At 41.4% G+C, this 144,179-nt stretch overlaps 1 protein-coding gene and 1 pseudogene across 1 annotated transcript; one reads left to right on the top strand and one right to left on the bottom strand.

Moving 5' to 3' along the window:
• Positions 1-29,066: 29,066 nt before the first annotated feature.
• Positions 29,067-103,606, bottom strand: LOC142150418 (uncharacterized). Its single transcript, XM_075205612.1, is given in 13 exon segments — positions 29,067-29,489; positions 29,491-30,350; positions 58,251-59,174; positions 60,395-60,503; positions 60,668-60,768; positions 61,243-61,321; positions 89,668-89,722; positions 89,724-91,317; positions 92,757-92,868; positions 93,032-93,129; positions 93,249-93,328; positions 93,451-93,648; positions 103,571-103,606. Coding segments are annotated over 9 exon segments (3,999 nt in total). The 5' UTR covers positions 92,860-92,868; positions 93,032-93,129; positions 93,249-93,328; positions 93,451-93,648; positions 103,571-103,606; the 3' UTR covers positions 29,067-29,315.
• Positions 103,607-142,456: 38,850 nt separating this feature from the next.
• On the top strand, positions 142,457-143,455 carry LOC142150417 (uncharacterized; annotated as a pseudogene).
• Positions 143,456-144,179: the final 724 nt, after the last annotated feature.

Raw genomic sequence — 144,179 nt, 5'->3', positions numbered from 1 at the left:
GGAGTGTTTAATGAAACAAAAGGCACATGAGAAAAACACACCAATATTTCAATGCTTCTTATTCATTTATTTTTTTAAAAAAAATAGATGTATCACCAGATATTATATAAAGTAATCTGCACCATTATATTTAAGTATCTTACACATCATTCACTTTTCTTAATTAGGAACAGTATTTAAACTATGCTTAAATTATTTTTATGTATTATTTAATTTGCTAATGCTACTCTTCTGTGTATCCATAATCATTTTTATTCTTATGATTAGTATTAGTTTTATCTTGATTTTATATTCAATTGCATTTTTATTATTATTATTATTATCATCTATATTAACTCTACCATTAAGAGGTATGATCCAATTCAAAAATTGTTACAATACTATTTTGTAGTATACCTTTCCAAGGATTTTGGAACTACATGAAATAGCCCCAACATAGCGAATGACTAATGACTCTAGAATGTAGATCTATTTATTCATGGCCCATGTTGTGTTGCACAGGACCAGCATTTGCAAAAATGAAGGCGTTGTTTCACGCTTTAATTTGTAGAACTAATACACAAAATTAAAGTCATTCAACTAATTTATAAGTAACAGTAGGCGCTGGAGAGTGAGGGTTTATATAGAAAAGAAACTTGGAAAATCCTCTGGCACACTGTTGTCAGCTAGCAAAAAATCCTAATTAAAACTGCCTCCTATTTCTAAATACAATTCTAATGTCTTAGTTACACACATTTGCAAATATATGATAAGCCATCTGTTACTTCACAGCTCTTCTCCTAACCCTAAACAGTGAAGATATTGGGCCATATATTTATGTGTTTTTAAACTGAGAGCAAATGTACTAGGATGTACCGAGATACCTCTAAAAAGCACACACACTATGGACCAGCAATATCTGCCAGCAGCTGTTCCTATACATGCCTGACCAACAATAATACACAACATGGGGCAGCACGGTGGCTAAGTAGTTAGCACTTCTGCCTTACAGCACTGGGGTCATGAGTTCAGTTCTCGACCATGGCCTTATCTGTGAGGAGTTTGTATGTTCTCCCCGTGTTTGCGTGGGTTTCCTCCGGGTGCTCCAGTGTCCTCCCACACTCCAAAAACATACTGGTAGGTTAATTGACCCTAGTCTGTCTCTGTCTGTGTGTGTATAGTAGGGAATTTAGACTGTAAGCTCCAATGGGGCAGGGACTGATGTGAATGAGTTCTTTGTACGGCGCTGCGGAATTAGTGGCGCTAAATAAATAACTGATGATGATGATGAACATGGAAGGTGTTCAATAAACTTATAAGTAGGAACAGGTTTTCTGGGGATGCGGTCGACAGCTAGACATTCATTTGGTTGACATTCAGAAAATTGACATTTCAAGCGTCGACAGTATTATTAGGTAGAGAATTCACATGACCGACGGTATTATTAGGCCAACAAACCAAATGTCGACAGTATCATTAAATCGACAAATCAAATGTAGACAGTACTATATGGTTAGTGTTAGAGTTACGGATAGGGTTAGAGTGACGGTTAGGAATGTGGTTAGGGATATTATTGTTGACCTAATAATACTGTCTATATTTGGATTGTCGACTTAATAATACTGTCAATGTCATTATTGTCAACTTTTCAACCCTGTCTATATTATGGAGTCAACCATATGTCGATCATGTAAATGTCGCACATATTTATCACACCGGTTTCGAGTTAGATGATTTGTCTTTGCTGCTTGCAATAGCAGTTGAAACACACAGCTTATAAAGAGTGTTTTACTACCAGCTGATGACCTGGTCTCACGCAGCAGCTTTCAGTGTCTAAAATGTCTGACAGCAGTGTATGCGGGAGAGAGAGTAATGACATAAGGATCATACTGATGTAAATATCGCACACAAACACCTATCATGTTATGGAGACATTCACATTCCATTTTGCAAATGCTGAAAACATTTCTTAAGAATACAGCAAATTCTGTTAAAGTTTAGCAGTCACAACAGATCATCTTATGAATAGTAGCAATGTTATGACATCATGCAGACTTTTCTGATTAAGGGTTTCCCATAAAATCTGGTGCTATGATATATATTTTCTCCATCAGAAGAGAGACTGCCTACAGCAAGGTCTGGATTACACAATAAAAACAATGGGTACCAAACTCCGTGTTAGTTACATGTACCAAACTCCGTGTTAGTTACATATATGGACAGAAGTAGTAAGATGAAATGTCTTTAAAACACACACTTTAATTTGGTTATTTAGCAACATTTTTTATTATTTATAACAAATAGTAACTGTATAATATTGAGAAAAAATGATTTAATTATACACATACCCACAAAAATGTTAATTCATTTCAAACGCCATAATTATTGACTGTACATGCATTTAATGAATTCTTAGAATTACTCTTGTTGACCTCATTCCACCAATGGCTTTCTTGATGTCATTGTTCCTTAGAGTATATATCAAGGGATTGAAGAGTGGGGTAAATACAGTGTTCAGTAGAGATAAATATTTCTTCAGATTGAGTGAGTAACCTCTTGATGGAGTTATATTTATGGATATTAAAGCCCCATAATACATACAGACAACAGTCAGGTGGGAGCTGCAAGTTGAGAATGCCTTCTGTCTACCAGTGGAGGAAGAGATCCGGAAAATGGAGATGGAGATGCAGAGATACGTTATTATAACAAAGCATAGCTGGAAAAGACCAATTATGGCCACTGCAGAGACTACACCTTGTATTATTGAAGTGTCTGAACAGGACAGCTCCAAAAGAGGAGGAAGATCACAGAAGAAATGGTCAATGATATTTGGACCACAGAACTTGAGCTCCATTAAAAAGCAGTAATTTATCAGACCTATAATAAAACCAGTCACCCAGGACAGCGCCATCAAATAATGAGGAAGTCTGTTGCTCATGATGGAGGCATAGTGCAGGGGGTCACAAATAGCCAAGTATCGGTCATAGGACATCACAGTAAGGAGACAACATTCTATAATTGCAGAAGCACCAAAGAAATATAACTGAGTGACACAGCACATGGCACATATGAGACACCTACCTGCTAATATAACCTTTAATATGTTAGGAGTGACATTGGTGCTTATTAAAATATCACAAGCAGAAAGATGACCTAGGAAGTAATACATGGGGGAACGGAATTGTTGCATCATCAGTACCAATACAATGATCAAACCATTTCCAGCTACGGTTGTAACATAAGTTATGGTGAGAGCCAAGGAGACTGGAATCTGGAAAGTGTCCATCTCATGGAACCCCAGCAGAAGGAACTCTGCCACGGAACTTTTGTTGGGTTTAGACATCTACAAGTAAATCAATTTTAAAATTAAAATTTGTATTTATTTCATTAGCACATCCACATTTCACATAGCTGTAGATGGGGCTGTAAACATCATTACATACAATGATAAAACATTGTATACACCAGAGTTGGGATTGAGCTTAGGATGGCTTTGGTATATATCATACTGTCCTTATAGTGTGTTAGTTGTATTTGTTTTCCATAAATCTAGCATGAAATATTACAAAACCGCTCAATATAGGGAAAAAAAGTTTATCCACACCCAAAATGTAAATCATTCTTTTAATTGGCTTCCCTTGTCCTTCATCTAAATAAATTTCAGGTAGCACCTGGAAACAGGCACCTCCCCCCTCCCAACAACAAAAGCAAATAAATAAGGGAAAGCCGTATGATCACTAACACACATTATTAACTAGGAAAATAAATGTACAACTATATATGTAATAATCAGAATAATTGGTCACTACCATCTATGTTGATATAGTATTATATGCATGAGGTCACCGATTGGGAATAATATAGTAAAGCACACACACTTATTGTTCCATTTCTATGAATCCTACTGTTGTGCACATTTTCATTATAAAACATGGAGTGGCAGAGACATTAGATGTATACCGCCATCATCTACAGATACTAGGAATCCCATCAGACTAAACAGGAAATAATAGAGCAGTGCACAGATTAAGGTGACCTTACATCCAATAATTAAACATGAAATATTAGCTTTAATTATTTAACATACTACATACATAGATACCAGGATACCTAATATCATTTACAACAGTTCCACCATTGTTTTGCTAATGCATTCAGGAGACAAACTTCCAAATAAGCTAATAAATTTGAAAACATATTTACTTGGCAAAGTTGACCACTTTTCATGTTTCATTTGTCAATTTTTGGTAAACTTCACAAGTGTACATTCAGAACAAGATAGAGTAAGTTGTCAGTAAATAGTTAGTGGCTGGCGTTTCCAAACAATTATTGTACCAAAAGTGAATGTACCATATCTAATGTAAGTAATACATAAAAAGGCAAAAAACGACATTAACATTAATTATAGAAACAGTGAAGTAATACATTTGTCTACACCACATTAATATTACTAAGCTGCCTTTATTATTAAATAATATTTTAAATAGTAAATTGGCATAACTAAGCCATGGAGACCATTACATTTATATCACTACAGTAGGATATCTCTAAATAAATGTTCCATTATTTAAGATAAGACTAAAAATTACTAACAATAATTAATCTGCAAACCAGTCACATTCATCACCAAGTTAAATACTTACTGTAACACCGTGGATAGAAATTATATTTTAGCTTGTCTGGAAAGTGAAATGATATACGTAGCAATAAAATTCCATCCAATATTTATGTACTGCTAATTTTTATCCTGCAAATCAGTGAGATGAAAAATTCAAAAGCAAAAAGTCCATCGTATAATTGGTCAAAGTGAAATACATCCATTAAATTGGCAATTATTTGTGTCTAAACAACGGGTGAATATTCTGCAGTTATTACCTTCATTATATACTAGCTGCTGAAACAAGAGGAGTCTCAAGGGGAGCTGCAAGTGTGTGGGGAACCTCTGATCATTTGCACATTGGGATTAATTAATATATATTTATATAGATGTTGAAAAAAACTAATGCAGGTATGAATCCAGGCAAGATAAAAAAAGATGCTCAGTAGCCATAACCAAGTTAATCTACAGTTTGATGGGAATTAGTGCAGCTGTGAAAGTGATTATAAGCACTAGACGTAGTTTACAATGGACTATAATGTGTCTAATATCTATTGTTCACTGTGATCGATATAATAGGCTGATGTACAGTGAACAACTCAACAACTGTTTCATGCTTTGGTGGGACTTTTATAAAAGCTGAAATTTTGAAATTTAAAACGTGGTCTCGCATTAGTCCACGTAACTGCAATAAAGGAATAAAGGGCTATGTTTTAACATTTATTCATGTTGTTTTTCTGTAACTTAGAAAATAGGTAGTGATCCCCGTAATGACCCTCTTCTGGTTTAAAAATAAACCAATTAAATGTAAATATTGTACAATAACTTCTATATGTACTATATGCTATATCTTGTGAGCTGATTAAACTCCCCAACATCTTGTCTGATTAGCACATTTAAGGGTTTCTGACAAGTTGTCACCAACACATTCAGAAGTATTGACAGTCACATTGATTTAGAACCTTCAGTGTGTGCAGTTCTCAGCATGAGCTTCTAAACATGCCCGAGTTGGCTGCTGACCTTCTAGATGCTCTAGTGTTCGGAGGAACAGAACTCTGAGTCCTCCTTGTGTGATCCCCATCCCGAAAGACTTCTCACTGGATATACAGAAAACTACCCCAGACCCCCTGGGATAACCTATTAGGACTTCCCTGTATGATGCTACAATTACTGACCATACTGAATCATCAGATGTAGCATGTATTATGGAGATCAGTCTAGATGAAAATGCAGCCCCTATTTTGGAAGCTGCAGACCCAGCCAATGACTTTGTGATCTATCGCTCAAAACAAGACCACATGGGATCTGGAGTTACAATCTGCTTTTAAAAAACCCCAAAAACATTTATACACTCTATAATACTACACTATACCAATAAGCTACTAAGCTCTGAAACTACACAATACGTAGATATACTTATAGAATGGAAAAGAATATACCAAGATAAGAGGATGACAATGTACATATATTGATCAACACACATATATTAAACAGGCACAGTAGTGGTGGACTGCAAACTGTCATCTGGAAATGATTAAGTACTATTATAGTGAATCATGTATATTGTTTTAAACTGTTTTACTAAATGAGCCTCATGGATTCATGTTCGGATACAACTTGCATAAAAAAGTGCACGGCGCTTGCACATAGTTCCGACCGTATTTAGATACAAATGTATCTCATGATACGTTTTGATTTGAATCTGGGTCTCTGCCCAAACGTTACTTGCTGTATGTAGACAGACAGAACAGACGTCAGTATATGCACAAGCCTCTGTTCACTAATAGTCATATTTTATTATTATAAAATAAAAGAACAACTCTTAACAGAATAATCATTTATAAGAATTGGAATTTAAAAAAAAAAATGTTTTTACATTAAGTACATAAACCTAGATGCTTTTAAAGCATACTGTACATGTAATGGGTTTACATAGTCAATCTTCCTTGCATGCACAGGCTCTGTGCCATCTAGTGGCAGGCATACTTGTAGTTTTTAAAGCAAAGACTATGCTATGTCAATCATCACTATCAGTCGGCACTTACATCTGCCCTGTAGCTGGTGCAAGTAATGTGGATGAAACCACAGGTACTTACAAAAATCACAGGACCTTAATCGTCCGCACCTGCGGTGGCACACCCTTACTGTTCATGGTGTACTTTTATCCGCCTTTTCCCTCCCCTTTTCCGCTTTCTTATTTGTAGGCAGTCGTGTAAGGAACCCCAGCAGTCAGCACCACAAAACCTGGAGTCTACTCAAGAGTCTGGTATTCACTGGAGCCTCTAGTGGTGGGGACAGACTTGGCCGCAGACAGCTGAGGGTCCTGAGATGGGTGCCGGCTGCAGGGAACCCAGAACGGGAGTAATGACAGAGCGCAATCCAGAGAACGGGCCGAGGTCAGGGGTCACTAGCAGGAGAGAATAGTCAACACGCCAAAGGGTCAGGGTCACAAGCAGGTCAGCAGAATCCGTGGTACAGGCCAAACGATCAGGTACACAGGCAAGACAGCGAAATCCAGTAACAGGCCAGGGATCATACACGGGTAGTCAGGATACAAGGCAAATCACCAGCTGAGGTATGGAAGCAGGCTAGGCACAGGAGCACTGAGCTATAACCGGCAGGGAGGCTAAGCCCTCCCTGCCTTATAGACTGACATGGGCCAATCAGGGCTCAGCCCTGGTAGCAAACAGGTTTAGAGTTAGAGCTGTTTAATTAGCCCGCAGGCTATACTTTAGCGCATGCGCCCGGCTGCAGCACTTGCCGGGGCGCAGCGCTCAACACACTCGGCATCCGGCCGTTGCCTTGGCAACGGTCAGCCCGAGTAAGCCGGAAGTGACGCCACGGTCGTCATGGCGACGGCTGGGGACGTCCAGGCAGGAAGGAGGAGAGTCGCGGCGGCGCCTGTGGCCGCCGCGGCTCATGACAAGTTGTAAGTGGAATGCGTTCAGACATGAAGTCACGCAAGATATGGCATGCAAACAGACTTACGTCCGACCATGAATCAGGCCTTATATGTCTATGATTTTATATCTATTTCCCATATAAATGTAGTTGTTGTTTGAGTATAATATATTGTATTCCAAACTGGACAGGATAAGGGGCCATGATACTAAGACAACAACAAGCTGTTTGTCCACATGGTTAAACTGGCAAAGACTCCAGCACCGAGTCAATCACCTGCCTCCAGTATCATGGATATGTACCACCAACAGAGTTCTAGCACTTTTATCAGAAACCCTGTGAGTCTTCTGGGTTTTCTAACCAGGACTGAGTGATCCCATTGCTGCCAACAAATGTCACGATACTAGGGCACCCACAGACAATAGTCCACAACAGTCGGTGAACAGTGTTTCTGGGATTACCTGTAAGGCAAGGACTCATGTAACATGGCAACACTTACTGGACTTCTCCTTCCTTTGCACCCACCTGCCTCCAGTACCATGAAAGTGAGAAAATATTTTCACACCAAGGCAATTTCAAGGAAAGTTGCAAATTATAGTTTCGACTGTGGCCAATTTCCTACGACTCTGAGCAACAGAGAGTGGAAATAGTAATTTCACTCCTCCAGGGAGATCCCCAGGCCTGGGCTTTCGGTTTGCCTACTGATAGGCCCACCTTGCAGTCGGTGAATGCGTTCTTTAATGCATTAGGTCTTTTGTATGATGATCCGGACCGTGTGGCTTCTGCTGAGTCTCACCTGAGATCCTTAAAGCAAGGCCGGCGCTCCGCCAAAGAATACTCAGCTGAGTTCCGGCGGTGGTCACTGACAGCGAGTGGAATGACCCAGTATTACGTAGTCATCTCTGCCTAGGCTTCTCTGACCAGATTAAGGACTCTTTGGTTCAAAATCCTTCACCCACTTCCCTGGAAGGACTTATGCAGCTGGCTGTCAACAGACGTATCAAGGAGAGAAGAGCTGAGAGAGAAACTCCCACTTATCTGTTGTTACACCTCTTTTCTCATCACCCCCTACAATGAAACCTACGGAGCCTATGCAGTTAGGGGTTTATCGTATATCTCAGGAGGAGAGAACAAGGAGACGTACCTTGGGCCTCTGTCTATATTGTGGCAACAAAGGTCACCTTCTTCGCTCCTGTCATAACAAGTCGGGAAAAGGGCAGACCTAGAGAACAAGGAAGAGATTCGTCTAGGTTGGCAGATCATATCTTCTAAAAATGCTCTTCTGATTCCAGTTTCCATTTCTCTAGGTGCACATTATTTCTCCATCCCTGCCTTCCTAGACAGTGGTGCCACTGGGAACTTTTCGGACATTGAATTTGCCAGTTCCGTGGGAATAACTTCCATGATGATTGAGCCAGTCATTACGGTATGTGGACTTGATGGTGGCCCATTACCTGGAGGCAAAATTTGCTCTCAAACTCCTCCTTTGAAACTCACTGAAGGGGCTCTGCATTCTGAGTATTTGCCTTTCTATCTCATCAAGTGTCCTTCTGTTACTTTAACCCTCATGCACCCCTGGCTTCAGCTTCTTAACACAGTCATTAATTGGAGCAAAGGAGAGATTGTTCAGTGGGCTTCTACTTGTGCATCATCCTGTTTGTCTCTGCCCCTGCCCGTTCGGTTGATCTAACCTCTGCCGGACCAGTTACCTCTGCCATATCATGATATCCGGGATGTATTCTTCAAAAGAGCTGCTGTTACCTTGCCTCCTCATCGCCATTACGACTGTGCCATAGATTTAATACCTAGCTCCAAATTACCCAAGGGAAGGTTGTACTCACTTTCAGCATTATCTCCATGTTAAGCAAGTTCTTTTAAAACTCAGAGAAAACCAACTTTTTGCTAAGATTGAAAAATGTAAATTTGAAGTTCAAAAGGTGTAGTTTCTTGGATATGTTATTTCCTCCTCTGGCTTCTCCATGGAGCATAGTAAGATTTAGGCAATATTAGATTGGGTGCGGCCAATCAATATTAAGGCCATGCAGAGGTTTCTTACAAATCATTGCCGGATATTTATTCATAACTTTTCAGATTTGATAGCGCCGATAACTGCCCTAACTCGCAAGGGAGCTAATACTGTTAATTGGACTTCTAACGCAATTAACTCATTCAAGGCTCTGAAAGCGGCATTTATTTCTGCTCCTATACTGAGGCACCCTAATCCGGATCTACCTTTTGTGATGGAGGTAGACGTCTCTGATATAGGTGTAGGAGACATATTGTCTCAGAAAGACCCTTGTGACCAAAAATTGTATCCATGTGCCTATTTCTGCTGGAAATTCTCTACTGCCGAAGCTAACTATGACGTTTTAACATGATAAAACACATAACACATAAATGGGGCACTTATTACACTCAGGAATTTCTTCCATACAGGAAAATCCCAGGATCACGCCACTGATGCACCCAGTATGTCTTCAGGGTGACACTGTGATATATAAGGAAGGAGATTTCCATGAAATTATTTTCCCCATGTATCTAAGTAGTGATCTATTTTTCCAGGGGGACAACTGTTTGTATTTACATTTGATCATGATGCTTCAAAACTGAAGTTCCAAGTTGTGGCCACTGTTGCATCTTACAGTTCTGCAGAGTGGGGTGCATTGAATTTTTTGTAGTTGAGTCCTAAGTATACAACAGGCACAAATATAAATCCTTTGGTGGTGGTGTTAAAAGGGTTATGAGCCACCCAAACTAGAGGCCTCCTTGTTTATATATATCAGACTTTGCGGCATTTCTGCCCTAAACACCTGGGTCTGGTCGAGGAATAACTGCCTCCCTGTATCCTCAGTGGCACTTTATTGCCTGCAGCAATGGGACCAGCTCTGCCTGCATATCACACCTCTTACCATCTGGGCCCACCCTATATTGGTTTGCTATTGCCTCTCACCCCAACAGAAGCTATAACCACTAAGGAACATATTGTCACCGTCAGAACTCCTGTGATAGTGTTACCACTGTGCTGTCTCTGCTTGTATTATCTTGAGCTGTCTACTGAGCCATGTTCCAGAGGCCCATCTCATCACTTTCCTGAGCCCTCCCATACTCACACTGGAGTTTGTTACTGAACAGTCATTTGGTGTGGGAAAACAGTGGCCACTCTTCTTCAGGGCTGTCTGCACCTCTGGTTGTATCTGGGCCCCCTCTGACTCTTCTTTTTGTACTTCCACTTGTAAATTATGCCTAAAAGAGGTCAGAAAACTGGTGGAGCTGATATGTCCCAGTCTCTCAAGAAATTTGCTTATTCGGATACTAAGGCACAGATTCAATTGTAAAAAAAAATCACAGCATAGTGTCCCAGAACAGGCGCGAGCCACTACGCTGCAATTTTTTTTGTGAAATATCCGCCCACTTTTGCTCGCGCCCCATAAAGACGCAAGCAAAAGTGAGAATTACTTTTTCCATATAAATGGTAAAAATGCGTAGCCACGATGTTCCTTCGAACATTGCGGCTAATTAAATCTGCCCCTAAAAACTGTAAGGGCCTCCTCTCCTCAACATCACAACCATTCCTAATCTGATGACTGTGATCATTCTCCACAAACTTGCTAAGATCTGCAGTCTCGATTTCACAAAGTCAAGGAAACTCGGAGAACGGTACAGTTTAAGCAGAAGTTCACAAAGCTATTAACTCTTCGACAGCTGAGCTTCATGATCTGGCGACAGGACCAATCATCTCGAATCCAAGATAGATCATATGATTTCTTTTCACCATGCTACAGAGACTGAGCTTCACCGCTTGCAACAAGACGTGCTCCACCTCCAAGATCAGCAGGAGAACAAGGAGAAAAGATCCTGGCATACCAACTTATGTATCAGAGGATTCCCCAAGATGTGGAGCTTCCATCGTTAGACCAGTATTTAAAGAGATTTTTTAGCCACCTGTCCCCTACAACTTCGGAAGATCATCTTCTTCTGGATAGGGCATATAGAACTCTTCGACCAAGATTCCAGGAGACAGCGAGATATTATATTCCATGCCATTATTATACCACGAAAGAAGCAGTTTTGCGGGAAAACCAAAAACATGATTTGGTGTCATTCGTAAGGGCTTCCTTGCAAAAATTTCAGGATATTGCCTGCTCACACTTCAAGAGAAGAGAGTTGAAACCTGTTTCGAATCCCCTCAGAGAAAATAATATCTGACACACGTGGGGCTTCCCCTTTCGCATCCTTCTCTGGCACCATAACAAAATCCACTCGGCCAAGACTTTTGAAAAAGCCATCGATCCATCTACTTGGGACTTCCTACTCTGACCTCATCACAAAGATCTTCAGATGCTCCGAAGCCTCAACATCTCCCGACTAAGGACTTGATGACATTGACTGGCATGGTGAAGCCTGTCAGGACTACTGATCTTACTGTGATCTACTTTCAGGAGTTGGTTATCTGTTTTCTTTCCTCTTTCTACATAATTGATTACTGCATTAAAATTATCCCTTTCATGCCTATTGCACGCCCCCTGTCTTCTTTGGCCAGCACCACGAACCAGGATTAGTCTTGCACCCTGGTCTTGTCCAACTCTTTGGTTTCCTCTTTTAATATTGTGTCTTTCATAGCCCATGTGCCCTCACTGGAAGACCTGATGCAGCTCACTCAAACATCCCTTAGGACCCTTTACAGATCCTCAAAGGTTTGACCAGCCTTCAAAAAACACAACTTTTTCTAACACTTAAACAACACTAGGGTGATGTTGTTTTCTACCAGGGAACCCATTTAACACAACACCTTCCCCCAGAATTAAGGTCCTGATTAAATCCCACCTCCTTCCATGCTTGTGATTCCAGACAGAAAAAAGGGGAGAAGCTATCCTTACAGCCTCGCATATTACTTTTGAAGTGATACTTATGCTGATAATGAAGGTGGATACCTGATTTTAGTGGTGAAACTCCTTGTGCACGTTAGCGAACCTTTATGTCCCTAATCAACACCAGCGCCGCATTTATGCTACAATCGATTCCTTGCTCTCTCAAGTGCATACGGTGGAGGTGATTATGGTAGGTGATTTTAATGTGGTTGTTGATGGGACACTCGATCTGCCGGATTCACTCACCCCTTCTGTCAGCAGCCTACAAATTTAAAGCTTTGGCTCCCCTTTTCAAACATTACCTTCTTTTCGACTCCTGCCGGATTAGGTAACCACGTCAAGAGACTACATGTATTACTCTACGATCCACAATACATATTCTCAGATAGACATGACCTAACCCTTAAGCTCCAATTGGGTCAAATTCACACGATGATATGGTCAGACCATTCCCCAATTAGTGCGGATCTCTCTGATATAGCCTCAGGCCCAACTCTCCACATGGAGGCTCAATGAAACCCTCCTTCATGATTCCCATTTGACCCAGCAACTACAGACTCTTTTGAGAAAGTATTTTCTTTGTAATGATCTCCCCGATACCTTCCCTGTGATCCTATGGGAAGCCCATAAAACGGTTCTATGGGGACATCTTATCAGCATGGCCTCAAGGCACAAGAAGGTATGGGCCTCAAAGCACATATCTCTGGCTATTCAATTCCAAGACCTGGAGCAGCAACATAAGTTATCTCCTGACCCCACTACCTTAGATAAACTCCTTAAGATTACGTCTGATTTAAATCTCCTCCTTTAAGAACACACTACTAAGACTCTGAAACAGTGAAGCCGAAGTTCTATTAAAAAGGAGATAAGGCGGATAGAATGTTGTCATCCCAGCTTAGGGCAACTAAATCCCAAAATAACATTTTGGATCTCAAAACTCCCTTGGGTACTCTCATCTTTAGCCCAGATGTGATCGTACAAGAATTACAATCGTTTTATTCTAAGATGTAGATGTCTTATATAGTCATACCCCAGGCCCAGTCCCATCAGGGGATGCCATTGCTGTCTTTCTTAAGCGTGCCAAACTCCTCACACTCCCCCGTCCGGCTACCCAACAACTGAACAAGGACATTTCTATATAGGAAATTGTCGAAGCTATCAAGGCTCAGAAATCCTTTAAAAGCTCCCAGATCTATCGGCTTCTCTGTGGCCTATTACTAAAATTTCTCCCATATTCTGGTTCCACACCTTCACTCCATGTTTAATGCTATACTACATGGGGCTCTTTTCCCTAGTACCATGTTGGAGGCCCAAATAGTGGTCATTCATAAGAAAGGACCCTTGTGACTGTGCTAGCTACAGGCCTATTTGTCCAGTCAATACTGACATTAAGCTCTATGCTAAGATACTAGCTACACGATTGAATAGGGTCCTCCTGGTCCTCTATGACCAAGTGGGTTTTATTTCGGGACACCAGGCCACCGACAATACCCGCAGTGCAATAAATCTCATCTAGATCATAAGCAGCTGGCGCTCGCCAGCGTTAATGTTGTGCCTAGATACCAAAAAGGCATTCGCTGGGATTTTACGGAATTTTATCTTTTATGATTAGAAGGCTTATGGTATCTCAGTGGAATTCTTATGGGCATTGCCTTCTGCTAGGGTCCTAATCAACGCCTCCCTCTCTGATTTGATTTCCCTCTCTAATGGGAGCAGACAGGGTTGCCCTCTATCCCCCCTGGTTTTCGAGCCTCTGGCTGTGATGGTTAGGCAGATTGATGCTATATATAAAAGTGAGGGCAGGGTCCATGGAATTAAAATTTTCCCTATACGTGGATGATATAGTTTTGTCCTTTACGCATCCTCTGACATCTCTGCCGCCCCTTCTATCAGCTTATGGAAGAATATGATATCCTCTCAGGATATAAAATCAACTTTTTTAAATCTGAGGCCATGCTACTACAAGTCCCCTCCCCGCTAAAGGCCTATATCCAATCACTTTTGCTCTCAAATGGCAAAAGCATAAGATAAAATACCTTCGGATATTTATTACTTCTCTCTATGACCGTCTACATAAAGAGAATTTTCTGTGATTCCTATTCAGAATTAAATGGGATCTTTTAAACTGGAAGGGATAAATCATCTTGTGGCTATGTAAGATTATTGCTATTAAGATTAACCTGATTCCAAAACTCCTTTATTTGTTTCAGACTCTTCCTGTTAAGATCGCAAATGCAATATTTAAGGCATGACAATTCTCTTTTCTGAATTGATCTGGAATGATACAAGGCCCAGAATCTCCCTGGCTGTTCTTAAAAGACCCAGAATCCTGGATGGTAGAGGATTCCCGGTTAAGTGTTACTATTTTGCGTTCTAAGTCAAACGGCGACTATCTATGTCCCCTATCATCGCTTTGGTGGACTTGGAAACCGATCTTACTGAAGTCCACTTCTTGGCTTCAAATTGGGGCCTCCCCAGTGCCAACCAACCAACCATGATTTTCTCTCTCCCCTCCCTCAAATTTGCTCATCTGGGTTTTTTGCAGATCCAGATTCAAATTGTCTTGTATCTCCCTTTTACCGCTCTGGAACAATCCCAATTTCTCTCCTGGGAACTTCTCTCCCCACTTCAAAATGTGAAATCATGCAGGGATCAGTATGGTCCATGTTCTGATCACTAATAAAACTTGGACCTCCATGTAGGCTACCCAACAAAAGTATATTCCCTTCCATTTACCGTTTTTAAATTCTTCTAAATTTGTCATTTTCTCCTGTGTCACTTCCCCTGGCAGATGCCCTGCGAGTTCTCACTTATTTTGAACAGAACTGCTTGAAATCCTTGCTTTACAAGGGTATGATCTTTTCCATTTATAATTGGTTGGATGAGATTACCTTTAACTCTCAAGGTCAACATGAGCAGGAATGGGAAAAAAGGACTTGGGCCCTCCTCCAGCTGAGTCTTGCTGGAAGGAGGTTAGAGAAGAGATTTCCACAAGTTCTATCTCTAAGCAAATAAAAGAAACAGCCTTCAAAATCTACCTCTGGGTGGAATTATACCCCAAACTCTCGAAAATGTTCCCCACTTCCGTTTCAAGGTGCTGGCTGTCACGCTGTAGGCCTATGAGGCTGAAGATAATAAGACACTAACCGGTATTGGTGCCACTGGTCAAACAGGCGGAGTCTAACGTACCCCTGGTGTTCACCAGGGACCCCCGCAAGGAGGTTTGGACTTCGCCGCAGAGAGCACGCAGGTCACGGTCCTATTAGCCAGTTACCGGTGTAGCGTAGAGGGGTCAGACGGTTCCGGGTCACAGCAATCAGGAATATCAGGTACAAAGGGTAATCCAAAGGAATAGTCGCCAAGCCGAAGTCACAGTACAGAATGGGTCACACAGAAGAGTAGAATGGTCGCCAAGCCGGGGTCACAACAGGTAATCAGGAATCAGAATACTCAGGAGTATAGAGAAATAATGAAGCCAGGAACACTGGTGGTGAGCCTGTTACTCTGGCACCCTAATGGCGCCAGAGGCAGGTTTAAATAGAATCCAAACAGAGGTGATTGGTGGAGAGCGGAGGCGGAAACTGAAGCAGCGTCCCATTGCCTAGCAACGGGACTGAGGCCAGGGCGCATGCGCCCGCACTCCGGAAGTCTGCGGCAGCCGACGGGAGGATCAGACGTCCGTTCCCCGTCTGACAGGGAATCAGCAGGGACGGCGTCTGACAGTACCCCCTCCCCTCCTCCCTCTCAGAGGATTGCTTTTCCTCAGAAATTTTGCAAGGAGACGAGGAGCATGAAGGTCGGCTTTCGAGACCCACAATCTCTCCTCCGGACCGTAACCTCTCCAGGTAACTAGATACTGAGGTTTGCGCTGGAAGAAACGTCTCTTCAGAATTCTCTCGATCTCGAATTCATCCCCTAAAGATGTTTTAATAGGTGGAGGAGGAGCAGGTTCTCTGAAGAATTCGTTGAGAATCAGCGGTTTCAGCAATAAAATTTGAAATGTGCTATGGATCTTAAGAGACGGAGGTAATGTAATTTGAAGGAAACAGAATTGATGACTTGTGCTATGGAAAAGGGACCAATAAACTTAGGAGCCAATTTCATGGATGGGACTTGAAGTCGAAGGATGCGCGTAGACAACCAAACACGGTTTCCTACCCTTAGTACTGGAGCAACTCTTCTATGAAGATCAGCCGCTTTCTTCTGTCTCTGTACAGAAGTAGACAGTGCTTCTTTGGTTTGAGACCAGATTTGAGAGAAGTCATGGATGAGAGTATCAGCCGCTGGTACTAGAGAAGAAGGAGCTTCGGATAAGAGAGGAGTGGGGTGTCTGCCGTAGATGATGAAAAATGGAGAACGCCCAGAGGAGGAATGTAGAAGATTGTTGTGGGCAAATTCGGCCCAATACAGAAGATCATTCCATGTCGTTTGATGATCAGAAGCAAAACACCGTAGGAAACACTCCAAGTCTTGATTCTCTCGTTCTGTCTGTCCGTTAGTTTGGGGGTGATATCAAGAAGAAAATTTGAGACTGACTCCAATCTTATTACAGAAAGCTCTCCAGAACTTAGCGACAAATTGCTCTCCTCTGTCAGAGATGATCTCTTGAGGGCATCCATGAAGACGGAAGATGTTCTTTAGAAACAAATCTGCGAGTTTAGGGGCTGAAGGAAGACCTTTACAAGAAGTGAAGTGTGACATTTTTGAAAAGCGGTCTACCACGACCCAGATGGTATTGTAGCCATTGCTCAAAGGGAGATCGGTGATGAAGTCCATCGTAATGCTAGTCCAGGGAGAATCCGGAATAGGCAGAGGAAGGAGAAGACCAGGAGGGCTTTGTCTTGGCACCTTGTGGCATGCACAAACTGAACATGCAGATACGAATTTTTGAACATCTGAAGCCAATTTAGGCCACCAATAATATCTGGAGAGAAATTATTTGGTTCTCTTGTAACCGGCATGGCCGGCAAATTTGGACTCGTGAGCCCAAGATAGTAGTTTAGAGCGGAGATGAGGTTCCACAAATGAACGCCCTGGAGGGGGAGAGGTTACTGAAGAATTGGTAATGGCCACTGTTTGTATTAGATTTCGAATCATTTTGTTGTCTAAACAATTGAGAGTACCATCATTATCAAAGGACCTGGAGAGAGCATCGGCCTTGGAGTTTTTGGAACCGGGACGAAAGGTGAGAATGAGTTGGAACCTGGCAAAGAAAAGAGACCAGCGAGCTTGACGGGGGTTAAGACATTGTGCTTTCTGGAGATAAGTAAGATTTTTATGATCTGTTATGACCGTGACGGGATGTAAGGCACCCTCTAGTAAGTGACGCCACTCCTCAAGGGCAATCTTGATGGCTAATAATTCCTTGTCACCGATTCCATAATTTAGTTCAGTGCTAGAGAATTTCTTAGACAGGAATCCACAAGTCTCTAATGTTCCTGAAGCAGATTTCTGCGAAAGTATTGCTCCAATCCCGACTGAAGAAGCGTTCACTTCAATAAAAAACGGTTTCCCCTGGTCTGGCTGTTTGAGTATAGGGGCTGAAAGAAATGCTTCTTTAAGAGTTTTGAAGGCCAATATGGCTTCGACAGGCCATGGTTTGCTGCAGGCACCTTTTCGAGTTAAAGCTGTAATAGGACAGATAATGGATGAAAAGCCTTTAATGAACTGCTGGTAATAATTAGCAAAGCCGATAAAGCGTTGGGTAGCTTTGAGACCAATAGGTAATGGCCAGTTGACAATGGCCTTCACTTTCTGCGGATCCATCAGCAGGCCGGTGCCAGAAACTATGTATCCTAGAAATGGAACTTGTGGACGCTCAAAAAGGCATTTCTCCAGCTTGCAATATAAGGAATGATTCCGGAGACGAGAAAGAACAGTCTTGACATGGAGACGATGAACATGTAAGTCAGATGAAAATATCAAGATATCGTCCAGGTAGACAATCACAAATTGATACAGAAGATCCCTGAAGATCTTGTTGACAAAATCTTGAAACACTGCGGGGGCATTGCAAAGTCCAAACGGCATGACTAAGTACTCATAGTGCCCGTCACGGGTGTTAAATGCTGTTTTCCACTCATCGCCCTTTCGAATGCGGATTAAGTTGTAGGCCCCTCTGAGATCTAATTTAGAGAAGATTTTGGCTCCTCTAATCCGGTCGAACAGTTCTGTGATCAATGGGAGCGGATAGCGGTTCTTGATGGTAATATCATTAAGACGGCGGTAGTCTATGCACGGTCTTAATGAGCCGTCTTTTTTTTTTTTTACAAAAAAGAATCCAGCTCCTGCTGGCGAGGTAGACTTTCTGATAAATCTTCTTTGAAGGTTATCTGATATATATATAAAGACATTGCCTTAGTCTCAGGAAGAGCCAGAGGATAGACTCTACCTTTGGGAATAGTTTTGCCGGGAATTAGCTCAATAGGACAATCCCATGCTCGATGTGGAGGGAGAGTCTCTGCAGCGGTCTTACTGAACACATCAATGAAGTCTGAATACGGCTCTGGTAGTTTGAGGTGGGAGTCCAGAGAGAGACAAGGAAGTTGGTTAGGAGGAAGTATTCTCGAGAGGCATTGATTGAAGCATGAGGAGCCCCAGGAGGTAACTTGAGCGTGAGCCCAATCGAATTACGGTGAATGTTTCCTGAGCCATGGTAGCCCTAAAATGGAGTTAACGGACTGTGGGATAACCAGGAACTGAATCCACTCTTGATGAAGAACCCCTACCTGCAACTGAACTGGAGCAGTAGTGTCAGTGATGGAACCATTGCTGACACGGTTACCGTCAACTGCAGTAAGAACCAGAGGTTGCGGCAATGGAGTGCAGGGTATGTGAAGCTTCGACACCAGAGTGGCAGAGATGAAATTTCCTGCAGATCCGGAATCCACAAAAGCAGAACAATTTAGGGAAGAGTCCGAAAATGTGAGGGTGACAGGCATCAGAAAACTGTTATCTTTGGAAGGAGAGGGAGAATGGAGACATGAACCTAGAACAACCTCCCTGGTGTTACCTAGGTGGTGAAGTTTTCCGGCCTCTTGGGACAGGAAGATAGCAGATGGCCGGATTCTCCACAGTACAAACACAAACGATTCTTGATCCTGCGTTCTCTCTCATCCCGTGACAGGCGAGAGCGTCCAATTTGCATCGGCTCTTCCGCCGGGAGAGCTGGGGATTGAAAACGAGGAGCCAAACGCACAGTGCGATGACCTTGGACTTTCTCCTGAGAGCGCTCTTGAAGGCGAATGTCTACCTTGACACACAAAGAGACCAAGTCGTCAAGCTTGAATGGAAGCTCTTGCGGAGCCAGTGCATCCTTGATAGGGTCTGACAGGCCTTGCCAATAGGTGGCGGAGAGAGCTTCATCATTCCAGCCTAATTCTGAGGCTGAGGTACGAAACTGAACCGCGTATTGACCTGAAGTTAAGGAACCTTGGCGAAGAGCTAACAAACTGGATGCAGCCGAAGACACATGACCAGGGTCATCAAATACCCTCCGGAAGTTCTCAATGAAAGTATCAGAATGAAGGAGAGATCCATCTCTTCGTTCCCACAGTGGCGAGGCCCAAGCTAGGGCTTGTCCCGTCAGGAGGAAAATAATATAGGCTACCTTAGCTCTCTCAGATGCGAAGTTTTCCGGAGAAAGTTCAAACTGGATGGAACACTGATTTAGGAATCCACGGCATCCTTTGGGATAACCGTCGTATTTCTCTGGGGTTGGAATCCGTAGTGTTCTAGAGGTAGCAAGTACTGCGCTTGGTGGGGCAGCAGCCAGAGCATGATCAGGAACTGGGGCTGCTGCCTGAGAAGTGCTCAGGGCATCCAAGCGGGAAATCACTCCTTGTAAACACTGCAAGAGTTGTGCTTGGTTGGCCTCCTGGCGTTCTACCCGTACTCCTAAATGGATGAGGTCTCGGGATGAGGGTTCTCCGGTACCGTCAGTCATAGCCAGAGTAAACTGTCACGCTGTAGGCCTATGAGGCTGAAGATAATAAGACACTAACCGGTATTGGTGCTACTGGTCAAACAGGCGCTGAGTCTAACGTACCCCTGGTGTTCACCAGGGACCCCCGCAAGGTTTGGACTTCGCCGCAGAGAGCACGCAGGTCGCGGTCCTATTAGCCAGTTACCGTTGTAGCGTAGAGGGGTCAGACGGTTCCGGGTCACAGCAATCAGGAATATCAGGTACAAAGGGTAATCCAAAGGAATAGTCGCCAAGCCGATGTCACAGTACAGAATGGGTCACACAGAAGAGTAGAATGGTCGCCAAGCCGGGGTCACAACAGGTAATCAGGAATCAGAATACTCAGGAGTATAGAGAAATAATGAAGCCAGGAACACTGGTGGTGAGCCTGTTACTCTGGCACCCTAATGGCACCAGAGGCAGGTTTAAATAGAATCCAGAGGTGATTGGTGGAGAGCGTAGGCGGAAACTGAAGCAGCGTCCCATTGCCTAGCAACGGGACTGAGGCCAGGGCGCATGCACCCGCACTCCGGAAGTCCGCGGCAGCCGACGGGAGGATCAGACGTCCGTTCCCCGTCTGACAGGGAATCAGCAGGGACGGCGTCTGACACTGGCGGAACTGTGGCCAAGGTTACACTTCTTCACATCTGGTGGACCTGTCCCAGCATAGTCACCTTCTGGAATATGGTCCTCTTCGTTCTTAATTCTGTATCTGAACGACAACTATCCAAAGATCCCTGGACCTTCCTCTTCTCCTACCCTATGCCTGATGATAACACTCATTCTAATAAATTGATTTCCCATGTCCTCGCTACTGCCAAATCTTTAATTGATAACCATTGAAAGAACCCTGACCCTCCTGCGGTGCTGGCTCTTAAAAACTATGTCTGACATACTGCAAGCCTGGAATGTATTACTTACTGTCTAAATGACAAACAGCACAAGTTTGACCTTATCTGACCACCCTGGTACCTTAGGGAAAGCAGTAACTGCTTGCCCTCCTCTGTCCAATCTTCCACATTGTGAGTTTAAATCCCTTTCACCGTCCGGTTTTTGAGACTCCTTTGGATCCTCCGCGTCTTTAGAGGTTTTTGTTGCGGTTTAACTGAGCTTTACATTGTAACATATTTTTATGTGCCGATAACTTTTGAATAGTAAAAGTAAAATCTGCTGGAAAATTGACATGCAGAGGAAAAATTGGCTTGGGATTTTTTCAGTCACTTTTGATTTTTCTGAATGACACGTTATGGGAATTTTCTCACTCTCTAAGTAAAGGATGACAGAAAGTTATGCACAAAACTTCTAAGTTTATTCAAGGTACAGAAATGTAAAAAAATGCATTGAAGTTTATTAGATCCATGCATGCCTGTAGTGTAAACTGTAAGTGATTAGAGAACAGACTGCTGCTCTCTCCTCTGACCTTGTTAAATAAAGATTACTATTAATACACACATCTGGCTATTAGATGGGGAATGTATCTGGCATCTCTATGTAATGGAGGCAGGGAAATTTCACCCAATAGCCTCCAGCTGGATAACAGTATGGCCTATGTGTTACCACCCCCCACAGTGGAGGCCAGGTAGGATTAGTCCTTTCCCACTCATCCCTGCAATGTATACAGGAACCAGATGTCACTGTAATAGTAGATATCAGGTCATCCCAGCTAATAGTCAGGTGTCTGGGCTTTTCAAGCTGTTTGGCATCTAGATTCAGAGATTCAGTCTTGGAGACCCAGAACTTAGGTTGGATCCAAAATCTGAAATTGTCTGTCATTGGGAATAGGCAGTGGCAAGTAGTTCCTATTGGAGCCATGAGATATATTATGAATGGACTAAATAACTAGTACACACTTATTAAAAGAGTCCATAGTGCTTGTTGACTCACGTTCTATTTGAATCAATGATCTAATCTTAGGGCATCTTGAACAAAGCCGTCAATTATCTCTTAATCCAAAATAGCCCAAATATTCCAAAGTTCTTTAAAAAAATCCAGAAAGACGAAAAAAAACCCTCTCCTATTCAGGAAGCTGGGAGAGGGAGTGTGTTTGTGAGGTAAAGAATTTAGACTGTAAGAAACACTGGGACAGGCACTGATATGAATGATTAAACATGATCTGTAGAACTCTGCTTAATATGTTACCACTAAATAAAGGAGGATAATAATGAGAATATAATAAATGTGTAATTTACATCATACAAATAGAAAAAGGAATATATACAAATATTTAAATAGGCAACCAGTTGAGCTTTCAGTGAAATTACTACTGCTGTATACTTTCTTATATACTTTTACTGTTTTTTTGTAATTAGCAATAGAGTTGACTCACAAAATAAAAAAAAAAGCAATTTATTGAAAAAATTGTTAAAATAAACTTTGGGCAGGAAATCCTGTGCAGATTGCAAACCCAAAGCCATCTTTCTCTCTCTGGTGTGACTAATGGTAGCTAGAGGCTGATTGCCAGCTGTGTGTTTACATTTTTGCTGTTTAAATTTGCATTTCTTTTTGTGCTCTTCTCTCTTCAAAAAGCAATAAGCCTGGCCTGGAACTACACAGGAGCATGCCAAAATCATTAGGAGTCTACATTATGGTCCTAGCCAAAAGCATGGTAGCTAGCCCAGGATGGCTAGTGCAGGGGATGGTGTATAATGAGCAGGTGGTTTTATAGATCCTTTGTTTATTGTATATTGACTTTAGTGAGGTGGAATGTTTATCACTGCTTGGGAAACAACTTCATATTCTTGAGTGGTTTAATCACACTCAAAAACAGGATGGCTAAGAATATCCCCCTTCCAGCACTAGGGTTAGTTGTATTTAGCTTCATAGAGATCCCTCTGGAAACAAGTATTAAATGAAGCAAAGTCTATTATTTTATCATATAACTAGTGAACAACAAGTAACGAAGGTTAGTAATTTAATGAGACCATGTACAAAAAAGACTAAGGGCTAGATTTACTAAAGGTTCTAAAAAGAAAAAGTGGAGGTGTTGATAGCTATAATCTGATTGGCTGCAATGGGGCAACACCTCTATGAAATGTCTGGATGGAATTTCAGGGAATGACACAATATAGGAACCTATTTAGGGAATAATAACATAATGGATCATATACAGATAACTAACTTCATGCACCCCCATTCCCCACATGTACACTCTCCCCTCCATAATTTATACACATTTTCCCCTTATCAGCTGCTCCCTTCCTTAAATCATTGCCTCTGGCTTAAATAATATTAACATAAAAGAGTCATGTTGGTTGACAATAGTAGATTTCATTACCTTATTTGTGTACTGACAACATAATTACATGCCATATCCATATATGTACAGTGCTGCTTTTCATCTACTCATTCATTATATAAAGCAAAGGAGTCCAAACTCAGTCCTCAAGGACTACCAACAGCTCATGTTTTCAGGATTTCTTTAAACATACGCAGATGAGTTAATCTATTTCTCTGAGTCAGTAATTATCACACTTGTTTCTACAGACAGAAATCCAGAAAACATGAACTGTTGGTAGCCCTTGAGGGCTGAGTTTGGACACTTCTGATATAAAAGAATATAAAGAAATCAAAACACATCTAAATCACATTCCATACGCCACTGTGCACAATACCTGGTATAATAAAACATAGGATAGCTATATATTTCATTTTGCACATAAACAGCTGCAACTATAAGAGTGTAAATATTATACAGTAATATTTAAAATGTTATATATATGTCTGTAAACGCACATGGAGAAAAAAGCAAAAACTATGCCTCTAAATCCTGCGTATAGGTTTAATTTAATAAACGTCACCTTTTCCTTTATTTTCTCCAAACATACTGCTTATTCAAGCGTCATTTATGTCTTAAAACATGAGTGAGGGGACTTGTGGATGGTATTTACTATGTGTCACATTTCTGTGTATTTATGTCCCTATTAATGTGTTTTTCTGTATTCAGTATGGCTGAAAGGTACAAAGGTGTCACATTTTAAAATCTAGGATGAGGCAATCTCTAATCTCTAAGCAAGTGTAAAGTAAATGACCCATGCACTCACTCAGTAAACCAGGAAGGTCCTGAAAAGACACACTCTCCACCCTTTAAACCTCACTTAAATGTATCCCGCTGTAATCTTGTTTTCACATGCGGGCATAATACATGGTGCATGAGTGAGACCACATTCAGCAAGGAACACCAAAACCTTATTAACTCCTCTCATAAGGAGCACCTGACACATCCTGAATCACTAAGTAACACACATAACTTATAAATGGATGTCACAATGCATCACAAAATTACAGTTTATGACCAATAATGGAATAGTGTCCTGGGTTCCACCAGCCCATTGCAGGGATAAGATATTACTTAGGACAACGTGGTCCTGTTATTAGTGTGGGGAGAGATCGATATATAACAGAATAAAAAAACTGCAGTAAGTTCCACACATGAGCAATCTGTTCCAGTCTTATCTTACTTACACACATTCCACCCATGTTCGTGGAATGAATTAAATTGAAGCTTTGAACTGTCCTCCATAACTCTGTGGTCGAGTATTGCAGAAATTCTGTTTCATGTCTAACAGCTCATGAAAATCACTTTTCTTTTGTGTGAATTCTGCCACGTTTCATCCGTTGAACCCAGACTTTATCAAAGATAGAACCTGGATGCAGTCATAAGCTGGGAGCATTGGAACCACTGAGACAATCAGCTGAGTTGTATAACTTATTTCCTAAGCAAGTCCTATGCCAGTGATGTTCCACCTGGATCTGGACGTGGAATACCATTAATATACCAGCATTACTTTGATTGCTATATATCTTCCAACTTATGGGCTGATTTGCTGGATATCTTGGAGGGATTTTATTGTTAGTTTTATTGTGATTATATCTTTATATGAACTACCATATATTTACGAGTTACATGGACATACTAATCAATTTAGTCTGTTTATAGACACCATTGTGATTTAATTTATACAGCTTTTAGTCCCAGTGTTTTTTTAAATGTTTAGTTTTAATTACCAATTTAAGAGGCCTATGTATTATATTTATTGAGACATTAAAAATATATTTTTTAAAATACCATTATCTTTGGTTTTATGTATCTTGCCAAGGTTTCCTTTGATTTTTTAAGTTAAGGCCACACCTATATATCACTATTCAGTGCTGCTTTTTCTTTTTGTTCTGTGGGTATTTACTATATGTCACATTTCTGTGCATTTCTGTCCCTATAAATGTGCTTTTCTGTATTCAGTGTGGCTGTAAGAAACAAGAGGTGTCACATTTTAAAAACAGGATTTATACTTACGATAAATCTCTTTCTCCGAGTCCATCTGGGGGACACTGCTTAACCATGGGGTTGAGTAGGGAGGGGAGGAGTCTGGCACCTAAAGAGTTAACTTTCTTCCTGCTGACAGCATATCCCTCCCACCAATTCCCCACATACCTGTTTGATTACCAAAGTCTTAGGACAAGAGGCCAATCAACCAAGATACACCCCTCAACAGAGGGGGGAGTGGAGAGAAAAGAAAAACAACGAAAAAGGGGGGGACCGCAGTGTCCCCCAGATGGACTCAGAGAAAGAGATTTATCGTAAGTATAAATCCTGTTTTCTCTTTCATCCATCTGGGGGACACTGCTTAACCATGGGGACTTACTAAAGCAATCCCTCTGAAGGGTGGGACCGCTCTGATCTCCTTGCACATAGAACACTACGGCCAAAGGAGGCGTCCCCAGACGCCATACATTAAATTGGTAGAATTTCGTAAAGGTATGGACCGAGGACCAGGTGGCTGCCCCGCACAGCTGGTCCACCGTGGCTCCATTCCGTGCAGCCCAAGACGCCCCAAACGGGTAGAATGGGCAACTATACGCTTCGGCACAGGGAGATTAATACGGACATAAGCCTCCCTGATAGTCAGGGTAAGCCATCTGGCAATAGTTTGCTTAGATGCTGGCCATCCCCGCTTAGAAAAGTCAAATAATACAAATAGAGAATCTGTCTTACGTATCTTTGCAGATCTCTTGACACATATACGTAATGCCCTCACTACGTCCAACATTTATTTGTTCACGTTCCAGGAGACCGAGGCTCCTCTCTGAACACTGGAACAACTATTTCCTGATTAATATGGAACCTGAGACCACCTTAGGGAGAAAGGTCGGAATAGTCCTTAAACTGCTCTGTCCTCATTTTTATTGTGGAAGTACACTGACAAAGCTGATACCTGAACCTTTAAGGTTCCTAGTTTAAGCTCTGCCTCTAAACCACACTGTAAGAAGGCAGAAATCTAGCCAGACCAAAGGATCTAGAACTGTAAGCACTCTTCTTACACCATTTTATATATACATTCCAGATGCGGTGGCAGATCCTGGCCGAAACTGGCTTCCTGGCACTGAGGGTGCCTACCACACCCCCCCCCCCCCCCCCACCCCGAGAACCCTCTCGCTTTCCACAGACTGGATTCGAAGGCTCTGCCATCAAATTCAGCCGGTTCAGATTTAGGTGCAAGAACAGTCCCAGGATCAGTAGATGGCTCCGTAGCCCTACTGGAGTTACCAGAAAGACTGGCATTGTTAGGACGTTCACTGCACTGTCAGTGGATCTCTTGATCTTGTGCAGAACTCTGGGACTTCCCTGCCTTTTGTTCGGTTGTCCTCCAACAACCACCCGCTGAGGACTTACTTCTTCCGCTGGTACTTCCAACAAAAGAAGGCCCCTGCCTGCTTCCTCTGAATGTCCCACCAAAGACATCTGGGGTGGATCCATGCGTAGGGTAGGGTCACGAAAGATGTCACCATCTTTCTTAGCAGCTCCAAAGACCTGGGTACTGACAGCTTCTTGCCTGACAGGACCCTGCCTATCCACTCTATCAGGGACCTTAACCTGTCCTGTGGAGGAAACATTCTGCTGCGTGCTAAGTCCCTTACTAGTCCCAAGAAACTCATTCTTAGACAAGGGATTCCCTGTGACCCTATAACACTCCAGAGGTTCAGCCCCGGACTGAACGACCCTTCTGGCTTCTGCACCACAATTGGGTTTGATTAAAACCCTTTTCGTCTCTGGTACCTCCAAACCTGTATAGCTTTGTTTAAACGAAGCCAATTGGCAGCCATGAGCTCTCTCTGTCTTGACTAAGGACAGTGAGGAATAAAGTTAATGAAAAATACAGGTACATATTCATCTATGAACCAGTCAAAAGATAGTATTTCTGTTCCTTTTCCTCTATATAGAGTATAAGGTATAATTAGCCAAGCTGAAAGGCTGCAGCAGGTTTTTCAGTAATGACTGCAATTAGCACAGAACACCTGGGCCCATTTAGCATTACATTTGGAACAGACAATATGTTTGGCACGCCCAAACACTTCCACAACCTTTATCAGAAAATACAGACTAGGATATTTAACATATCATAGTATTTCTGATTAAATAAGACAGGTTTGGAGAGCTTTATAGTTTTCCTTAAACACAGTTCTCTCAACACATCATTGTCTTATAATACACAGAAGAAACAAAGTGATACTTAGCGTGAAAGATATGTGTCAACAGTGCACTTCTCTCCAAATGACTGCTGCATCTGTCCTCCTTTTGAACTTTGGCACCAAAAGGGATCTTACACATGCTCACTCAGCAGGGGGGGGAAGAGGTGTTCCTCAAACACATTCCCCTACCACTTGAATCTCCTTCTGTGTTTTTCATTAACAGCGATCTGCCCTTTCTGTATTTAGGGGAAATCCCGTTAGAATATGTTCCCCGCACAGCGCTATCACTAGCGCGCAATCCTTCAAGCTCCCCCTATCCACCCATAGGAGGAGGGGACTTGGTACACTCCAGCTGGCTCCTGGGGAACGGCAGCAATAATGGCACTTTCTGCCTAATGGCAGCGCCCATCCTGCTATCAGCGGGGAGAGTCTCTTGTCGACTGCTTCCCGCTGTTTGAGAAGCGCTTTCCGTCCTCTGTCTGCGGGGCCACCCCCGCTAGCAGGCGCTTCCCCCACGAGTCAGCTCTGTTGCAAACAGAGCGTCTCGCTGCTATCAACAAAACAAACTTTGAAAAGAAAGAAAAAACCTATTAGCAGTGAACAGAGTTCACTGAGGAGCTCTTCTGATGCACAGCCCTTCTCCTAGGGCACCCAATTCAAACTGAGGTATGTGGGGAATTGGTGGGAGGGATATGCTGTCATCAGGAAGAAAGTTAACTCTTTAGGTGCCAGACTCCTCCCCTCCCTACTCAACCCCATGGTTAAGCAGTGTCCCCCAGATGGATGAAAGAGAAATATAGATTTAGGCAATCTCTAAGCAAGTGTAAAGCAAAAGTCCCATGCATTCACTCGGTAAACCAAGAAAGCCCCTGTCAAGACACACTCTTCACCCTTTAAAACCTCATTTAAATGTATCACGTTGTAGGACAAAATCTTCTTTTCACATGTGGGCACAATACCTGGTGCATGAGTGAGACCACATTCAGCAAGGAACACCAAAACCCTATTAGCTCCTCCCATAAAGAGCACCCCTGCTGACACATCCTGATTCACGAAGCAATACACGTATCTGTACAAATGGATGCCACATTGCAGCACAGAATTGCATTTGCACTGTTGATTTCTTTTGGCATCTTTGTAAATGACGACCCAGTGAGATATTAACAAAGACATAACTAATTATATAAACCATGTCATATCATAAATTACAGAGTTTGATCAAACATAATGTAAAAAGAGTCCTGGATCCCACCAGCCCATTGACGGGATAACATATTACTTAGGACAACATTGCTCTGTTATTAATACGGAGAGTATTTAATAGAATAAGGAAACTGCAGTAAGTTCCACTAATGAGCAATATGTTCAGGTCTTATCTTTATTACACACATTCCACCCATGTCTGTGGAAGGAATTAAATTGATGCTTTAAATTGTCCTCCATAACTCTGTGGTCGAGAATTGCAGCAATCTAGTTTCATGTCTAACAGCTTATGAAAATCACTTTTGTGTGAATTTTCCAATGTGAGTTTTAAGAAATCATTTTAGTCAGAACATGGAAATGTATTCTCACCTGTGAGTTCTCCAATGTCTACTAAATTGTGATTTGTCTGCAAAACTTTTTCCACACTCAGAACATGAAAATGGTTTCTCACCTGTGTGACTTCTCTGGTGTACAACAAGATCCGATTTACGTGCAAAACATTTCCCACACTCAGAACATGGAAATGGTTTCTCACCTGTGTGAGTTATGTGATGTGTAACAAGATGAGATTTATGTGTAAAACATTTCCCACACTCAGAACATGAAAATGGTTTCACACCTGTGTGACTTCTCTGATGTCCAACAAGATCAGATTTACGTGCAAAACATTTCCCACACTCAGAACATGGAAATGGTTTCTCACCTGTGTGAGTTATTTGATGTTTAACAAGACGTGCTTTTCGGGTGAAATGTTTCCCACACTCAGAACATAAAAATGGTTGTTCGCCTGTGTGGCTTCTCTGATGTACAACAAGATATGATTTACCTGTAAAACATTCCCCACATTCAGAACATGGAAATGGTCTCTCACCTGTGTGAGTTATCTGATGTGTAACAAGATGAGATTTATGTGTAAAACATTTCCCACACTCAGAACATGAAAATGGTTTCACACCTGTGTGACTTCTCTGATGTACAACAAGATTCGATTTACATGTAAAACATTTTCCACACTCAGAACATGGAAATGGTTCCTCACCTTTGTGTCTTCCCTGATGTACATTAAGATACGATTTCCGTGTAAAACATTCCCCACACTCAGAACATGAAAACGGTTTCTCACCTGTGTGAGTTATGTAATGCGTAAGAAGATGTGATTTTCGTGTAAAACATTTCCCACACTCAGAACATGAAAATGGTTTCACACCTGTGTGACTTCTCTGATGTACAACAAGATTCGATTTATGTGCAAAACATTTCCCACACTCAGAACATGAAAATGGTTTCTCGCCTGTGTGGCTTCTCTGATGTACAATAAGATATGATTTACCTGTAAAACATTCCCCACACTCAGAACACGGAAATGTTTTCTCACCTGTATGAGTTCTCTGATGACTAACAAAGACTGAATGAGCTGTACTATGTGTAATATCTGAGTTTTCTGGAGAGCATTCCTCAACATTAGAGGGATCGGATGATATATCTGCATTGTGAAGAACTTCATATATATTTCGTTTAATGCGAGTTTCTTCTGGAGAATCTTGTATGATGCCATTATCTTCAATTTTAAATTCTGGATACAAAATTAGATGTCCCTCCGAGGTATTATTGCTTTTATGTCGGTCTACTGGATAAAAAATGAATATAGACATATTGGGACTTATTTATTAAGCCAAGCAAAGCAAAAAAAAAAGGAGTAAATTTGCTCCTGGCCGAACCAAGTTACAATGCAAGATGTGCAAATTAGTTTATTATTTTGCACACAAGGAAAATACTGGCTATTTTTTAATGTAGCACACAAAAACTTGATAAGTTTACTTTTACACTGAAATTTAAAGTTGATCTAGGACATGCCCTACCCCAACTATAAATCTGTTACCACATTTTAAACTTACTTTCCTTCCTCCAATACAAGATGATTTTGCTAAGGTGCAAATTTACTTCTTTTTTTGCTTTGCTTGTCTTAATGAATCAGGCTTAGTGTCTTTAAATTCAGCAACAGATTAAAATGCATGCAAATGAAAAAAGAATAGTAAAGCAGCCTCTATATCTCCCTCTGGTGAAACTCAGGTAGCATAGTTCCACTGCCAGTGTCATGCTACTAATTTGGACCGAAGTGGAGGACAAGCAGTAAGACGAAAGTGGAGCAGTAGGATAGAGCAGCAAAGCAAAGTATAAAATAAAATTTAAAAAAGCATCACAGATTGATGAGGGCACAGAGTGGAGGAGAGCATAAGGACAGAGAAGAGAACACAGACAAGGCAACAGCAGCAAGTGGAAGAAAGCAGAGACAGATCAGATTTTTCCTAATTAGTTTGTACTGACAGAAGAGGGTGTAGAATTAGAGATTGACAAGGAGAATGTGTAACTTTTTTCTATAATTACTCACCCGTGCTGATATCTGTAGAGATTTCCTCCTCCTTACACTGCTGATCACTCCTCACACACTTCTCTTCTTCTCCCTCTATATCTTCTACCTTAATGTCAGTCAGCTCTGCACCCTACATTAACCACAAAATAATAAAAATAACACTTTCATAATGTCTGATTTTACTGAGATTAAACAGAAGAATATTAATAGGTATAAGACCCCAACCACTGCTCTACAGCTTATACAGTAAAAAGAAATTTGGTATTCTGATGAGACCCTCAATTCCATCTACCTGATACTCCTGCTGGATACTGTAATTTTCTTCATTACAACTTTGCGAATAAAGAGGATGGAGACATTTTTCTGAGGTATTTCTGGTACTGAAACCATCTGCAAAAGACACACAGTGACTGAAAACATTGTTTATAGATGATGATTAGATAATATGTGTATCCAGGTAGCCCTCAAACCTGCTTTCCCCTTTATAATACATGAAAGTCACCTCTTACCCAGTGATGTGAGCGGCCGGTGATTCTCCATCATCACGTCCTTGTACGGACCCTTGTTTCCTTCTATATTTTCCCACTCCTGCATAGAAAAATAGATAGTAATATCCTAATACTTTATAGGAAATTGACACACACAGTGATACAGTTATCATCCAAATACATCCCCTGGTGTTACTGTATAACGTCACTCTCCAGTCACCAGATGGATCATCATGTTGGCGAGTTCCAGGATTTTCTGGTCATTGTTCCTGTCATGTATCAGTGAGTGAGATGGAGGCACTGTGATGGGGATCGGGGCCCTCCTCAATATTTCTGTTAGGGCTCACGGTCACCAGGATAAACCTTTAGAACAGATGGCTTCACCTATAGTAGCCGCCTATCCCGTAGACCTTTATGTGCTCGCAGGTACTTAGATGCCCCCAGGTCTTAAGCTCTAGCGTACTAGAAGTTTATCCTTGGCGGCCATAGCGCAACTGGAAATAGGAAATAGGAGAAAGAAGTCAAGATGATAGCGGGTAGTCAGAGGTAGCCGAGGTCAGGGGTTCGTAGAAGGCAGCGTTGTCAGAAACGGGCAGAAGTCAGGGCTGGCAGCGAGCAAGGTGTATCCGAGTAACTAACCAAAGGTCAGAGCAACAAGCAAACAATCAGCGTTCAGGAAAACCAAGGGTCAGCAACGGTGAGACAATCAAAACTCAGGAGACAACGAAGCAGGTCATCAAACAGCAACTTAAAGCTATAACCGGCAGGGAGGCTAAGCCCTCCGTGCCTTATATATAGGGGGGCAATCAAATTGCAGAGAGTCACACATCACAATCAGCCTCAAGGGCTGTTTAATTAATTAGATATTTAGGCATGCGTCCAGCTGCCTCTCATGCCAGGGCACAGCGTTTCATGCACTGAGCAGCCTGACCATTGTCTTGACAAAGGCCAGGATGAAGAGAAAGTGACCTCCCGGTAATAATGGAGATGGCCAGGACGCGACCCGCACACAGTAGTCGCGACCCGCACACAGTAGTGAGTCGCAGTGGATTAGGACATTGCTGCAGCTCATAACACTTCCTGACACAAGGGGATGGCTCTGGGCGTCACATAATCACCCCCGGATGTATTCTTCACTAATCTGTAACCCTGTGTACTGTGTTAGATATCAATACAAAGACAAATTGCCCATTTTAGTTATTTATTTAGGGGTTAATTGTACAAAAAATACAACAATCTATTTAAAAAATACAATCCCTATCCTATATGTAACCATTACCTATATACAGGTTGATAAAGAAATTATGGTACTATTTCCAGGTTTCACTTTACTGATTTATTGCAATAATGTCTCCTTAATCAAGCATGCATGCAGAGTGACCGTGCAATGTCTGACATAGATATATATAAATAACATGGCATTCATACATATATATCTGATGCAATAGGCATTTGTTGGAGGAGATCTGTTTTATAACTTACATAATTGATGAGGCTGAAAAAAGACACAAGCCCATCAAGTTCAACCTATTCTGGAACTCCTGCGATCCCTCTTTTATATGTGAAATTGATCCAGATGAAGCAACCGCCAATCTGTTTCAAACAGAAAAATCCCTCCTGACCCAATATTGCAGGTCTAATTCTCCCTGGATCCACTACTGTCCTTAATTTTAATTAAGAGTCATACCCCTGGATACTCTTTTACACTAAAAATTTGTCTAACCCTTTTATAAACATATCAATTGAATCTGCCATCACAACCTTCCCTGGCAGCAAATTCCATATCTTGACTGCCCTTACTGTAAAGAACCCCTTCCTTTGTTGGTTGTGAAACTTACTCTCATCTAACCTTAGGGGGTGACCGCATTTCGTATGTACGGTATTCGGGAAAAAAGTTTCCATGAAAGTTCTCTATATTGACCCTTAATGTATTTGCACATAGTAATCAGATCCCCTCTTAGAAGCCTCTTTTATAAAGTAAACATGCTTAAAATGGCTAACTTGTTTTCATAACTTAATGACTCCATAACCTTTATCAATTTTGTCGCCCTTCTCTGAACTTTTTCTAGTTCCAAAATATCTTTTTTATAGAGTGGTGCCCAGAACTGTATTCCATATGCAAGATGAGGTCTTACCAACAATTTATATAGTGGAAAAATTGTGCTGTCTTCCCCTGCATCAATGCCCCCTTTTATGCATGCCAAAACGTTATTGGCCCTTGCAGCTGGTGCTTGACATTGAGCACCATTGCTAAGTCTACTGTCTACGAGCACACCCAAATCCTTCTCCATTATAGACTTATTTTTGCTCTCTAAATGCATAACCTTACAATTCATCTTCCATTTGGCCGCCCAATTCTCCAGTTAATTCAAGTTCCTCTGTAGAGAAACCACATCCTGCTCTGGCTTTATTACCTTACAAAGTTTAGTGTCATCTGCAAAAATGGAAACTTTGCTCACTAAACCATCACCAAGGCCATTAATAAATATATTAAAAATGATCAACTAGGACAGTTTAAAGTCCTAGTTGATCCCTTACATTGTTGCTTCTGGAAACTAATTTCAAATAAGAGCATATTATGATCACTGTTTCCCAATAGCTCCTTTACTTGAATTTTTGATATTACATCTACATTATTTGTTATTACTAGGTCTAGTATAGTTTGACTTCTAGTTGGTTCCTCTATTAATTGGGACATACAATGGTCTATTAGTGTGTTCAGAAACCTGTTGCCCCTAGCTGTACCACAAGTCTCAGTACTCTAATCAATATCCGGATAGTTAAAATCCCCCATAATTAAAACTTGACCTAGTTGTGTAGCCTTTTCAAATTGTTGTAGAAGTTGGGCTTCCTCAATAATACTAATATCTGACGGTTTATAGCATGTCTCTATCAGCAACCCGAGCACCCAAGAGACAACACACTGTTCGTCATGCACGGTACCGATAACAGATTGTCCTATCTACATTCCCAATAGCTGAATCCCCTACCACCACAATCTGCTTAGGTCCCTAAGTAACTTTGGTCCCCTCTGTGCTGCAGAGACCGTTTCCCTGGATGCTAGTGAAAGAAGTCTCACACAACTCTGATCTGCCTTACACAGTTTCTTCATGCAATCTGGCAAATCTGCTGGGATTGCTCAGCTCAGAACTGGCTTGCCTTGTAACTGTTAACAAATAAATTCAAACAATTTCCCTGGTGCCATGTGTGTGTAGTCAATTGGAAATGATTCACAATATTTATCCTCAATGCACTCAATAATTCTAAGTCCCGGTCAGGGCTACAAAGATTGGTACAGCAGTACCCTATACACATTAACGGTCTATACAACCTATGCTGCTTGCAATCAACTTCTGGCTGAACAAATAAATCTCACATGATCAGTAATAATACTTTGGTGCACAATACCATTTAATTCTTTGTCCATTCATTTCACAATGGGCTTGAATACGCCTCTTCGTCCAATCTGACCAATTGTAATTCACTGTTACTGTGCTGTTACCCTGCTGTCTACCTGTGCATCCTCCCAGTCTCTGCTCCACCCAACTAAGCTAACACCTCAATGGTGAGCTATAAACTCTGCTCCAGATTGGCAATCTCCCTCAATGTTGCAATTGCCTGATTTATATCAGTTACCTGGGCTTCCAAATAGACCAATTGCTCACATTTCTCACAGAGGTATATACCTTGGAACAATTACTCCAAGTGTGCATACATATGACAAAATATGCATTAAGAGAGATATTCAATCTTGTAATGACTCATCTTAATATGACTAACTTAACCCCTTATACACAGCAGTGAGTCATCACCTTTTCATCCTGTGATTAGAACCTATCTGAACAATGTAAACAGCAAGTCATTTGGGAAATCACAGCTTAGTGTAAATTTTGTTAATTATAAATTGCATTAAAAATCCAAGTTAAGAGAATATATGACATCCTGATGTTAAATATGTGAGGTAATATTTTAGACGTTTTGGTGCCAACGAGAATCAGGGTGCTGGGCAAAATGCCAACATGTGTCTCTAAAACTGTATAAAAAGAGCTATGTTTTACCATGTAATGTATCATTCCATCTGTAGCTTCTGGATCGCTAGTACCTCAAATTGTCATGTTACTGTCCTTATTAGGACTGCTTGAGCTAATAAAACATCACTGCTTCAAGATCCTGCTTTGACACCTACCTACCTGCTGTAATTCCTGTGACCTACAGATTAGACCATTCTAATACGTTATTCGGCTGTTCCAAGGTTGGGACCCAGTGTCTAATATAAAATGTTCTGCCTGCTACCCTGCAGCTCTAGCCAGTGTGAGAGGCTAGGGGGAATCATCCACAGCAACCCTGATCTGAAAGCAAGAGGTCAGCGGTACCAGCCCAGGACTTCAGTAAGGAGGTGCAATAGCAGCAAGAGTTACCCAGAAGGAAGCGGTTCTAGGTGCTGATGAAGGAGACTATTGGCCCCTTCTACTGTATTTAGAGGTGCGCAATTGGGATAAAAAAAGGGGGCGGTGGGAAGGCAAGCTCAGCCATTCCCCAGCAACACAGACTGGGTGGCATAGGAGGTCCATCCTGTCACAAATACACATTGTGTGCTGGGAGCTGTATTATCCCTCTCCATATATCACTGTACAGACCCCTCCCCTCTATATAATAATAACATAATATAATATGGATATAATACACAGTGTGTGCTGGGAGCTGTCTTATTCCTCCTCATATATCACTGTACAGACCCCTCTCCTCTATATGATAATAACATAATATAATATGGATATAATACACAGTGTGTGCTGGGAGCTGTCTTATTCCTCCTCCTATATCACTGTACAGACCCCTCTCCTCTATATAATAATAACATAATATGGATATAATACACAGTGTGTGCTGGAAGCTGTCTTATTCCTCCTCATATATCACTGTACAGACCCCTCTCCTCTATATAATAATAACATAATATAATATGGATATAATACACAGTGTGTGCTAGGTGCTGTCTTATTCCTCCTCATATATCAGTGTACAGACCCCTCTCCTCTATATAATAATAACATAATATAATATGGATATAATACACAGTGTGTGCTGGGATCTGTCTTATTCCTCCTCATATATCACTGTACAGACCCCTCCCCTCTATATAATAATAACATAATATAATATAATATGGATATAATACACAGTGTGTGCTGGGAACTGTCTTATTCCTCCTCATATATCACTGTACAGACCCCTCTTCTCTATATAATAATAACATAATATAATATGTATATAATACACAGTGTGTGCTGGGAGCTGTCTTATTCCTCCTCATATATCACTGTACAGACCCCTCTCCTCTATATAATAATAACATAATATAATATGGATATAATACACAGTGTGTGCTGGGAGATGTCTTATTCCTCCTCATATATCACTATACAGACCCCTCTCCTCTATATAATAATAACATAATATAATATGGATATAATACACAGTGTGTGCTGGGATCTGTCTTATTCCTCCTCATATATCACTGTACAGACCCCTCCCCTCTATATAATAATAACATAATATAATATAATATGGATATAATACACAGTGTGTGCTGGGAGCTGTCTTATTCCTCCTCATATATCACTGTACAGACCCCTCTTCTCTATATAATAATAACATAATATAATATGTATATAATACACAGTGTGTGCTGGGAGCTGTCTTATTCCTCCTCATATATCACTGTACAGACCCCTCCCCTCTATATAATAATAATAACATAATATAATATAATATGTATATAATACGTTACCTGGGAATATTTCCCTTAATATCACATAAAATGGCGTCGGTAGACTGTGACCACGCCCCCTCCGCAGCGTCCCCCGAAGTCACCAGATGATATGATGTAAATTCAGTGCGGCGTCTGGGAGACTATAACAACATGGCCGCCGCTCAACCGAAGCGAGGACACTAAAAAAGTAATTTATTTACTCTAGTGATTAAACTGTTGCAAATCAGTCCGTTTCTGTTAATAAGAAGACATTCTCTGCATTTTACTGCTGAATTAAAATACGGTAGCTACAAGAAAATGGCCGCCACTCTCATACACAGAGGACACTTATTTTTCCACTACATGTGTACTTTATTTCCTTCTGTTTTCTCCAGATCGAGCAGTGAATACAGTGTACAGTAATATAATACACAGGATATATTTACAGTTTTTTGGAGCATAGTTCATTTCACAACACATCACTTCATGATTCCTAGATATTTTGCTGTGTTAGGGTATATTTGCAGGACAATGAATTAGAATAATTGTACTGTATTTCAATAAGAAATGTTTATTATGTTAATGTAATCATTGTGCACCCAGCAGCTGCCTCTTGTTATATCAGCCTAGTCTGACCCTGAGACAGTCTCACCTATTCTATCTCTTATGTTTCAACACTCCCTTACTTGTACTAAGTAGTAGTAGTAATTGTGTGTAATATGATCTGTTGTAGATGAATGTCAGAGAATACCTACTGAGATCTAATTATACATAATGGTGTTTTATATGGTATAGAATATGTATAATGGAGTATTATATGGTATATATAATATGTATAATGTTGTATTATATGGTATATATTATGTATAATGGTGTATTATATACTATAGAATATAAAATGGTGTATTATATGGTATGTAATATGTATAATGGTGAATTATATGGTATAGAATATAAAATGGTGTATTATATGGTATATGATATATAATGGAGTATTTTATTGTATATAATATGTATAATGGAGTAGTATATGCTATATAATATGTAAAATGGTGTATTATATGGTATAGAATATACAATGGTGTATTATATGGTATATGATATATAATGGAGTATTTCATGGTATAGAATATGTATAATGGTGTATTATATGGTATAGAACATAGTTATACATCATAAGCTTATAGCAGTATAATGAAAATGCTGTGATTGTTTTTTCTCACATATTTCTGTGGTATGCAACCGACTCCCCCTCCTACAGGCCAGATCTGCCAATTATTTTTATCTACAAAACTGCATTTTCAGCAATTAAATGAATTACATTTCTAAAGCAGCTAAATATCTATGCATGATACAAAATGTTAGCACAAAAACAACATAAAATATCAGATTCATCAAGTATTATATGGGATATAATATATAATGAAGTATATGCTTTATAATGGTGTATTATATGGTATATATAAATTGGTGTATTATATGGTATATTAAATATATAATAGTGTATTTATGGTACATAACAAATAATAGTGTATGATATGTTTTATACTGGTGTGTAAAATAAAGGTGTCGGGTATGGTTTTTCGTTTGCGAAAAACCCGATACCCACTTGACCTACAAATAAAAAACGAAAGTATAGACTTACTATTTAACCGACTGTCCGGCACTACAGTTTACTGTCACCGCAATTTCTATTAATCTGAATTTAAAGCGGCAATGTCGGGCCCTCGCAGGTTAAGTGTTTAAACACTTAACCCGACATTGCCGCTTTAAATTCAGATTAATAGAAGTCGCGATGACAGTAAACCGTAGTGCCAGACAGCTCTTCATTCGAAATAACTTGCAGTCAGCATACTGCTCCTTTGGTGATCTGCACAGTCGGTTTAAAGGTAAGTCTATTAATATTTACATCGGATTTTAACACTTTCATTTTTTATCTGAAGGTGAAGTGGGTGTCGTGTTTTTCCCAATGGAAAAACCGTACCCAACCCGTACTAATCATCTTGATCAGAAAATGGGAGAGGTCGTGGCTTCATACAATGCCTTGATAGATGCCCATGAAGCTATGCGCCAATAGTTTGATTCTTTTAAAGATAAAATGGCAGATATTGAAGACCGCTCTCGACGCAATAATATAAAAATCAGAGGCATCCCGGAGTCTGTAACCAACACAGATCTACAATCTTATGTTTTGACACTCTTTCATAAGTTAATCCCTGCAGCTTCAGATCAAGATCTCCTGATTGATAGGATCCATCGTCTTCCCAAACCAAGAACGTTCACTGCCCAGAGACACACTACTCCGAGTGCATTTCTTCCACATCAAAGAACAACTGTTGAGATCAGCGAGAGCTACAGAACATGCAGACATACTGGTAGATCTGCAACTGTTTCTGAATTTCTCTGCAGCAACTATCCTTAAGAGACGGTTCTTCCAAGCGGTCACCACAGCTCTTTGAGATAATTATATTCTCTATCGCTGGGGTTTCCCAGTAAAGCTCATGGTTCAGAAGAATAACTCCATGCATATCATCTGCACCCCTGAAGAAGGCATTCAATTGATAAAAGGCTGGGACATCACCTGTTCTTCTAACCTCACTCAATCACAACTGCGGATCCAATCTGATTGGTCGACGGTGGCTCATAACTGACCTAGTAATAGATCAGGCTGGTCTATATATCGCTGTTTTTTTCTTTTTATGGGGTGGGTTGGACTGTTCACCTACGTGAGATCCCCTCTTGGAACTCTTGGATAACGCCCACCACGCATCCCTACTGACCTGAGTTCTACGAGCAAAGGACCCTTTGCTTACCTCGCGAGATTCGCAGATGGACTTGCCAGACTGTTTCTTTGCATATAGGTATTATCTAATACAAATGTTGATAAGGTTCTTATCGCAGCAAAAGGTTCTTTCCCCTTGTTTTTTATATGTATGTTTTCTAAACCCCAGGGCCCAGGAGTTTTCCAAGTTTTAATATGGTTTCTATGCTTAGTGTTTTACTTGGTGGGCTTTGGCGGTGGGCTGAGCGAATTGGGGCACAGGTCTTCTAATAGCATGTTGTTTATTAAAACTTTCTTGGTTTCCCCCTCTCCGGTTTGGTTGACCGTCCAACCCCACCCTTAAATAGCAATGTATTAGTTGTTCTAAGTTGAGTACTAATTTTCAAGTACCTTTCATGTTGTTCGGCATTGTTGTATTTATTTGCCCTTTGTTTGCCCTGTATTCACATGCTACTCATTTTTCCGCCTTTTTCCTCATGCGGTAAATACGCTAACCCAATTTCTGTGTTTAGTGTGTTTTCCCCTTTTTTTTGCTCTTCTTTTTCCCCTTTTCCATTATCCTTTTTTTTTCCCCTGGTCATTTTCACCTCCCTCCCCAATAACAGAGAGTATTCTCGGACAAAAACGATGCACCTACCTATTTTTCAATTGTACAATATTCCCTACCAATGCTCCTTTTTGAGGTTTTGCATATGCACCTACCTAGTTCTATATGGTTAAACTATTTTCTTTGAATATAAGTGGTCTCAATTCCCAGAATAAAAGGCATTTAGCACTTAATACGTTTCGTAAGTATAGAGCCGATATAGTAGCATTGCAGGAAAGTCATTTTAGCTCAAGAGCTCCCCCTATCTTTGAAGATCAACACTACCCCATTTGCTACTCAGCTAACGACCCACTCAAACGCAATGGTGTTGCCATTTTATTCAGCCCCAGAGTCACATTCAAGTTGCATCAGAAATTGGAGGATAAACAGGGACGATAGTTTATCTTAACTGGTCATTTAGATAATAAGCTGGTCACCTTTGTCTCCCTTTATGCCCCTAATTCTAGTCAAATACCTTTCTGAAAGCCCTGTTTAAAGAATTACAGAAAGTTTGGTTTGGCAGCCTGATATTACTAGATTTTAATTTCGTCTTAGATCCCACACTGTATAAGACTTACCCGCCTGGAGTCAACATATCCTCAGATTCTGGTGGCCCCTCCCTTTCATTCCTCAAGTTGTTGGCTGAAAATGACTTGTGCGACATATGGCATGCACTGTCCCCAGGACAGAAAGACTTTACTTACCATTCTCAGGTACATAATACCTGTTCCAGAATTGACCTCATACTCACAGACAAATGGGCTCTCTCTCCAACACTGCAAAACCATTTCGATACTCCCAATTACCTGGTCTGACCATGCTCCACTCCTATGATCTTGGCTCCCCTCTGCCCAGTCTTGTCCACCAAGATCTTGGAGATTTCCTTCCTATCTCCTCTATCGAAGGCAAGACTGCCCTTCAAGAGTCAATAGATAACTACCTGGCAAATAATTCTACAGAGGATACATCAGTTTTCACGCACTGGTGTGTCCTTAAAGCAGTTCTTAGGGGGGCTGCGATTCAAACGGGTGCTAGACTCAAAAGAGCCAATGCCTTTATGCAGAGTGATTTAGAATCTAAAATTGTAGCTTTAGAAAACAGCAACAAAATCAATCCCTCTATTACACTAAAAAATTAGTTGATCCAGCTTAGACAACAACTTCAGCAGCTACTTATGTCACGTACCCAGGCAGCTCTCTCACGTCTTCATCATAAGTTTTATACAACAGGAAATAAGGCAGGGCGGATGTTGTCGTGGAAACTCAGAGGACAACAGGCTAGAAACCGCAGTAGACATCTGTCTGGTCCCGATGGATTAAAATTTTCAAACCCTGGAGATATTGCTAATCTGTTCGCAATATACTATGCTGGCCTTTATAATCTTAAAGATGATCCTAGCGTCCCGCAGCTCTCCCTAACTGACATCCATGACTTCCTCCAACACCAACAACTCCCATCCTTGGACACAGACACACTCCAAACTTTAAATAGCCCATGGACATCTAGTGAGTTGAGAGAGGTTATTAAAAAACTTCCGAAAGGGAAAGCTCCTGGCCCAGACAGTTATATTAACGGCTTTTACACCGTGTTTCAGAAACATCTTGTTCCCATATTAGTCACCTTATTCAAAGAAGGCACAGGCTGTGGTGGGTTCCCGAGGAGATGTTGGAGGCTCGGATTGTAACTATTCCGAACCAGGGAAGGACACATCAGAGTGTCGTAATTATAGACCAATTGCGCTTCTGAACACGGACCTTAAGATCTATGCAAAACTGATCATCAATAGAATTGCCCCCATTCTTCCATCCCTCATAAACCCTGATCAAGTAGGATTCGTGATGGGACGCCAGATAACACAAGAAGAGTACTAAACCTTGTCGAATACGCCTCAAGAAACTGCACTGAGCTGCTAATGCTTTTTCTGGACGCAGAGAAGGCATTTGACAGATTGCATTGGAGCTTTATGAAATCAAATTTGGTTTCCAGGGGGTTATCCTACAGGCGATTATGGTGCTTTATCGCGGCCTGTCTGCCAAGGTTTTGAGCAACGGGTTTCTATATGACGCATTTCCCATTACCAATGGGACAAGACAGGGGTGCCCTTTATTGGCCCTTATATATGTATTGTCAATTGAGCCTCTGGCGGAGCATTTACGTAGATCGGAGTCCTGCAAAGGCCTTAACCTTGCAAGCGCCTCCCACAGCTTGTGCCTGTTTGCAGATGACGTCTTACTATTAATCTCGGAGCCAGAATCTTCACTTGATCCTTTACACATCATACTGAATAGATATACTCAGGCTTCCTACTACAAACGTAATACAACAAAGACTGAAGCATTGCCATTACATATACCGCCAGATTCTTTATCCCGCTTGAAGTCTAGATTTAAGTATATATGGAAGGAGAAAGCAATTTCATATTTAGGAATCCACGTCCCTGTGAAGTTCTTATACGTACTTGAAGTCAACTATCCTCCATTATTAACTCAGCTCCATAAGCTCACTACCTCATGGATGACATTTGAGGTGTTGTGGCTGGGTCGAGTAGCAGCCTTTAAAATGATGATTCTACCCAAACTTATGTATCTATTCCGAACTATTCCCTACATTTCTCCCAAAAAGGTACATGTCCACATTCCATACGTTGATGCTCCAGACTTTGACTTTGTCCAAAAATCTGGGGGGCTTAGCGTTACCTGATCTGAACAGATATCAAGAGACTTGCTTCCTATCTCAAATTAGAGACTGGTCTCTTCCGACTTCCCATAAGTCCTGGGTGGATTTGGAAAGGACTTTATACAATACATGCCCAATTGCAGATTTGATTTGGCTCCCTAAGAATCTGAGGCCCCACCTGCCTGACCCCTTAGCATCTATAGTAGACGCTCTAAGAGTCTGGGACAGAACCGTGGGCTCCTCTACAGAATTTACCCTTCCAACTAGTAACATTTCCCTCCTCACGGTGTCTACATTTCTTTCTGATTTTGACATCACTAGTTGGATCCAGGCAGGTCTCTCATCCCTAGTGCAGCTATTTGGCCCTGGGGGCCTCTGCTCTTTTGCACAGCTACAGGATAAGTTTGCCCTCCCAGCTAAAGATTTTTACAAATACTTGCGGCTGAGACATTGGATCGGGGTCCTCCACTGTCAGAATGGTCCATGCCACCCACCCCCTTCTCTTCTCTACTTCAAACTGACTAAGGGTAACAATAAGGGTGGAATTAATTTCTGGTATAGACATCTTTCCTCTTTATCTACCATTCCTAAACACACCTCCCAAACTAAATGGGAAATGGATCTCAAAACCTCCTTTTCCACAGCTCAGTGGGAAATAATATATATAGCAATTTGTCTACTGTATCTAAATGTACCAATCATGTGGAAATGTTGTATAAATTGTTTTATCGTACTTACCTCACCCCAGCCTGTCTCCAGAAGATATGGTCTAACCAATCTAAACTGTGTTGGCACAATTGTGGAGGTGTAGGGGATCTCATACATGTGTTTTGATCATGCCCTATTATTCAGCCTTTATGGCATGAGGTATTCAACTTTGCACGGAAAGTTACCTCTATATCCTTAACCCCGACACCTCTTGCTGCTCTCCTCCATCTATACCCTGATCAATTGCCAACCATTAAAGATATATCTGGGGCCATATTTTAGTAGCCACCAGGGCGGCAATTGCGCAGACAAAGATCCACTTTAGTTTTAAAAATGGAGACCATTAGATGCTCCTTACTCTATGTCACCGTCTTCTCCAATTGTTAAGTGGATGGCCTGGCACGAATTTACGACTGATGGCGAAGTTTCTAGATTAATTCACCCCCCAACAACACACAACCTTCTTACTCCGACCCCCCCAGAGCTACCTTCACCCCTGAGCTAAGCCTTAGCACTATGTCTCTTATCCCAATTTGGTACATATATCGTATGGTGTGATATACAATGTTAAGTCTGCTCATCACTATGTATTCCTCTTCCCCCCCTTTTTTTTATTTCTGTACCCCTCCTTTCCTAATTCTTAAAACCTTAATAAAAATTGATGATTAAAAAAAAAAAAAGAAAGAATTTAAATGGGTTTCGCTAAGGGAAGTCATCGGCCCTGCTTGGAGAAATCTGTTGGAAATTTGAGGCCAACTCGGGTCCAAAGATGATGTCATGATGCGGAGAGTCCGGTGGGCAATACAGGGCTGTACCAAATGCGGGTCAGGGGGGATAGTAGTGAGTTTGAAAGAGTGGGAATCCCAAATCTTAGTGTCAAATTTAATGGTGGGAAGTAGTGTGGAAAAAGGAGGGTGATGTAGAGGGGATAGGCCCCATGAAGAAGAGAGGTCGGGCAAGGTGCAATGGGCCGACTATATCAAGCCAGAGGTGGAAACCGCAGGGGCATAAAAAATTTTGAGAAAAATGGGAGATCAGATAGAATAGTTTAATATCGGGGAGGCTCCTTCCCCCTCCAGGAATGGGTCTTTTGAAGACATTGGCTGAAACTCTAGGGAGTCTGTGGTTCCAAATGAACCGAGTGAGGGCTTTCTGGACATTAGCAAGTAGGGAAAAGGGGGCAGCGACCGCTAATGTTTGGAAAAGTTACAGCCAGAGATAATGAGGCGGGTCTAGGAGGACAGATCAGATTGCATCCTAGAGAAGAGGGGTGGGAAATTTTCCTGATTGAGGAGATTGTAAAAGGAAGTGAGGAAGACTCCTAGATATTTAATTTTCCTGGTCTGCCAATTAAAACTAAAGGTGGTCCGGAGGAGAGCGGCTTCCCGAGGGGAGGGGAGATGCAGCATGGCCTCCGATTTCATATTGTTTATTTTGTACCATGAGGCAGCACCATAGGCCTGGAGAAAGTCATAGAGCTTATGGGGGAGATCGTCAGTTGGGAGAGTGAAAGCAAGACGTCATCTGCAAAGAGTGAAACCTTGGAGTTGATGTCACCTACCTCCATTCCTAGGATGCTGAGGTTAGACCTAATTTAAGAGGCCAGGGGTTCTATCACCAGCTTGAATATGAGGGGAGATAGAGGGCAGCCATGCCTCGTACCATTGATCACTACTTTGCCAAAGAGGCAGTGTATAGTGCCAGGACGCCAGTGAGAAAGTCACCAGCGAAGCTAAAAGGCCTCAAGAATGGCTCTAATGAAACACCAGGAGATCCTATCAAATGCTTTTTCAGCATCTAGGGAGAGCATAATAGTCTGGGATTTCCTGACTATATGGTTGATATCAATGGCTCTTCTGGTGTTGTCCCTTGCCTGGCACCCTGGGATAAACCACACCTGGTCGTAGTGGCTCAGAAAGGGGAGGAATACGTTCAGGCGGTTCGCCAGGATTATAGCATATATTTTTAGGTCTAAATTGAGGAGGTAGATGGACCTAAAGCTTGCTCAGTGAAGAGGGTCTTTTCCTTCTTTGGAGATCACTACAATTCTGGCTTTGAGCATTTTGGGTGGAAAGGGATCTCCTCGAAGAACACCATTATAAAGGTAGTGCAGGTGGGGGCAAGCAAGCCTGAGAATTTCTTATAATACGCGTCTGTGAATCCAATGGGGCAAGGGGACTTGCCATTTTTTGAGACTTTGATAGTTTGTTGGATCTCTTCTAATGAAATTCCTTCTTTGAGGAGCTCAAGGGCCTGGGGGACAGTTTGGGAAGTCTAGATTTAGCAAGAAATTCAGAGATCAGTATTAGAATGCTGTGTGGGGAAGATGGGGGGGGTTGGGAGATTGTAGAGTGCTATGTAATATTCTTGGAATGCTTCTCTAATGTCAGTGGGATCGTGGATGAGCTAATTGTGGGAATCGCAAATCGAAATAACATTCCTGTGTGTCGTGGTGGAGCAAAGGCGTGACACAAGAATTTTATCCACCTTGCCCCCCCCTCTCATGGAAGGTCTGCCTGAGTCATTTAAGGTGTTTGGCTACCCGCGTGGAGAGAAGGTCATGTTGGGCTTTAGTCTCACACTGGGCTATGAGAGTTGCAGGGTCTGGGGTCGCTTTGTGTTGGGCTTCTAAGGTTTGGTGTTTGAGGGATAGCTCGTTAGTATTGGTGAGAGCTTCTTTTTTCTTTCTGCAGGACATGCTGAGCAGGTGTCCCCTCCAACCGCTTTATGAGCTGTCCACAGTGTGGACCTAGAGATATCCGGGTGATCATTTAACTCAAAGTATTCCTCAAGTCACGTTCCGAGTTGGGATAGTATGTCCAGATTGTGGAGTAGAGTCGTTAAGTCATATGGTTGGGGTGGGGAGAAAGGCCAGAAAGGTCGATGGAAATAGGGTAGGGGCAAGGTCAGACCAAATCAGTTGTTAGATCTGAGCCACCTGGAGGTTTAAAGCAAAATCATGGCTGAGAGTAAATTGTGTAATCGCAAGTGAACAGCTCCTTCACCCTCCAAGATCGTAGAGGAGTTGGGATTTCATGAGACTGAGGAGGAATTTAGAGGATTGTGGGTCAGGCGTGGTTGGGGCTGCGGCCACAGGGGAAGATCGGTCTACAAAAATATTCAGGACCGTGTTGAAGTCACCCGCTACAATAAGGCCTCCTTGGCGAAGTCGGGTCAGTAAAGTATTTAATTTAGAAAAAAAGTGGTTTTGGTGTTGGTTAGGAGCATATATATTGACCAGGGTACAAAGCTTATGATTAAGTTTCCCTACTAAAATGAGGTAGTGGCCATCCCTATCCGGGAGGGAGTCAATGGGTTCAAAAGTGAGGTGCTGTGCAAATAAAATCACAACCCAGCATTTTTTGACTGAGTGGTCACAGACATGATGTGTGTCGCGATACTGTTTAGAACGGAGCCCAGGGTGGAAATTGTGTAGGAGATGTGTCTCTTGTAGAAAGATTAAATTGCATGTATAAAGTTTGAGGGTGGCGAAAAGTTTACCACGTTTCTGGGGACTAGTCAGTCCTTTTACATTGAAGGAGAGGAACCTAAGACCCATGAGCAGCGAAGAGGAAGGAGATAGAAAGAAAACCTAACAGTGTGGTCGATTAAGGGAAGAGGGGAATTTGGGAAGGGGATCGGGGGGGAAGGGATGGGAAGGTGATCATGTGGCAAAGTAGGCCGGGACCTGTAGTGCCAACATCAGGAAGGGTTATTATCTGCCAGGAGGGCTGTACGCTCCCATGGGGCGTGGTAGGGCACCCCGAAGATACATCATGGGTAACGGAGAGAGAGGGATTGAGTGTGTTCCTTTGGGGGACACCTGAAGTAGTGTACATGGAGAGAAGAAAGCCGTAGAGAGTGAGCGGAGCCATAGGGAGGGGGGGTAGGGAATAGAACATGGTGTAGGTAGGAGATCAGAAGTAGAAGAAGGAGGGACGTGGGCATGAGAGAGAGAAAACAGTGGTAGGGAGCTGTATATCAGAATATAGGAACGCAGCAAAACAATGTAAAGTGTTTAGATGGACGTAACATAACAGGGTGCTCCACATGACAGATCGTGTACGATATGAAGTAGGCAAAATTAGAGTACCAAAGGGCTAGGCGGGTGCCTAGATGGCTACCCGGGCGGTGGATGTGGTCAGGGAGTGTGATCCAGGAGCACCCAGTGAAAAGGTAAGGTAGTAGAACCTAATATAATAGAGTTTGGGGCACCCGGGACCTGGAGAGTGGCCCCCATACTGAGGGGGACAGCCAACAGAAGCCGGGACCCGAGAGACGGCATTAGATAGTACAACATAATACTATAACAACAAAAAAAGGTGTGCAGAACAAGTATATCAACAATAAGCAAATAAAAAACAAAATAAAACATTCTATGTTGACCTCCTGTGCAAGGCGTCTGAACAGTATGTAGAGTGCTCACAAGGTACAGGAGGAGTACTCGGGCGTCAATAAGATAACACAAATTAGGGCATCCAGCACCAGAGGGCCAGCCTCCCAAACGCAGGGGACATCCACCAAGGCCCGAGACCAGAAAGGCATCATTATCTAACAGCAGCAGAGCAACATAGTGCAAATGTATAAAAACTGTAATTTAACTAGAACAGGGTGTACTGTAGCTGTCTTGGGACATGCCTCGGCAGTATTAAAGAAATTGCAAAAGTGCAGAGGTCGACCTGCTAGCGTTAAGTAGACAACCCGGGGAGTAGCTGGAGTAGGGAGGTGTGAGGCAGAGAGCACACAAGTACAAGCATGTCAAGCTCCCAAGGGGTGAGGGCCCAGCACGGTACTAGGTCCAGTCAGAAGAGAAAGAGAGGGGAAAAAAAGGAAAAATAAAACTTGAAACGACAAATCAAGTCCCAGAAGGTATGGCAGATAGCGGTAAAGACGCAGGAATCGTGGTCCATTCGGTGCTTGGGGCTGGACACGACGAAGGTCTTGAAGATCTCTGGGGAAGGGGGGATGTCTCAGGAAGTCCAGTGGTGATGCCGAATTTGGGAAGCAGGGAGTGAGCTTCAGAGAGAGTCCTAGCCATGAGCATTGAGGCCGGTTGCCAGATCAGGAGGCGAAAGGGGAAGCCCCAGCGGTATTTGATTTCTTCTTGTCGTCGGAGAGTGGTGATAGGTTTAAGTTCCCTCCGCTTGGTTAGGGTGAGTGTGGAAAGGTCCTGGAAGATTTGCAGGCTGGTGTTGTTGAAGGTGACCGTTTAAAGGCGGCGAACCTCCTTCATAATGGCTTCCTTTGCCGTGAAGTAGTGAATTCTGAGGATAACATGCCTGGGTTGGGATGGGTCCTGGGAGCATGGTCTTAGCACCCGATAGCTCGGTCCAGAAGAAGATGGTCCTCGGAGATCAAAGGAGAGAGTTGGGTGAAAAGTTTTTTGAGGTAGAGTTCCAGGTGGGCAGGTTCTCAGATTGTTGTGTCGCACCCGACTGTCTTTGTCTTACTGAGCATCTTGTAGCCGGACGATGTCTTGGCGCATTTGATGGAGATCTGTATCAAGTGATTATTGGTACCATCTCTTCCACCCTGTGGTCCATTCTGTCCCCAATTTCAGCGATGTCTGCTTTCAGGAAGTGGAGAGCCTGTACTGAGGCTTTGACGTCTTTCATCTCCTTAAGCATGGACAAGAAGTCCAGACGGGTAACAGGCGAATGTTCACCAGTGTCAGGATCTGACACTGCTAGGTTTAGCTGGCATTGTTTTATTATTATTATTCGATACAAGTGTCAACAATATTACACCCCATATCTAATATGGCACTTGAGTAACATCTAGACAGAAATTTTTTGTTTATGTAAAAAATAGGTGGTGACACAACACCAGAAAAACATACCAGTGACCGAGTGTAGTGAAGTTACCTATCATGTATACTGTGCAGGTCTAATAAAATGACTGTTGAAACCACATTTTTTTGTTTGCACTTTCATGTGCGTATTATTTAAAGGCTTACATAACCAAGTGATTTCGCAATGCTTATATGATCAAGGCCTTTTTAGAAACTGCTTCACATATTTTGTTAGGGAGCTGTGTTTGGGCCTACTGCACATGCTCAAGTTTCTTAACAGTATTAAACCAATAGAATGTCCGAAAATCATGTTTATACCTTATATGCAAATGATTTCAGGGTCCTGGTCAATAAAAGCAAAGTAACTGCAACATGACGTCGCTTCAGTTTGGATCACTCGAGGGATGCCAAGTACTCTGTTACCAGTGTGGATAATCTGTGATTACACATATCCACTGTAAAATATATTGGCAGCAGCTAAGTTTTTCTTTTATTTACTCTTTGTATTTTATACTAATACTTTGTTTTATATACTCTTTGACAACCTGTATGTCATGTGTTATTAATCCATTGTACGCCGAACCTGCTGTTTTCTACCGGAAACATTGTTTGGTACGAGAAGTATAGTACAAAGGGTTAATCCATGCACCTGTTGTTCTTCATTTGTAAGACAGGTTTGTGATCTGTCCAAATAACCTTGTATGTGTCTCTGTCTCCGTCTTACTGCGAGTGAGAGGTCTATGATAAGCTGAAGGAATCACGCTGTATGTTTTTCTTTCTCTCACCGTGCTGTAAGAGAGACCTGTAATTAGAAATAAAATCACACGGATTGTTTGTCTGTTCTGTTTGTCGTTCTATAAGAAATATGTTTCAAATTCGAAAAAATTGTGAATTTGCAAATGTAATACCTGCATTGATTAATTGTAAGATTTGAAAGAAATGCAGAAAAAATGTAAAAACTGTAGTTAGCCGTTACAAAGACGAGCGCCCTGTTGAACATGTAAAAACTGTAAATTATGTACAGAAAGTGTCAGAAGAAAAGAGTGACCTTCAGCTGGCTGAAGTTCTAGCAGCTGTTTCTGTGTTTGAACAAAATAATTTTCACTGTGAAGTAGAGAAAAAAGGGGAGTGAATTCTTACATGCAGACGTTAAAGACAGTTTTAGTCTGTGTGGAAACTGTGATTTAGTGGGAGAATGTGCGGATGATTCAAACTGAGAAAAGAAGGGTGGTTTGTTGTAATACCCATGAAGGAATTTCAGGAGATAGCGAAACTTGTCCAACAAGTGAATAGATTTGCAGATAGGGAAAACACAGAATCTGAGAAAATGCATGAATGTGTGGTGATGGGAGATTCTGCTGAGAAAATGTTATATGAATCCTTGTCAAGTGATTTAGTGCAGACACAGAGCGAGGTGTCACCGTGGGTACTCTGATTTGTGAGATGAGCAGCGTTGCTTTTGGGATAACGGAATGCCTAGGAAGTGTACCAGAGGCTGTTTGTGAACAAATGATTCATTACCAGGAAGGGAAATGGTGTCTTTCAAAGGGGCTGTACTAGGTGATGATGAAATAGGAGTGGCTACAAACACCCTCCCAACTCATGTCACTCTGAAATTCCCTGCTTGTGAGACTGAGAACTGCCTCTATGAGTAAATCACTTTTACATGGCATGGAACGCATAGCGTTACAGTTAAGTTAAACAGAGAACCAAGTAAACAAGTGTTGTATGGGCAGCCGATTACTACAAGAAATGATCACTGGTTACCTGAAAGTGGTGTACAGTTTGAGGGACACACACCGATACTGACCAGTGTGTCACACACATCAAAGCACAATGAACATGCAACAACACACACACTGACTGGGGAATTGACTGATAACAGAAAGCAACAGACAATTGCAAACACATTGTCTGGGGAATTATTTAGTGGCAAAATTGCAGATTTTGTGATTGGTAATGAAACTCACATTCCAGTGTATTTCCTGATAAAACCAAATCAGTCAATGGTTTTAAAACAGCTGAAAGATCCACTGATACCAACGGTAACTGCACAACTTATCATGTATGTATATGGGCAGCACAGTGGCCTAGTGGTTAGCACTTCTGCCTCACAGCACTGGGGTCATGAGTTTGATTCCTGACCATGGCCTTATCTGTGTGGAGTTTGTATGTTCTCCCTGTGTTTGCCTGGGTTTCCTCCTGGTGCTCCGGTTTCCTCCCACACTCCAAAAACATACTGGCAGGTTAATTGGCCGCTATCAAAATTGTCCCTAGTCTGTGTGTGTGTGTGTGTGTGTGTGTGTGTATATATGTTAGGGAATTTAGACTATAAGCTCCAATGGGGCAGGGACTGATATGAGTGAGTTCTCTGTACAGTGCTGTGGAATTAGTGGCGCTATATAAATAAATGATGATGATGATGATGATGATGAATAATGTGGAAGAAATCAGAGAAGAAATGCTACCTATGCACAGCAAAGTGACACAGACTTCGATACATGGTCGATGGTACTCACAGGAGAGGGGACATATGAAAGGAAAAGACCCCCATGTTATACAAGATGTACCGCAGCTACTTGCTGGACGTGTTAAGTTTAAGCGAACTTTGTCAAATATTTCAAAACTGATTATCTTGGATTTCTCTATGAGCACATCTCTATGCTGGGAAATTTTTCAAGACAGAGAGCAATTTCTGGTATAACACACTGACAAAGAACTTGAGTGGACTTTTGTTACAGAAATGGAGCCATCTTTACAGACTGTCAGACTTCAGGCAGGAGAAGGAGCTAGCTAATTGGTTGAACCCAAGGCTGTCTGCCAAGTTGCTGAACAGACTGAAAGCCCTGTAAATCTATGCATTGCAAATGGGACATCTGACAAGAAGTTTTTATGGACTGCTGTCCGGAAGATCAATGTGGGACATGTTGATACACCCGCCTATACCTTCAATGATGTGCAACAAACTGAACTGTTTACAACACGTTATGCAATTAATTGTGGAAACAGCACTGATTGTGATAAAACATTTGTTGCAAGAACTGTTAAGCCACAGAGAGGCTGAAGTTATTTTCCAGCAACCTGAAATTGAATGGATTGCATTGATCCAAACCATGGTCAGAGACATTGCAGTAAACTGTAACGTTTACCAACTGCTGAAAATGTTGAACCTGGAGAAGGACTTATGACAATTCCAGAAATATGACAATATGGAATTATCACTCTCAGCCAGAGGGTGGAGAAGTACCATATTGTACTAACAATCACAAAGACTTTTGAGACTTTTTACACTTTGAAACTTTGGAGAAATGTCATGGAGTATACTGGTCATTTTTATTTCTTACCACCCAAAAAACTGCCTGTGTGAATGAGTGAATGTTTTGTGTAAGGTACAGAACGGTTATATACTAATTGGGTTTTTAGAACAGGCTGTATAAATATATATATATATATATATATATATATATATATATATATATATATATATATATATGTTTTGTTAAATGTAGAGTGGTAAGAGGTTGAACTTTTAAGAGGTTTTTGTTCGTTATATGCACTAAAATTCAAACATTTATAATCAATCGTTTTGAAGAAATATTTAGCGTTATATATAGTTGTTACAGTAGGTTGTATATCCTGTTTATTAGAAGGCATTAGAACCATAGCGTTGTAGTACATGTAAAGCAAATGTATATTTTTACTTTAGCAGGATTATGAGATATGAGAAGTAAAGGTGTGGATTTTGCTGGCTAGCAAACAAAGAGAAAATTACACCTATAGGACATTTGTTCTGTCTTGATAGATGTTGAGAGTCACCCTATTTTCCCTTCCCTTTTTCAGGGTGACCTATCGAGGAGGGATGAAGTCCTTTATGTGGATCTCAAGCTTGCTGATATCAGCTTTTCCCTTGTAGTGCCTTAGGGACTAGGCCATAGAGTGATGCACTTATCTAAATGCATTTACAGAAAGTCTGATGACTACAGGTGAAAGATTACTGGATTTGTATGGAATCTTTCCCAGCACAGAACGGGGAGATATTGACTTTGAATTAGACTTACACTTTCTTTGTCATGCATTAAAATGAAAATTTAGAGGCTGGGTGTCGTGCACCATGGGTAAGAGCCCCGTATGTGTTGACATTTATTTTTTAATTATATAGGTCGTTTATCTCTGGACATGTTGCAGATTATCTCATTAGTAATAATTATGGCGATATACTTACCTTTTCTTCTCCCCAATCCTCCCCCTTTCCCCTCTACTCCCTCCCTCATCTCTGATCTTACTCTCTTCTCCCTCCCTAGTGTAAAAATGAAAATAAGAGAAGACATCTTCTTGACTTATAATCTTCTGCTTTTTTTGCTGTTTGTATTTTTCCTTCTTGTTTCATCTTGTAATAGTTTAAAAAAAATGAAAATTTAGTCACACATACTGTGATCTTACATGAGACTGGAAAAATATACACATATATTAAACATATGTACAGGCATGGCCAAAAGTTTTGAGAATGACATAAAACATTGGTTTTCACAAAATTTTCTGCTTCAGTGTTTTTAGACCTTTTTGTCAGATGTTGCCATTGTATACTGAAGTAATATTACAAGCATTTCATAAGTGTTAAAGGCTTTTATTGACAAGTACATTAAGTGTGTGCAAAAAGTCAATATTTGCAGTGTTGAGCCCTCTTTTTGAAGACCTCTGCAATTCGCCCTGGCATGCTGTCAGTCAACTTCTGGGCCACTTACTGACTGATGGCTGCCCATTCTTGCCTAATCAATGCTTGGAGTTTGTCAGAATTTGTGGGTTTTTGTTTATCCACCCGCCTCTTGAGGATTGACCACAATGTGATTAAAGTCTGGGGAGTTTCCTGGCCACGGACACAAAATTTCAATGTTTTTATCCCCGAGCCACTTAGTTATCACTTTTGCCTTATTGCAAGGTGCTCCATCATGCTGGAAAAAGCATTGTTTGTTACCAAACTGTTCTTGGATGGTCGGGAGAAGTTGCTCTTGGAGGATGTTTTGGTATCATTCTTTATTCATGGCTGTGTTCTTAGGCAAAATTGTGAGTACTCCTTGATAAAGCGCTGAGCGAAACGCACGTCAGGGCTTGGTGTCTTAGCACGCCGACATAATGTTATTATCACTAGATTGAATTTATTCTCTGGTCAAAAGTTGTTTTAACTACTGGTATTTAGTGCAAAGACAAAACAGGCTGAATAGTTTGCCCACAGAAAATGATCAGATATTAACGGGCATTCAACAAGCGAATATGTTATCTGTCTATAATATTTAAATGGCAGGAAACAAGACACTTTCAATATGTTACTAATGCTATCAGAGTTATAATTCATGGCATAAAGGGAGCCGATAATAACATTTACAAAGTAACAGCTTTCCTAATTGAAACAACTGCAGTGTGGTTTGCTGTATAGTCTCAGCCAGTACTTTTCTATTAAAACACAGCAGATAAATTAAGAAAAAGGCAGAGCGTTTTAACACATCGAACATCTGATATTTACTATGACAATGAATTGTCTCAAAATAACAGTTGCTTTAACTAGAAGCATTTGCCTAATAATACATTAAAAATGATGGCAATTTGATCTAACTGCAGTGAACGGCTCTATGAAAAGAGGGCACTTATGAACACAGCACACCATTATTTATGTAGTAACAGCTTCTCTATTTGAATTACAGCACGTCTCCCTATAGAGCAGTGTTGGCTAACCTGTGACACTACAGATGTTGTATATAGGTGGAGTGCATCTGTACTATTGAGGAGAGGGACGTCGAGGAAAGGCACAAGATTTTGGTGCCTTTATATTTATACCACTCTTTAAATTTGGAATCATGTAAGTGCATTTCTAAGAGGGTTTTCTCAGTGGTTGTCCAAAGACAGTCCCTCGCTATTCTTCATATTTGAAATCACTTCCCTGCTTTTTCCCTTGGGGTGTCAGTGGTTTTTGAATCTAGATATTTCACCATTGGGGATCCGGTGGTGGAAGGAGAGTTCACACAGGGTGCACATGTATGATATTGGGAATCCTATACTATGATTGTCTCCTTTTATATGAGGATATCGGTTAGTGTCACACCACCATTACCCCAAGTTATCATCTAAGAATACAAAGCTGATTATTTAAAAATTATTTGAACCGGTCTTGAAGATTCAAAGAAACAGGACTTTGTGGTACGATTATATGTAAAACTATCCTTGATAATCGACTGCTTCCTCGGAACCTTTATAAATATTTTCTGATATCCTTTTATTCCATATTATTCCTGTATGCTAACGATCAGCGCCATAATACCATATCTACTATTGTATGTATATGTTGTGGGGTGTGTTTGGTGAAGCCCTTATTCGATATTGGTTTTGGCTGCAGATTTGTGTTGCGCAGCAAGTCACTACTTCTTACTATTTATAATCTCTAAGCAGATGTAAAGCAAAAGACCCATGCATTCATTCGGTAAACCAAGAAAGTCACACTCTCCACCCTTTCAACCTCTTTAAAAGAATCACGCTGTAGGAAAAAATCTTGTCTTCACAAGTGTGCACAATACATGGTGCATGAGAGAGACCAGGAACACCAAAACTATTAGCTCCTCTCATTAAAAGCACCCATGCTGACACATCCTGAAACACTAAGAAACAAATGTACATGTACAAATGGATGCAACATTGCAGCACAAAATTGCATGTGCCCTGTAGCTTTTTTTTGGGCATCTTTGTAAATGACACCTGTGACTGGATCACCTATAAATAACTGATGATATAAATTTATTTAAAGGAAATAGTGCAGGGCGCTTATTTATATAATTGCAAACATACTTATTTTTGATACTGTGTGTATTTTGGGTAAAGGAAATATCTTTATTTCTGAGACCAGAGGAGGAAATTTGTTTTTTGTTTTAAGTTTGCAAGAGGAAATCTCCAATTAGGGGTATATGGGGAAGAAGTCTGATAGCAGGAAATACTAACTAAGTCTTTTGATATGAAATGTTAAATGCCTGCTCTGTATAACTCAGACTCAGGCGGCTGACTTACCCTGTGAGGCTGTGTCCAAAACTGTATAAAAAGAGAGCCCTTGTACACTGAAATGTATCATCATTCTTGTTCTATCTGACCTGATCGCTGGTACCTTACAGCAATGTGGACACAAATAACCATCACTTGCTTCAAAGACCTGCTTGAAAATTTCTGTATGCTGAAATCTCCTGTGACCAACAGATTAGACCCAACTCTAATCCGTTCCTGGTTGTTCTGATGTTTGGACCCAGCTTTCCGGTACCACCACTCTGCCCGCTACCCAGCACTTCTGGCCAGTGTGATAAGCCAGTGGGGATTCATCCACAGCCACCCTGATCCATAGTAAGCAGTCAAGTACACCAGCAACGGAGTACTCTAGCAGCGACAGTTACCCAGAAGGAACCCGGTTCTGGATGCCGGTAAAGGAGTCCAGCGGTGGCAGCATTTGTAAGCCGCTCCTACTGCCGTTAGAGGGCGCATTTTGGGATAATGAAAGGGGACGGTGACAAAGTAAGCCCACTGGTTACCAGCAGCAACAGACAGGGTGGCATAGGCGGTCCATCCTGTCACAACAACTCAGTGAGATATTAACAAAGACATAACTAATTTTATAAAACAGGTCACATCATAAATAACAAAGTTTAATCAAACATAATGTAAAAAAGTTTTAGATCCCACCAGCCCATTGACGGGATAAGATATTTCTTAGGAGAACGTTGTTCTGTTATTAATACGGAGAGTCAATGATATATAAAAAAAAAAGGAAACTGCAGTAAGTTCCACGCATGAGCAATATGTTCCAGTGTTATCTTGATTACACACCTTCCACCCATGTCTGTGGATCGCAATTAAATTGATGCTGTGAATTGTCCTCCATAACGCTGTGGTCGAGTATTGCTGCACTTCAGTTTCATGTCTAACAGCTTATGAAAATCACTTTTGTGTGAATGCTCCAATCTGATGTTTGTGAAATCATTTCCCACACTCAGAACATGGAGATGGATTTTCACCTGTGAGTTACCTGATGTGCAACAAGATGACATTTATGTGTAAAACATTTCCCACACTCAGAACATGAAAACGGTTTCACACCTGTGTGACTTCTCTGATGTACAACAAGATTTGATTTACATGTAAAACATTTCCCACACTCAAAACATGAAAAAGGTTTCACACCTGTGTGACTTCTCTGATGTACAACAACATCTGATTTACGTGCAAAACATTTCCCACACTCAGAACATGGAAATGGTTTTTCACCTGTGTGACTTCTCTGATGTACAACAAGATATGATTTATATGTAAAACATTCCCCACATTCAGAACATGGAAATGGTTTCTCACCTGTGTGAGTTATCTGATGCACATTAAGGTACGATTTACGTGTAAAACATTCCCCACACTCTGAACATGAAAATGGTTTTTCACCTGTGTGAGTTATCTGATGTGTAAGAAGATGTGATTTTCGTGTAAAACATTTCCCACACTCTGAACATGAAAATGGTTTCACACCTGTGTGACTTCTCTGATGTACAACAAGATTCGATTTAAGTGTAAAACATTTCCCACACTTAGAACATGGAAATGGTTCCTCACCTTTGTGCCTTCCCTGATGTACAATAAGATACGATTTCCGTGTAAAACATTTCCCACACTCAGAACATGAAAATGGTTTCACACCTGTATGACTTCTTTGATGTACAACAAGATTCGATTTATGTGCAAAACATTTCCCACACACAGAACAAGGAAATGTTTTCTCACCTGTATGAGTTCTCTGACGACTAACAAAGATTGAATGACCTGTACTATGTGTAGCAATATATGAGTTTTCTAGAGAGCATTCCTCAATATTAGAGGGATCGGATGATATATCTGCATTGTGAAGAACTTCATATATATTTTGTTTAATGCGATTTTCTCCTGGAGAATCTTGTATGATGCTTTTATCTTCAATTTTAAATTCTGGAGAGAAAATGAAATGTCCCTCCGAGGTATTATTGCTTTCATGTCGATCTGCTGGATAAAAAAATGAATATAGACATATTGGGACTTATTTATTAAGCCAAGCAAAGCAAATTAGATTATTATTTTGCATGTAAGGAAAATACTGGCTGCTTTTTTATGTAGCACACAAAAACTTGATAAGTTTACTTTTACACTAAAATTTAAAGTTGATCTAGGACATGCCCTACTCCAACTATTAAAATGTGGGGACAAATTTAATTTACCTTCCCCCCTCCAATACAACATGATTTTGCTAAGGTGCAAATTTACTACTTCTTTTGCTTTGCTTGTCTTAATGAATCAGGCTTAGTTAAATTCAGGGAGGCTTAGTTTAATTCAAGGACACATTAAAATGTGCAGAAATGAAAGAAAATAGTAAAGCAGCTTCTATATCTCCCTCTGGTGAACCTCAGGTAGCATAGTTCCACTGCCAGAGTCATCCTACTAATTTGGACTGAAGTTGTGGACAAGCAGCAAGAGGGAAAGAGAGCAGCAGCATAGAGCAGCAAAGCAAAGTATAAAATTAAATAAAATAAACAAAAGCATCACAGATTGATGAGGGCACGGAGTGGAGGAGAGCATAAGGACTGAGTAGGAAAATGGAACAGGACACAGACAAGGCAACAGTAGAAAGTGGAAGAAAGCATAAGGGAAGAGATGCAGAGACACAGATCAGAAGACGCAGACAACAGTACAGAGCATCCAAGCACAGAGATTGGAGGGGAAGTTATTGTGCAATGACTGGTGTGTGGTTCTAGTTCTGTGTGTGTGAGGCAGTGTAGTTTCTCCTCAAAATGTCCGTTGTAATGGGGTGTGTGAGGAAGAGGAGAATTACCTGCTATTTTACTATAGTATTGCAATGTTAGTACACACATATTAACAATCAAACATTCAGGTATAACAAAAGAAAGATAACTGGCAATGGTGCATATGAAGGATAGTGGGTAATGTCACACAGGATTTTATCCCAATGACCGTGATTCAATCACTATTGTAATGTCCATTTGATGTTTCTCCAGTGTGTGTGAGGAGAGGACTGGTCAGATCTATTGGCTGGTAATAGAGATTGACAAGATGTGAGGAGGAGAACAAGAGTCTAACAGTAGCTGATGGCTTCTGACGCCCCCATTGGGCAGAAACATTTTACTCATTAGTTTGTACTGACAGAAAACAGTGTAGAATAAGAGATTGACAAGGAGAACGTGTGACTCTTCTCTATAATTACTCACCCGTGCTGATATCTGTATTGATTTCCTCCTTACACTGCTGATCACTCCTCACACACTTCTCTTCTTCTCCCTCTGTATCTTCTACCTTAATGTCAGTCATCTCTGCACCCTACATTAACCACAATATAATAAAAATAACACTTTCATAATGTCTGATTTTATTGATATTAAACAGAAGAATATCAATGGGTTATAAGACCCCAACCACTGCTCTACAGCTCATACAGTGAAAATAAAGTTTGGTATTCTGGCGAGACCCTCAGTTCCATCTACCTGACACTCCTGTTGGATACTGTAATTTCCTTCATTACAACTTTGTGAATAAAGGATGGGATGGGGACATCTTTCTGAGGTATTTCTGTTACTGGATCCATCTGTAGAAGACACACAGTGATTGAATACATTGTTTATAGATGATGTATAGATTACATCAATCAGTTACACACATCAGTCAGTTACACACATCTGTGGGCAGCACTTATGCTTCACAGCACTGGGGTCATGAGTTTGATTTCCGACCATGGCCTTATCTGTGTGGAGTTTGTATGTTCTCCCCGTGTTTGTGTGGGTTTCCTCCGGGTGCTCCGGTTTTCTCCCACACTCCAAAAACATACTGGTATGTTAATTGGCTGCTATTAAATTACCCAAGTCTCTCTCGGCCTGAGTGTGTGTAAGTTAGGGGTTTTAGATTGTAAGCTCCAATGGGGCAGGGTGATGTGAATGAGTTCTCTTTACAGCGCTGCGGAATTAGTGGCGCTATATAAATAAATAGATGATGATGATCAGATGTATCCAGGTAGCCCTCAAACCTGCTCCCCCCTTTACAATAAATGCAAGTCAACTCTTACCCAGTGATGTGAGCGATCGGTGATTCTCCGTCATCACGTCCTTGTACAGACCCTTGTTTCCTTCTAAATTTTCCCACTTCTGTATGAAAAAATATACAGTAATATCCTAATAATTTATAGGAAATTGACACATTGATACAGTTATCATCCAAATACATCCCCTAGTGTTACTGTATAATGTCCCATTCCCACAAGTCACTAGATGAATCATCTTGCTGGCGAGTTCCAGGATCTTCTGGTCATTGTTGTTGTCATGTATTAGTGAGTGAGGTGGAGGTAAAGTGAAGGGGATCAGGGTCCTCCTCAATCTTTCTGTTAGGGCTCAAGGTCACCAGGATAAACCTTTAGAACAGATGGCTTCACCTATAGAAGCCGCCATTCCTGCAGAGCTTGATATGCTCACAGGTATTTAGATGCCCCCAGGTCTTAAGCTCTAGCATAGTAGAAGTTTATTCTTGGCGGCCGTAGCGCAACTGGAAATAGCATACAGAAGTCAAGATAATAGCCGAGGTCAGGGGTCCGTAGCAGGCAGCGTTGTCAGAAATGGGCAGAGTTCAGGGCTGGCAGCAAGCAAGGAGTATCCGAGTAACTAACCAAAGGTCAGGGCAACAAGCAAACAATCGAGTTCAGGAAAGCCAAGGGTCAGCAACGGTGAGACAATCAAAACTCAGGAGACAACGAAGCAGGTCAACAAACAGTAAATGAAAACTATAACCGACAGGGAGGCTAAGCCCTGCCTTATATATAGGGGGCAATCAAATTGCAGGGAGTCACACATCACAATCAGCCTCAAGGGCTGTTTAATCTCATACCGATGCATGGCGTTTCATTCACGGAGCGTTCTGACCGTTGTCTTGACAACTGCCGGGATGAAAAGAAAGTGACGCACACACGCACACAGCGTCTCATAACACTTTCTGACACAAGGGGATGGCTCTGGGGATCACATAATCACCGGATGTATTCTTAACCAATGCATGACACTGTGTACTGTGATAGATATCAATACAAAGTCAAATTGCCCAGTTTACTTATTTATTTAGGGATTAATTGCACAAAAAATACAACAATCTATTTTAAAAATACAATCCCGAACACTTCAGGTCTGAATATGCAGAGAACTGTGAGTAACCTTTTTCATCCTGAATCATGCAACTGCTGAACATCTATTTCAACGGGTAGTCTCACATTTCTTGATGCCTGATACATCAGGTGGGTCTCCATAGTGGTCGCCCTCCTTCTACCGCCTCCACTTCAAAATGCACTAACTGTTGTTATAATCGACTCTGCCGGTCATCAAGGCTCTACAGCCACTCAGCGTTCAATCCAAGCTGTACCTCCTCCCTGCGGATCAGTTGCGCTGACCTTGGCAATGCCGCTTATTACAGGTCCTGCCCCCCAAATTCCAGCCCTCTCTGCATTGGGGAATCTGTGATCAAACACTGGAGCTCACATTCCAGGACCATTGTGGGAGCCAACCGCACCCAAAGTCGCACAGCTCCCCCGTCACTCCCAGCAACAAGCATCCCTCTTTCTTTCCCTTTACCACCTCCTCAGTACTCAACTCACATCCTGCTGACAACTCACCACATGCAAATCAAAAAAGAAAAAACATTGATCAAGGATAAAAAAAAACATTTTTTTTGTTGACCAATGTAATCAATACAGTACAGTGTATGTTGAGACCTGTTTTATTCCTCTTCATATCACTGTACAGACCCTTCTACTCTATATAATTATAACATAATATAATATGTATATAATACACAGTGTGTGCTGGGAGCTGTCTTATTCCTCCTCATATATCACTGTACAGACCCCTCTCCTCTATATAATAATAACATAATATAATATGGATATAATACACAGTGTGTGCTGGGAGCTGTCTTATTCCTCCTCATATATCACTGTACAGACCCCTCTCCTCTATATAATAATAACATCATATAATATGGATATAATACACAGTGTGTGCTGGGAGCTGTCTTATTCTTCCTCATATATCACTGTACAGACCCCTCCCCTCTATATAATAATAACATAATATAATATGGATATAATACACAGTGTGTGCTGGGAGATGTCTTATTCCTCCTCATATATCACTGTACAGACCCCTCTCCTCTATATATTAATAACATAATATAATATGGATATAATAAACAGTGTGTGCTGGGAGATGTCTTATTCCTCCTCATATATCACTGTACAGACCCATCTCCTCTATATAATAATAACATAATATAATATGGATATAATACACAGTGTGTGCTGGGAGCTGTCTTATTCCTCCTCATATAGAACTGTACAGACCCCTCCCCTCTATATAATAATAATATAATATAATATGGATATAATACACAGTGTGTGCTGGGAGCTGTCTTATTCCTATTCATATATCACTGTATAGACCCCTCTCCTCTATATAATAATAACATAATATAATATGGATATAATACACAGTGTGTGCTGGGATCTGTCTTATTCCTCCTCATATATCACTGTACAGACCCCTCTCCTCTATACAATAATAACATGATATAATATGGATATAATACACAGTGTGTGCTGGGAGCTGTCTTATTCCTCTTCATATATCACTGTATAGACCCCACCACTCTATATAATAATAACATAATATAATATGGATATAATACACAGTGTGTGCTGGGAGCTGTCTTATTCCTATTCATATATCACTGTATAGACCCCTCTCCTCTATATAATAATACCATAATATAATATGGATATAATACACGGTGTGTGCTGGGTTCTGTCTTATTCCTCCTCATATATCACTGTACAGACCCCTCTCCTCCATATAATAATAACATAATATAATATGTATATAATACAGTGTGTGCTGGGATCTGTCTTATTCCTCCTCATATATCACTGTACAGACCCCTCTCCTCTATACAATAATAACATGATATAATATGGATATAATACTAGAGATGAGCGCACTCGGATTTATGAAATCCGAGCCCACCCGAACGTTGCCGATCCGAGTCGGATCCGAGACAGATCCTTGTATTGGCGCCAAATTCAAATCTGAAACTGAGGCTCTGACTCATAATCCCGTTGTCGGATCTCGCGATACTCGGATCCTATAAATTCCCCGCTAGTCGCCGCCATCTTCACTCGGGCATTGATCAGGGTAGAGGGAGGGTGTGTTAGGTGGTCCTCTGTCCTGCTATATCTCGTGCTGTTCAGTGCTGTGCTGTGCTGTGCTCAGTCCAGTGGTGCTGTGTCCTGTGCTCTGTCCTTCTGAGGTCAGTGGTGCTGCTGGGTCCTGTGCTGTGTCCTGTTCAGTCCAGTGGTGCTGTGTCCTGTGCTCTGTGCTTCTAAGGGCATAGTTATTTCCCCAATATTCCAAAGTGTTTAAAAAAAATAAAAAAAAGTTATTTAAAAAAATACCAAAAACTAATTTAATTTTTTTTTTAAGTACCACAAAATTTTCACAACCAATCCTGCAGTATAAGCCCATTGGTACTGCAATATTACAAAGTTCACACATTCTGCAGTATCAGTCCAGTGGTGTTGTGTCCTGTGATCTGTCCTGCTGAGTTCCGTAGTGCTGCTGGGTCCTGTGCTGTGTCCTGTTCAGTCCAGTGGTGCTGTGTCCTGTGCTCTGTGCTTCTAAGGGCATAGTTATTTCCCCATTATTCCCAAGTTTTTAAAAAATTTAAAAAAAGTTATAAAAAAAAATAAAAATTAAAAATTAAAAAAATATATATAATTATAACCAAATTTGCAAAACCAATCCAGCAGTATAAGCCCATTGGTACTGCAATATTACCAAGTTCACACATTCTGCAGTATCAGTCCAGTGGTGCTGTGTCCTGTGCTCTGTCCTGCTGAGTTCAGTAGTGCTGCTGGGTCCTGTGCTGTGTCCTGTTCAGTTCAGTGGTGCTGTGTCCTGTGCTCTGTGCTTCTAAGGGCATAGTTATTTCCCCATTATTCCCAAGTTTTTAAAAAATAAAAAAAAAGTTATAAAAAATATTAAAATAATTTTTTTTTAAAAAAAAAGTAATTATAACCAAATTTGCAAAACCAATCCAGCAGTATAAGTCCATTGGTACTGCAATATTACCAAGTTCACACATTCTGCAGTATCTTGTGCTACATATAATGGAGACCAAAAATTTGGAGGATAAAGTAGGGAAAGATCAACACCCACTTCCTCCTAATGCTGAAGCTGCTGCCACTAATCATGACATAGACGATGAAATGCCATCAACGTCGTCTTCCAAGCCCGATGCCCAATCTCGTAGTACCGGGCATGTAAAATCCAAAAAGCCCAAGTTAAGAAAAAGTAGCAAAAAGAGAAACTTAAAATCATCTGAGGAGAAAACGTAAAGTTGCCAATATACCATTTACGACACGGAGTGGCAAGGAACGGCTTAAGCCCTGGCCCGTGTTCATGACTAGTGGTTCAGCTGCACCCACGGATCTTATCCCTCCTCCTCCTCCCCCCCCTACAAAAAATTGAAGAGAGTTATGCTGTCAGCAACAAAACAGCAAACAACTCTGCCTTCTAAAGAGAAATTATCACAAATCCTCAAGGCGATTCCAAGGGTGTTGGTGGTTGTCAAGCCTAACCTTCCCATCACTGTACGGGAAGAGGTGGCTCGGGAAGAGGCTATTGATGATGTAGCTGGCGCTGTGGAGGAACTTGATGATGAGGATGGTGATGTGATTATTGTAAATGAGGCACCAGGGGGGGGAAACAGCTGATGTCCATGGGATGAAAAAGCCCATCGTCATGCCTGGTCAGAAGACCAAAAATTGCACCTCTTCGGTCTGGAGTTATTTTTATCCAAATCCAGACAACCAATGTATTGCCATATGTAGCTTATGTAAAGCTCAAATAAGCAGGGGTAAGGATCTTGCCCACCTAGGAACATCCTCCCTTATACGTCACCTGAATAACCTTCATAGTTCTGTGGTTAGTTCAGGAACTGGGGCTAGGACCCTCATCGGTACAGGGACACCTAAATCCCGTGGTCCAGTTGGATACACACCAGCAACACCCTCCTCGTCAACTTCCTCCACAATCTCCATCAGATTCAGTCCTGCAGCCCAAGTCAGCAGCCAGACTGAGTCCTCCTCAATACGGGATTCATCCGAGGAATCCTGCAGCGGTACGCCTACTACTGCCACTGCTGCTGTTGCTGCTGTTAGTCGGTCATATTCCCAGAGGGGAAGTCGTAAGACCGCTAAGTCTTTCACAAAACAATTGACCGTCCAACAGTCGTTTGCCATGACCACAAAATACGATAGTAGTCACCCTATTGCAAAGCGTATAACTGCGGCTGTAACTGCAATGTTGGTGTTAGACGTGCGCCCGGTGTCCGCCATCAGTGGAGTGGGATTTAGAGGGTTGATGGAGGTATTGTGTCCCCGGTACCAAATCCCGTCGAGATTCCACTTCACTAGGCAGGCGATACCAAAAATGTACAGAGAAGTACGATCAAGTGTCCTCAGTGCTCTAAAAAATGCGGTTGTACCCACTGTCCACTTAACCACGGACATGTGGACAAGTGGTTCTGGGCAAACGAAGGACTATATGACTGTGACAGCCCACTGGGTAGATGCATCCTCTTCCGCAGCAACAGCAACATCAGTAGCAGCATCTATAAAATGGCTGCTCGTGCAAAGGCAGGCAACATTGTGTATTACAGGCTTTAATAAGAGGCACAACGCTGACAACATATTAGAGAAACTGAGGGAAATTATCTCCCAGTGGCTTACCCCACTTAGACTCTCCTGGGGATTTGTGGTGTCAGACAATGCCAGTAACATTGTGCGGGCATTAAATATGGGCAATTTCCAGCACGTCCCATGTTTTGCCCACACCATTAATTTGGTGGTGCAGCATTACCTCAAGAGTGACAGGGGTGTGCAGGAGATGCTTGCGGTGGCGCGCAATATTGCTGGACACTTTCGGCATTCAGCCAGTGCCTACCGCAGACTAGAGGCACATCAAAAAAGCATGAACCTGCCCTGCCATCACCTCAAACAAGAGGTTGTGACGCGCTGGAACTCCACCCTCTATATGCTGCAGAGGATGGAGGAGCAGCAAAAGGCCATTCAGGCCTACACAGCCACCTACGACATAGGCAAAGGAGTGGGGATGCGCCTCAGTCAAGCGCAGTGGAGACTGATTTTCGTGTTGTGCAAGGTTCTGCAGCCATTTGAACTTGCCACACGAGAAGTCAGTTCCGACACTGCCAACTTGAGTCAGGTCATTCCCCTGATCAGGCTGTTGCAGAAGCAGCTGGAGAAAGTGAGGGAGGAGCTGGTAAGCCATTGCGATTACACCAAGCATGTAGCTCTTGTGGATGTAGCCCTTCGTACGCTTTGCCAGGATCCGAGGGTGGTCACTCTTTTAAAGTCAGAGGAATATATTCTGGCCACCGTGCTCGATCCTCGGTTTAAAGCGTATGTTGTGTCTCTGTTTCCGGCGGACACAAGTCTACAGCGGTGCAAAGACCTGCTGGTCAGGAGATTGTCCTCTGAAGAGGACCGTGACATGCCAACAGCTCCACCCTCATTTTCTTCCACATCTATGGCTGCGAGGAAAAAGCTCAGTTTTCCCGAAAGAGGCGCTGGCGGGGACGCTGATAACATCTGGTCCGGACTGAAGGACCTGCCAACCATTGCAGACATGTCTACTCTCGCTGCATTGGATGCTGTCACAATAGAAAAAATTGTAGATGATTACTTTGCTGACACCATCCAAGTAGACATGTCAGACAGTCCATATTGTTACTGGCAGGAAAAAAAGGCAGTTTGGAAGCCCCTGTACAAACTGGCTCTATTTTACCTGAGTTGTCCCCCCTCCAGTGTGTACTCGGAAAGAGTTTTTAGTGCAGCGGGGAACCTGGTCAGTGAGCGGCGAAGGAGGTTGCTTCCTCATAACGTTGAAAAAATGATGTTTATAAAAATGAATAATCAATTCCTCAATGAAGTACAGCACTGCCCTCCAGATAGTACAGAGGGACCTGTGGTTGTGGAGTCCAGCGGGGACGAATTGATAATGTGTGATGAGGAGGAAGTACACACTGTAGGGGGAGAGGAATCAGAGGTTGAGGATGAGGACGACATCTTGCCTCAGTAGAGCCTGTTTAGTCTGTACAGGGAGAGATGAATAGCTTTTTTGGTGTGGGGGCCCAAACAAACCAATCATTTCAGCCAAAGTTGTTTGGTAGGCCCTGTCGCTGAAATGATTGGTTTGTTAAAGTGTGCATGTCCTATTTCAACAACATAAGGGTGGGTGTGAGGGCCCAAGGACAATTCCATCTTGGAACTTTTTTTTTTGCATTATATGACCAATCAACAGTCGTTTGCCATGTTCAAAAAGTAAAACCAAATTTAAACAAATTCAAGAAATTAAACCAAAAGTAAAATGCCCTGTCATAATTTAAAACAAGAGGTATTGAGTATTGATGTGCTCTAAAACTACTGTATTGTTGTTTATATTTTATAAACACTACACTTGAAAGCTTGAGTCTTTCAATAAAAAAGTAACTGTCCATTGCACGAATATTTGCAACAGGGACAATTTTAGGGTTAAGAAAGTCAACTAATAACACTTCGACGCTGTCTGTCTTTATAAACACTACACTTGGAAGTTGGAGGAGGTATTGTGGCCCTGGCACCAAATTTACTACCGGGGCCACTCCACTGTGCAGTCCATATTTAGGTGTATCAGATATTAAACAACGGTGACAGTTGATGCCCAATATTTTAATTATATTGTTGGCGCTGTAAAAAATTGTGTTCCGGGCACACCACACTACACAGTCCATACCCTTTTTTGGTGGAATTCTGACCCGTGGAGGGTTTTTTAATTATATTGTGGCCTCGGTACTAAATTGTGTACCGGGGCCACCACACTACGCAGTCAAGATAGATAGATGCGTATCATAGATAAAGTACATTCAGTGGTGTGGGGCAAATTGAAAAATATTCAAAATGCACTGACATTATCAAAAACAAGAGGTTTTCGCACGCTGAAACTCCAACATGTATATGATGGAGAGGATGGAGGAGCAGCCGTATGTGCAGTGTAATGCAGACCTGTTGAAGGTTTTTTATATATTTTATTGTGGTGCCCAGTGCCCACTACTCTACGCAGTCCAGATACTATTTTTGGGTGTAATTCTGACCTGTTGAAGGTTTTCTATATATTATATTGTGGTGGCCAGTGGCCAGTCCTCTATGCAGTCCAGATACTATTTTTGGGTGTAATTCTGACCTGTTGAAGGTTTTCTATATATTATATTGTGGTGGCCAGTGGCCAGTCCTCTAAGCAGTCCAGATACTATTTTTGGGTGTAATGCAGACCTGTTGAAGGTTTTCTATATATTATATTGTGGTGGCCAGTGGCCAGTCCTCTACGCAGTCCAGATACTATTTTTGGGTGTAATTCAGACCTGTTGAAGGTTTTCTATATATTTTTTATTGTGGTGCCCAGTGCCCATTACTCTACGCAGTCCAGATACTATTTTTGGGTGTAATTCTGACCTGTTGAAGGTTTTCTATATATTATATTGTGGTGGCCAGTGGCCAGTCCTCTACGCAGTCCAGATACTATTTTTGGGTGTAATTCAGACCAGTTGATGGGTTTTTAATTGTATTGTGGGGAACACTCCTCTACGCAGTCCACAAAGATACCTCGTTACAAGGTTTTGTACTAAAAAAAAAAAATTATTGTGAGGTGTTAGGTGTTCAGAATAGCCTTTAAATTAGTGGAAATTATTGTTATTGGATGTTATTGAGGTTAATAATAGCGTAGGAGTGAAAATAAGCCCAAAAACTTGATTTTTTAACTTTTTATGCTTTTTTCAAAAAAAATCCGAATCCAAAACCTTAAATCCGAACCAAAACCTTTTTTGCGAAACAAATCCGAACCCAAAACATCGAGAAAATCCGGATCCAAAACACAAAACACGAGACCTCAAAAGTCGCCGGTGCACATCCCTATATAATACACAGTGTGTGCTTGGAGCTGTCTTATTCCTCCTCATATATCACTGTACAGACCCCTCTCCTCTATATAATAATAGCATAATATAATATGCATATAATACACAGTGTGTGCTGGGATCTGTCTTATTCCTCCTCATATATCACTGTACAGACCCCTCTCCTCTATATAATAATAACATAATATAATATGTATATAATACACAGTGAGTGCTGGGAGCTGTCTTATTCCTCTTCATATATCACTGTACAGACCCCTCTCCTCTATATAATAACAACATAATATAATATGTATATAATACACAGTGTGTGCTGGGAGCTGTCTTATTCCTCCTCATATATCACTGTACAGACCCCTCTCCTCTATATAATAATAACATAATATAATATGGATATAATACACAGTGTGTGCTGGGAGCTGTCTTATTCCTCCTCATATATCACTGTACAGACCCCTCTCCTCTATATAATAATAACATAATATAATATGTATATAATACACAGTGAGTGCTGGGAGCTATCTTATTCCTCCTCATATATCACTGTACAGACCCCTCTCCTCTATACAATAATAACATGATATAATATGGATATAATACACAGTGTGTGCTGGGAGCTCTCTTATTCCTCCTCATATATCACTGTACAGACCCCTCTCCTCTATATAATAATAACATAATATAATATGGATATAATACACAGTGTGTGCTGGGAGCTGTCTTATTCCTCTTCATATATCACTGTACAGACCCCTCTCCTCTATATAATAATAACATAATATAATATGGATATAATACACAGTGTGCGCTGGGAGCCGTCTTATTCCTCCTCATATATCACTGTACAGACCCCTCCCGTCTATTTAATAATAACATAATATATGTATATAATACACAGTGTGTGCTGGGAGCTGTCTTATTCCTCCTCATATATCACTGTACAGACCCCTCTCCTCTATATAATAATAATATAATATAAAATGGATATAATACACAATGTGTGCTGGGAGCTGTCTTATTCCTCTTCATATATCACTGTATAGACCCCACCACTCTATATAATAATAATAATAACATAATATAATATGGATATAATACATTACCTGGGAATGTTTAACGTTTTCCATAACATAAAATGGCGCCTGGAGATTGTGATCACGCCCCCTCCGCAGCGACTCTCGATGTAAGTAGAGGATATAATGTTATTTCAATGCGATGTCTGGGAGACTAAAACATAATGGCCGCAGCGCACATGAAGTGAGGACACTTACAAAATATGTTTACTTTAGTGATTAAATTCAGTCAGTTTCTGTTAAATAGAAGACATTCTCTGCATTTTCCTACACAAGTCAAATACGGTAACTACAACAAAATGGCCGCCGCTCTCCTACACAGAGGACACTTATGGTTCTGCATTATTTATATATTATTATTTTCTTCTACTTTTACTTTTATTCACTGCTCTCCAGATCGAGTAGTGAATACAGAGCACAGTACACAGGATATATTTACAGTTTTTGGAGCATAGTTCATTTCACAACTCTTCATGTTTTCTAGATATTTTGCTGTTTTACAGTATATTTGCAGGACAATGAAATAGAATAATTTTATTGTATTTAAATAAAAATGTTTATTATAATGTAAATGTAGTCATTGTGCATGATATATAATGGAGTATTATATGGTATATAATATATAATGGCATATTACATGATATATAATAGTGTATTACATGGTATATGATATTTAATGGTGTATTATACGGTATATACTGGTATGTAAAATAAAGTGCAGTACAGATATATACATATAGCTAATACTATATATATATTATAATCATACTTACCAACATTTTAGATATGGCTTCCGGGAGGAGGTGGGAGTGCAGGGGGCGGGGCTCTGAAAATCGCGTCATTTTGGCCCTGCCCCCATGATGTAATGACTCATTGTACAGCGGGAAGTGGGCAGATAAGGGAGATTGCCACACTCTTCCGGGAGTGCGGGAGACTCCCACGAAAAACGGGAGTCTCCCGGACATTCCGGGAGAGTTGGCAAGTATGATTATAATATATAATAGGTAATATCTTGTCCCTCTGCCTTTCTTCTTGTACAACTTTTCTCTTTGGGCATTCATTCGGCTTCCAGGTGCACCTTTACTCTGATGACAGCTAAATCCACCTCTTCCCTTCTGTACTCATGTAAACGTCTCTCTACCTCCATAGGGATGTTCCAATGCTAGCTTAAGTTCTAAATAGAGCTTACTATCTGCTGTCATCATCACTTACCATCTCCATCATCATCATGATCATCTATTTATATAGCACCACTATCTCTGTACCACAGCACTGTACAGAGAACTCACATCAGTCCCTGCCCCATTGGAGCTTACAGTCTAAACAGAGGCGTAACTAGGGTGGTGCGGGCGGTGCCGTCGCCCCAGGCGCAGCAGCCGCCCGCTACCTTCCCCTCCCCGCCGGCATAGTAAAAAAAATAAATTTGCGGCAGTGTTAATAAAGAAAAAAAAAAAGAGGTCACCTGATCCTGCGGCGGCTCCCTTTCTGTAGTACTTTAAAATCTGTAATCCCCATTGCTGACTGATGTCCCTTACCCAGTGGCATGACTTGGCAGACACATACACTATAAACAGTCACCCGTCTGCCTTAACGGCCTTCATCTGACACAGTATGTTGTCAGAAGAAATGATAATAAAATATTGGTGTGGCATCAGAACAGCTGATTTAATTCCTCCTCACAACAGGACTTGTATGTTATCTGTGCCGAGTGCTGCATACCTCAGATTCCTCCGGCACAGCTCTTATCTATCAGACAGTAGCTGAGAGCAAGGGGGAGCTCGGGAGCAAGTAACGAGGAAGGCACCGGAGTGTCTGACCTCCTAAAGGTAGGGACCTTTCACCTCAGAGCTTACTTCCCATGTCCAGATGCTGGTATCTTTCTGCATTGCCTCCTAGTCTCTTTTTAATGCATTATATCATTTGACACATTATAGTTTTGAAGTGGAACAAAGTCTAAAAAATAATATTGATTTGTTAGAATAATTGCCAATTGTATTGTCTTGCATTCTTTGTATCTCAGAATAGCAGTTTAAACCATACTTGCCAACTCTCCCGGACTCCCGAGAGAGTGTGGCAATCTCCCTGATCTGCCCAGAAGTGGGCAGAATACGGTTCAAACGCCACGATTCACCGGGATTTGCGTCATTACGTACCGGGGGGGGGGGCTAAAATGACACACTTTTCGGGGCCCCGCCCCCTACACGCCTACCTCCTACTAGCAGCTCCCGGGGGAAAAAATGAAATGTTGGAAAGTATGGTTTACACTGCCAGGAAAATGTATTATGTTTGCCTTATTGCCTTACTTTTGTTCATATTTTAGTTTATCTTTTACAAATAGTCCAGGCTAACATTTCCATTATCTTATACATTTCTGCACAATCAGTGTTTTTACATGTATGAATACATGCCTCTAACTTGGGGGTTATTTCCTCTATCACACACATTAGCAAATTTCAAGTACCAAGGAGAAAACACAGTCTTTAGAACTTTTAAAACACATCAGCAAATTTCCAACACCAAGGTGAGAATAGCAATAACAAATACTGACATATACACATGTAAGGTTGAACGCAAGAGTTGTCAAACCTTGTATACAACTTCTCCAGACCTCTATATATATATATGTGTGTCCAAATATTCTATAACCCATAGCAACCAGTGTTTTCCTTTCACTTTGTGAACTTTCCTAGACAGTTATATAATCTGATTTATATGGATTACAGCACATATGCTCAATTTTCTTAAATAATGCCTGATTGCAAATACATACGAGACTGTCATAACCACTGCCTGTAGTTGGAGCAAGAGATATGGCAGAAAAACAAGTAATTTTGAGATGCACAGAGCTTGATTTAGACGTGGATGGGTGCACTTGAGTTTTACACCCCTTCCCCACCCCTTCTTCAGGCTTTTACTTACCCGCAGTGGAACGTATCTTCCACGGACAGGAAGTTCGGAATTTGGAACGCAAACTTGCGTTCCAAATGCCGAACTTCCTGTTGGTGGAACGCACATGCGTTCCACTGCGGGTAAGTGAATGAAAGATCTCTCTCTCTTTATCTCTCTCTCTCTTTTTTTCTTTAAGGTACCTTAAATGCCACATGCTGCAACCCCTAAAAGAAACTGTCTATTAAGTCACTCAGGCAACAACAGTTACAAAGTACTTTTGTTGTACTACATAAATGCCAGGCATTACAAAGAGTGAACACATAAAAAAAAAAAAATGGAAGCGTTACCCATAGCAACAAGATTATAGCTATTTTCTAACACGTACTAAATAAATGATAGTTATAATCTGAGGGGAGGTGTTTCTCTCTCTCTCGGAAATTAATAACACTTAATGGAACAAACACCTTCTTTAGGAATATTTATTAAATGCTAGTTATTTATGTAACCCCCCTGTCACTGTGTGTAATGTGGGGTGCAATGGGTACACAGTGCACCTCCTCCTCAAGCCCTGGCTAGCTGATGGGCATGGGTGTGAATGATCAGGGGGTCCCTGCACATGCAGGTGTTTCTCTGTAGTTAGTAGGACACAGGTAATGTCACTTTGTAATGCAGTGTAAAAGTCACAATAATTTGGGCGCCAGACCATCTCTATGATAAACTGAACTCTTTATTTACACTCCTCTTCCTCCAGCACGATAATCATAATGGTTGCAGCAATAAAGAAAAATATATATACACATCTCCTCACTCTCTCCAGCACAGTTATTAATGAGCAATACGAATATGGTTGCAAATATATCTCATTACTCCTCTTGCACAGTTCTTAATGTTATCCAGATGTAATATAACATGAATCACATGTCTCTTACACTCCATACTCACTGCAGATCACCCTTTCTGCAGGGGCACTCACATGGATGCTAACAGGCAGCAGCTTCTCCACCATGCAGCTCTGACACACTCTGTGTACCTCTCAACTACAGCTCATCCCTCCTCTGCGGGGATGATGTCTCCTGTGCTCTGACACTTTACTCTGTGTACTCTAAGCCTCAGGATCTGACAATACAGCTACCATGCCTCTTGTAGCTCCCCCTTCTCCAGGGTCTCTTCTATGCGAAATGTCCCCCTCTATCTTGGGTTCTCTATAGTGACATGGAGTTCACCCCCTCATCCAGGGCACACATTCCTTGCCCTGGCACAGTCACCACGCTCAGACTTCCAGGGAATGCTGGGGGAGCCTGTCCCCAACTCCCAGTCCCCAACTACATCTCTCCTCTCCTGTGTCTCCTCTCTCTCTACTCCCGTGTCTCTCTTCTCTATCCCCCTTAATGACAGCCCCTCCTTCCTCTCACTCAGTCTCACAGGCTGGGCTGGGTTATCACCATGGTAACCAGTTTATGTACCTTTTCATAAACTTCTAGCTTGCCCTCTAGGTGACCCCTCCTGTATTCACTGAGGTGCAGGGTTTTACGAAAACACCACTAGGAGGTGTTACATTTAAATTAGATTTTATTGTTCTCTATTGCCCAAAGCACCTTTTTACATATCGCAGTGTTTTGAGGGGCAAGGAAGACAAACGGTTGTTAAGTTATTTGAATCCCACCACTGTATGTGTGTGTGTATATATATATATATATATATATATATATATATACACACATCATGCATTTGCAAATATGTGTAACAGAATTATTTCAGTAAAGTGCTAGCCACCCCCCCCACTTTAAGTTGGCCACACCCACGTGGCAAATGCCACTCCCACTTAGATGGGGGGCGCCGGTGCCGTCTCGCCCAGGGCACTAAAATGTCTAGTTACGGCACTGAGTCTAAATTCCCTAACGTAAACACAGACAGAGAGAGAGCTATGGTCAATTTTTGATGACAGACAAATAACCTACTAGTATGTTTTTGACGTGTGGGAGGAAACCGAAGCACCCGGAGGAAACCCACTCAAACACCGGAGAACATATAAACTCCACACAGATAAGGCCATGGTCAGGAATCGAACTCATGACCCTAGTGCTGTGAGGCAGAAGTGCTAACCACTAATCCACTGCGCTGTCTCAAATTTCTCATTATTAACAACACAATTTCCTCACTCTGCCATGTCTGCTGCATTTGAGTCACACTTGACTGCTTTATTCCTCACATCCACTCTCTACCATTCCTGTCACCTCCAGCTTAGAAATATTGCCATTATCTGACTGTGACAGGATGGACCACCTATGCCACTTTGTCCATTGTTGCTGGCAACCGGCTGGGCTTACTTTGCCACCGTTCCCTTTTGTTAGCCCAAATGCACCCTCTTGCCACAGTAGGAGGGGCTTACACGTGTTGCCACCACTGGACTCCTTAAAAGCATCCAGTACCGGGTTTCTTCTGGGTAACTGACGCTGCTAGCGTACCTCGTTGCTGGTGTACCTGGGCTGGTACTCCTGACCTCTTACTATGAATCAGGGATGCTGTGGATGGATCCGCCCTGGCCTATCTCACTGACCAGGGATGCTGGGTAGCATGCAGAGCGGTGGTACCGGAAAAGCTGAATCCAAACCTCAGAGACAGCCGGAGAACGGATTAGATTTAGGGTCTAATCTGCAGGTCACAGGAATAAAGCAATATTGAAGATGTTTCCAAGCAGGTCTTTGAAGTAAGATGTTTATTTGCTCTCACACTGGTTAAAGGTACCAGTGATCAGGTCAGTTGAAATCAGAAGAACAAATTTTCAATACAAGCCAGTGCCTTTTATACAGTTTAGACACAGGCTATTTTTAGAATCATTAAGTTCTGTACTGGTAGGAGTGGGCTCACTGACAATTTTGACAGTACACTAATGAGAAAACCCTGCATGCTGTTTTATGTGCAGGCTGCATTAAGCACCTGGATTGGTTAATTGGTTAGAGGGGCTGGAGGCTGGATTACCTCAATATCTATGTAAACCTATATATAAAATACACTGTTTAACCATGTATCAGTATCATACCATCTGTAACGTCTTGAAAGATCACTACTACCACAGACTGGTGTGTACCTGTCCTTATTAGGACTACTGGAGCTAATAAAACATCATTGCTTCAAGATCCTGTTTTGACGACTACTTACCTGTGCTGTAATTCCTGTGACCTACAGATTAGACCAATCAAATCCGTTATCCGGCTGTTCTGAAGTTGGGACCCAGCATTACAGTACCAACGCTCTGCCCGCTACCTTGCAGCTCTGGCCAGTGTGATAGGCCAGGGGAAACAATCCACAGCAACCCTGATCTAAAGGAAGAGGTCAGGTGTACCAGCCCAGGTGCCCAGCAAGATGGTACACTATGAAAGTTACCCAGAACGACACGGTTCTAGATGCTGGTGAAAAGCCTAGTGGTGGTAGCAGGCCCCTCCTACTGCGGTTAGAGAGGCGCAATTTGTGATAAAGAAAGGTGACAAGGCAAACCCAGCCGCTGGTCTCCAATGACACAACAGACAGGATGGCATAGTAGATCCATCCTGTCACAGATATCTGATGGCAAGTGGTGGGATAACCCCAAGCGGCTTTTCATGCACCAGTCAGGAGAGCCAAGTTATTCAGGAGAGGAATAACTGCAGTCAGGAGAATGCACAGGATGTCTGATTACGCCGTGTCCAGGGGGAACCTTGAGACTCTGTGCAGTGCCAAGGGAATTGATATCAGTCATTCACCAAACAGGGTGGAGATAAGTGCGCTGCTGAGAGAATGGCACCTACAGCATGGTACCCCGACGGAGGAAACTGATGGCGGCAGTGCCAGTTGTGAACTGGGAACAAGGTGAACCAGACCCCCAGACAGCAGCAATCTCTACTCAACAGACTGCATACACAGAACCAGCCCCTCTGTCCTATGATGAGTGCAGGGCAGCCGGGCTAAAGATCTAGCTGGCGGCCCTAGGGAACAAGGCAACGGAAGATTAGCGGGCACAGGTCATCGAGGCATAGCGGCAAGATGGAAGGTTGCCAGCCGTGCATCCCAGAGGGGAGACGCCCCCTACGGGATCAGAACTGTCATCTTTACCTTGCCCTAAATTTAAGGACTGTGTTGGCAATATTGATGAGCACCTGCAGGTATGGGAAAGGACCTGCAAGCTACACACTGTACCTAGAGAGGAATGGGTTAAACATTTGGTGCCCACACTGCAAAGGCGTGCAGTGGAGGCCTAGCATAGAGTGCTCTCAGAGGAGTGTGAAGACTATAATGTAGTAAAAAGGGCACTCCTTAAACGTTACACTATTACACCAGAGACCTATCGTCAGAAGTTCCGGGACCTTACAAATAACCTTCACGCCACCCATGAGGCCTTTGCCAACCTGCTGTGGGAGTCGCCCAGGAAGTGGGTGCGCCGGAGCTGGTGCCCAGACCGTGGAGAAGGTAATAGATTTAAAGTGACAAGAGCAGTTTCACCGCCGGTGCGCACCAGAGGTGAAAAAATGGGTGGTGGACTGTAAGCCAGTCACCTTGGAAGAAGACGCCCAGTTGGCGGATCAATATGTGGCTGTTAACCTGGAGCTTTGGTCAGCGTGGCCTAACAGCCAACCCCAAAGGACTGTACACTCAAGGGGACACTCCTCTTCTACTCACCCCCAAAAGTCAGAATTAAACCCTCTGGGTACCTTTCGCCAGCCAACGCCCTGTCCTGTCCCTGGTAGCTATCAGGGAACATCGGAGCCCAGGCTGGAGAAGAAGTGCTACAGCTGCATGAAAACCGGTCACCTAAGGATGACCTGTCCCACAGCCACAGCACCCCAGACTTGTGCCCCTAATCCGAGTCCTGGGGCACGGCTGACTTGCTTAACTGGCGAAGGTGAGTCCATAGAGACTGTTTCCACCCCTGCCAGCCCAATGGAGTGTGGTGTGTTGGAAGGTGACTCAGCGGAGAGTCACTTGTTTGTCCTAAAGACGCCCCAAAAACATATGGAGGAACCTGCAGTCTGTCCAATTTGGATCTCTGCAGGGAGAAGAACTTAGAGACTCAGGGTCATCAATCACTGTAGCGAGTCCCCATCTTATTGATCCTGCTGCAGTATTGCAGGATCACAGTGCCAAAGTTACTGTGACAGATGGACTGGAAAAGGAAGTACCTGTAGGAAGGGTGTATTTGGACTGGAGAGATGGCCAGAAGTTGCAAGATGTTGCCGTTATGGATGGCCTCCCAACTGATGTGATCTTGGTCAAAAATGTTGGGGGGTGTGGAATTGTGACTCCATTTGTCAAGTTTATTACCTGGAGCCGAGCTACCATTGTACAGTCTTCAGGATCTATGCCTGACCAACCAAGCCCAGAGGAAAAAACCACAGTTGTTAGATCTTCATGACCCAGTTAGGTCTTTGCCTCTGGAGAGACTACGTTCCTTACCAACGCAGAGGATTTTGTCTCCGGCCAATCTGATCTTGTGGGGGTGATGCTCCTGTCCCTAGCAGTATGCCAACTGCAGCGGTGAGTATAGCTGACCACAGTGACCTCACTTTGACTGACCCCACTTTGGCTGACATTAGTAACGCCAACATACATCCACCTGCAGATTGTCCCGACTTAGACGATAGTGTGGGTCGCAGGAAAGAGTTCAGGGCAGCTCATTTCTCTGATCCTTCGCTGGAAGGCATGAGTTGCCAGGCTGACAGCTGGGGAGTGTGACCAGGGATGTAGCTGGGGAGTGTGACCTGGCACAAAGGGTTTTTCTACCCTGTAGCTAGGAAGGTAGATGGGGATAGAACAGTCCGTGAACAAGTTCAACTGCTGGTTCCATAGTTTTTGCGCACAACTGATGTTAGTTGCCCACAAAATCCCTATGGCTGGACACGAGGCAGGAAACCAAACACTAAAGCTCCTGACACAGATTTTTTTCTGGCCAGGAATGTCGGATGACGTCTGGGCATACTGTAAGTTCTGTGATGTGTAACAGCGGCTTGGGCGCCCCATTGCTCGTGCTCTCCCCAGGTCCTTGCTAATAAATGGGGTCCTTTTCAGCGAGTGGCTGTGGACATTGTAGGTCCCCTGCCTGTGCCCAGATCGGGGAAGAGATATATCCTCACTGTGGTGGAATATACCACAAGGTATCCTGAAGCTGTAGCTTTGTCCTCCATCACTGCAGAAAAAAAGGTAGCAGATGCTCTGCTATGAATATTTAGCAGAGTAGGGTTTCCTATTGAGGTCCTAACCGATCAAGGGATACACTTCATGAGTGAACTGGTGTCTCTGGGTAAAGTGTGGAGTGTGGCAACTTCGTACTGCCCCATACCATTCCCAGACTAATGGACGGTGCGAGCAGTTCAGTGTCACCCTGATGCACATGCTACGGACATTTGTAAATACGGAGATGGGGTACTGGGAACGCTACCTGTCACACTTCCTGTTTGCTTATCGAGACGTGCCGCAGGAGTGTACAGATTTCTCCCCATTTGAACTACGCAATGGCCACACAGACCGTGGACCTTTAGACCTGTTCCGGGAGTCTTGGGAAGGGGAGCTACATACCCAGGATGTCTCTGTGGTGGAGTATGTGTTAAAGCTCAGAGATCGGTTAGAGAATATCATGGGGCTCGTGCAAGCTAACCTAGCTGAAGCGCAGACCAAACAGAAGACTTGGTATGATCAAGATGCGCGCGCAAGAGTGTCTGAGGTAGGGCAGAAGGTTCTTGTCCTGATGCCCACACATCAGAACAAGCTCCAGGCTGCCTGGACCGGACCATACACTGTTTCAAAACGCCTAAGTGACATCACCTAGGTGGTGTCATTTCATAGCGACGGCAGGCAGCAGCGGACACACCATGTGAATATGTTGAAGGTATCCACGAGCGTGTGGAGTCGTTAGCAGCCGATTGCTGCTTATCAACTGAGGAACCAAGAAGTGATCCACTACCTGACCTCCTCGCAGATGCCAGAGGTGAAGGTGGTGTAGAGGAAGTGGTCTGGGATGAGCACTTGAGTGCCTGCAAGAAGGAGCAGCTTGAGACAGTGCTGTGGTCCTTTGCGACTCAATTCATTAGAAAGCCCGGACGGACTTTCTTGGTGATGCACCATGTGGACACTGGTGAGCATAGGTCAGTTAGGCAGAGGCCATGGACAGTATATACAAGGAGGTGCAGGAGATGCTTGAGCTAGGTGTAATTCAGCCATTGCTCAGTCCCTGGACGTCCTCCATTGTATTGGTTCCCAAGAAGGACAAGACAAAGTGAGTTTTGTGTAGATTACCACTGGTTGAAGGAGGTGACAATTTCTGCACCTATCCCCTGCCCCACATTGACGCTCTGTTAGACAAGTTAGCTGGAGCAAAGTATATTTACACCCTTGACTTGAGCAAGGGGTATTGGCAGATACCATTTACCCCAGAGGCTCAAGAACGGTCAGTGTTCACCACCCCATTTGGCCTGATTGAGTTTAAATCCATGCCATTTGGGATTATTATTATTATTATTAATTTTTATTTATAGGGCGCGACTAGGTATCCGTAGCGCCGTACAGGGACAGACAGAAACACGATACAGGGTGAGACAGCACGGTACAGTTAACAAAAAGCACAGTAACTCAGAAGCTCAATGTACAGCTAGATGAGAGGTGAGAGCCCCCAGCGGGGTAGAAGGGCAGGAGGACCTCACGGAAGAGACAAGGAGCTGGAGAGCAGAGTTAAGGTGGTGGAGAACAGAGGGAAAGGAGGCCCTGCTCGAAGGAGCGTACAATGTAAGGGGAGGGTAGGACGGACAGAGACGCAAAGGTAGGAGGATGAAATGGGGAGAACTGAGGCTGAGACGGAGAGGGGGGGAGAGGAGAAAGGAGGGAGGTAAGAGGGGGACAGGAGGGAGAGCAGGAGTGGGAGGGGGGTAGGCGGAGACTGGGAGGAGGACAATTAGGTGGGGGACTGGAGGGCTTTAAGGAAAAGGTGGGTTTTTAAGGCCCGTTTGAAGCTGGACAAGTTGGGGGAAGTTCTGATGGAGCGGGGGAGCTGGTTCCAGTGGAGGGGGGCAGCGCGGGAGAAGTCTTGGATGGGAGCATGGGAGGAAGTAACCAAGGGGGAGGAGAGGCGGCGGTCGTTAGCCGAACGCAGAGGGCAGGATGGAGCGTGAATGGAGATAAGGTTGGAGATGTAGGGAGCAGTGGAGTTGGAGAGGGCCTTGAAAGTAAGAGTGAGGAGCTTGAACACGATTCTGTAGGGGATGGGGAGCCAGTGGAGGGATTGGTAGAGGGGGGAGACGGAAGAGGAGCGGCGAGAAAGGAAAATGAGCCGAGCGGCAGCATTGAGTACAAAGCGAAGGGGAGCGAGATGAGAGCGGGGGAGGCCAGTAAGGAGGAGGTTACAGTAGTCCAAGCGGGAGATAATAAGGGAGTGGACAAGAGCTTTAGTGGCATCTTGGGAGAGGAAGGGCGGAATGCGTGCGATGTTGCGCAGCTGGAATCAGCAGGATTTAGCGAGAGAGAGGATATGAGGGGTAAAGGAGAGAGAGGATTCCAGGGTGACGCCGAGGCAGCGAAGTTAAGAAGCAGGGGAAATAGAGGAGTTGACAACGGTGATAGAAAGGTCAGAAGGGGAGGGGGATTGAGCGGAGGGAAAGACAATAAGTTCGGTTTTAGTGAGAATAAGTTTGAGGAATCTAGAGGACATCCAGGAGGAGATGGTGGAGAGGCAGGCGGACACCCTGGAGAGGAGGGAGGGAGATCGGGAGAGGAAAGGTAGAGTTGGGTGTCATCCGCATAAAGGTGGTACTTGAGACCAAAGGAGCTGATGAGTTCACCCAGGGAAGAGGTGTAAAGAGAGAACAGTAGGGGTCCAAAAACAGAGCCTTGGGGGACCCCTACTGGAAGGGAGGAGGGGGGGGAGATAGATCCAGAGGTGGAGACGGAGAAGGTACGGTCAGCAAGGTAAGAGGTGAACAAAGACAGGGCGGAGCCGGAGAGGCCAAAGGATTGAAGGGTGTGGAGCAAGAGAGGGTGGTCAACGGTGTCGAAAGCCGCTGAGAGATCCAAGAGAATGAGAAGGGAGAAGTGGCCCCTAGCTTTGGCAGAGGGGAGATCGTTGGTGACTATGGCCAGGGCAGTTTCAGTGGAGCGGAGGGGGCGGAAGCCAGATTGGAGAGGATGAAGGAGGGAGTGATCAGAGAGGTAGGTGGAGAGGCGGCTGCAGACGAGCCTCTCAAGTATTTTGGAGGCAAATGGGAGAAGAGAGATGGGGCGATAGTTGGAGAGAGAGGTGGGGTCGAGATGAGGTTTCTTAAGAATGGGGGATACAAGAGCGTGTTTGAAGGAGGAGGGGAAGATGCCGGTGGAGAGGGAGAGGTTGAAGAGGTGGGCGAGGTGGGAGCAGGTGGCGGTGGAAAGGGAGCGAAGGAGGTGGGAGGGGATGGGGTCCAGGGGACAGGAAGACGGAGGAGAGGATGAAATGAGAGAGTGGACTTCTTCTCCCGTAGTGGGGCGGAAGGAGAAGAGGGAGTGGTGGCTAGAGGGAGGGTGGTGATTGCGGGCGGGGGAGGATGATTTGGGATGAACAAAATGCCAACCACCTTCCATCGTGTGGTTGGTCACCTGCTAGAAGAGTGTAAAGGCTTTGCTTAGGCTTATTTGGGTGACATTGCCATTTTCAGTAAAACCTGGGAGGACCATCTGAACCATGTAGGGCAGATGTTGGAAAATATTCAGTGGGCAGGTCAGAGGTACAGTACCTGGGGCATCTATTGGGGGGAGGTAGGGTTAAGCCAGAACCAGCTAAGGTAGAGACTGGCACCAGCCCACAACCCAAAGACAAGTATTGGCATTCTTAGTGATCGCAGGGTACTACAGACGTTTCGTCCCAGACTTTAGTACTATAGCAAAGCCCCTGACCGATCTAAGAAAAAACTCCACAAGGTAGTGGACTGGACACCGGCTAGTGAGCTGGCATTTCAGTCATTAAAGGAAGCCCTGGTTTGTGCTCCAGTACGGTTGGCGCCCAGTTATGACAAGGACTTTATTGTGCAAACTGATGCATCACAGTACGGGTTGGGAGCAGTACTTAGCCAGGGGGAGCCAGATGGGCAGAAGCCCCCTGTGGCCTATTTGACCAGAAAATTGCTAAACAGGGAGGTGAGGTATGCCATGATTTTAAAGGAATGTTTGGCAATTGTTTGGGCAGTGAAGTAACTTCAGTCTTATTTGTACGGATGACATTTTACTGTGGTGATGGTGACTAACCATAATCCTTTAAAGTGGCTACAAAACACCTCAGGGGAGAATGGCAGACATTTAAGGTGAAGGCTTGCATTTCAAGTTTATGACAAGCAAGGAAAGGCCCGCAGCAATGCGGACGGACTGTATCAGCAGGAAGAGCCAGATCCCCAGCGTCACCTCCAGTAACCCCAAGAGACTGCGTGACTGGGGCCAAATCATGGAGACATGGCCCACTGTTTGCTTGCATGGACAAGGGGGGATGAATGTGGCTGGATCACATAGGAATAACATATTGTAGATATTTATTTTAATTAGGAGTGCAGTTCACCTCTGTATATCATTGTAAATGTACTTTTTTTTTTTATATTAGTATGTTTTGTATGGAAATGTATTGATCTTAGAGATGGTATGTAATGTTTCAGTTTTGTAACTTTCCAATAGGAAGTCCCAAGTAAGCATATAAGTGGAAGGGATGTGTTTTTACAACTGTCTGGAGACAGGTAATCTCATGTTAATTAGACCTTTTCATTACTGAATGGCCATGTCTGTTGAGTCTGAAAGTACAAGGGGGGTAATTTCAACAGATTAATTACACTTGCATAAATTCCAACTCATGTCATCTAGCAAAGCACACGTTGAGATTACATTACAAGGATACATACAATATACATTGTTATTTTCTGTTGAATCATGTATGACAATCAGTCATTAGATATACTACATAATCGTCACACCCTACTATAGATACTAAGCTCATACTTTCCAGTAAATGCTATATTGATATTCAGGACCCAAGAAGCAACACTAGGAAAAATGTCAATAAGTGTTTTGTTGATTACTTTCTCAATTCTGGATAATGAAATATAATAATTTTAATATATATCAATAAAATGTTGATTTTAATGGAAATGGATAGTCATTGTGCACCACCAACAACCTCTTATTTCTTGTTCTTTTATCAAATAGTTGGGTATCATTTATGTTCATTCACTGAATAATATACTTTTTAATGTGCTGATGGAGGATGCCGCTAGTATTGTTGCGATTTAACTGAACCTTACATTGTAAAATATTTTAATGTGCTGATTGACCTGCAGAGGAAAACTGAGTTTGGATTTTATGCTGGAAAATTTGTTCACATTTTTGATTCTTCTGAATAACATGTTATGGGAATTTTGTCACTCTCAATGTGAAGGATGACAAAAAATTGTCCACGAAAATTACTGAAATGTAAATTTAAGAAAAATGGCATTGCAGTTTATAAGATCCATGCATGTCTGTAGTACAACCTGTAAGTGATTAGAGGTCAGCACAGGACATACTTCTGCTCTCTCCTCTTATCTTGTTAAATATAGATTACTATTAATACCCACATCTGGCTATTAGATGGGGGCTGTATCTGGCATCTCTATGTAATGGAGATGGGAAACTTCACCTAATAGTCCCCAGCTGGATAACAGTATGGCCTATGTATTCACACCCCCCATAGTGGAGGCCAGGTAGGTTTAGTCCTTTCCCACTCATCCCTGTAATGTATACAGTAACCATCTGACACTGTAAAAGTAGATTTCAGGTTAAAAGTCAGGTATCCAGGCTTTTCAAGCTGTTTGGGATTCAGCTTCAGTCTTGGAGACCCAGAACTTAGGTTGGATCCCAAATCTGAAATTGGCTGTCACTGTGAATAGGCAGTGACAAGAAGTTCTCATTGTAACCAGGAGATATGTATGGACTAAGTATGGACCATTTCATAGCGACGCTTATTAATAAAGTTCATTGCGCTTGTTGACTCACGTTATATTTGAATCAATGATCTAATCTTAGGGCATCTTGATCAAACCACTCAATTATCTCTTAATCCAAATTAGCCAAAATATTCCAAAGTTGTTTAAAAAAACTAGAAAGAAAAAAAATAAACCCACTCGAGTATGTTTATGAGGTAGAGAATTTAGACTGTAAGACCCACTGGGACAGACACTGATGCGAGTGATTAAACCTGATCTGTAAAGCATAATAAAATATTAATGAGAATACAATAAATGTTTAATATACATCATACAAATAGAAAAATGAATATATGCAAATATTTAAAAAGGCATTTTTTGGGTTTAATTTTCAATGCAAACCGTTGAGTCTTCAGTGGAATTACTACTGCCGTCTACTTTCTTATAAACTTTTACTGCTTTTTTGTAATTAGCAATAGTGTTGACTCACAAAATTAAAAAAACAAAAATCGATTCAGAGAATTAATGGTTAATATAACCTTTGGGCAGAAAATCCTGTGCAGCCCAAAGCCATCTTTCTCTTTCTGGTGTGACTAATGGTAACTAGAGGCTGTTTGCCAGCAGTGTGTTCAAGTTTTTGCTGTTTAAATTTGCACTTCTTTTCGTGCTCTCCTCTCTCTTCTAAAAGCAGGAAACCTAGCCTGGAACTACACAGGATTGAGCCAGAGTCTATATTGTGGTCCTAGCCAAAAGCACGGCAACCAGCCCAGGGTCGCTAGTACAGGGGCTGATGTATAATCAGCATGTGGTTTTTTTGGACTCCTTGTTTATTGTATAATGACAATAGTGAGGTGGAATGTTTGTCACCGCTTGGGGATCAACTACATATTCTTTAGTGGTTTAAATCACTGTCAAAAACAAGATGGCTAAGAACATCCCCTTTCCAGCACTAGGGCTAGTTGTAATTAGCTTCAAAGGGCCTGATTCATTTAGGAAATTAGGCAAGAAATTTCTTACTTAAATCTCCTGGACAAAACCATGTTAAAATGCAAGGAGTGAAAATTAGTTTTATATTTTGCACATAAGTTAAATACTGACTGTTTTTTTCATGTAGCACAAATATCAACTTTTAATTTCAGTGTACAAATAAGCTATCAAGTATTTGTGTGCTACATGAAAAAACAGTCAGTATTTAACTTATGTGCAAAATAGCAAACCTTGCATTTTAACATGGTTTTGTCCAGCAGACTTAAGTAAGAAATTTCTTGCCTAAGTTCCTTAAATGAATCAGGCCCAGAGAGTCTATCTCTGGAAACATGTATTACATGAAGCAAAGTCTATTGTTTTATCATATAACTAGTGAACAAAAAGCAACGACGGTTACAAACTGGGTTATTAATTTAATGAGACAATGTACAAAATAGACTAAGTGGTATTTATCAAACTTTTTAAAATGGAAAAGTGGAGGATCTGATTGGCTGCTATGGGCAACACCTCCACTTTTTTTTCCCGAAGGTTTGATAAATCTACTCCCAAGCGATAACAGCACAGGGCAAGTTGCTAATACAACTGACGCTATGGAATGTCTGGAAAGAAATTCAGGAAATTACACAATATAGAAACCTATTTAGGGACCACTAAAGGGAATAACAACATAATGGATCATATACTGATAACCAACTTCATGCACCCCCATTCCCCACATGTACACTCTCCCCTGCATATTTTATACAAGCTTTCCCTTTATCAGCTGCTCCCTTCCTTCATTGTTTACCTCTTGCTTAATTAATATTAATATAAACCAGTCATCTTGCTTGGGAATTATAGAATTTATCACTTTATTTGTGTACTGACAACATAATTACATGCCATGTCCATATATGTACAGTGCTGTATTTCATCTACTTATTCACTGTATAAAGAATAAAAAGTATACAAAACACACCTAAATCATATTCCATACACCAGTGTGCACAATACCTGAGGTATAATAAAACATACAACAGCTATATACCTCATATTGCATATAAAGAGCTGCAACTATAAGACAATATTATAATATTTAAGTAGTTACATATATATCATTGTCACATAAATTAAAATACAGATGTCACCAACACACAGTGCTGGCAGCCAATTTGTGGTCATTATATCAACATTTTCTTTGTTTTCTCCAAACATACTGCTTCATGTCTTAATTTATGAGTAAGGAGACATGTGGACAGTATTTACTATGTGTCAAATTTGTGTGTATTTATGTCCCTATAAATGTGTTTTTCTGTATTCAGTGTGGCTGGAAGGTACAAAGGTGTCACATTCCAAACTGTAGGCTGAGGTCACCTCTAAGTAAGTGTAAAGTAAATGACCCATGCACTCACTTAGTAAACTAGGAAGGCCCCTGAAAAGACACACTCTCCACCCTTTAAACCTCACTTAAATGTATCACACTGTAATCTTATTTTCACACGCGGGCACAATACATGGTGCATGAGTGAGACCACATTCATCAAGGAACACCAAAACCCTATTAGCTCCTCCCATAAGGAGCCGCCCTGCTGACACATCCTGAATCACTAAGTAACACACGTACCTGTATAAATGGATGTCACATTGCATCACAAAATTGCATTTGCACTGTGGCCATTTTTTTTTTTGGGGCATCTTTATAAATGACACCTAGTGAGATATTAACAAAGACATAACTCATTATATAATCCATGCCTCATCTGACATGGATTTAGTTTTGGTACAACTATATAAATTGGATGAATATTATTAGTGTATGATTTGTATACAGACTGAATATATTCAAAGTCTGTATTTCGTGTATAGGGTTAAACGCTTCTTTGAGTCTTTGAATAGAGGGCCTTAGGTTACAGCATATTCCAATTGAAGCCAGATGTTTTAAGTGGACATGTAAAGGTCACACATGCTCTTTGACATGGAAATATAGAATTTATTTTTTTAAATGTCTGTTAAAAGTATTTATGTTTGATTTCTTGTCATCTGTTGTGTATTATTTCAAGGGATGAGATATGGATAGTGACGTATGTTACAGGGGTGGGTTTTCATGTATGTATTCTGTTCCTCTACTAATTTGAAGTAGTCTTGTTCTATACAGAATCAAGACTCTATGCAATGCATATTTGCGAAATAATAAAGAAACTTTTGCTTTTCACACTGTTTCAAGAGTGCTTCAACACATCATAAATTACAGAGTATGACCAAACATAATGTAATAAGAGTCCTGGATCCCACCTGGCCAATGGCAGGATAAGATATTACTTAGGACAATATGGTCCTGTTATTAGTGTGGAGAGTGCCTGATATATAATAGAATAAGGAAACTGCAGTAAGTTCCACACATGAGCAATATGTTCCAGTCTTATCTTACTTACACATATTCCACACATGCCTGTGGAAGGCAATTATATTGATGCTGTGAATTGTCCTCCATAACTCAGTGGTTGAGTATAGCTGCAATTCTGTTTCATGTCTAACAGCTCATGAAAATCACTTTACTTTTCAGTGAATTCTCCAATGTGATTTTTGTGTAATCATTTCATACTCAGAACATGGAAATGGTTTCTCACCTGTGAGTTCTCTGATGTCTACTAAATTGTGATCTGTCTGCAAAACTTTTCCCACACTCAGAACATGAAAATGGTTTCTCACCTGTGTGAATTCTCTGATGTGTCACAAGATATGAATTATGTGTAAAACATTTCCCACACTCAGAACATGAAAATGGTTTCTCACCTGTGTGACTTCTCTGGTGTACAACAAGATACCATTTACATGTAAAACATTCCCCACATTCAAAACACGGAAATGGTCTCTCACCTGTGTGAGTTATCTGATGTGTAACAAGATGTGATTTATGTGTAAAACATTTCCCACACTCAGAACATGAAAATGGTTTTACACCTGTGTGACTTCTCTGATGCACAACAAGATTCGATTTACGTGCAAAACATTTCCCACACTCAGAACATGGAAATGGTTCCTCACCTTTGTGCCTTCCTTGATGTACAATAAGATATGATTTATGTGTAAAAAATTTCCCACACACAGAACAAGAAAATGGTTTCTCACCTGTGTGAGTTATCTGATGTGTTACAAGATGTGATTTTCGTGTAAAACATTTCCCACACTCAGAACATGAAAATGGTTCCTCACCTGTGTGACTTTTCTGGTGTTCAACAAGATACCATTTACATGTAAAACATTCCCCACATTCAGAACACGGAAACGGTCTCTCACCTGTGTGAGTTATCTGATGTGTAACAAGAAGTGATTTACGTGTAAAACATTTCCCACACTCAGAACATGAAAATGGTTTTACACCTGTGTGACTTCTCTGATGCACAACAAGATTCGATTTACGTGCAAAACATTTCCCACACTCAGAACATGGAAATGGTTCCTCGCCTTTGTGCCTTCCCTGATGTACAATAAGATACGATTTACGTGAAAAACATTCCCCACACTCAGAACATGAAAATGGTTGCTCACCTCCGTGAGTTATCTGATGTGTAACAAGATATGATTTATTTGTAAAACATTTCCCACACTCAGAACATGAAAATGGTTTCTCACCTGTGTGAGTTAACTGATGTGTAACAAGATGTGATTTTCGTGTAAAACCTTCCCCACATTCAGAACATGGAAACGGTCTCTCACCTGTGTGAGTTATCTGATGTGTAACAAGATGTGATTTACGTGTAAAACATTTCCCACACTCAGAACATGAAAATGGTTTTACACCTGTGTGACTTCTCTGATGCACAACAAGATTCGATTTACGTGCAAAACATTTCCCACACTCAGAACATGGAAATGGTTCCTCGCCTTTGTGCCTTCCCTGATGTACAATAAGATATGATTTATTTGTAAAACATTTACCACACTCAGAACACGGAAATGTTTTTCCACCTGTATGAGTTTTCTGATGTCTAACAAAGACTGAATGAGCTGTACTATGTGTAGCAATATCTGAATTATCTGGAGAGCACTCCTCAATATTAGAGGGATCTAAAGATATATCTGCATTGTGAAGTACGTCATATATATTTTGATTAATGCGATTTTCTGCTGGAGAATCCTGTATGGTGTTATTATCTTCAATTTTAAGTTCTGGAGACAAAATGAGATGTCCTTCCGAGGTATTACTGCTTTTGTGTCCATCTGCTGGATAAAAAAATCAAGGAGATAGACAAATTGGGCCTTATCAAGCAAAGCAAAAACAAAGTGTAAATTTGCTCCTGGATAAACCGAGTTACAATGCAAGGGGTGCAAATTATTTTATTATTCTTCATGTAAGGAAAATGCTGGCTGAACTTTCATGTAGCACACAAAAACTTGATGGCTTTACTTTTACATTGAAATTTTAAGTTGATCTAGGACATGCCCTACCCCAACTATAAATCTGACCCCACATTTTAAATTTACCTCTTCCCCCTCCAATGCAACATTATTTTGTTAAGGTGCAAATTTACTCCTTTTTTTTTTGCTTTGCTTGCCTTAATGTATCAGGCCCATTGTCTAATGATAGATTATAATGCCTGAAAATTTTCATACTATTACTAGTTTTTTTATTTCAATTTGCAAGCTAAGAAAACTTTATTGCAAACATAAATGTACAAACAGCAAATATGGCTCTTTAGTTGAACAGATAAAACACTGACTGAAAATATAACGTAACCCCATTATCAAGCACATTACATAGACCCACCCATAGTGACATGTAGATTGTACAACTACATTGGGCATCTTCATCCAAAATGCAGACTTTGGTGAGTAATATTTCCTAAGCGTACACACTGCACAGCCAACATCAGAGGACAGGAGGCCTATTTAACCACTGACATTGTGCAACCACAATGTCCATCCAGACACTGCCTCACACACACTGGAGCCTTGGAAGTAGAGAAGACCTGGGCTAAATTAGCAGCACATTCTATCAATGTGTTTACACTACTGGAAGTTCTCCATGTTGAAATATAGCTAGCAAAAGAAAACAACAAAGCAGAGTCTATATCTCCCTCTGGTGAACCTCAGGTAGCATAGTTCTACTGCCAGTGTCATGCTACTAATTTAGATTGAAGCTTCGGTATGGACAAGCAGTAAGAGGGAAAGAAAGCAACAGGATAGAGCAGGAGAGCAAAGTATAAAATAGCAAAAGAAATATAGCATCACAGAATGATGAGGGCACAGAGTGGAGGAGAACATAGGGACAAGAGAATTAAGTATAGTACTGTAGTGTTAGCATACACATATTGAGAATCAAACATTCAGGTATTACACAAGGAAGATAATGGGTATCATGAGGATCATGTGTAATGTCACGCTGGCTCTCATCTCATTGACTGTGATTCCATCACTATAGTAATGTCCATTTGATGTTTGAGAATCTCCAGTGTGTGTGAGGAGGAGACTGGTCAGATCTCTGGGCTGGTAGTAGAGATTGACAAGATGTGAGGAGGAGAACAAGAGTCTAATAGTAGCTGATGGTTCCTGACTCCCCCATTGGGCAGAAACTTTTTACTAATTAGTTTGTACTGACAAAGCAGGGTGTATAATAAGAGATTGACAAGGAGAATGTGTGACTTTTTTCTATAATTACTCACCCGTGCTGATATCTGTAGGGATTTTCTCCTCCTTACACTGCTGATCACTCCTCACACACTTCTCTTCTTCTCCGTCTATATCTTCTACCTTAATGTCAGTCATCTCTGCACCCTACATTAACCACAAAATAATAAAAATAACACTTTCATAATGTCTGATTTTATTGAGATAAAACAGAAGAATATTAATAGGTATAAGACCCCAACCACTGCTCTACAACTTATACAGTGAAAAGTAACTTTGGTATTCTGGTGAGACCCTCAGTTCCATCTACCTGATACTTCTGCCGGATACTGTAATTTCCTTCATTACAACTTTGTGAATAAAGAGGATGGGGACATCTTTCTGAGGTATTTCTGCTACTGTATCCATCTGCAGAAGACACACAGTGACTGAACACATTGTTTATAGATGATAATCAGATTATGTGTGTATCTAGGTATCCCTGAAACCTGCTCTGTCCTTTACAATAAATGATAGTCACCTCTTACCCAGTGATGGGAGCGGCCAGTGATACTCCGTCTCTCACGTCCTTGTACAGACCCTTGTTTCCTTCTATATTCTCCCACTCCTGCATGGAGAAAGACATTAATATCCTAACACTTTATAGGAAATTGACACACACAGTGATATAGTTATCATCCAAATACATTCCCTGGTGTTACTGTATAATGTCCCATTCCCAGCAGTCACCTCTCCAGTCACCAGATGGATTATCTTGTTGGTGAGTCCCAGGATCTTCTAGTCATTGTTCCTGTCATGTATCAGTGAGTGAGGTGGAGGCACTGTGATGAGGATCTGGGTCCTGCTCAATCTTCCTGACACACGTGGATGGCTCTGGGTGTCATAAAGTCAACGGATGTATTATTCACAACTGTGTAACCCGGTGTACTGTGAGAGATATCATCATCATCATCATCATCATCATCATCATTTATTTATATAGCGCCAACATATTCCGTAGCGCTTTACAATTGGGGACAAACGTAATAAACTAATAAACAAACTGGGTAAAACAGACAAAGAGGTGAGAAGGCCCTGCTCGCAAGCTTACAATCTATGGGATCAATACAAAGTCAACTTCCCCTTTTTTATATATTACAAAAAATACAACAGTATTTTAAAAATACAATCCCTATCCTATATTTAACAATTTCCTATATACAGAAAAGTTAAGTATATATAGCACATGCCTCTCTTTCAGTTTGATAAAGAAATTATGGTATTATTTCCAGGTTTCATTTAAATGATTTATTGCAATAATGTCTCCTCAATCAAGCATGAATGCAGAGTAATCGTGACATAGATGTATATAAATAACATGGCATTCATACATAATTAGGTGTGCATAAAGTACAGCATATTATGACATAAATCAGAGATACTAACTAATCTTCATACTTCTCCAGTTCAGTTTTCATCCCTCTGCCCAGTGGTTCCTCCACACACTGTTCCCTTACACTACTCTGCCTGACCAACCATATTCTGCTACTTGCCCAAACTATCACTGATACCTCTACAGCCAATTTATTGCCTCACTTCCAGTCTATCATTACCCTTAGCAGTGCTGCATGTTAATGCTACCTCCTATAACTCCACTTCATCATCATACCCAGCTATAACCTTCTTCCACCCATAAACTCTCTGTTCACCCCCTATTATTAATCAATATTGTTTATTAATTTCCTCCAACAACCCTTCACTACATCAGTGACCGGATGGGCTTACCTTGTCACCCGGTCATTGAGGGGGAAGGGGGGGGGGCGGGGATCTTCTTCCACAGTTTATCTGGGTTTCTTTCACACCATAAGAAACTCCTATTTGCTGACTGCGAATACCAACTGTACAACATTGTTGGAGAATCTCGCTGCCACCACTAGGCTCCTTTACCGGCACCTAGAACCGCTTACTTCTGGGTGGCTGATATAGCTGCTGAAGAGCCTCTTTGCTGTGAATTGGTTGATACCTCCTGACCACTTGCTATCGATTATGACTGCTGTTAACGGCAGAGCGTTGACATAGAGACACTAGGATCAACACAGATTAGAGTGTAAGCTCTTATCTGTTGGTCATAGGTTACAGCAGGCAATAGCCATCAGGGAGAATCTTCAAGCAGTGATGCTTATTGCTCACAATAAGTTGTAAGTACTAATAATTATCCAGAAGTACAGATTGTATACTACATTATATGGTCAAACAGAGCTCTTTTTCTACAGTTTCTGACACACGTCGGCAGGGTGTAACCCAGCCCCCTGATCCTATCTGGCACCACAAACTCTGAGATATTACATCCCATGTGATCCTATCACATCCCATGTGATCCAAATCACTTGCACTGTCTACTAATTGGAATACATTTATACAATAAGTTATGTACTAGTGATCTAGCCACAATGTCATAAACATATTCGGACCATGGCCTTATCTGTGAGGAGTTTGTATGTCCTCACCGTGTTTGCGTGGGTTTCCTCCAGGTACTCCAGTTTCCTCCCACCCTCCAAAAACATACTAATAGGTTAATTGGCTGCTATCAAAATGACCTTAGTCTGTGTGTGTGTGTGTGTGTGTGTGTTAGGGAATTTAGACTGTAAGCTCCAATGGGGCAGGGACTGATGTGAGTTCTCTGTACAGCGCTGCGGAATTAGTCGCGCTATATAGATAAAAGATGATGATAATTTCTCCACCTGAACTCTGCTCCCTTTCCTTTCCTGCCAACTGGTTATATTCTGCCTACTTTGTCTCTGTCGCTTTCATCATCAGCTTTTTTATAGGGTTGAATTTCAGCTAGGTGTGCTATAAAAAACCCAAAAACGAAATGTCCATGTAACAACAATTATTATATTGCGCCAGTTCCAGTGTGTAATGAAAGATGGTAGCACTTGTGTGTGTTTTCTGTAGATGGCTGACTCACACTGTCTGCTCTAACTTTGCACTTCCTGTTTTATCATTACACCTGTTCCTGCAACAAAGAACAAGTGCAGTAGCAGAGATTGTCTTCTCTGTGATTCAGCCTGGGGCATTTCAGTTTCAGTGCTTTCTTTTTCCATTACCATTTCCTCCCACTCATCCTGCCACTAGGTGGGGAGATCTGTAGAGATAAACTACAGCTATGTCGCTCCTCCTCAGGTATTGGTATTTTCTAACACTGGAAGACTAGTTTTAGAGTAAAGTTGTGGCTTATACCCACCTGATGGCAGGAAGGACCGAATTCTATTCCTACCCACTGCTTAGTACAGCAGCTAGATAAGGGGTCACTGTAAGGCCACACACATGGACTGAGGACTACAGTTAGGTTGCCAGAAACCTGGATCTGAGTAATATTTCACAATTAGAAAAAAAGTCTCTTTAAATAGAAATAAAAAATAGTTTCAATCTAAACAAGAGCTAATATTTCAACTGCACTTGAGGTGCAGTATGGAGACAGTGTGATGGTTTGGGCAATGTTCTGCTCGGAAACCTTGGGTCCTGGCATTCTTGTGGATGTTGGGGCGCCACATATCACCTACCTAGACATTGTGGTAGACCAAGTACGAGAATGAGAATGACCGTAGAGGAGACAAGACGTAGAAATAATAGATGCGTAGATATATATATTTGTACTCGGAAGCCTTATAGAAGTGACCAGAGTCTCTCTATATTATAAGAGGAGCATAGATAAGTAAATACCTGTTGGTTGCAGCCATTATCAACTGTGAGTACCTGCATATACCATCTGCTGTCAGTTGTATGATAAAACCAACACATTCGCTAACTTTAAAATGTGATTCTTGGCATAACATCCATAACCACCACCACTGACAATTATCACAGACATCTGCCCATATGTTCTGCCAATAAAAGGATCTGCTGCTAATGTCTAGGAGCCAGATACCACAGGACACCATCTGAGGTCTTGTGGAGTCCATACCTTAGGCAGGTGATTTTAATGTTGAGGGCTGATCAGCGTACAGGATGAACTGGTGGATACATATAGGATATAGGTATGACTTAATGGTCTGAAAATAATCATGGGGTTATACATGGAAAAGTAAGTTTCTTATTATTTTTTGCTCTCTTATCCAAATAAAGAAGGATAGATATTTTAAAGCACTACCACAATAGAAAGCCATATCTCTCACGAAAATGCTATTTAAACTCACCTGGACCTAACATATAAAAATGTTACATCTGGCTCATTTTGAGCCTAACATCAACTACATGGCTGTGTGCTACCCGGCAATACAACCTGCAGCATTCGCTGCCCCTGACGACAGCATATGAATAAGGCCTGGTGCAGCTGTCTGTACTCCCACTAAGTGATTAGCGATCCAGGCCTGATGTGTACTCCCAAACACTCGGACAGAATATGCAGAGAATATCCAGAGAACGGTGAGCAACAATTTACATCCTGAACCATGCTACTGCTGAACATCTATTTGTACGGATAGTCTCACATTACTTGATGTCTGACATATCTGGTGGGTCTCCACAGTGGTCACCTCCTCCTACATCTCATCCTGACAGAGCCTCCACTTCAGACTGCCCTATCTGTTGTTATAATCGACTCTAGGAAGCAGAGCTGGGCTTAACAAACCACACTGGCCTGCATGTAAGCTCACCGGCTTCTGCCCACCAACAAGGCTCTACAGTCACTCAGTTGAATCCAAGCTGTACCTCCTCCCTGCAGATCAGTTGCGCTAACCTCAGCGGACTTCCCTCCCACCTGCAATGCCACTTGTTACGGGCCCTGCTACCCCCCTTCCCAAATTCCAGCCCTCTCTGCATTAAGGAATCTGAGCTCAGAGCGAACCATTCCAAGTCCATTGTGTGAGCCAACCTCACGAAAAGTCGCATAGCTCCCTCGTCACTCCTAATAACAGGAATCCCTCTTCCTTGTCCCTTTACCACCTCCTCACGACTGAACTCACACCTAGCTGACAACTCACCACATGCAAATCAATAAAGATCAAAGTTATCAAGAAAACAAAAGAAACATGTTTTTGTTGACTAATGTAAGCAATACAATACAGTGTATATTGAGACCTGTTTAAATCCTCGTCATATATCACTGTACACACCCCACAAATCTATATAATAACATAATATAATATGGATATAATACACAGTGTGTGCTGGGAACTGTCTTATTCCTCCTCATATATCACTGTACAGACCCCTCTCCTCTATATAATAATAATAATAATAATAACATTATATAATATAGATATAATACAAAGTGTGTGCTGGGAACTGTCTTATTCCTCCTCATATATCACTGTACAGACCCCTCTCCTCTATATAATAATAATAACATAATATAATATAGATATAATACACAGTGAGTGCTGGGAACTGTCTTATTCCTCCTCATATATCACTGTACAGACCCCTCTCCTCTATATAATAACATAATATAATATGGATATAATACACAGTGTGTGCTGGGAGCTGTCTTATTCCTCCTCATATATCACTGTACAGACCCCTCTACTCTATATAATAATAATATAGTATGGATATAATACACAGTGTGTGCTGGGATCGGTCTTATTCCTCCTCATATATCACTGTACAGAACCCTCTCCTCTATACAATAATAATATAATATAATATGGATATAATACACAGTGTGTGCTAGGAACTGTCTTATTCCTCCTCATATATCATTGTACAAACCCCTCTCCTCTATATAATAATAATAATAATAATAATAATAATAATAATAATATAATATGGATATAATACACAGTGTGTGCTGGGAGCTGTCTTATTCCTCCTCATATATCACTGTACAGACGCCTCTCCTCTATATAATAATAATAATATAATATAATATGGATATAATACACAGTGTGTGCTGGGAGATTTCTTATTCCTCCTCATATATCACTGTACAGACCCCTCTCCTCTATATAATAATAATAACATAATATAATATAGATATAATACACAGTGAGTGCTGGGAACTGTCTTATTCCTCCTCATATATCACTGTACAGACCCCTCTCCTCTATATAATAACATAATATAATATGGATATAATACACAGTGTGTGCTGGGATCGGTCTTATTCCTCCTCATATATCACTGTACAGAACCCTCTCCTCTATACAATAATAATATAATATAATATGGATATAATACACAGTGTGTGCTAGGAACTGTCTTATTCCTCCTCATTTATCATTGTACAAACCCCTCTCCTCTATATAATAATAATAATAATAATAATAATAATAATATAATATGGATATAATACACAGTGTGTGCTGGGAGCTGTCTTATTCCTCCTCATATATCACTGTACAGACCCCTCTCCTCTATATAATAATAATAATATAATATAATATGGATATAATACACAGTGTGTGCTGGGAGATTTCTTATTCCTCCTCATATATCACTGTACAGTCCCCTCTTCTCTATATAATAATAATAATATAATATGGATATAATACACAGTGTGTGCTGGGAACTGTCTTATTCCTCCTCATATATCACTGTACAGACCCCTCTCCTCTATATAGTAATAATATAATATGGATATAATACACAGTGTGTGCTGGGAGCTGTCTTATTCCTCCTCATATATCACTGTACAGACCCCTCTCCTCTATATAATAATAATAATATAATATAATATGGATATAATACACAGTGTGGGCTAGGAGCTGTCTTATTCCTCCTCACATATCACTGTACAGACCCCTCTCCTCTATATAATAATATAATATGGATATAATACACAGTGTGTGCTGGGAACTGTCTTATTCCTCCTCATATATAACTGTACAGACCCCTCTCCTCTATATAATAATAATAATATAATATGGATATAATACACAGTGTGTGCTGGGAGATGTCTTATTCCTCCTCATATATCACTGTACAGACCCCTCTCCTCTATATAATAATAATAATAATAATAATCATAATATAATATGGATATAATACACAGTGTGTGCTGGGAGCTGTCTTATTCCTCCTCATATATCACTGTACAGACCCCTCTCCTCTATATAATAACATAATATAATATGGATATAATACACAGTGTGTGCTCGGAGCTGTCTTATTCCTCCTCATATATCAGTGTACAGACCCCTTCCCTATATATAATAATAACATAATATAATATGGATATAATACACAGTGTGTGCTGGGAGCTGTGTTATTCATCCTCATATAGCACTGTACAGACCCCTTCCCTATACATAATAATAACATAATATAATATGGATATAATACACAGTGTGTGCTGGGAGCTGTCTTATTCCTCCTCATATATCACTGTACAGACCCCCTCCTCTATATAATAATAATAACATAATATAATATGGATATAATACACAGTGTGTGCTGGGAGCTGTCTTATTCCTCCTCATATGTCACTGTACAGACCCCTCCTCTATATAATAATAATAATATAAAATGTATATAATACACAGTGTGTGCTGGGAGCTGTCTTATTCCTCCTCATATATCACTGTACAGACCCCTCTCCTCTATATAATAATAACATAATATAATATGGATATAATACAGTGTGTACTGGGAGCTGTCTTATTCCTCCTCATATATCACTGTACAGACCCCTCTCCTCTATATAATAATAATAATATAATATGGATATAATACACAGTGTGTGCTGGGAGCTGTCTTATTCCTCCTCATATATCACTGTACAGACCCCTCTCCTCTATATAATAATAACATAATATAATATGGATATAATACAGTGTGTACTGGGAGCTGTCTTATTCCTCCTCATATATCACTGTACAGACCCCTCTCCTCTATATAATAATAACATAATATAATATGGATATAATACACAGTGTGTGCTGGGAGCTGTCTTATTCCTCCTCATATATCACTGTACAGACCCCTCTCCTCTATATAATAACATAATATAATATGGATATAATACACAGTGTGTGCTCGGAGCTGTCTTATTCCTCCTCATATATCAGTGTACAGACCCCTTCCCTATATATAATAATAACATAATATAATATGGATATAATACACAGTGTGTGCTGGGAGCTGTGTTATTCATCCTCATATAGCACTGTACAGACCCCTTCCCTATACATAATAATAACATAATATAATATGGATATAATACACAGTGTGTGCTGGGAGCTGTCTTATTCCTCCTCATATATCACTGTACAGACCCCCTCCTCTATATAATAATAATAACATAATATAATATGGATATAATACACAGTGTGTGCTGGGAGCTGTCTTATTCCTCCTCATATGTCACTGTACAGACCCCTCCTCTATATAATAATAATAATATAAAATGTATATAATACACAGTGTGTGCTGGGAGCTGTCTTATTCCTCCTCATATATCACTGTACAGACCCCTCTCCTCTATATAATAATAACATAATATAATATGGATATAATACACAGTGTGTGCTGGGAGCTGTCTTATTCCTCCTCATATATCACTGTACAGACCCCTCTCCTCTATATAATAATAACATAATATAATATGGATATAATACAGTGTGTGCTGGGAGCTATCTTATTCCTCCTCATATATCACTGTACAGACCCCTCTCCTCTATATAATAATAACATAATAAAATATGGATATAATACAGTGTGTGCTGGGAGCTGTCTTATTTCTCTTCATATATCACTGTACAGACCCCTCTCCTCTATATAATAATAACATAATATAATATGGATATAATACACAGTGTGTGCTGGGAGCTGTCTTATTCCTCCTCATATATCACTGTACAGACCCCTCTCCTCTATATAATAATAACATAATATAATATGGATATAATACAGTGTGTGCTGGGAGCTGTCTTATTCCTCCTCATATATCACTGTACAGACCCCTCTCCTCTATATAATAATAACATAATAAATTATAGATATAATACACAGTGTGTGCTGGGAGATGTCTTATTCCTCCTCATTTATCACTGTACAGACCCCTCTCCTCTATATAATAATAACATAATATAATATGTATATAATACACAGTGTGTACTGGGAGCTGACTTATTCCTCCTCATATATCACTGTACAGACCCCTCTCCTCTATATAATAATAACATAATATAATATGGATATAATACACAGTGTGTGCTGGGAGCTGTCTTATTCCTCCTCTATATAATAATAACATAATATAATATGTATATAATACACAGTGTGTACTGGGAGCTTTCTTATTCCTCCTCATATATCGCTGTACAGACCCCTCTCCTCTATATAATAATAACATAATATGTATATAATACACAGTGTGTACTGGGAGCTGTCTTATTCCTCCTCATATATCACTGTACAGACCCCTCTCCTCTATATAATAATAACATAATATAATATGGATATAATACACAGTGTGTGCTGGGAGCTGTCTTATTCCTCCTCATATATCACTGTACAGACCCCTCTCCTCTATATAATAATAACATAATATAATATGGATATAATACAGTGTGTGCTGGGAGCTGTCTTATTCCTCCTCATATATCACTGTACAGACCCCTCTCCTCTATATAATAATAACATAATAAATTATAGATATAATACACAGTGTGTGCTGGGAGATGTCTTATTCCTCCTCATATATCACTGTACAGACCCCTCTCCTCTATATAATAATAACATAATATAATATGTATATAATACACAGTGTGTACTGGGAGCTGACTTATTCCTCCTCATATATCACTGTACAGACCCCTCTCCTCTATATAATAATAACATAATATAATATGGATATAATACACAGTGTGTGCTGGGAGCTGTCTTATTCCTCCTCTATATAATAATAACATAATATAATATGTATATAATACACAGTGTGTACTGGGAGCTGTCTTATTCCTCCTCATATATCACTGTACAGACCCCTCTCCTCTATATAATAATAACATAATATAATATGGATATAATACACAGTGTGTGCTGGGAGCTTTCTTATTCCTCCTCATATATCACTGTACAGACCCCTCTCCTCTATATAATAATAACATAATATAATATGGATATAATACACAGTGTGTGCTAGGTGCTGTCTTATTCCTCCTCATATATCACTGTACAGACCCCTCTCCTCTATATAATAATAACATAATATAATATGAATATAATACACAGTGTGTGCTGGGATCTGTCTTATTCCTCCTCATATATCACTGTACAGACCCCTCTCCTCTATATAATAATAACATAATATAATATGGATATAATACACAGTGTGTGCTGGGATCTGTCTTATTCCTCCTCATATATCACTGTACAGACCCCTCTCCTCTATATAATAATGACATAATATAATATGTATATAATACACAGTGTGTGCTGGGATCTGTCTTATTCCTCCTCATATATCACTGTACAGACCCCTCTCCTCTATATAATAATAACATAATATAATATGAATATAATACACAGTGTGTGCTGGGATCTGTCTTATTCCTCTTCATATATCACTGTACAGACCCCTCTCCTCTATATAATAATAACATAATATAATATGGATATAATACACAGTGTGTGCTGGGATCTGTCTTATTCCTCCTCATATATCACTGTACAGACCCCTCTCCTCTATATAATAATGACATAATATAATATGTATATAATACACAGTGTGTGCTGGGATCTGTCTTATTCCTCCTCATATATCACTGTACAGACCCCTCTCCTCTATATAATAATAACATAATATAATATGTATATAATACACAGTGTGTGCTGGGAGCTGTCTTATTCCTCCTCATATATCACTGTACAGACCCCTCTCCTCTATATAATAATAACATAATATAATATGGATATAATACATTACCTGGGAATATTTCGTTTTATATCACATAAAATGGCGTCGGCAGACTGTGACCACGCCCCCTCCGCAGCGTCCCCCGAGGTCACCAGAGGACAGGATTTAAATTCAATGCGGTGTCTGGGAGACTATAACAAAATGGCCACCGCTCACCTGAAGTGAGGACACTAACAGAATAATTGTTTACTCTAGTGAATAAATTGTTTCAAATCAGACAGGTTCTGCCACTTAGAAGACATTCCCCACATTTTCCTACAGAATTAAAATACAGTGTTTATCCACTGATCGATAGTCTCAATTTGTACTACAAGAAAATGGCCGCCGCTCTCTTACACAATGGACACTTATTGTTCTACCTTATCAGTCTAGTATTTTCTTCTACGTTTTATCCATGTGGAGCAGTGAATACAGAGCACAGTACACAGGAGATATACACAGGTTTTTAAACTTTTTGGAGCACAGTTCGTTTTACAACACACCATTTATTGTTTTCTATATATTTTGCTGTTTGAGAGTGAATTTGCAGGATTTTTAAATAGAATAATTTCATTAAAATATGTTAATTTAATATAAATGATCATTGTGCACCCAGCAGCTGCCTCTTGTTATATCAGCCTAGTCTGACCCTGACACAGTCTCACCTATTATATCTCTTATGTTTCAATCACCCCCTTACTTTTACTAAGTAGTAGTAGTAATTGTGTGTAATATGATCTGTTGTAGATGAATGTCAGAGAATATCTACTGAGATCTAATTATACATAATGGTGTTTTATATGGTATATAATATATAATGGAGTATTATATGGTATAAAATATATAATGGAGTATTATATGGTATAAAATATATAATGGAGTATTATATGGTATATAATATATAATGGAGTATTATATGGTATATAATATATAATGGAGTATTATATGGTATAAAATATATAATGGAGTATTATATGGTATATAATATTAGCACTTCTGCCTCACAGCACTGGGGTCATGAGTTAGTTTCCCGACCATGGCCTCATCTGTGTGGAGTTTGTATGTTCTCCCTGTGTTTGCGTGGGTTTCCTCCGGGTCCTCCGGTTTCCTCCCACACTCCAAAAAAACATACTGGTAGGTTAATTGGCTGCTCTCAAAATTGACCCTAGTCTCTCTCTCTCTCTGTCTGTCTCCCTCTCTGTATAAAAGAAGAAGTTTTACTTGTTTGTAGGCGAATATCTTCCACACCCCTGCACTGATTCAGATGAAACCAGCGTGAAGTGGTCCAGTAGGATCCCGAGCAGATATTAAGGGTTTTAGGAACCAGGTCAGACCTACCGTTGGTGTACACAAGCCAGAAATTTGACCCGCGGAGCCCGTTCTGAGCCTTCTACTGGATGAATTTGGAAAACATCTATATATATAAAATAAGAAGTTTGTTTGTTGGTGAATATCTTCCACACCCCTGCACCGATTGTGATGGAACCAACGTAAGGTGGCCCAGTTGGATCTTTGCCAGGTTAATGGGCTTAGAGTCCATATCGGTCCTCCCATTGGTGTATGTTGTGCAGAATTTCGACTTGGGGAGGCTCTTCTAAGCCTTCCACTTGATGGATTTGGACGAAACTTTCACAGACTGGTAACATTGGATCCCAGAAGACATACGAGAGTGTTGAGGTTCCAGGCAGACCTCCCATTAGTGTATGCTGGCCAAAATTTTGACTTGGGGAGCCTGTTCTGGGCCTTCCAATGGATGGATTTGGTTTGTTTGACTGTCCGGTTATACATTCAGACACCCCTGTACTGATTTGGATGAAACCAACGCAAGGTGGTCCAGTTGGATCCTGGCCATGTTTTTGGAGGTTTCGGGTCCAGGTGGGACTTCCTATTGGCGTACGCTGGACAGAACTTTAACTCGTGGAGCCTGTTCTGAGCTTTCCACTGGATGGATTTGGTTAACATTTAATATAAAAACAAAAATGACACTGGGCAGTCACCTCATGGGTGTGATTTTAGAGCTTCTAAGCTGCTAATTATTTTTAAAATGTTGACAGTTACATCCAAATCATTGTTAACTTAATAACTTGAAGACTCAAACACGGACAACGCCGGGTACTTCAACTAGTTTAATATATAATGGTATTTTATATGTTATATAATGGAGTATTATATGGTATATAATATGCATGATGGTGTATTATATGGTATATAATATATAATAGTCTTTTATAAGTCATATATTATATATTGGTGTTTAATATGGTATATAATGGAGTATTATATGGTTTATAATATATAATGCTGTATTATGACAGGGGCAGGTAATGAAGGTTGTGAGTATATGGTATGGATGGGCGGGCTCGGTTCCTCGAGAACCGAACCCACCCGAACTTTGCCTATCTGAGTACTCGGCTCGGTACTCTCCCGCCAGCTCGGATACCAAATCGAGGCAAAACGTCATCGTGACGTCATCGGATATCGGGGCTTTTTGGGTGTCCCCCATTCTTTTGCATTAATATTTCTGGCTGTCCAAAGTACTATCTGTCAGCAGATTTAAAAAATAATTTTTAGCACTCCCAAGTGCTTTTTGGGTGTCCCCCATTCTTTTGCATTAATATTTCTGGCTGTCCAAAGTACTATCTGTCAGCAGATTTAAAAAATAATTTTTAGCACTCCCAAGTGCTTTTGGGGTGTCCCCAATTCTTTTGCATTCATTTTTGTGGCTGTCAAAAGTCATATTTGTCAGCAGTATCTTAAACTATTTGTAGCATTACAAGTGCGTTGGGCTCATAATGGATTCTAAGCAGTCCACATATGAGCAGAATCAGCAACCAGGTTCTGTCACCAGTCCTGATGGTAGTGTTCCCAGTACGTCATCTGGGAAAGGCGATGTCAAACTACACAGTCTTTTGAAAGCAGTCAAAAAAACACACCCCAAAAAAATTTACTGTGTTGAAGCGCAAAAGAAGTGTAACTGAGGAAAAGTTAAGTGCCCATAAAAAAAAAATTGCCAATATGCCATTCTATACACGCAGTGGCAAAGAGAGAATGAGGCCTTCACCTTTATCTATTAGTGGCAGATCTAAAAATGTTACCGAGCCTACAAGTGGTGCACAACTACTGTTACGCGTCAAAGTCGAGCTGCAAGATAACAGTAAGGCATTAGAGGATAATGTTTGCTCTGAATCACAAATGACACCAATCCCTGTAGAGAGTCCAATCAACAGTATGATGTCTAATCGTGAACATTCTGTTAGTGTACCCATAAAGAGGGACCCTTTCAGCAGTTCTGCTGATGTGTGCCTGAACAGCCCGAGTGTAGCCGATGATACACAAATTGAGGATGGCACTTTGGAAATAGAAGAGGATGAGGGGGAGATTTGTGGAGGTGACGAGGGCGCTAATGAGGATGTTGATGAAGATGAGGTTGTTTGTGTCAGTCCTGCACCAGTGGCAGCAGTTCTGGCACGTGACAAGAAAAAGGCCATTGTCATGCCAGGCAATAAAACCAAAAAATCAACTTCTTATGTGTGGAATTATTTCTACCCAAATCCAGACAACAATTGTCTAGCCATTTGTAGTGTATGTCAAGCCACAGTCAGTCGAGGGAGGGACCTTAACCATCTTGGAACCTCGTCTATGTTACGCCATTTAACTAGAGTTCATGGCAAAGTGTTGGGAAAAGCTGAAAGTTCTTCCAAAAAAAAAAACAGCACTCCGTCATCAGCTAAGACCCTCCGGTCACCGACATCCCGACGGCTACAAAATACACCCACCACACAATCCTCATCAATATCCTCAGTAGTGCTTGGAGTTAGCCCTGCATCCCACTTATTAAGGCTGGATGACTCCTGCACTCTAATTGATTCCTCTGAAGAAAGCGTTAGTCCCACTGCTGCTGCTGTTGCTGCTGCTGGGGGTGAATCGTCAGCCCAGAGGCAGGTCAAGAAAATGAGCAGTCCTACATTTCAGCAATTAACTGTGAAACAATCATTTGCTAGGGGAAGCAAATATGACAGCAGTCACCCAGTCGCCAAGCGAATCACAGACGCCATGGCTGCAATGTTAGTGTTAGATCTGCGTCCAATCTCCACAATAAACGCAGCTGGTTTTTCACAGTTAATTGAGGTTTTGTGTCCGCGTTACAGAATTCTATCGCGACACCATTTTTCCCGTAAAGCAATTCCACAACTATACCAAAAGTGTGTAAAAATGTAGAGATTGCGCTGAAAAATGCCATTCTGCCCACTGTCCACTTAACCACAGATATGTGGACAAGTGGAAGTGGCCAAACCAAAGACTATATGACTGTGACAGCCCACTGGGTTGGTCATTTACCTTCACCAGCAGGAACAGCAGCAGCATGTACACCACTACGTAACATTTGTCACAGGCAGGCCACTCTTTGTATCACCGGCTTCACTAACAGGCATACAGCTGACAATTTGTTACGCAAACTAAGAGATGGGATTGATACATGGCTTATACCACTTGGACTCTCCCCAGGATATGTCATTTCTGATAACGCCAACAATATAGTGCAAGCATTACAGCTGGCTGATTTCCAGCACATTCCCTGTTTTGCTCACACCATCAACTTGGTGGTGCTGAGCTTCCTACGAAATAACCGTGAGGTGCAGGAGATGCTTTCGGTGGCCCGTAAAATTTCAGGCTATTTCAGGCATTCAGTCACAGCATGTAGGAGATTACAGCAGCTCCAAGAGCAGTTTAACTTGCTCTGCCACCAACTTAAGCAAGAGGTGGTAACTAGGTGGAATTCCACCCTGTACATGCTTCAGAGGATGGAGGAACAGCGCAAAGCCATCCAAGCATATTGCACAAGCCATGACATTGGGAAAGGAGGGGGGATGTATTTCACTCTTGCACAGTGGGGAATCCTTTCAGTGCTGTGCAAGGTGCTGAAACCATTTGAAGTTGTGACGTGTGAGGTGAGTGCAGACTCTGCTAGTTTGAGCCAAGTCATTCCTTTAATTAGACTATTGGAAAAGCAGCTTGAGAAACTGAAGGAGGAGCTGAAAGCAAGCAATTCAGCAAAGTATGTTGGCCTTGTCGATCAAGTACTTAATTCGCTTCACAATGATCCTCGAGTTATTAAGATCTTGAACTCGGATCAGTACGTTTTGGCCACTGTGCTTGATCCAAGGTAAATGAGCGAGATGTGAACTTTTGCATGGAGCTATTGCTCAGCAAGTTGGTCGCTGAACTGGGCCTTGGCTTGACTACGTGTCCTCCTTCACTTTCTCAAGCTGCTGCTGCTCGTAAAATATAAAATTTCCCAAAAAGAAGCAGGGAAGATGCAGGGGGCAGACCAGAACAATTTAACATATGGGGGTAAATGTATCAATCTCCGGTTTTGTCAACTCCCACGAGTTTGGCGTCTTTTTGTCAACTTCCCTTTACAAGGCAGCGCCGCTTTAAATTTAAGCTGCGAAGATGCCAAACTCGCGGGAGTTGACAAAACCGGAGATTGATACATTTACCCCCTGGGCTGGTTTGAAGGATTTTTCTAAAAAATGTGTCACCTTGCCCATAACTCCATCCAATACGAGTATAAACATGCAAAGGATGGTGGAGAATTATTTTCAAGAGGTAATTGATATGGAAATGTCGGTCCCTTTCCTTACTGGGAGGAAAAGCAGGCCATTTGGAAACCCATGTACAAACGTGCTTTGCAATACCTAAGCTGCCCACCCTCCAGTGTGTACTCTGAACGAGTATTCAGCACAGCAGGGAACTTAGTCAGTGATCGCCGTAGAAGGTTACTTCCAAAAAATGTGGAAAAAATGATGTTTATAAAAATGAATTACATCTTCCACGAGGAAGGCCTTCACCATCAAAAACATCCAAGCACTGACTGTTCTCTAATGGCGGATTCAAGCGGCGATGAATTGATAGTCTGTGATAATGACGTACACACTGATGAGGGTGAGTATTAAGATCCAGATGATGACGATAACATCTTTTTAAAACTTTCTATTTAAGTCTAGGGTTCAATCTACCCCCAAAGAGAAAAGGGACTTGGGGCATTTCCATATAAGGTACCATCTTGAAAGGTTGCTGTTTTGGCAATTTATCATTATGGGTAGGGTGTCATGCACACACTGACCCCAAACTGCATTTGTCCATTTCAAATATTGTACAGTCTATAACGGCTGATTTTTTTTGTGTTTTCTACAACTGGAGGGGGGCCTATAGAGACAGAAACCAAACTGCCTTTGTCTATTTATTTACATATTTAACTATAAGTGTAGGGTGTAATATACACCCAAAGACGATGGCTGCATTGCCAATATGCATAGATGGAGAGGAAGACAATCTGGTTTGTGTGTAGAATTAATGAAGGCCTACCTACAAGGAATTAAACAGTTTTTTTGATAATTTATTAGCTTTACAATTACATTACTTATCCAAGAAACAGGTGGAGCACTAAATTTGGTTATTTTAGGCCCAAAAACATTGATTTTTCAACAAAATAGCAAAACAAAACCAAAACCAAATTCAAAACACGCAATGGTGGTTTTGCAAAACCAAAACTCGACGGTAATCCAGATCCAAAACCGAATACAAAACCAAAACACAGGGGTCAGTGACCATCTCTAGTATATGGGTACTTTGATATCTCGACTGACACCAAGATTATGGTACAACAGTATTTTATTTTGAGGTGGGCAGATCAGATGTATACAGCATAAGTACCCAGATCTTACCTGACTAAAATAAAATAACTATATTTCCCCAACAGTTTGGAACATCCCCTTAGATTGTACGCTCCTTCGAGCAGGGCCTCCTCTCCTTCTGTTCTTCACCACCTTAACTCTGCTCTCCAGCTCCTTGTCTCTTCCGTGAGGACCTCCTGCCCTTCTACCCCTCTGGGGGCTCTCACCTCTCATCTAGCTGTACATTGAGCTTCGGAGTTACTGTGCTTTTTGTTAACTGTACCGTTCTGTCTCACCCTGTATCGTGTTTCTGTCTGTCCCTGTACGGCGCTACGGATACCTAGTGGCGCCCTATAAATCAAAATAATAATAATAATAATAATAATAAAAATAATAACATTGGACATTAACCAGCTGATTGCCAATCTAGCTTGTGCCCGTAACCCTTGTAAAATCTATACTCTAATCTACCTTAACTAACCTATACCTGACTTAACTAAACACTAATGTCCTATGCTAAATACTAACTAACTTAACTGACGTTAAACAATACTAACCTATTGTCACAAACACGCCCCCAACGTCCCTCACTGTACGGGTGTTTACTGTATGGGGTTACACACGATTCCAGCACTCAGTCTTTCACTCACCTATCACACAAGTTATAGATTTGCCGAATTGACCACAAACAGCGCTCTCACACCCATATACACCACTCATCTGCCACCACCTATCGAATAAGAACAATAGGACCCCAATGTACAGTGCTGTCACACACTATGTGCTGTCACACACTATGTGCTGTCACACACTATGTGCTGTGTGTGCTGTCACACACTATGTGCTGTCACACACTATGTGCTGTCACACACTATGTGCTGTGTGTGCTGTCACACACTATGTGCTGTCACACACTATGTGCTGTGTGTGCTGTCACACACTATGTGCTGTCACACACTATGTGCTGTCACACACTATGTGCTGTGTGTGCTGTCACACACTATGTGCTGTCACACACTATGTGCTGTGTGTGCTGTCACACTATGTGCTGTCACACACTATGTGCTGTGTGTGCTGTCACACACTATGTGCTGTGTGTGCTGTCACACACTATGTGCTGTCACACACTATGTGCTGTGTGTGCTGTCACACACTATGTGCTGTCATACACTATGTGCTGTCACACACTATGTGCTGTCACACACTATGTGCTGTGTGTGCTGTCACACACTATGTGCTGTCACACACTATGTGCTGTGTGTGCTGTCACACACTATGTGCTGTCACACACTATGTGCTGTGTGTGCTGTCACACACTATGTGCTGTGTGTGCTGTCACACACTATGCTCCTGGTTACATACAGGTTAGTAATGCACACACCAACAATCAAAGGGTTAACATGGTCAAGCAATGTTCTTCATAATAGACTAATGGATTCGTTAGAGTATCAAAGACAAAACTTATTACATTTTGGAATTAATATATAATTGTACAGGGTGTTTGGATATAATAATGAAGAGAGAACATATTACAGTTGACATGCAAAAAATAAATGCAGTACAGTTGTAAAAATAAATGGGATTAAATTACAGAGAATAAAATTTACGGATCATAGTCTGTATGCTTGGGGCAGGGCAGAATTCAATGGTCAGTCCTTCAATTAGATTGAGCCCCAAGAGCTGACAGTCACTCTCTGTTTGAGAGGGCAATTTAAGCAGGTTGAACTGGGCAGGCATTCAGAGGGGCAGTGTATATGCTAATGTGGGGGGAGGAAACGTCTATTGGGGATATTATATTTTGTACAAAATCGTTCAAAAATTTTCACCTTCCATAACTTTTCTCAGACATATCCCAGAGACATAACTCCCCCTTCAATAAACCAGTCGTAACCTCCCGCATATTTACATATCAAATATGATTGAATTACAACAATATCAAATATTCCAAAAGATATGTGACTGCACTTTTCCTGTATAGTTGGTATCTGTACTTCACAACCATTGTGGATTCTGCTCCTAAGTACAGAGTGGCACACTGACATCCCAAAATATGAAATATGAAGGCATGTTCTTTGAAGTTAATATTTCTTATATACCTGCATAGCAATCCTTCATCTTTTGCATGGTATTCAGCCAGAGGGCTACTTCATTTTTTTAATTTAAAAGGTTTTTATTACGTTTTTAATAAAAGAATATGTAACACACATGGCAGTTACAACAGAGTACAGTACATAATGTAGATCCAATAAATCAGTCAGAACTGCCCATAAACAAACAATGAAAAAGTAACAAAAAACAACACAAGAAACATTCAAATACACATAAGACAAAGACTTCAAGGGGGAGGGGGAGGGAGTCAGACAGGAGGGCAAGAGTCGTAGACTGGCCGTATTGAACCCAATCAACCATAAAAATACATTTTGAAAACAGGACATCTACCCCCCAGAGGGGTATACAGCATGGGAGAGTTAGGTGGCAGAAACAGGTCTATACCTTAAAAACAAATCGTACCATGTGAACCATTTAAGCAGGGGTGAGGAAACCCTTGAGGTATAGTTAAACCCTATGGTTTCCATCTCATAGCTGTGTTGAGCTTTGCTTATGATTTTGGTAAGAGATGGGACCAAGGGGGATTTCCAGCTTTGAGCTATTGCGGCTCTGGCTGAGATGAGAATGTGCCCAGCCACATAGTGGTTATGACGCTGAAGATGAGGGGGATATAGGTGTAAAAGTGCCATAGCCGGGGATGGGGATAAATCATCCTTAGTGACCTTGGTAATTAGCTGGAAAATTTCAACCCAAAGTGGTTGTAGCTTAGGACAGTTCCAAATAACGTGTATAAGTGTACCAATTTCCCCACAATTTCTCCAACAGTATTTAGTTTCTGACGGACAGATTTTATGCAGTTTGTCTGGCGTGAGATACACCCTGTGAACCATTTTAATAAGCATTTCTAAATGGTTAATACATTGAATGGTTTTAACATACTACTTCATTTGTATAATGCCTTAATTAGACCATTTACTCTAAGCAGGGAAATGTAGGATGAAACGGGATGCAGGGCTGTGATCTGCATGTTACGTTTCGACAGCACAGAGCGGTCATGTGACGCTTCTGTGGCTGCTCTGTGCTGTTGAACAGGACAGTCCCCAAGAGTCGAGAGAGTTGGCCGAGGGCACAGTTTAGCAACTTGTTGCAGCAGGTGTCTTAAGTAGTTGCTTGGCAAGATCCTGGAATGTAGGGGTATAGTTTTGAGAAGAGATAGATAATATATTATTCACCTCCTGGAAAGCTAATGAATGAATATTCTGGGCCTTCCTCTCCCCAGCCAGCCTGACGTTAAATGCCAGCCCAACAGGTACTGACATTAAATTTGAAGAATGTATGTTTAATAAATAGGCCTATTTCATCCCAATCAGCACCAAAATGAAATATCAAGCACATTTACTAAATAGACCTGTTTCCACACAACCAGCCCCAAGTATAAATCAATGGCACCAACATTTAATAATTAGGCCACCTACCACCCAACCAGTCCTGACATTAATTTAATCGCATTTACATTTATTAAATATACCTACCCACAATCCCTGACAATAAATCTATAGCATTCACATTAAATAAAAGCAGCAAAAAGTAGAATATGATGGCTGGTCTGGACATTAGCCATCAGGAAACCCACCATTAATTAGAGCCAACACCTCCCTACAAAACAAAAACCTTAATGCCATGCTGGCATCCCCCGACTTCACACCCTATGAGATGGCACATGTCCAACCAACTGTGCTAGTTACGACTCTGGTATAGCTTAATAATGTGGTATATGTATACATCTAACTTATTTACTGCCTAGTTTCTATGATGTAAAACCTAAGTTACTCTGCACAGTAATCTTGTTTTTCTTGCAAATTTAACTTGCTTCTGTTCTTTTAAAATGAATTGTAACATTATACACTTAATCCCTTCAGTGCTAAGGACAAGAGGGACTCAACCTGCACATATATCTCTAAAGTCCTAAGGATTAATCACACTCATCCTTAGCACACATGGGGTGCAAATATCTAAAAATCATACTTACTCATCCCCCGCCGTTAGTTCCGGCCAGTGGAGTCTGGTGAAAGGGAAACGCAAAATTACATCATCGTAGACTCTACAGCAGAGATGTCCAAACTCAGTACTCAAGAGCTACCAACAGGTCATGTTTTCAGGATTTCTTTAATCATGCACAGGTGAGTTAATCTATTTGGCTGGGTCAGTAATTACCCCACCGGATTCTACAGACAGAAATCCTGAAAACATGGCCTGTTGGTAGCTCTTTAGGACTAGGTTTGGACATCTCTGCCCTACAGAGTCAGTAACACCTATAGACTCAGTGGCACCCTCTTTTGAAAGAGAAACAATGTGGCCCATTATTTATTGTTATTATTATCATGGATTTGTAAGGAGCCACAGTGCTCCACAGCGCCGTACAGTAGGGAAAACAGTACATACGTAAAACAAGGACATACAAGGTAGACAAAAAAAATGCAGACATGGAAAAAAAAGTGTATTGAGGGCCCTGCTCATTAAAGAGTTTATACTCTAAGTGGAAGAGGGCAGAGCTGAAACAAGAGGAGCAAATGTGGTTCAGAGTGGAGATTGGGACAGTTGTGAGAGTGCATTAGTGTAAATAATATTTTGGGGATAAGGTCACCTTTAAAATAGAGATTGGTTTTCAGAGAGCATCTAAAGATTTGAAGGCTGTGGGAAAGTCTGATTCGGCGTGGTAGGGAATTCCATAAGTGGGGAGAAGCACACTAGAAGTCTTGTAGGCGGGAGTGAGAGGTGGTTACCAGAGTGTAGAGAAGGTGCAGTTCAGAAGTAGATCTAAGAGAGCGGGAGGAAGAGTATTTTGATATGAGATGTGAGATATATGCTGGGGTTGTGTTGTTGAGGGCTTTGTATGTTAGAGAACAACTGAACACAGTCCTTATCCTTCACACTTTCCAACACATTGACACTACCCTGACCCGTCTCACTGACCTAGTCGCCCAGTATGTCACCACTAACCCTCCTTCCCCTATGCAACATTTCTTCATTCCTGGTCCTCTGTCAAAGTTCTCTCCTTAGGGCCTCTATGTTCCAAGTCTTCCCTCCTTATCCTCCATCTGTTCTTCTATAAATTTGCACATGTGGTTTGTTTTTTCACTTTTAAAAGGCCAAAAGTCTGCTTTATAAATGATCTGGTGGACATATGCACTGAAGTGTATGCAACTTGTTGCCCCGTGTGTGTATTTAAAATGGGAGTGAGCAGCCAAGGGCAGAAAGGGTACATGCTGTCTCCTATAAAGAGCAACAATAAAGAACAGAAATTAAAAACATAAATAATGAGTTTATAAACATACAATTAAACATGATATGTTTCTATTGTAATGCTACAAAATGTATGCACCATAATGCAGATTGTTATTACAGGCTACTTGTAAATATTGATGTGATAGAAAATAATGCCTAATAGACACACATCACCATGTGGCCCTGCACCTCCTTGCCTCTGTTGCAATATTCACCACATGCCTGATTGCCTGAAGGCAAAGGAGTCATGGGTATCCATGCCTGGTCATCTAGCAGCGCCATCTAGAAACCAAACATCAAATCCGGAGAGATGCATCACATATAGCCTGGACATTGATCAAGTGGAAATTATTTCTATTCGAATATGTACCATCTACCGCCCCTATAGTGTGCGGAAAGCCAGCTGTGGTGGCAAATTGCCACTTTATGGGCACATTGGACTCCACATTGATTGACAAATGGATGAAGTGCCTGAAGCAGGACAAGAAAGCCCTTGGCACAACCTTCAGCACACGACTAAAGGTGACTTGAGACATTGCCACGACACCCACTGTGGTCTGGAAAGATCCAGACGTACAGAAATGCAATACCGAGTTTGATCAGTGGTGGTATTGTCGGGATGTTGGTCTCTAGGCTCTAGGTCACTCAGCGCAATGCGCATGGTGTCATAATGTAGTAGCAGATAAAGACGGACCACCTCAGCATCAGGTGTCCCAAACAGGCTGACACATGGCCTGAAGACACGCTCCCTGGGCTGGCGACAGGACGATGCCTGTAGTCCTTTTGATTACGGGCTTCCACCATGCCCATGCCTGGCTATATGTGAGAAAGATGGACTACAAAAAATACCTAATGCCTTGCAGATTTTGTTGTCTCCTTGTACATTATACATTATAGACATACTTACAAGTAAGCATGTCAATAAATTTATGAAACATGAAAATTAAGTTATTAAACCCCCCAACCATTACAAATGTATGCTACATCATAGGCATACATAATAGACGACATAGATAAGATGTTCACAAGCTTTTAAAGTACACAATTGCGATGCAAATGTATGCATGCAGTTTAGGAACTATGCACATAACATTTTAAAACGGACGAGTCTTGGTAATGTGTGGCATTACTACATAAAAAATTATGAAAATGATTTGAAAAGCAGGGACAATTTCAATCATTCACATGTAGAGCTGGCGACCCGAGCGGGCCGCAAATACGCTTTAAATTTCTCCCTTGTCGGCAGAGATCTCCCAGCGTTCAGTGGGGAGGGGGGAATGTGCGAAGGAGCAGTTACAAATAGCACTTGGAGAATCTGAGAGGCACTCAGTTAGGAAGACATCCTGAGGGAGTCCCCTGCAGCCTGTCAAAGAGAGAGGAAATAATAGAAGGTGTAAGAGACAGAGGGTGTAAGGAGAGAGAGAGACTAACAGAGAGAGTGGAAAAGACTTTACAGTGAAGACTGGGAGAGCTTACCAGATACCTGAGCAGAGACGAGCCATTTGACATAGATGCTGGAGTCCAGTGGGGATAAGTAACCCACATTTACCTTGTTATTTATCTACTTGGACTGAGTATTTTAGATACTATTCAGGTAGGGAAGAGATGGGAAGACCTGAAAAATATTTTATAATACCCTATTGCAGGTCTGTGATTGTTAGGAACCCCTCTAGCCGGTACAGCACAACCCGGAGTCTGCTCTGCCAGTCAGGTGTTCACTGGAGCCCCTAGTGGTGGGGACAGACTTGGCCGCAGACTAGCAGAGGGTCGTGAAGTGAGTACCGACTAGGGAGAACCCTGGAAAGCGGAGTGAAGTCCAGGCAAGGGTCGAGGGCCAGCAGCAGACAGGGAATCCAATACACAAGCCGGGGTTAAGGGTCACAGGCACGGTAGCTAGGTCCAGATACAGGCAAGAAGGTCAGGGTCACAAGAAACACAGGCAGGGTCCAAATCCAGGCAAGGGGTCATACACAGGCAATCCGATCGTAATATCCACAGGACAGAACTGGGAACACAGCAGGTCAGCAAACTGGCAACAGGAAGCTATAACCGGCAGTGAGGCTGCAGACCTCACTGCCTTAAATACACAGCTGGCCCAATCAGGGCTTGTATGCACCCCTGCAGACTAATCAGCAGTACAGAGCCAGACCAATCAGGGCTAGTCCCTGACACACACAGTTGCAGGCTAATGCCTGTAATTTCAGCCCCCTGAAAATTAGCCCACAGGCTGTGCCTGTTTTCACGCATGCACCCGGCTTGCAGCACTATGTGAGAGGCGTCCGGCCATTGCCTTGGCGATGGCCAGGCAGGAAGGGGAAATGACGTCCCGGTCGTCAAGGTGACGGCCGGGACGCCAGGGGGAACCAGAAGCGAGCCGCGGCGACTCGTGACAGTACTTCCCCCTTGAGGAGGGGTCAAGGAACCCCGACACCCAGGTTTCTTCGGAAATTTCTTGAAGAACTCCTTCAGCTGTTTAGGGGCATGGAGTTGTCTTCGTGGAACCCAAGACCGCTCTTCCAAACCTCGATTTTTCCATTGCACCAGGAAGTGCACCTGACCCTGTACCTTCTTAGAATCAAGAATCTTCTGAACAACCGATTTTTTAGTCCTGTTCCAATTCTGTCCATATGAACTTGGAAGCTGAGGTTGACTTGGATAAAGTACAGGTTTGAGCAGGCAGCAATGGAAAGTGTTGGGGATCCTTAATGACCCAGGAATTCTCAACCTAAATGCCACGGGATTAATCTGCTTGACAATGAGAAACGGACCAATGAATTTAGGACCCAATTTCCTGCAGGACTGTCTGAGCCTAATATTTCTCGTAGAAAGCCACACTTTCTGGCCCACTTTGAAGGAGCAGGTGGTACGGTGGAGATCTGACATTTTTTGCAGAAAATGAGGCCTGTCTTAAAGAGGATTGCACTTTTCTCCAAATGACCTTAAGATCGGCAGCAGTAGAACGAATTTCCGGAAAGCCAGCGGACTGTTAAAACCTTGTTCCTAGTCTCATTGGTTAATCAATCACCTCTCACTACTTACCTTTGCCTGTTCTTGGTCCTCATTCCCTTGTGACACAGAGGAGTTTCCTGTTTCTGCTCATGCTACCTGTTTGCTGTGGAACATACCTGCACCTGGACAAGTCTTCTCTCCACATCAGTGGTAAAACCTGCCAGCCGCAGACCACTCCACGCTACCTTATATCATACCAGCACCTGTACAAGTCTTCTCTCCACATCAGTGGTAAAACATGCCAGCCTCAGACCGCTCCACGCTATCTTGTATCATACCTGCTTCTGGAATAGTCTTTACTTTATGTCAGCTGGAACATATGTCAGGAGCAGCTTACTCTACTACTTTGCATGTTACCTGTTATTAGGACTAAAGTCTATAGTGCCTCTGAAGTATAGCTGTGAGTCGCTGACTCTCCTGCTGCATTGTTGATTGGCTGGTTGCATAGACTTTATCCAATTGTCAAGAATTTGCCTGCTGTATGCTACCTGCATGCTAAAGCACTTTGGAACTCTCTCCTCCTTTTATTATTGCTTATTATTCTGCCGTGTTACAATTGTTTCCACCGTTCAGAGACTCTGCATTTATATCATTGACATTCCTTTTCCTATTCAGTTGTATAGTTCCGTATATTCACCACACTTCCCAGAGGACCGCGACCTGCACAGTGGCAGCCGCTAAAACCATACTTACTTGCGGGAGTTCCTGGAGAAGACCAACCACTGTGTTAGCCTCCGCGCCTCTGGTGAATGAAGTTACACCTGGTGAATTCTGGGTAAAACTCCTAGTGCCCATGACATTAAGCTTGATTCCCAGAAGGGTACAAAAAGATTTCCAGAATTGTGCTACGAATTGGGAACCGCGGTCGGAAACAATATCAGTAGGGGAGTCCATGAAGGCGGACTACATGCTGGATAAACAGGACAGCCAGATTTCGAGCACTAGGGAGCCTGGTTAATGGTATGAAGTGAGACATTTTGCTGAATCGATCTACCACAACCCATATGGTGTTGTGTCCTACAGAGAGTGGCAGATCGACTATAAAGTCCATGGACAAATGAGTCCAGGGTTTTGCAGGAATGGGCAAGGGAACCAACTGACCTACCGGACGATTCCTGGGAACTTTATTCCTGGCACAACCCTTGCAAGAGAGAACATAAGTCCTGACATCAGTAGGTAACGATGGCCACCATACAGTACGGGATAAGATTTCCCACGTTTTCCGGATTCCGGGATGTCCAGCAGACTAAATATTGTGAGCTTCCGCACGAACTGCCTTCCTTAAATGGACCGGAACAAATAAACATCCCTCCGGGGTATTATCGGGAGCTAATAATTTCAGCCCCCTGAAAGGTAGCCCACAGGCTGTGCCTGTTTTCGCGCATGCGTTCGGCTTCCAGCACTGCCGGGATGCAGCGCTATGTGAGAGGCGTCCGGCCAGGCAGGAAGGGGAAATGATGTCCCGGTCGTCAAGGTGACGGCCGGGACTCAAGGGGCAGCCAGAAGCGAGCCGCGGCGACTCGTGACAGTGGTATAGTAACAAGGGTGATGTGTAGGGAAAGATAATTAGGGGATAGAGACTGATTCTAAAACTGAGGAAAAATGCACCAAACAGCTTGACATAATTTACTATCTGTGGGAAAGCCCAAACTGTGTGTTGAGGAGCTAGCCTGTACTAAACTGACTTTATATTCACTCCTAAGAGGACAAGAGTTGACAGCGGGGGTGTAAATTGTAATCTACATTCATGTCAAATTAGAGGATAGACAGACATATCAAATCACCTGGGGAAAGTAACTGTTTATTGTAGAAGTGGAAGATTTCAAAGTGCTGCTGTGAGGGATTATCGGTGTTAAGCCAATATTGAGGAATACAGATAACTGTGACATTGCTCTGTGCTATTTGCAACTGTAATGCCTGTTTTCTATTTTCAATTACCAACACAAGTAAATGAGCCAGGTGTCTTTATAAAAGTGGCAATATTTTCAGATATATCCTCAATTTTATTATACTACCTCTAAATTTACTGTACTCAAACTAACAGTGCACCCACCATTTCCCAAGGCAGGATAAGCAGGGGAACTCATGCCTTTCTCCAGTCTCTCCTTAAGGCAAACAAGATAGGGGCACAGACGAGGTCCTGGCCAAAAAGCCTGACATGGGCAGCACGGTGTCTTAGTGGTTAGCACTTCTGCCTCACAGCACTTGAGTTTGATTCCTGACCATGGCCTTATCTGTGTGGAGTTTGTATGTTCTCCCCGTGTTTGCGTGGTTTTCCTCCGGGTGCTCCGGTTCTTTCCCTCACTCCAAAAACATACTGATAGGTTAATTGGCTGCTATCAAATTGACCCTAGTCTGTCTGTCGGTCTGTGTGTGTGTGTGCGTGTTAGGGAATTTAGACTGTAAGCTCCAATGGGGCAGGGACTGATGTGAGTGAGTTCTCTGTACAGTGCTGTGGAATTAGTGGCGCTATATAAATAATTGATGATGATGATTGAACTGTATATTTTCATCATGGATTTTAAGAGTTCTCTTACTTGCGAATTCAAAAAACGTTAGGCGAAATGGAAAAATATTGTAGACCTTAACAAACGCACAACAGTACTAGAACAATCATCCTCCCACAAACAATGTCTCCAAGAAGACACTGGGCCTTACCTTTAATATCTAAAAAGGGGACTGGAGTTCCTCAAGGTAAAAAATTATAATTTGGAGAAATGAGAAAAGAGGAATAATCTATTGATGCTAGTGAGCTGGATTGCTAGCAGATATGTTTCATTATTATGCTGGTCTCTCTGGCCCAAGAACAAATTGTCATAGAAAGAGCTCACAGGGCCCAAAGATTGTGACCCTCCCAGTTATGTCATTCTGAACTTTCTTTCTTTCAAAATTAAAGAGCAAATTATCTCTGCGAGAAGGAACTCACATTTCACCCTTTTTTGAAGACTCCAGGCTCCAAGTCTTTCAGGACCTTGACCCAATCACAATTGCCAAAGAGGAGACTTAACTCTATCTCTCCAGGACCAAGGATATAAACACAGGTTGGGGGTTTTCCTTTTGTTTGATGGTGGACATCGGATTGATGCAACACACCATCAGAAATTTGGATGAAGGCTGGACGCTCCTTCACAGACTCAATCTTCAACCCACCCCAGGTTCTCCATGCTTGGAGTTGGCATCTGGATCCCAATCCACTTGTATCTGTTGAGGACTCTTGTTCCTTTCAATGTAAGGCCCAGGGATGTATGGGACAATTGTCATTGCTATCTCCCCATTGTTAAATTGGCTTATAAACTCAGATGAGACTGGGAATCTCACATGCATGCCTGTGAAAAGCCCTCCATTCAGTTATGTTGTTCCTGATAAAATATAACATCAGTAATCTGCACTTGCTCTAAAAAAATGTTTAGTTCACATGTTGTATAGCAATGTTTTTGCCCTAGATGATCATCTTCATATGCTCTGGAAAGAGACCCAACAAGTTTCAACTGGTCCCTTTCCAGGCTCACCCCAACTAGGGATTGTTAGTATTGTTTCTTATTCACTTTAATTCCTTCTATGGTATTTATAAATCCCTGTCAAGAGCCCTCATATGGTTACAGCTTGAACCATGTAGCTGGCTTCCTGGATCCCGGTGCCCTCAGCTACTTGCCCTCCAATCCAATAAAATTTATATTCTGACCATACAGTAGAAAAATTTCAACATAAAAATTTGGTGCTCATAAATTATATCACAATATGCCTCTCAAATTCCATGCAATACTTTTATTCACACTCAAGTGACTCTGACTTTTGTTCCAGAATTGTCATTACAGGTCCGGTCCTTGGTCCGACCATTCTGCTATAGATGTTCTCCTGGATTTAATTGTCTCTTTGATTGGTAGACTATCATGGAGACTAAATGAAACCCTCCTAAAAATCCCCCAGTTCAAGGGAACAAAAATTCCAAAATTCAAGAATACTTTGAGCTCAATAGTTCATAGAAAGTCCAATTCAACAAATATGGGAAGCACACAAGGCAGTAATTAGGGGAGAGATTATCAAATATGCTTCTCACACAGACTCAATAAATACCTCACTAATTCAATTATTAGAAAAAAACCCTTAAAGAGTATTCAGTCTAGAGGGCAAATTTATCAAGCTGCGGGTTTGAAAAAGTGGAGATGTTGCCTATAGCACCCAATCAGATTCTAGCTGTCATTTTGTATAATGTACTAAATAAATGATACCTGGAATTTGATTGGTTGCTATAGGAAACAACTCCACTTTGTCAAACCCGCAGCTTGATAAATTTACCCCTAGGAGTGTTCATGCACAGCTGAACAAGCTCAGGGTGGAGTTACATAATCTTATAGCAGAAAAAAACAGAGGAGCCTTAGGTTGGTTGACCAAACAATTTATGAAAAGGGCCATAGGGCCGATACTTTCTGGGAAAATAGATTCAGAGACAGGAAAGAATCGCAGGCCATCACTGCAATCAGAGATAAGAAAAGATAATCTTACTTATGTCCCTAGAACAATGAAAAAGATGTTTAAACTCTATAATTTGGATAACCCACAAAAATTTAGTTCATGACCACATGACACACAATCTTATCTGAAGTCATGTAATCTTCATAAAATTAGTTGGGCCACCTCTCTCAGTTTAGGCAAAGGCCTTTCAGAAGAGAAAATTAAAGTTGCCCTTCAGTCTCAAAAACCATTGAAGGCTACGGCCCAGATAGATACTCGATGATCTATTATAAGTCCTTTGCTGCTAAACTGATCCCCTGGTTTGCTCGGCTTTTCATTGACATCCTGGGCGAGAATAAATTTCACATGGGTTCCACTAGATCCAAAATTATTGTAATCACAAAACTGGGCAAGGATCATAAAATGTGTTCTTACTATAAGGCACATTTCTCTCCTATACACAGATATTAAGTTATTTGCCTAAATTCTAGCCAATAGGCTCAACAGTGTGTTGCGTTATGGGGTAATAGAGATGTAGCTCACAGTTCAAACCCCACTACCTGGGTTCACAGTTCCCACAGATAACTCTACACCTGTAGGCAAACCAGGCTATCAGAACCATGGGGTTTCTCCCAATGAAGATAGCACCACAGGATTAGAGGGTTTGTTTGACCTTGCTACTGCTTACTCCCTGGACTGGAACTGGAGTGCTGGACCGGACTGGAACCGGAGTGCTGGACTGGACTGGAACCAGAGTGCTGGAACTGGACTGGAACGGGATTGCTGGCCCAGGATGCAGAATGCACTGTATGAGCAGAAATTACAGAAAAACTGCAGACCGCTGGGAAATTGGTTGGCGTCTGAGATTCAACGTTGCACTGGCAATAGGTAAGGGCTCCAGGAAGTCCTTTTATACCAATTATTGTTACCTGATTGGAGACTGCTCTCAGCTGCGCTTAAGCAGCACTCTGACTGGCTGAGATGGATCAAATGACTAGGTCCAAGATAGCACTGCCGATGTACTGGTTTTGGAGGTATCTCTGGATTGGAGACAGATGCAGCAACATCCTACAGAGAGATCTGAGACCAGCAGAGCCTGTGGATCACAGGGACAGCTTAAGCTGGCTACACACTACAGGGTTTTCGTTCAATAATCAGCTCAACCAGCCAACACACGACCGCTTGTTCGAAAGTCGGGTCAGTGTGTTTAGTGACACGATGGTCCAAAGTCTGCCCAAATGGAAGATTGTTGCCTCATTCGGTTGGTCGTACCGTTCAATATTTTCGTTACAATCTCTTTTCCATTGTATAGTGTGTATAAATTTCCGACCGTTCCACGACTATCCTCCAATACTTCCTCGAGCTGGGGTTCCGTTGGGGGCGTGTGTTTGGAAATTTCTGATGTCTGTACCTGTTCCACGTGGTACGTTATTCGTACATCACTGACTTGTGTTTTGTATACATGTGTATTGCACCTGTCTGGTTGCAGACCATTACACATGTGTAAAGCACGTGTGTTATGTAACCCTGCGCATTTATATTGGGAACCTATTCATAATTACCCTTTATAAACTTATACCTTTATAAACTATTAAACTTATAAAGTCATATTAACCTTTATTAACTAATATTTGTAAAATAAACAGAATAAACCAGACAGTGTTAATGCAATAGTTTTATTTGCAGGAAAAAGTACAATTTTTTTTATTGTAGAATATTACAAGTGTAAAAAATAGTATTACACTTTAAGGGGGGTATTCAATTGTTAGCGAGATCCCTGAAAAACTATATATAACATGTATATAAACACTTTTCATAAGCAATCATTCTGCCATGGCACGGCACCATCCCCGTTAAAATACGTAAGGTACGCCTCCAGATTTAATTTAGCCAATGTACTACTATTTCTAGATTGTCTACACTCTAATGGTGTTAAGCCCACTACCTCCATTTCCTCGCCATTAGTGTCCACATAGGCCTGAGTGGTACGTTCACTGTGGCTTTTATGCCGTAGAAAGTTATGCAGAACACAACAAGCCATCACTACTTTGTCAGCTTTGTCCAAACGCAGGTTTATGGCAGAATGAAAAACTCGGAACCGGTTACTTAGAATCCCAAAGGCATTTTCGACTACACGCCGAGCATGTGACAGTCTGTAATTAAATATATGCCTTTCAATGCTCAGGTTTCTTTGTGGGTACGGTTTTAATACATTGTTTTGCAATGCAAAGGCGTCATCTGCCACAAACACAAAGTTTAGTTCATATTTTGTGCAACTCGAGATGGAATGTTAAGGGCATTGTTTTTTAGTTTGTTATAGAAGGTAGTATGCTCCAATGCACCTCCATCTGAGACTTTGCCATTTTTTCCAATGTCCACAAATAAGAATTCATAGTTTGCATCCACTATGGGCATTAAAATAGTGCTAAAAAAATCCTTTATGATTGAAGTAGAACGATCAACTCTTGATGGTGGCATAATTCTGACATGTTTTCAATCAATTGCACCTCCGCAAGTTGGAAAATTCCATAGCCTCTCAAAGTGTTTGGCTATCACTTTCCAGCCTTCCTCTGTTGATGGAAACTGAAACATAAAGACGTGTAAATAGGTTACATTTGAACATGCATGCAATTGCAGGGCCATCTTTTCCATTGGGCACGATGGGCAGCTGCCCGGGGGCCCCACGGGCAAGGGGGCCTCATAGGCACGGCTCTTAATGAGAATAAATAATCCTGCAAAAAAAAAAAAAAACTGCAAAAAAAACCTACAAGGGTCACTGAGCAAGTACATCTATATATCTCTATTTCTATATATCTATATCTGTATCTGTATCTATATGCATCTATATACCTATATCTATATCTAGGGGCCCTGGTGCACTGCTTTGCCCGGGGGCCCATAATGTTGTTAAGATGGCCCTGTGCAATTGCATACTCTCATTATTTTTATTTTGGTATTTATCAGCCTGCACTCCTGTCTGAAGGCCTCTTGGTGGATGCTGCAGGCCAGGAAGATACAACAAGTAATAGCACTGCACTTGAAAGCCAGTTTACTGCTGATAGCCAGGATGTGGCCGAAGCTGGTACATGCAAGAAACATTCAGAAGCGAAAGAGACGTAGAATAAAGGAAATACAAGAAAGTGATGCACTAACAGAAAATATGCTTGATTGCACTAAGACTTTGATGACAAAAAGAAAGGAACAGGACACATTTGATTTCTTGTGAGCAACAATAGCTATCAAAATGAGAAGTAGTAGCCAGCGCATACAGGATGAAATGGAGCGGCTGCTGTGCGACCTCATGTGTAGGGCTACCGCTGAAGATTTTTGGTCGGACACAGTTATTTGCCTATCTAACCGCAGACACAAACAATCATACACATTTCACACAGCACAGTTGCAGCATGTTACCATGGGCGGGCAAAGCGTAATGTCTCAACCGTGTATGACATCCACATCGACAGCATCAGGAAGGATGCAACAATATGCTGGGGACACATCTGGAATGGACACAAGCGAAATTTTTCACTACCAACAATTATAAACTGTTGCTCTGGTAGAAATAATTATTGGATTGCACTTTACAAGTTAGATGTATTTTTTAAATTTTATGTATGGTAATAAACTTCTATTTTTCTTATAATGAATAATATTGCTTTTTACCAACCTTCATATACTGTTCACAGAAAACTTCGATGATAGCATCACAGGTGTCAGGTATTATGTTGCCAAAAATCTTAGCGTTGCCACCAGTCTTTGCTCTGGCGGTATGGGTCTCCTTAAATGGGTGTTATCTCTCTGGATGAGAGGGGTCACTAGTTGGAGCAGTTCCTGAAAAGTGGCATCATTCATACAAAGAAAATTCTAAAAGTCATCTGGGTTGTTGTGCCGTATCTCCTGTAGCAGGGATGGAATCTTTGCTCCAACAAGATCTATTCTTTCTCCTTCTTTCTCTTTGGTTCCGTACCTGCAGTCTTCTTGCCACAGCAAGCAGCAAAAGTGCAGTTGCTTGTTCTTCTTCTACTGTATCCATTGTAGATTAAAAAGTATGAATGAATGAACAGACAGTGTTGTCTTCTCTTTTTATGCGGTTTAGAGTGTTAACTATAGTGAAAGCTCTGCCCTTTTATGCTGTCTTTGGTATATCGTTACATGCCCCGCCAATGTTGCTTCAGTGTCTACAAAATTAAAATCATTGCTCATGACAACATGGCTGTAAAAAGTCGGTACCCGGGACAAGGCTAGTGTGTATGCAGTCCATAGACCAAAAGATCGGACCATCGATCAGATGTAAAATCGATCGGCATAAAAAGTTGGTGGAAAATTCTGCAGTTTGTACCCAGCTTAAAAAAGATAGCGAAGGGGTAACAGGACCTGATAACCTGGTGCGTGACACACCTGTTATACCTGCACAATTTCTCTCCTGATAGTTCTTGGCTTCAGGCACTGTTCCTGATTACCCTGCATTTCCAAAGTGTATATCTTTCTGCAAATACCCTGCATTGCTAAGTGATCATCTCTGCATGTTTCCTGCATTTCCAAAGTGCTCATCTTTCTGCAAGAATTCTGCATTTTTCAAGAGTGTTCATACCTCAGCTAGAACTTTGTATTTTCCAGTGTTTATTCTGCAGTTCTTGGGGTTTTGCCAGTATCACCAGTTCTGTAGCTGGGGCTGGTTCTGAGTCTTTAGGGCTCATTTCCAGTTCTGTGTATCTGTGTGTGTGTTCCAGGCCTGTGTCTGACTCACAATCCTGAGTTCTCCATTCCCAGTTCTGAGTCCCTGTTTCCAGTTCCAGCTCATTCTGTTCTGAGTTTCTGTGTGTTTCACATTTTGAGTTCCAGTTCTGTGTTCCTGGCAACCTACATCTGGCTATACTGCAGTTCCCTAACTACCAGCCGGCCACTAACTGGCATGGGTTGCACCGCACAATTGTACAGTACAGGTCTTTATAGTCGAGACTCCTCCCACACGCTTGGCTTGACAGACAGGCGACACTCCCCTTTTGCTTTTAAAAGGAGTTCCCAGTAGAGGTTCTGTAACCTCTCCTGATTGCAGACACCTTGTCAGCCTTCTGCTGTTGTTGTGGAAGACAACTCAAAGCATGTAAGTAAATCACAATTTACATTTACTTTGTCACATATCTCAGACCTGTACATAACTGAGCATAAGTACAGTGCTACACCTGTGTATGACTTGGCCTGCAGCCTTTTACCTGCAGACTGTTAGCTCCATAGCTAATTCCACACTGAGATGCCTGTGGCAAGACACTCCCATTGCCACAATATTATATATATATGTCACACACCAATTATCAAAATAACATGGTATCACATAAATGACACACATAGCAATGCTGTACTGTACATACGTGTCATAATAATCTCAAGCAATGGGACATTGTCTCCTTCCCAGTACCCTGGGGATCTTGGGAACACCCAGAAGAGCTATAAAAGTACCAGTACGTTTGTGAGAAACGAGTTGCAGACTAAGTAGAGTCCTAACCACCTGGATTGATCCATACCAGGTGGGGTTTGTTCACAATTGACACATATCCTATAATACAGGTAACGTAATTGACTTAATCCACTACATAATCCTGTCAGCAAAAGCATCTGACCGCATCTCCAGGTCCTTTAATTCACGACTCTGGAGACGTTTGGTCTTATTTTAACCCAATTATCAAAAAAATATTTTTTGTATTTTAACTCAATTGTCATAACTAATGGTCAGGTTTTGGAAGTGTTTGAGCTGAGTAATGGGACTAGACAGGGCTGACCTTTGTCCCCTTAATTTTGCCTTTTGTATAGAACAATTAAAAACTCAAATATGAGCAAGCCAAAATAGAACTGGAATACACCTTGACAACATACACTATAACATTTTCCTTTTTGCTGGTGATGTGCTTCTCACTTTGACTAATCCGCATACTTCTATATTTAACCTTCATGGTGAACTTAACCGCTTTGGGACCCTTTGGAGTATAAAATTAATGGTGCTATATGTTAAGCCACATTTAAATTTCAATGGTGTTACTGGTGTTAAACTGAACATTTACATGTATTGACTCAATTTTGGAGGTGAAATGAGTAGCAAATCTAAGAGCTGATAATGAGAAGTGGGGTTGGAAGGGGGAGGGGACAGGAGGGAGTTGAAGGTGGCAAAAAGGTGATGGGGTTGGAGGATTGGGAGGAAATGAGAGCATTGAAGTATGACTGTTTAGAGAGTGATAGGGCAAAACTGTAAGAGGAGATAATTAACTTGAAGAGAAGGAAGTCAGCATTAGTGCTTGACTTCCTCTTTGTACTGTGCTATGGGAACATTTTTGAAGATAGCCTTTAAGTTTGGAATGCCAAGGTTGAGACACAGTCCGACAAAGATTGATTGTGACCGCCAGGGCGACAGAGTCAAGTGCACTGGTAAAGGTGTAATTATAGAATGAGACAGCCTGATCAGGGCAAGAATGTGAGGTGATGGGGGAGGAGTGAGACCAGGGTTTAGGAGAATGCGGTAGGATCAATGATGTCCAGGTTACACCTGCTTAACACTTTATGGGATGGGGGGAGTTGAGGAGATGCTAAGAGAGGATTTGGTGGTTAGAGAGAGGGAAAGGTAAATTGTTAAAGTCGGAGACAGTACAGACATGGAAAAAGGCCAGATTAAGGGAGAGGCCACTGCAGTGGGAGGTAGAGGAGTTCCCCTCAGAGAGACCTAGAGAGGGAAGAGGTAGAGAAGTTTGTAAGCAGCAGGATAAGGGTATTGTCTATATTAAAGTTCCACAAGATAAGGGAGGGAAGGTCACAGGAGAGAAAGTGAGGGAGCCAGATGGGTAAGTGATCAAGGAATTGAGATACGGGACCAGGAGGATGATAGATAACGGCAACACAGAGGTGAACTGGGTGGAAGAGATGGATGGAGAAAGAGGGAGGGTTCGGGGGGAATAACATGGAAAAAGCAGCGTGGGGAAGAATTCCAAAGCCACAAACTTGCCGGCCCTCGGGTCAGGCCAGGTTTCAGTGATGGCAAGCAGGTTGAATGAGCTAGAGATAAAGAGATCATGGATGGAGGCCAGTTTCTTACAGACTGACCTGGCATTCAAAAGAACACAGTATAGAGGAAGAGAGAGAAGAGGAGAGATGTGGATGAGGTTGTTGGGGTTGCTGAACTGCAAAGCTGGGCAATATTTTGAGTGAGGGGCGTGGCAGGGAGATAGGGTTGAAAAGGGGTCAGAAATAGAACTAGGAGACCTCTCAGTGGGCAGGGGATGGGCGTAAGGGATGCAGCAGTTGGAAGAGGAGTGAAGAAAGCATTAAATAGGGGGTGGGGGGCATGGATAAGATAGGGAGAGGCAGGAGATATATGGAGTGATAAGGGGGTACAGATTTTGAGGAGGAAAGAAGGGGAGGGGATAGGTAGGAACAGAAGGAAGCAGAGAGAAGAGCAGCGAGAGGGACTAATGGGAGAGGGGGGATAGGAGAAAAGAGGGAAAGATGAGGGAGGGGCGGTGAGTCCGAGCAGGGCAGAGGAGAGAAGAGAGATTTAGGGAGGATAAAGGGAAGGGAGAACGTTGGAAGGTTGGACAAGGAAAACAGAGGGATAGAGGGAGAGGATAGAAGGGAGAGAGGAGCATATCATGATAAGAATAGAGATAAGCATAAGATAGAGAATAGAAAGTATGACAAACAGAAATGTGGTGACGAAAAAAAAAAAGAAAAACCTTGTTGAAAGAAAAAAAGGACAACGAAAGTCCACACAGATTCTCCACCGTTGTTATAAGGAGCAATATAGTATCATAGTCTGCTCAGGTTGAATTCCAGTGTACATACTACTTCAATTATTTGTATAGTTAATTTGTGGTTATTCACTTGAGCAGAGTGTGCTTCCCTCAGAGAATGAGAACACAAATTTATCAAAGAAAAGAAAAAGATTCTCCAATAATAGGGGCACTCTCTTAATTATAATAAGTTGATAAAAAAAAATCCCAATTTTAGGGCTTTACAATGACCATGGTATATTTATATATGATTTATGTCCTGTTCAAAGAGCTACAAGTTTGGCAGATATGTATATGGTATATAATGGTGCATCATATTATATATAATGGTGTATTATATAATATATAATGGTGTATTATATGGTATAGTAATGTGGTAAATACAGTACAGATCTACACAGATTTAGATGTAGGGAATTCCATGTATATAATATATTATAGGAACACTGCTTATATAGCATATATTAGATAAGAAGAAGAAGAATATCCTGTGTACATGACTGTGTTATGAGCTATATAATGTAAACAGATGAGGAAAATGTGTGCAATATATGACAATACTTGTATTGAGTGTAGGAGATCAGCGGACATTCTCTTGTAGTACTGATAATGAATATCAGCCAGTGGAAAAATAGTTTGCTTTAAATCTGTAGGAAAGTGCAGAGAACGTGTCTTATAATTTAGCAAAAACTACGGAAAATTTAATCACTAGAGTTAATCTTTTAGTGTCATCACTTCAGATGAGCGGCGGCCATTTTGTTGAAGTCTCCAGACACCTGAACACCACAAAATATTCCTGTTAGCAACAAGTGACACTGCGGAGGGGGCGTGGCCTCAGCCTCAAGACGTCATTTTTAATGGTGGAAAACATAACACATTCCTAGGTAACGTATTATATCCATATTATATTATATTATATTATTATTATATAGAGGAGAGGGGTCAGTACAGTGATATATGAGGAGGAATAAGACAGCTCCCAGCACACACTGTGTATTATATTATATTATATTATGTTATTATTATATAGAGGAGAGGGGTCTGTACAGTGATATATGAGGAGGAATAAGACAGCTCCCAGCACACACTGTGTATTATATTATATTATATTATGTTATTATTATATAGAGGAGAGGGGTCTGTACAGTGATATATGAGGAGGAATAAGACAGCTCCCAGCACACACTGTGTATTATATCCATATTATATTATGTTATTATTATATAGAGGAGAGGGGTCTGTACAGTGATATATGAGGAGGAATAAGACAGCTCCCAGCACACACTGTGTATTATATCCATATTATATTATGTTATTATATAGAGGAGAGGGGTCTGTACAGTGATATATGAGGAGGAATAAGACAGCTCCCAGCACACACTGTGTATTATATCCATATTATATTATGTTATTATTATATAGAGGAGAGGGGTCTGTACAGTGATATATGAGGAGGAATAAGACAGCTCCCAGCACACACTGTGTATTATATACATATTATATTATGTTATTATTATATAGAGGGGAGGGGTCTGTACAGTGATATATGAGGAGGAATAAGACAGCTCCCAGCACACACTGTGTATTATATCCATATTATATTATGTTATTATTATATAGAGGGGAGGGGTCTGTACAGTGATATATGAGGAGGAATAAGATCTCCCAGCACACACTGTGTATTATATCCATATTATATTATATTATGTTATTATTATATAGAGGAGAGGGGTCTGTACAGTGATATATGAGGAGGAATAAGACGGATCCCAGCACACACTGTGTATTATATCCATATTATATTATATTATTATTATATAGAGGAGAGGGGTCTGAACAGTGATATATGAGGAGGAATAAGACAGCTCCCAGCACATACTGTGTATTATATACATATTATATTATATTATTATTATATAGAGGAGAGGGGTCTGTACAGTGATATATGAGGAGGAATAAGACATCTCCCAGCACACACTGTGTATTATATCCATATTATATTATGTTACTGTTATATAGAGGAGAGGGGTCTGTACAGTGATATATGAGGAGGAATAAGACATCTCCCAGTACACACTGTGTATTATATCCATATTATATTATATTATATTATTATTATTATATAGAGGAGAGGGTTCTGTACAGTGATATATGAGGAGGAATAAGACAGCTCCCAGCACACACTGTGTATTATATCCATATTATATTATGTTATTATTATATAGAGGAGAGGGGTCTGTACAGTGATATATGAGGAGGAATAAGACAGATCCCAACACACACTGTGTATTATATCCATATTATATTATTATATAGGGGAGAGGGGTCTATACAGTGATATATGAGGAGGAATAAGACAGCTACCAGCACACACTGTGTATTATATCCATATTATATTATGTTGTTATTATTATATAGAGGAGAGGGGTTTGTACAGTGATATATGAGGAGGAATAAGACAGATCCCAGCACACACTGTGTATTATATCAATATTATATTATGTTATTATTATATAGAGGAGAGGGGTCTGTACAGTGATTTATGAGGAGGAATAAGACAGCTCCCAGCACACACTGTGTATTATATACATATTATATTGTGTTATTATTATATAGAGGAGAGGGGGTCTGTACAGTGATATATGAGGGGGAATAAGACAGATCCCAGCACACACTGTGTATTATATCCATATTATATTATGTTATTATATAGAGGGGAGGAGTCTGTACAGTGATATATGAAGAGGAATAAGACATCTCCCAGCACACACTGTGTATTATATACATATTATATTATGTTATTAATATATAGAGGAGTGGGGTCTGTACAGTGATATATGAGGAGGAATAAGACATCTCCCAGCACACACTGTGTATTATATACATATTATATTATGTTATTATTATATAGAGGAGTGGGGTCTGTACAGTGATATATGAGGAGGAATAAGACATCTCCCAGCACACACTGTGTATTATATACATATTATATTATGTTATTATTATATAGAGGAGTGGGGCCTGTACAGTGATATATAAGGAGGAATAAGACAGCTCCCAGCACACACTGTGTATTATATACATATTATATTATGTTATTATTATATAGAGGAGTGGGGTCTGTATAGGTGAATGCCGGAATGAGTCCTCTCCCTGCAGTGCCCCCTCTTGCTTGGTGTCTTCAGTGAAGCTTGCTATGTTTTCTTTCTAGTGCAATGTTTCCCAACCGCAGTCCTCAGGGACCCTAACAGTGCAGGTTTTCCAGGTTGCAAGTAAAATATTTAGAACCATCTGTGGATCTTTGAAAATGTGCCTGTCCGTAATGAATACACATAGCTCTAACAAGGAGATATGGAAAACATGCACTGTTAGGGGTCCCTGAGGACCAGGGCCGGATTAAGGGAATGGAGGCCCCTGGGCTAAGGGGCCCTCCATTCCCCGCGAGGCCCCCAATGTGAGCCGTCCGCCGCCCCCCACCCCCCGCGAGGACCCCCCCAAGCACTTACCTGTCAGTGCAGTCCTCCGTCCCGGCGCGCTGTAAGCTCCTTACTGAGGAGATCTCGCGAGAGTTCATGAACTCTCGCGAGATATCCTCAGTAAGCAGACTACAGCGCGCCGGGACGGAGGACTGCACTGACAGTACTCAGCAGCATCGATCGGGCCGGGGGCGCCCCCGCCCCCGACCGATCAATAATGCTGCTGAGGAGTTTTAAGGGCCCCCTGGATGCCCGAGGCCCCTGGGCTATAGCCCAGTTAGACCTCGGGTTAATCCGGCCCTGCTGAGGACTGAGTTTGGTAAACATTTTTTCTGTTTATACAATGTGGGCCACCCCCCTTTTGCACTCCTTTCTGTACATGGAGATTACAGAGGGTCTATGTCTTTTCTTGTTTATATACAGAGATATATATATAATGTGTGTAAGAAAGTAGACGGCACTTATAAAATGCCCAAAAAATTCAAGGAGTTCTATTCCATATATAATAGCGACGTTTAGAGACCAAAGTGGTCTCTTTTTTTTAAATGATCTATTGCCGGTGGCCCTGTTTCTAGGAGACGCTGACTTATGTAGACCCCGCCCCCTGTGATGTTGCTCTGTCACAGGAAGACTAGTCAGAATATAAAGCAATATAGGAGATGTAGTTAAGGTGAAGCTAGTGTGCCAGAAGTGATCAGTGGTACACTGGGGAAAGAACAGGTCATGCTGGGACTTATAGTCCCCCCACAGCTGGAGAGGCACATCTTTATACGCCTGAGACTGCTCTTCTTAAAGGATTAAATACAAGTCATGTTGTATTTACAGTCATTTCCTGCCTTGTACCATTGACTGCAATGATGAAGAGCTCTCATTCTGCCCCCCCTCCCCCGGTAATTCCCCTGCTCAGTATCTAACCCAGGGGTATAACCACAGGGGGCTGATGCTGAAAGGGTAGAAACAACTGTTGTTTGTGTTGGACATTTCTAGGTACCCCACAGTTAATTCAGATCCTCCAACCTTATTACTGCGGCTGGTATATTCTATTTTCCAATGAATCACCCCCCTCCCCAAGGCAGGATTATCAGTACACAGTGTATTAGGGAACAGGGTATAATTATAGATGACAGCAATGGGTTTAGAGGGCTTGTGGTTCAGAAATTGCCCTTTTAGCAGGCACCATGCCCATGTCATAAGCATGTCATTCACACAACAGAAACCCAAGCTACCCAAATGACATTGTCACAGTAAACAGCACGTGGCTATTTAATTAGATGTTTTGTAGGGTATGTTTTTTTAATAAGTTCCATCTTTCTACCACCCCCACTTCATGGCAACTTGGTAGAATTATTTGGCACTGCCAATTACTGTTCCTCCAAGGCATGTCTTCCATACAGCTCCTTTAATTGTGCCACCAATTCCATCAACCACATCCTTCCATGACTTGTGGAAAAGAAATGCAAAGAAACTGTGACCTCAATCTCTTCTCTTAAGACCAGTAATAGTGTAAGACAGGAACCTTTGTTTAGACTGATGCCAGGGGCGCACGCAGGGGGGGTTTCTGGGTCTCCAGAAACCCCTCCCCTCCGCTAAAGAAGTGCCCCTACATAGCGGCACTGTTCTATATAGCAGCCGCGGCGCTGTCAAAGAAGCGTCCGCAGACGCTTTTTTGACAGCGCCGCGACTGCTGGATAGTACAGTGCTGTCGAAACGGCAACAGCTCTCTTGCTTTTTTTTTTCTTTGAGTGGGCCCCTGGATGCTGCACCATCACTGAAACACATGATCTATTTGAGGTCTGGGTTTTCTTCTTCTTTCAAGTGGGCAAGAATGGTGCACAAATAAGTGTGAGCTGAATATTATGTTCAATGTCATCACTAGTTATTGTAAATCCTTGTCCTTGCCCTTTACCCTTCTTTTGACTCTTGAAAGAACTTACTCTATTTATGTTTAATACATATGTGATCACAAATGAGGTATCTGTGATGGCAGCAAGCTGGAACACTCACAAAGTGAACCCTCTCTCTATTTTCCGTTGATGTTTTCCCATGGGTAGAAATCGATATCTGAAGATCCCAGATACCCAACATAGGGTAATGCTGTTTAAACAATCAAAGGCTTGTACATGTGCTGCATTCACTAAGCAGACATTGTTCATTTTCGTGGTCACAAACAAAAGTAGTTAAGAATTCACTAAAATACACTGGAAGGTTTGTGAAATGTTTGCTTAATATGCAAACAAATTGAGGCAGTTTAATAAGAAGAAACACATAAAGAGATTGCAAATCATAACACTTTGAAAGACTAATAATTTTTCCATTTTCTTCAAGGAAAAGCTTCTATCCCTCTTCCTTGGTGGTGTTTCTGCTATGAATAATAATCCTGCCTTTCATTCTTGGAGGTTGCCATGAAATATCAGGTCTGTCAGAAACACTGATTACACTGTTTATCAGAACTTGAGGTGTCTCAGAGCTTCGGGATGAAGGGACGACCACCGGGGTTTTCAGTTGATGTAATTGTTCTAACTAACTCTGAAACAACTTGACGCGGTTTTCTGGGACTGACCGGTAGTGCTCTTTTGACATGAAGAATCGCTTTGCTCAATGTAGAAGAGGATTTGTAGACTTTTAGAATTTCTACTTCCTCAGTACGTTGAGCTCCAGTTTCCTTCAGTCTCACTCTATACTTCCTCTGTGCTTCTTTACATGGGGCTTCTTTAGTTGTTGAGTTAGTCTGTTGTTCTTACTTATTACTGTCATTTAACCTCTTCGTAGATCCCTGTGATCTTTTAGGCTAGGTACACAATGGAGGTTTTATCATCCAATCATCGGGGCAATTACCCAGCAAACGACCATTCGGTCAGATTTAGCATTAGTGTGTATACTTACACGATGAACAACATTCATCCCAAAGTTCCGATCGTCGTTTCATTTGGTTGGTAGTTCTGTTTAATAATCTCGTTCCGACCACCTTCCGATTATGCAGTGTGTATGTATTCACAACCGATTCCACGACCAACTGCCCTATAGTTCGTCAAACAGTGACTCCTTTCTGGATATGTGTATGGAAATTTCTCAAGTGTCAACCTCTCCCACGGAGTTTGGTGTCCGAACGGCAGTCAAATGGTAATTATGTGCTTTTAATGGTAGATGCACGCTCCATATTACATTTATGAGTCGCTACTACAAAGCACTTAGATGTGTATTGTATAGATGTGTATTGGGCATGTCTGCTTGCATAATTATTCACCTGTGTCCATACTTTCTAGAATTAAAGCATATAGCTGTGTATTGGATATGTCACCTTACACAGTTTAACACATACACCCACATTATATGTCTCCCAAAGACCATACATGTGTATTGAACATGTGAATTACTTTAGACTTTATTTCAAGTTAATATTTATTGAAAGTGCACCAAAAAAAACATGCAGTTGTAATTCAACAAATTTATTTATAAACAATATCCATTAAAACGGATGCAATAGCAAAAAAAAAAAAGTATGTTATTAATCAGCAAACATATTTAATGTTTAACCCGGCCACTGTCACATTACTTTCTCATATACTTGAAACAATTCCAAGTTTTCTCCAGTTTCTTAAATTCTTTCTTAACATCAATGATGTCTGCCCTTAATTCTTTAAAATATTTCTTTAGCTTTTCCATCTTCTGGACCACACCTTTCCCATCCCCGGAAGGACTACAAATATCACTGTGAGTTGCTGCCTTCTCTCATTCTAAACTTTCATCAGATATGATGATGGTACATATGGGCCTGCTTCATCAAGGAACTTAGGTAAAAGTTTGAGTAAGTTTTCTTACTTAAGTTTTCTGGACAAAACCATGTTACAAAGCAAGGGATGTAAATTACTTTATTATGTTGCTCATAAGTTAAATACTGTCTGTTTTTTCATGTAGCACACAAATATCAACTTTAAATTTCAGTGTACAAATAAGCTATCAAGTGTTTGTGTGCTACATGAAAAAACAGACAGTATTTAACTTAATAATAAACTAATTTGCACACCATTGAACCAGTAATCTTTGATGTGGCAGAGCAACAAGACACCCCTACACATGGCAGCAAGATAACAACAGACAGCCAGGACATCACAAATGTACCTACACAACAACAAAGTGTTCAAAGGATAAAAAAAGGGTCTGAGATCTCAATCAAAGTGATGCGCTAACAGAAAAGATGGCAGAGTGTCCAAACCAAATGATTTTGCCCAAACCACGGCAAGATGAATTTAATCTGCTAGGAGCAACGCTAGCAGGCAAAATGAGCAGTGCAAGCAGAGCAATGTGAATAGAAATGGAACGCTTGGGGTGTGACATCATTTGTAGGTCGACCAGGAAGGATTTGTGGCCAGACACAGTTTTAACACCATCAAACCACACGCAGGAGCAAGGACATTTCAGGCACGCACCATCATATACATTACGGCCTAGCCACATGCAACATTCCATGATGGGAGGACAATGTGTTACACCCGGAAACCCTACATGACTTATACACCAATGTCTAGCACAAGTGTGCAACAGTACACAGGGAGTCCATTCCCAATGAATAATAGCGAACTGTATTATGGACAGCTGTGAACCTCTTCATTGTATTTTTTTTGTATTGTACATTTGTTACATAATGTATAGTTGTTTTAAAAATACCTGAGTATTTGTTTTACCAATCTTCATATACTGTCCACGGAGAACTTGAACTATAGCGTTGCAGGTCTTGGGTTTGGTCAAACCCAGAGCTTGAGGTGAAATTGCTGTGCTGTATTTCAGATCAGCCACTGTCCTTCCTGTGGCCAAAAATATCAGGGTAGAAACCAGTCTCTGCTCTGCAGATATGGGTCTCCTTAAATGGGTGTCCTCCTTCTGGATGAGTGGGGTGACACGTTGGAGCAGTTCCTGGAATGTGGGTTCATTCATCCGCAGGAAATTCCAGAAGTCATCAGGGTTGTTGTCCGTATCTCCTGTAGCAGGGGCATATGGGAGAATGGGTCTCTCCTCTGGAACCACTCTTTGGTCCAACAGGTCCGATTCTTTCTCCTTCTTTCCCTCCAGGTCTGTGGTTGCAGTCTACTTGCCATAGCGAGTAGCAAAAGACCACGAGCTTGTTGTTGTACAAATGTGTACATTATATTAGAATGAATCATTAATATGCAGTTGGGAACGAAGCTACACTGCACAAAGATGTGCTTTAGAATGAGTGGCGGTTACGTATTTCCTTACCCTGCTCCTAGGTTTGTGGGAGGTTTTTGCTGGCGATGTTCAGCCCTTTATTTAAATTTCTTAGGCATATCGCTGCAGGGAAACCATATGTCGTTTTAGTGTGTACGAAGTGAAAATCTTTTAAGACAACAATATGGCTGTCAAAAGTTGCTGACCTTACGGGTGGTCTTGCAGAAATCATTTAAAACGTGTCTAGTGTGTACGCATGAATCGCCAGACCGATCGGCCCTGCAGTCGTAGCTACAGTCGCTATAGATAACGCATCAGTCGGAAAATCTCCAGTGTGTACCTAGCCTTAGTCTTTCCTTGTAACGTCTCTCTTATCTTTGTTATGTGTGTGACTGTGACATCGGCTGTGTATGAATGGATTAAGATCAACTTCCTGTTCAGGGAAGCAACCAAAATACTAAAATATACATGAATCTTACAAAATGTGAGTCCGTTACTAAAATATGGGGAATCTGTTACCGCAAATTACAGCCTAAGAAAAAAAATCTTGGTGCCATCTCCTATTTTTGCCTCCTCCTTATTTCGAGGTAATATCACAAACCGTGAATGAATAATTAAACGTTTGTACTTTTTTTGTAGCAGAATCACTTCCACTGTTCTAAGTTTTATTTAACCATATCTTGCAAAGCAAAGTATGTATGGCTGCTAATTCGCAAATTTCCATTATATTATTCCTTATATGAAAACTGGTGTTAATTTGATCAAACGCATATATTTTCATTGATTGATATGTGAATAAATAAAAGCCTGCCCACATGTATTTTTTATTTCGGTGAACATATGAGCAAAATATATCACTTCAACTGAATAATAAGTCTAAGATCTTGTATGTGTGTTGTTATTTTATTTTCTATTTTTAGACTTTATGTCCATGTTTTCATGAAATTACCCTTATAACTGTATCAGTGTGTGTGTGTCAGGTTTCTATATGGTGTCAGGATATTACTGTCTATTTCTTCATGCAGGAGTGGGAGAATTTAGAAGGAATCCAGGGTCTGTACAAGGACGTGATGATGGAGAATCACAGGACGCTCACATCACTGGGTAAGAGGTGACTTCATTTATTGTAAAGGACAGAGCAGTTCTGAGGGCCACCTAGATACACACATTATCTAATTATCATCTATCTACAATGTAGTCAGTCACTGTGTGTCTTCTACAGATGGTTCCAGTAACAGAAATACCCCAGAGAGATGTCGCCATCCTCATTATTTACAAAATTGTACTGAGGAAAATCACAGTATCCAGCAGGAGTATCAGGTAGATGGAATTGAGGGTCTCACCAGAATACCAAAGTGTCTTCTTACTATATGAGCTGTACAGCAGCTCTGGGGGTCTTATACACTGATAGTCTTATGTTTAATCTCAAATAACGATATCGGACATTATTCAGGTGTTATTTTATTGTTTTCATAGGGTGATGACCTGACTGATATTAAGGTAGAAGATACAGAGGGAGAAGAAGAAGAGACGTATGTGAGAGGTGAAGAGCAGTGTAAAGAGGAGGAAATCCCCACAGATATTAGTACAGGTGAGTAAGAAACACCTGTTACAGAAAAGAGTCACAAAGTCTCCTTGTTCAGTCACTACAGCAATCTCTTATTCTACACCCTGCTCTGTCAGTAGCATCGAATGAGGAAAAAGCATCTGCCCAGTGGGTGAGTGAGGAGCCTTCAGCTTCTATATTAGACTATTGGTCTCCTCCTCACATCATGTCAATCTGTGCTACCAGCCAACAGATCTGACCAGTCTCCTCACACTCTCTGGTGATTCTGAAACAAGACATTACTATAGTGATTGAATCACAGTCAGTAGGATGAGACCCTGTGTGACATTACCCATAATCCTCCCTGTGCACTACAACATGTGACATTACCCATTATTCCTCAGGTAATAATGCCTGAATGTTTGATTCTCAATATGTGTATGCTAATACTGCAATACTACAGCATATAGCAGGTAATCCCCTCTCCCTAAGATCACACACAGCCCATCACAACAGACACTTCACACGAACTGCACCTTCTCGCATCCAGAGCTGTAACCACACAACATTCATTGCACAATAATCCTCCCCTCCAATCTCTATGCTTGGATTCTCTGTACTGTTCCTCTTCATCTACTGATCTGCTTTTCCCTTATGCTGTTGCCCATTTTTGCCCTGTTCCATTTTCCTTCTATGTCCTTATGCTCTCCTTCACCCTGTGCCCTCATCATTCTTTGTTGCTATTTTACTTTTTTGTACATTTCTCTACTGCTCTGCTTCCCTCTCAGTGCTACGTCCACACCAAACCTTCAGCCTACATTAGTATCATTACTCTGTCAGCGGAGCTTTGCTACCTGAAGTTCACCAGAGAGAGACATAGAGGCTGCTTCACTGTTTTCTTTTACTACCTATGCTTCCACATGGAGAACTTCCAGTAATGTAAGCACAATGATAGGATGTGCTGCTAATTTAGCCCAGGTCTACTCTACTTCCAAGGCTGCAGTGTGTATGAGGGGAGTGTCACTGGATAATGATGCTTCCTGTCCTATGATGTTGGCTGGGCAGTGTGTATGATTGGGAAATGTTACTCACCAACGTCAGCATTATGGTTGAGGTTGTACAATCTGCCTGTCACTGTGGCTGGGTCTATGTGATGGGCTTGGTAATGGTCTTGTGTTATATTTTAAACCAATGTTTTATCTATTTAACTAAAGAGTCATAATTGGTGTTTGCACACTCGTATATTTGTGATAAAGTGTTCTTAATTTGGAAATTGAAATTAAAAACCTGAGCATCCTTAATAGTAATAACATTTTGGGAAATTATAATCTGTCCCTCAATGTTAAGACAAGGGGGAATGTATGAAACATTCTAAAAAGGTGAACTGGAGTTATTTCCCATAATAGCCAATCTAATTCTAGCTATCATTATTTAGAATGCACTAAGACATGATAGCTAGATCTAAGATGTCTATCTCTACTTTTTTTCCGACAGATGGACACAAGAGAAGGAATACCTCGGAGGGACATCTATTTTTATCTCCAGAATTTAAAATAGAAGATGACAACATCATACAAGATTCTCCAGTAGAAAACTGCAATAACCGAAACATACATCTAGTACTTCACAATGCAGATATATCATGTGATCCCTCTAATATAGAGGACTGCTCTACAGATAACTCAGATATTGCTGCACATAGTACAGTTCATGGAGGTGATACAATATTTTCTTGCTCAGAGTGTGACAAATGTTTTACACGTAAATCAACTCTTTCTATACATAAGAGAATTCACACAGGTGAGAAGCCATTTTCATGTTCTGATTGTGGGAAATGTTTTACATTTAAATCACTTCTTGTTATACATCGGAGAACACACACAGGTGAGAAACCATTTTCATGTTCTGAGTGTGGGAAACGTTTTGCACTTAAATCACATCTTGTTATTCATCAGAGAACGCACACATGTGAACAACCATTTCCATGTTCTGAGTGTGAGAAATGTTTTTTACATAAGTCGAATTTTGTTGCACATCAGAGAACTCACACAGGTGAGAAACCATTTTCATGTTCTGAGTGTGGGAAAAGTTTTACACAAAAATCAAATCTTCTTGCACATCAGAGAAGTCACACAGGAGAGCAACCATTTTCATGTTCTGAGTGTGGGAAATATTTTTTACATAAGTCAAACTTTGTTGCACATCAGCGAACTCACACAGGTGAGAAACCGTTTTCATGTTCTGAGTGTGGGAAATGTTTTACACAAAAATCAAATCTTCTTTCACATCAGAGAACTCACACAGGTGAGCAACCATTTCCATGTTCTGAGTGCGGGAAAAGTTTTACACATAGACCACAGCTTATTAGACATCTGAGAACTCATACAGGTGAGTTTTACAAATAAATCAGATCTTGTTGGACATTGGAGAATTTATACAAGAGAAAAGTGATTTTCATGAGCTGAGAGACATGCAACAGAATGGCAGCAGTACTCTAAATAATATAAAAGTTGTTTATTTTAGTAATGTAAATTGAAAACAGAACAGGCCTGAATACATTTACATAGTGTATACTCAAAAGTATATTGGCAACTGTGTTATGGAGGGCAATTCAATGCTTCAGTCACACAATATATTAAAATGTCCACATTTAATTGCTATCCACAGACAGGTGGAATGTGTGTAATCATCATCTGCTGAAATAGATCACTCATTTGTGGAAATTATTGCAGTTTCCTTATTCTATTATATAGCAGTCACCCTGCCCAGTAATAGGACCATATTGTCATATATAATCCCGGCAAATGGGCTGGTGGGATCCGGGATATTATTACATTATGTTTGGTCATACTCTGTTGTATTATGTTTTTGATGTGACATGGTTTATGTAATTAGGTTTGTAAACTCTGTTACTATCTCTGGGCATTATTTACAAAAATGCAAAAAAGGCCAACAGTGCAAATGCAGTTTTGTGATGCCATGTAACTGCTTTTGTTAATATGGAGTGCTACGCTTCGTCTCCCATCTTGGTAGTGGTGTCCACGGTGATCTAGTGAAGACAGAAAGTGGGGCAGCCTCCAACCATCTGCATCACTCTACTGAGCACTCACAGACAGGAAGTTCGGCTCTCAGCTATTATTCCAGTGACAGCTGAACTGAAAAGACGTTATTACTGGAGCTGCATTCTTT

Source organism: Mixophyes fleayi, chromosome 4 (assembly GCF_038048845.1).
Source record: "Mixophyes fleayi isolate aMixFle1 chromosome 4, aMixFle1.hap1, whole genome shotgun sequence".
Classification (NCBI taxonomy): domain Eukaryota; kingdom Metazoa; phylum Chordata; class Amphibia; order Anura; family Limnodynastidae; genus Mixophyes; species Mixophyes fleayi.
The sequence above is the reverse complement of the archived record's forward strand: the minus strand, read 5'-3'. Positions and strand labels throughout refer to the sequence as shown.